Source organism: Mercenaria mercenaria, chromosome 6, assembly GCF_021730395.1.
Source record: "Mercenaria mercenaria strain notata chromosome 6, MADL_Memer_1, whole genome shotgun sequence".
NCBI classification, from domain to species: Eukaryota; Metazoa; Mollusca; class Bivalvia; order Venerida; family Veneridae; genus Mercenaria; species Mercenaria mercenaria.
In genome coordinates, this window is record NC_069366.1 from 70,836,243 (window position 1) to 70,977,941 (window position 141,699).

General features: G+C 35.6%; 3 protein-coding genes across 6 annotated transcripts; 1 reads left to right on the forward strand and 2 right to left on the reverse strand.

Moving 5' to 3' along the window:
• Positions 1–26,904: 26,904 nt before the first annotated feature.
• On the reverse strand, positions 26,905–113,685 carry LOC123550422 (uncharacterized). The gene is made up of 38 exons (XM_053546886.1): positions 113,567–113,685; positions 95,720–95,838; positions 94,351–94,405; positions 93,700–93,827; positions 92,277–92,431; positions 91,701–91,786; positions 90,875–91,041; positions 89,892–90,051; positions 88,784–88,927; positions 88,002–88,078; positions 87,167–87,308; positions 86,645–86,778; positions 86,034–86,144; positions 84,728–84,823; positions 82,496–82,549; positions 81,396–81,542; positions 80,827–80,876; positions 77,828–77,904; positions 76,974–77,102; positions 76,290–76,423; positions 72,441–72,605; positions 71,760–71,959; positions 70,557–70,641; positions 68,881–69,015; positions 68,083–68,156; positions 67,036–67,146; positions 65,727–65,820; positions 64,123–64,259; positions 63,518–63,683; positions 61,622–61,711; positions 59,387–59,469; positions 58,315–58,401; positions 57,385–57,448; positions 54,710–54,778; positions 51,475–51,638; positions 48,139–48,277; positions 40,521–40,613; positions 26,905–33,187 (listed from the first exon to the last, which is right to left on the reverse strand). The coding sequence occupies exons 2-38, from the start codon at positions 95,801–95,803 to the stop codon at positions 33,125–33,127; spliced, it is 4,149 nt and encodes a 1,382-aa protein (XP_053402861.1). The 5' UTR covers positions 95,804–95,838; positions 113,567–113,685; the 3' UTR covers positions 26,905–33,124.
• LOC123543124 (uncharacterized) lies at positions 105,266–109,698 on the forward strand. Its single transcript, XM_053546887.1, has 3 exons — positions 105,266–105,372; positions 106,411–106,479; positions 108,375–109,698. The coding sequence occupies exons 1-3, from the start codon at positions 105,266–105,268 to the stop codon at positions 109,696–109,698; spliced, it is 1,500 nt and encodes a 499-aa protein (XP_053402862.1).
• Positions 113,686–118,679: 4,994 nt separating the features above from the next.
• LOC123548652 (glutathione S-transferase theta-3-like) lies at positions 118,680–129,991 on the reverse strand. 4 transcript variants are annotated; one of them, XM_045336117.2, is made up of 6 exons: positions 129,831–129,991; positions 128,951–129,170; positions 126,637–127,006; positions 121,390–121,520; positions 120,871–120,990; positions 118,680–120,049 (listed from the first exon to the last, which is right to left on the reverse strand). In XM_045336117.2, exons 3-6 carry the CDS (start codon positions 126,814–126,816, stop codon positions 119,692–119,694), a joined length of 789 nt encoding a protein of 262 aa, XP_045192052.2. In that variant the 5' UTR covers positions 126,817–127,006; positions 128,951–129,170; positions 129,831–129,991; the 3' UTR covers positions 118,680–119,691. The 4 variants fall into 4 exon arrangements, with proteins under 4 accessions (XP_045192052.2, XP_045192051.2, XP_045192054.2 ...); XM_045336116.2 differs by having other exon boundaries at positions 129,788–129,991; XM_045336119.2 differs by lacking the exon at positions 128,951–129,170.
• Between the last annotated feature and the right edge of the window lie 11,708 nt (positions 129,992–141,699).

The following is a 141,699-nucleotide window of genomic DNA, read 5'->3' on the forward strand; positions in this document are numbered from 1 at the left end:
AATATTGTACTATATATACAATATGTTATAACAACACACTTGGATTAAAATGTGCATATATAAAAACCCCCAGTTGTTTTCATATTTAATTGTTTTGGCTGATTATAAAAAAGTTATCATATAAGTTATTTATAGTAACAACAAAGGGAAATTAATCCTACAAAATTCTATATAATATAAGTCCACAAAAAACTCTTTACCAGGTAGAGATAGGTCAAAATACACCTAAAAATTGGATGTAACATGCATGTTGTACCACAGAAAAGTGGTCTCAATTTTTCTCTACCGCCAATAATAAAAAAGTTACAATAAAATCTATTTATAGTAAAAACAAAGGGACGTAATTCTAAAAACAAGTGTGCCTCATGGTGGTGAACATTTGATCCAAGTTACATTTAAATCACTCCATGCATGAAGAAGAAATGCTCCGTACAAAGTCATTCTTGAATTTGACCTTTGACCTCTAAATATGACCTTGACCTTAGATCTAGGGACCTGATCCTTGCGCATGACAATCCGTCTTATGTTGGTGAACATTTGTGCCAATTTACATCAAAATCCCCCCATGTATGAAGAAGAAATGCTCCAGACAAAGTCATTCTTGTGTCTGACGTTTGGTCTCTAAGTGTGACCTTGACACTAGACCTTGGGCCTGGGTTTTGCGCATGACATGTTGTCTAATCCAGGGCAATATTTGTGCCAACTGATATCTAAATCCTGTTTTGCGTGACAAAGATATAGACCGGACAGGAAAAAAATCCTCTTGACATTTGATCTCAAAGTGTGACCTTGACCTTAAAGCTAGGGTATTGGGTTTGCGCACGACACGTCGTCTCATCATGGGGAACATTTATGCCTAGTAATATTGTAATCCCTTGATGGATGACAGAGTTCTGGATCGGACAGGAAAAAAACCTTATTGACCTTTGACCTCCAATTGTGACCTTGACCTTTGAGCTAAGGGTCTGGGCTTTGCGCATGACATGTTGTTTCATCATGGGGAACATTTGTGCCAAGTAATATTAAAATCCCTTCATGGATGGCAGAGTTATGGACGGGGCAGGAAAAAAACTCTGTTGATCTTTGACCCCCAATTGTGACCTTGACCTTTGAGCTAGGGGTCCGTGATTTGCGCATGACACGTCGTCTCATTATGGGAAATACTTGTGCCAAGTGATATTAAAATCCCTTAATGAATGTCAGAGTTATGGACCGGTCACTTAACAGACCCAGGTCATGCTATGTTAACATTTGACTGCTAAGTGTGACCTTGACCTTTGAGCTAGGGGTCTGAAAGTTATACATGACACATCGTCTTATTATGAGGTACATTTGTGCAAAGTAATATTAAAATCCCTTCATGGATGGTAGAGTTATGGACCGGACAGGAAAAAAGCCCTGTTGACCTTTGACCTCCAATTGTGACCTTGACATTTGAGCTAAGGGTCTGGGCTTTGCGCATGACACGTCGTCTCGTCATGGGAAACATATGTGCTAAGTAATATGAAAATTCCTTCATGGATGGCAGAGTTATGGACGGGGCAGGAAAAAAAACTCTGTTGATCTTTGACCCCAAATTGTGACCTTGACCTTTGAGCTAGGGGTCCGTGATTTGCGCATGACACGTCGCCTCATTATGGGGAATATTTATGCCAAGTGATATTAAAATCCCTGAATGAATGTCAGAGTTATGGACCGGTCACTTAACAGACCCAGGTCATGCTATGTTAACATTTGACTGCTAAATGTGACCTTGACCTTTGAGCTAGGGGTCTGAAAGTTACACATGACACATCGTCTTATTATGAGGTACATTTGTGCAAAGTAATATTAAAATCCCTTCATGATGGTAGAGTTATGGACCGGACAGGAAAAAAGCCCTGTTGACCTTTGACTTCCAATTGTGACCTTGACCTTTAAGCTAGGGGTCCAGATTTTGCGCATGACACGTCGTCTCGTCATGGGAAACATATGTGCTAAGTAATATGAAAATCCCTTCATGGATGGGAGAGTTATGGACCGGACAGGAAAAAAGCCCTGTTGTCCTTTGACCTTCAATTGTGACCTTGACCTTTGAGCTAGGGGTCCGGGATTTGTGCATGACACGTCATCTATCTCATCATGGGGAACATTTGTGCAAAGTAATACTAAAATCCCTTCAAGGATGGGAGAGTTATGGACCGGACAGGAAAAAAGCCCTGTTGACCTTTGGCCTCCAATTGTAACCTTGACCTTTAAGCTAGGGGTCCGGGATTTGCACATGACACGTCGTCTCATCATGGGGAACATTTATGCTAAGTAATATTAAAATCCCTTCATGGATGACAGAGTTATGGACCGGACATGAAATTGCGGACGGACGGACGGACGGAATGACGGAAAAGCGCATTCCTATAGTCCCCAAAACTGGTTTTCAACCAGTAGGGGACTAATAATAAGAGGCATAGAAACAACGCTTATTAAATGCGATCAAAGGATTTATTAGAAGAGTAGAAATCCCCATAGAGTGATTGTTTGTTAGAAGTTACGCTGTATTGATACTATCTTTTGTCCAAAGTCATAATTAGATTTTCTCTCAAAAGCTTACAACATCCAGGCAGTTCCGTGGTCTTTCCTCTTCCATACATTTCAGAAAACAATTAGTTTTCTATTCCAATGATCCATACTTGGGGAAGGGCGGGACACTTGTAAAAGATTATTATTTATGGGTTTCGTTGGTGGCTTGTTTAGGGTTAAGAATTCATTAACCTTTAATGTTCTAAACAGTGAATTGAAAAGTATGATGAACTCAAAATTTTGAAATAAATTATTCCTCTTTTTTTATTTTTATAAAATGCATTGATTTCGTGGTCATGACGATTGTATATGGAACAAAACTAGGGCAAAAACTGCATTGTGCTTTCGTACATCCTTTCTTGAAATTTACACATATGCATATGTGATTTTTATGTTCATATGCGTCCTTCTGAAATCCCATTTTGCATTGTTACATGACCATTTGAGCATCTTATGTTTACGTGCTTCTTTCTGACATGCTTGGTTGTTTCATTTTAATAACATGATTACTTCTTCATTACCCGCCGCCAGGAGGCGGCGGGTTTATTGGTATGCTAAATTATTCATTGAGCAAGTCACGTGACAGGTTTTTGATCCTGTACATATTTTTTTTTATTTGTAGATGTGTGATACACTAATACTTTATTTAAATGATAAAATATTCTATTTATATACATATATTTTAGTATTTTTTTTAAAAAAATAAGAAAAAACTTGGGTCACGTGACACGTTTCGACCATCTTCATAACACACCGTATCTTCATCTTTTGCTTTCGGATGACCGTGACCTAATTCACACGATCCTTTTGTTTACATTTTTATTTCTACAAGTTTCACCTTTCATGTGGTACATTTGACTTAGATACAAGAATTTTATAATTTGGTGGTGATGTAAGATTACCACGATTATCGGAGATTTGTGAAATTATGCTTTTTCTTAATATTAAATTGATGTGTATGACGTCATCAATATCTGCGTACATAACATGTAAACAAATAATCAGCTGTTCAGTGAGAACCTTTGATAGAGATATGTAAACTTTTGTTGAGTAAATGGAAATGTGTTTACATTACTTCTATTAGGATTCTGCTTAGGAAAGTGTGGTTAGTTTGCATAAACTAGATCTATAGATATTAGATTTTTTAGGATATAATTTAATATATTAAGATTGCCATGACCTGTAGATGACCCCAATTGTTTTTGAGATCATTAGCTCACAAAACATTGCTCACAATAAAAAAGGACATTAATTATGACTGATCTGAATATACATTTCTGGCGGCGGAAAAACTTTTGACTTGTTAGGCTATGGCATTATCTTGCTTTCGGTCATGCTGCAATTTGACATGCATAACTCGGTGTATTAGCTTTTGGTTAACCTAGACACTCCTTCCCCATGTGTTTATGTTGTCTATGTGCTGATATGGACAGAAGTTGCTACTGGGCGGGTTGAATGTGCTTACTCGTACGATGAACAGCTAACAAAGTTTAAGACATGCGAGCACACACATTTTCTCTTGTCACTAAGCAGAATACAGAACAGCACTAAGCATAATGAAATTACCATAATGTACATCTCTCATTATGATACCAGAGGGCGCTTTAATGTTTGTGCTTCCTCTACACCACGGAAAGCAATACGACTCTGCGCATTTTGGCTATGTGTCTGATGACCGGACATAACCTGTTTGATTTGTCTAGTCGTCCGGTAATCAAGTTCGAAAATGCCTGTGAATCATCAAACATGTACGCTTGTTATTTATTGCATTAAGTCAAATCTAAAAGTAGCATTAAAAAGCTATAACATTCGTCGACTTTTTGACAGAGAGCTACGTTTACTATCCATTGAAAATCTCCCTTTTAATTATGTTATATAATAGTACTGAGCTTAAAAACGTTCGGTGCAGCGTTGGCTGAGTTACCTTTTAGTCGTAAGTTCAAACCCAGCTGGCGGCACATTTTTTAAAAACTTTTTTTTTCGGTTTCGGTTTAGTTTTAAAACATGATTTCTGTTATTATTATTTTATCAACTTTTTTTCGGTCATGCTGCATGAAACATCTGGTAATGACCAAGTGAACTAAATGGGTTCTACGTAGCCTAAACATATTTCCTACTACAATTTTATCGAACAATTTTAATGGTATTCTTGTCAGTTGTTTGTAGACGAAAAATGGTAAATACAGCACCAACAGGTTTGTGGGTTTAGATCACATTATGAGGTATATATACGTAAACATGTAAATATATTATATATTGCCTCGATGCTGATTTTCGAAACTGATGTATCTTGATGATTAATGGGCTATATATGTAATTTAGCGGACTGAAAATTACTCGTTTAATGGAAATGTTTGTGTGTACATATATTTCTCTCTATACATGTAAATCTGTTTTTAGTACATTAAATATTGTCAATGATTGGTCTATACTTTAACCATGTAATTCTTCAGCCCACCCAAAAACACGCAACGCACACACACATTTGGTCATGATTTTACAGATCATAAACATTATTGAGCCGGGCTGAAAATGTAAAAAAAAGTCATGTTTTTTCAACAAGCTAGTTTATTATGCTGCCCAAATGGAAAAGCATATAGCCACCACTTCGTCTGTTCGTCTGTCCTGCAATTCTTGTTCGGGACATTTCTCAGCAACCACTGACTGGAATTCAGCAATCCTTCATAGGATTCGCCCCTTCCAAAAAGAAATGCGCACTTTTTCTTCATTTTCTGGTGTGATGATCTTTTCACTGAGTTATTGCCCTTTGGTTATTTAACATTAGTTTTCTATATAGTATTTGTCTGCAACCACTGACTGGCATTTAATGAAACTTCATTGAATGCTACACTTTTAAGAGGAGCTATGCGTATTGTCTTCATGTACCAGTCGAATGATTTTACAAAGAGTTATTGCCGTATGATTATTCAACATTAATAAACTAGAGTGCCATTCTTGTCCAGAGATGGGGGCCTCCGTGGCCGAGTGGTTAAGGTCGCTGAATTCAAATCACTTGCCCCTCATCGATGTGGGTTCGAGCCTCACTCTGGGCGTTGAATTCTTCATGTGAGAATCTTAAATATATATATGTAAATTGCAAGATTGGATGTACGAAAGTACAATGCAGTTTTTGCCCTAATTCTGTTCCATATTTGTATGCATTTACTGAAATGTTACAATACCTTTTATTTGACAGAATGCTTTAATGTCATCTGACTGCAAGGTAAAGCAAATAGTTTTGTTCAATAGTATAACCAGTTTCGTATTTTAGGTAACAGCACCGTGCAAATACCCGAGATGTAAACTATAGTCCACTGCTCGTTTGAACCTTTTTTAAAGAGCACAATACCATTAATGATTATGCCCGTCTTATCAATATACTAACAAAAAGTTTTCTCGTATCTTTCTCGAAACTTCCTCATAACATTCAATCTGGAAGATGTCTTATGAAAATTATCGAAGCTCCGATATCGTGAGTTTCTAAATAAAATTCTCGTAAGTTTACGAGAGGGTCGGGGTCTCGTAAATATTAACGATATCGTGAATGAAATAGTGGCGCCCATATGAGATAGTTACTAGAAAGTTACGAGGATTGCGACAAACATTGATAAGACGGTTTGCGAAGATAGTAAATATTCTCCATAATCTAAACTTACGAGAAATGGACCTCGCAAGTTTATCGCTAATTTACGATATTAATTAGACGGCCCCAATATATATGTTAAGAACATTTTGCAAGGTCCAGATATACGTTTTGAACAAGAATGAAGTAAGTCATATCCAACTTTCAGTTTCTACAATAATCGGTATTATCGGGGTTTTTTTACATATTAAATAAAGAGGGATAAATTCGATTTATTTTCTGTATCTTTTAAATGGTTTGATATCGAATTTGCTTTGGCGGCAAAAGTTGTGTTAATATTTTCTTTTAATGATGATACAACTTTAGAAATTGTAAGTTTATGTGTTTACTTACCCTTTGAACCTTTTGAATTACCATTGTTTTCCATTGAATTTAATAGTAAAAGTCTAATTTTGGGGAAAAAATGGGATTGTTTTATGTTGCTCACAATATGAAAAACGGAAAAAAATATCGTTTTTGCTACGGCGATGTTTCAAAGAACAATTATTGCCCAGCTGTGTAAATAATGAAAAATAAATATATGTTTTATGATTTCGCTTACCCTCTGTGCCATTTATACAAACACTATTACTTTTAAAATGGAGAGACGGGCCGGGTCGGACATTTCCATTTTTACCCGAATGCGAGGGGAATGTCTAAGCAGACGATTCGGTTACTTGATCTTAAGATAAATGTCTATACCCAAATTAATTTACGTTTTAGATCATCATTATTTATCAGTAATTTCAGCTTTTTTTCTCTTCCTAACAATGATAGCGTCTTAAAGGCGTACGCTAGCAGTCTCTGTATATGAGATTGGCGAATTTTTTTCCCAATGATAGAATTTCTTCAAACTTTGGATATTGAAGGATAATCATCTAAGAAACAAAGATATGCAATAAAAGTCTTAGGTCACCAGTACTGAAGAAATTCTATTATTACATACTCGTTTCTATTCCCCGTTATGTTACACTGGTACTGGAAACGTTAATATTTTTCCAGACACTGACGCCTGAATTTCATATTGGGTGCGTGACGTAATTCAGTGTGTGTTACTGCACTATTTTTTTCTATTTAGTTCAGTACTGTCAATCCTATTCAGGCTATTGAATATATTTATGATATTTACATAATATTTATACGTGTAGATGCGTATGTAATAAAAAGGTTAGTATCTTTGCATCGGGAAATATGCACTCGTTCTTCAGCGGAAGAATATTGCGCTCCTAAAGTCGCGCAATATTTCCGCTAAAGAAATCGTGCATATTTCCCGATACAAAGCTATAATTATTGGGGAAAATTTCGCACATCTCATATACAAAGACTGCTAGCGTACGCCTTTAAAATCCTATATTTTGGCACTGCAAATGCCTGGTGAGAAAAGAAACGAGGGGTGAACAAAAGTAGATATGTACTGATCTTTCATTGCAAAAATGACACACAGGAAGTTGTGTGTTCTACGAGAAAATGTCACATAGTTTTTTCATCAAAGCATCAAAACATGACCCATGGATATGGAAACTCCTCATCTTTCATAAATGTGCAATTTCTGTATTCATATATTTGGACCGTGTCTTTAACCTGTTCACTTGTATATTAGAATCATCACAACTAGATATATCAACAGATCAGAATGAGTGTAGTTAGTATTTATTTGAATTATTTATTTTAGATAAAATATTCTTGTTTTCCGAATCGGGCATATATGAATCTGATGAATTACAAGATGGTGTGTAAATTATCCATATTTCAAACAACGATCTTATTAAATTATGCTTATTTCAGAAGACAATGAATGTGTAGGCAAAGAACAATTTTGGAAATTGATAAATTAATATTTTTATTTCAAATTTATTATTACGTTGAAATTGTTGAAAAATTCAGATATTTCAAACAGGATTTTTGCTGCGAACTAGGCAGACACTATGATAATACAGCGAAAAATTATATTGATCAAATACTGGCTTTAAGTCATTATCTTGGTGAAAATGGCTTAATCAGAAAAAATCAAAGTTTTGTAAATACTGGAGGACGGATTGTCTTGAAATGTATTCATTATGTCAGGTCCGAGATCAGCAATGTCCCGTTTCTTTTGGGAGTGTTAAACTAGCAAATGTCTTTTCGGTTGTTTTATCAATAGTGTAACTATTTCCTTGCCAAATTTCTATGTTCATTGTGAATTTAATGACTAAATATGAACGATGCAGACTATCATTATCAGACTGCACAGATGTGCATGTAGACACATAGACGCAATTACAAAGCAATCGTACATTTTGTAATAACTATTGGGCAAATATACATCAAACTATAATAACATAGGGAACAGAACTGAAACACATTTTTAAGGTCACTAATTATAGCAGGGACGATCAGACTTTTAAGGAATACACATATAACTGATTACCGTGTTGCAAATTAAAATAGACTGTAATAGCCAAATCATTAGAGCATGAAATATTTTGATTTTGCCCTAGAATAGTAATAACTTTTACAGATTTACCGAGAGCTAAGTAATATTGTATTCGGCAATATAATATATTCTATTATTTTACTTCACTTCTTTGAGGTGATTAAAAGTAACAAATATCCGAGCTTTAACTTCCTCTAAATTCTGAATTTTTCAGTACAGCTAATTTATTTGTGAATTCCATTGATGTAAAATCTTCAATGAAAAATCCGTCATCCAGAGATAAGAACACTGTCTCGTATATAAAGCGTGCTTAGTTTATTGGTCAGCGGTCACATCGTCTGCTTGAGTTTACACTACACTAATCCTTTGCAATCAATTAAAGCGCGCAATGAAGCGTGGTAATTTCAGTTGTTTTATGTGCTGCCATTTCAGAACTATTTTCTTTCGGCGGAGTGTGAGATCTATGGTGGTTATCAAAAAATTCGATTAAGCCGAAATTCGTTTATGTATTATTGTGGTTCCACTTGACGGAGTTGTCTTCGAAAATCCGTCCAATTATAATATTCTTAAGAACGATGCTAATAATTAGCCGGGGAGCCAAGGCATGAAAAAATGGATTTACCTGTCCGGTCATGCTATAGTCAGTTTCTATACATATTATGAAAGTACAACGTCTCGCGGATCAGAAAAATTGGGCCTGCAAAACAAAAGCTCTTGCAAAATTTGAGAATATCAAGGGGAGATAACTCTGTATATTTGCAGTTTTTTAAGATTCAAATCGTGTTTTTACTAACAAAACATGGCACCGTCTTTCTAAAATCAGTTCAAATATATATCTTTTAACATTGCTTTTACGCATAAGGCTTATGCTTGAAAAATACGCAAAATGTACTCATTTTATATACATTTTATTATAAGATTTGGCACCTAAAATACCAGAGAATAAAATAAAAATATTTAACCTAAAATTTACAGTAAGAAGAAGTAACCTTTAAAATGGTCTTATTTCTCAAAGTCATTTATTAATACCGCTGCGAAACAGTCTGTTAGAACAGAAAATCATGTAGATACTCTAGTTCAGGTTTGGCTAAGAAATACACAAATCCGGGGTATTTTATGTACCCCACCCACTTTATATAAGGCAAAAAATATATAATAAAAATATTCGACCAACAACCAAGATGATATATTCTTTTTATCACGTATACAATATAATCTATATTTTTGACCATATAAAGCTGGATGAGGGGTATTTAAAAGATTTTAAACAGAAAAATGGGGTAGGAAAACATATGTATTTTACAACCGATAATTAGAATAAACAACCCGTTATTAAATAAGAGCAACACTAATGAAAGGCGATGAAACTTTTTCATGCAAACTATTCATTTAGAAAGTAATTTATTTAAATACTCTTTCGTGCAATCTAGTTCGGTTTTGGCTAAGAAATACACTAATACGGGGTATTTTATGTATCCCACCCACTTTATATAAAGCAAAAAATGTATAATAAAAAATATTCGACCAACAACTAAGAAGATATATTTTTTTATCACGTATACAATATAATCTATATTTTTGACCATATAAAGCTGGATGAGGGGTATTTAAAAGATTTTGAATAGAAAAAGGGGGTAGGAAAACATATGTATTTTACAACCAATAATTTGGATTAACAACCCGTTATTAAATAAGAGCAACATTAATTAAAGGCGATGAAACCTTTACTTACAAACTGTTCAGTTAGAAAGTACTTTAATTAAATACTCTTTCGTGCAATCTACTCCAGGCGTGGCTAAGAAATACGCAAAACCGGGTATTTTATGTACCCCACCCACTTAATATAATGCAAAAAAATGTATAATAAAACTATTCGACGAAAAATCAATGAGATATATTCTTTTTATCACATATACAATATAATTTATATTTATGACAATTTAAAGATGGATGAGGGGTATTTAAAAGATTTTGAATAGAAAAAGGGGTTAGGAAAACCTATGTATTCTACAACCGATAATTAGAACAAACAACCCGTTATTTACCATTTAATAAATACAAACATCAATAATAAAAGGCGACGAAATCTTTACTTGCTAACTGTTCATTTGAAAGTAAATAATTTAAATACTCTTTTGTGCAATTTTGTCAAAATTGTGAAATTGTAGGGGTATGAACATTGCCCCACCCATCTAAAACTATGTATAAAATGTGATTGATCGATCAAATACAGTTTTTACAAATTAACAAAGTATAAATGCTTGCTTCGGGGTTGTTTTTACCTTTCTCATGATAAACAGATTGATGGAATGTAGTTCTGATATGTTGAATGTAATGTAGAGTAGAAATTTGACATAATTTGTATCTTTAATGTTTATAAAATGAGACATTTTGAATAATCTTTACTATTCAGAAGATTTTAAAACTAATTAATGTAATGATAATTCATATATCACTATTCAAGAAATTTTACAAATCGTACAAAAAAATCGTAATTATATCCCCCAAACATATATAATTCAAATAGATTCTGTCAGAGTTTTAGCTCACCTGTCACGTAGTGACACAAGGGAAGCTTTTGTGATCGCCTTCGTCCGTCCATACGTTTGTGAACACGGTAGAAACCACATTTTACTATTGATTTTAATCAAACTTGCGCGCAACTTGTATAAGAGCTAGGAGACGAGAGAGGAAATCTACTGGCCACCAGGACCAAAAAAAAAAAATGAAGTCAATGCAACCTTTCAAGGTTATGCATTGGAATGCAGAAGGACTCCTCAATAGGAAAATGAATTAGGGAACATATTGTTTGATAAGGACATTCAGGTCTGCTGCATGGAAGAGATTCACCTTAGCGAGGATAAATCCTTCAATGTTAAGAGGCCACCAGTGCTTCCGTTGTGACAGGTTGGGTAGGAGCAAGGGAGGAATCCTAACACTGATGAGAAACAACGTAGCAACTTGTACTGGTATAAAATCTCGCTTTAAAAATTGGCCAAATCTCATAATAGGTTCCAGAGTTAGGGTCCCTTAAAGAGCCAAAAGTTTCTGTTTTGGCTTGTGAACAGAGTAGAGACCACATTGATTTTAATCAAACTTGCATATATGTTCTATTGGCATAATATCTCGGTTCTTGTAAAAAAACTGGCGAGATTCCATAATGTGTTCTAGAGTGGTGGCCCCTTAAAGGGCCAAAATTTGCCATGATGACTTCATCAGATCAAATCATAGGTTCCAGAATAACGACCCCTATTTGAACTCCGAAAGTCCCAAAATTTGTTAATTGTTACATTATGAACACGCTAGAAATGACATTTTACGTTTGACTTTAACCACACTTACGACTTAAGACACGATACGATCTCGGTTCAGTTCGAAAACTGATTTGATTGACCTTTTAGCCATAAAGAGGTTTCATTTATGCTTTGATCTGACACAAACTTGCAAACTTGATAATATTTAGACCAAGTTTGAAACTGGATTATGTGGGGTCAAAAACTAGGTTACCAGGTCAAATAAAAGGAAAAGCTTGATAGCACCGTAGAGGCCACATTAATGACGCTATCTTCATGAAATTTGGTCAGAATGTTTGTCTTGATGATTCCTATGCCACGTTAGAAACTGGGTCATATGTGATTAAAAACTAGGTCACCCGCTAAAATCAAACGAAAAGTCTGTTAACATTCTTGAGGTCGCATTAATTACCATATCTTCATAAAACTTGGTCAAAATATTTATCTTGATGATCCCTAGGCCAAATGTAACAGGAGAACGATATACATGACCCTGTTTTCTCAGAAAATGCTAGTATAAATCTTAGATAATCTAAATTATAAACTTATTGAATGGCTTGTTTGTCATTACTTATAAATTACCGAGTATATTGCTCTATGTCTGGATGACAAACAACAAATAATAGTTTTGACTATTGATAGGCAAGCCCTTCGATTAGTGTTTTTATACATGACATTAGAATTAAACTTTTGTTGTATTTTTTTCACGAATTGAACAACAAAGTGCCATGAACCAAGTATTTATACAGAGTCATATCATTTTAGATAACATTTACTGGTTTGGCACTTAAGGCTATAATAGTAATTAGAATTTTATTTATATGCGGTCCATCTGGAGCACAATTTTAGTTACACATTCCTGCAGTACTAACGACAAATAGTTACATCTGTACGTGCAATTTAAGTAGACATTAACACAACACTTCATAATATCATGCGTAACTATTTTTCCGATCTGTATATAGAAATACTTGTATCAGCTACACCACAAAAATGATTTTATCTCGTACTATAACTTGCACTGGCAGTGTAAATGGTAATGCGTTATATTGTTTTAACTTTAAATATGTGATTTTAGACTGCAACAGTTCAGTATGTCTTTTTCGCAACTTATACATTAGTATTAATCAAATTCGTCTAATTCTGTGTCAAATAGACTGTGTTTTATTCTGCGACACTTTAGAGGCATAGCATTACACCAGCAGGATACAGTGTATTTTATATTAGATTTGGCGCAGATACAATATCTTAAGCATTTTCCATTCGTGCCTTTCCAGAATAAAGTCTGGTTTCCGCTCAATGACGTTAAAAATCAGCTATCATTGAATTTAAAAGAATTATTTTCTGCGGTCAGTAAATGAGCAATATTGTTTTGCGACAATTGATCAAGGAAAAAGGTCACAATTACCTAGTTCAAGTCTAATATGATTACCACTTAGTAAATAAGGAACGTTTTGTCTGTCGATCCCCTTAAAATGTAATGTTTGTAGTCTGTAGAAGACACCTGCTGTTAATAAGGTCAATGTTATAAAATTAGAACTTACACTCCCCTTTGCCTTCAACAAACCATCATGGGGGCATATGTTTTTTACAAACACCCCTTCTTTATATCATATTTTATATAATTTCCGATAAGTTATATGAGCCGCACCATGAGGAAACAAACGTAGTGTATTTGTGACCAGTATAGATCCAGAAAACAAACATAGTGCATTTGCGACCAACATCGATCCAGACCAGCCAAAAAGAATATCTCTCCTTGATTGATGGTCGAATATTTTATTAAACATTTTTTTTGTATTATATAAAGTGGGTGGGGTACATAAAATACCACGGATTTGCGCTTTTTGTCGCCAACCCTAAACTAGATTGCACGAAAGAGTATTAAAATGAATTTCTTTTCAGATGAATAGTTTGCAGGTAAAGGTTTCATCCCTTTCATTAGTCTTGCTCGTATTTATCAAATGGTAAATAACAGGTTGTTAACTAATTATCGGTTGTAAAAGACATCATTTTCATATCCTATTTTCTATTAAAATCTTTTAAATACCCCTCATCCATCTTTAAATTGTCAAGAATATGCATTTCATTGTATGCGTGATAAAAAGTATCTATCTCCTTTATTTTGGTCGAATATTTTATTATGATTTTTTTTGCATTATACAATTATATAAAGTGGGTGGGGTACCCCCTTTTTCTACTTAAAATCTTTTAAATACCCATCATCCAGCTTTATATGGTCAAAAACATAAATTATATTGTATGCATGATAAAAAGAATATATCTCATTGATTTTTTGTCAAATATTTCTATTATATATTTTTTTGCATTATATATAGTGGGTGGGGTACATAAAATACCCAGGATTTGCGTATTTTCTAGCCAAACCTGAACTAGATTGCATTATAGCGTATCTAAATAAATTACTTTCCAAATAAATAGTTTGCAAGTCAAGGTTTTTTCGACTTCCATTAGTGTTGCTCTTATTTAATAACGGGTTGTTTATTCTAATTATCGGTTGTAAAATACATATGTTTTCCTACCCCCTTTTTCTGTTTAAAATCTTTTAAATACCCCTCATCCAGCTTTATATGGTCAAAAATATAGATTATATTGTATACGTGATAAAAAAAGATATATCTTCTTGGTTGTTGGTCGAATATTTTTATTATACATTTTTTGCATTATATAAAGTGGGTGGGGTAAATAAAATACCCCGGATTTGCGTATTTCTTAGCCAAACCTGAACTAGAGTATCTAGATGATTTTGTGTTCTAACAGACTGTTTCGCAGCGGTATTAATTAATGACTTTGAGAAATAAGACCATTTTAAAGGTTACTTCTTCTTACTGTAAATTTTAGGTTAAATATTTTTATTTTATTCTCTGGTATTTTAGGTGCCAAATCTTATAATAAAATGTACATAAAATGAGTACATTTTGCGTACTTTTCAACCATAAGCCTTGTGCGTAAAAGCAATGTTGAAATATATATATTTGAACTGATTTTAGAAACATGATGCCATGTTTTGTTAGCAAAAAAGCGTTTTGAATCTTAAAAAACTGCAAATATGCAAAGTTATCTCCCCTTAATATTCTCAAATTTTGCAAGAGCTTTTGTTTTGCAGGCCCGATTGTTCTGATCCGCGAGACTTTGCACTTTCATAATATATATAGAAACTGACTATAGCATGACCGGACAGGTAAATCCTGTTTCTAGGCACTTTTCGCACTTTTGGCTCCCTGGCTAAATAATAATGATAACTCATACAGAGGAAAGCACTGGGCATTTCATGTCAAATTGATATTAAATGAAATAGAAACGTCAAGTGTATGGTTACACCAAAATGCAAATTTTAGAAATCATTTTTTCTGAGTTATCAAAACCAGAATTTTAGACATCTATAAACAACATTGGTATTCAAATGTTATAACCTCGAGCATATTATCCTCATACAGTATATATAAATACGAATGTAAACAAGAACGATCTTTAATTTGCATAAATGAAAAATTTAAGTCCCTTTGGTTCAAACTCCATTATTTGAGATGGCCGATTATGAAAATAAAAAATGAAACATAAATGTGAAGCCGCTTAAGCAATCTTTCTAAATATTTATATCTTTCTAAATATTTATATTTTGCATTTCAACTAATAGAAATAACTTCATTTTTCATTTTCCTTCGTTTGTCTTTGTAAGAGGTTCAATCACATAGATACTTTCTTAGTACAAATGTGATAGTTTATAGTTTATTAACTTTTTCACATACTGTGCGGTTTGGCTATAGATGTGCATACCAAATAAAATTTCTGTTCTGTTCTGTTCAATTTTTACTTTATAGAAATAAAGAAACGAAGGAACAAATAAATCTATCGGCATATAAATAAAAATACTTATATCTCTATTCATAGTTTTTAATCAGTGTGGACACCTTAATTAAACATGAAAAAGAAAACGTGTTTTAAACAAACAGTATTAACAATAAATGATGAAATTTATTTTATTGTGTGAAAAAAAAACTTAGAGCGTGATAAACCTTATGGCCCGTGCTAATTTCGAAGATGAACGCAAATTTACGGAAGATAATGATCGAAGCTAAATAAGGCTTATCAGCAGTCGAGTTTAGTACAGATAGTTCCATATGAATAAAAATTTAGTTTGTGTTGCTGTCTAAAGCCACTATAAAGGTCCGGAATAAGATTTATATTCTCCCTTATACACGCCAAATTTGTCAAATACATATGTCGAAGGTTTTAATAATCATTGCGTGTAAGTGTAATGAATTAAATCATTTTAAATATGGAATGTCAAAGTGAAAACTGTGTTGCTTCATTACAAAATATTCTGATAATAGTTTCAGCGTAAATAAATGGGAATTGACCATGGTTTTGGTCTAAACTGACATCTATTTTTAATAAGATATGTACATGAGTTTCTAAAAATTACCTCTCCACACTTCAATTGTTGCTTTTATTTGTAAACATTGAATAATTAACTATTATTAAAATATACGAAATAGTTTTATGTCTTACCTGTAAACAAGAATGCCGCCAAAAGAACTGTAACTTCAGCGGATCGCGACATGTCTGTCTTCTCACGGTATTGATAGACCTGTAATGATCCATATGTTATATAACATAAATATCGTATCCAACAGCAACCGAATGAATATGTCAGTAGAATTCTGATTTTCTTACTTTAGACTCCACAATTGATGGTTGGAACGCAAATGGAAATAAAGTAAATAATCTGCATCTCAAATTCAAGGACTGAGGTTTTGCTACCTTGATTCAAAGAGCTATAAAATAATTTATACTTCTTTGCTTGATTTTTGTACTTATAGCATGTGTAAATGTTGAGTTCTGCTCAACCCGGGGCTAGAGGGCGTAGACGGTAGCATGCATTTCCACTACCGTTCATGAATAGGCTCAATCAAACTGAGCCTGCAACATTTTCGTTTTTTGTCGTGTTGAGCGACCTGTGGAGTTTCCACTTTTTCTACTTTATACAGAAAGTATGTGGATCTGTTTCAACATTTCCAAATTGCAAATTTTCCTAAATTTTCTATTTGCAAAAATAGTGGTTTCTTTTTCTGCGGTTTAGTAATTTTCTTTTTTCACTTTAAATGGTACAAACGTCACTGCTCTAGAATACTAACATAGTTCCGGAAAACCAGTAAAAATATAGAAAATATGGCCCATTGCAGTGAAAAATAAATACTTTTTGTGTACGATAAAAATATTAATTATATGTCATGAACATTTTTCAGTATTTCACTAATATGTATATAAAAATTTCTTGCTTTACTTTTGCACTTGACAGATGGCTATTTAAAACTTTGTCTAGCCTCGTAAATTATTTTTTTCAAATTTATTTGGTTGCAAAGGGTTTTAATGTTTTTTTGTTGTTTTTTCTCAAACTTGCATTCCTACTGGATTTCAGTTTCAATGCATTCGTTTAAAAGTATAATACAATAGTTCTTATACTGATTAATATCAACTACGTAATGCACTGATACTAAAATAAATCTATCGATTTGGCAACCGTGGTAGGAAAATTAATGTTAAAAGCACCAATAGTTAAAATCTTACTTGTATTACGCGCTAAGTGAAAACACGGATAAGAGTTAATGATTAGATGTTGAATTTCGAGCAAATTCAGTACTTTACCAAACTCTGATTGGGAACTTTAGGCATTAAACAGCGCAGAAGTAGGGGAACCTAATTTACATGACCATCAACTGGTGAATTTAGGTCGGGGAACCTTACAGTTTGTAAGAATAAAATAAAAACATACATTCATAATACAATGTATAAGATATGAGCCGCGCCATGAGAAAACCAACATAGTGCATTTGCGACCAGCATGGATCCAGACCAGCCAGCGCATCCGCGCAGTCTGGTCAGGATCCATGCTGTTCGCTAACGTTTCTCTAAATGCAATAGGGTTTGAAAGCAAACAGCATGGATCCTGACCAGACTGCGCGGATGCGCCCGCTGGTCTGAGTCCATGTTGATCGCAAATGCACTATGTTGGTTTTCTCATGGTGTGGCTCATATTGTTTCACAAAAATATCACGGAATAGAAATATTTCATACATGTCATGTTTAACATTGTTATCTATTGTTCAAAATGAAGAGTTATAGCTTTAAACTGCAGCATCATGGGGCCACAAGAAGAAAATGTCACTAGTTACAAGCCTCGGTACAGGTGTGTTTCGTTATTATAATACCCCTTATAATTTCAAAACATAAATGCTGCACATAGTGGCTACTTTCGAAAAGCATGTATTACAGAAAAATATAACTAGCCGTAAATTAAAGCATGTTATAGTGAATTAATACAAAGATATAGTGTTGTCACAGCGGAAAACTTGTAAAAGTGTGCAACTTATGTAGAAATATTATGACAATACAGTTATTACGAACAACAACTGCGCGTTCTGTTATTTAATACATATTAATATATCATCAACTACATGTATTTAATTGAGAGACTCTGTCTAAACAAAGCTTTTGTGATTTGTAGACCCAATTAAATGTTTCATTAACCATGTTCGTAAGTTTCATATCATAATTATTTCTTATCTTGTTAGAAATATAGATATACTAGTCAAATATTGGCAATTAATAGAAACATGAAAACTCGCAGATACACGTAAAGAACTTGCGATAAAAGTCTTTTAGTTGCTCGCTATGCTTAAAACTTCAGTTACATGATCCAATTAACCTAAGATGTCATTAGAAAACAAAATCCGTAAAAAGATGTTTTGGAAGCAAAATAATGCAACCAAGAAGAATAATAGCAGACTCGGTTTGACTGAGTCTGTTCAGAAAAAACATATTTCTTCACAAATATCACTTAATACGATAAACTTTATAAACTTTCATATATTACAGCCTAAAAAACATTTTTACCATCAAAATGTCCAGTAAAAACTCAGTCAAAGCAAACAATGTTAATCTCTAATAAAAGTCATAGAGATCCGTTGAAAAAAAGCAAAATGTAAACAGAAAAAAATGGCTACTAGTAACAACTTAGACTCATTGAAAATGACTGATATACTTTTCCGTAAGTGTGCATTAGTATTCTGAAGAGGAGGATGTAGGACTTTGCATGATGGGAAGAAAAAGATTAGAAATTGTTAATTGTGGAGAAGACAGAGAAATACATAAAATTCACTTTTTTCAAGAATTCCACAGTTCATCGAAATTTGAAGAAAAGTAGGATGAAGTTCTATTTAATCAAAGTTCATTAAAGTTTCTCTTTGACTGTTATCAGTGTCAAAAATTACTCAAAACCTTTCATAGAGACAACGTACCTTTATGTTACAATGGAACCTTATTCTATTAGGTATCGAGTTTATCATTGGAGATGTCATTTTAAGCTATGCCATCGCATTGAAATGTTATAAATGAGAAAACCAACAAAGTGCATTTGCGACCAGCATGAATCCAGACCAGCCTGAGCACCCGCGCAGTCTGGTCAGGATCCATGCTGTTCGCTTTCAAAGCCTATTACAATTAGAGAAACCGTTATCGAACAGCATGGATACTGCGGATGCGCAGCTGCTCTGGATCCATGCTGGTCGCAAACGCACTATGTTGGTTTTCTCATGGCGCGGCTCAAATATCGAGTGTTTCAATTTTACTGAGACTAAGAAAAAGTGCATATCACTCATAAGTGTAAACCAAATGTATTAAAACAATCGCTTGATTTGATGATTAGCTGATGATTCGATTCTTGTAGTCAAAACTTAGTGCAAAACAATTACAGCTCTTTATTTTAGTAACTATTGACCTGTCTGTAAATACTGACCCGTTAGTACTAAAACATTCTTTCAAAGATATATCACAAAACCTGAACAGACACAATTATATTTTCTTCAGTTAAAAAAAATTTTTCGTAGGAACACCAGTCAAGTGCAAGCTCACACTCAGCTGACAATAGTCTTAAATTTCACTTTTTAGACTATATCAGGAAAACGACTATTTGGTGCATTGTTATTAAAAAAAAAGATATGATATGCATAAACCAAAATATAGTCTATCGATTGATTCAAATCCTTGTCTAAGAAAAATGATCGTTTCACAGCAAGTATTGCGTAAATCGAACAATTGTTTCAAGTCTTATAAAACAAATTGTGATATTAATTTTCTTAAATTTACTTAGTTTTTTATTGAAACTGCAGATTGAACAATAAATGGTTACGATTAGAACTATATAAATTAATATTTTATTATAACTTGGCTCAGATTAATTGAACTTCCTCTGGATTTCCACAGCCTTTCCAAGTGTAGTCCTATTCTCCCTGGCTTTAAGCGTCTCGGTCTACGAAACCTGTGATCTACGATATGGTGCTAAGTCATGTTTAGTTGTTTTGGAAAAGGCACGAAAGCACGACAAAACAGCTATTCTGGTGACATTACTTATCGTGCTGTCGTCCCGTTGCCCAACCAGCACGACAATTTGACAAATATAACGGGTGTCGTTTTGTTGTAGCAACATCTTGGAGGGGCAAAGACGCGACATTTTTATACCCGCCCAGACACACAGACAACAAAATGTCAAATTTTCCACCTTCATTTGTCATCGGAACAAACTGTGCCATTATGAAATATGTCTTCAAGTTCGCTGGAAAACTCGCCCATCGGAAAAGTCGTGCTTTTTAGGCGCCATTTTGAACAAAAAGAACCGAGAACTCTTATCCATTAATGAAACGACAATTGGAATAAATTTTAGACGTACTAATTATTTTCTAAAATCTTTGTAAATGAGATTTATATTTTCTGTTTGTTCCTTTGAAGTATAAAGCTTTTTTCTTAACATTTAATTCAATTCAAATTCACCAGTGTTTCTCTGGTGTTACTCACATTAAAGCAATAAATATTAATTATTGTAGTGGCCCTCGGGTACGACAAGCACACCTCAGCGCAATGAAATTGCGCATTCTTTTACAGAATGTCAGAAACTTATTTTCAGTATCAAAGACAGTGCTTTTTGTGGAGTTGTAAAATGAAATAAAAGCTAAATCTTTAGAAAATAAATTAAATTGTAATAATAATAAACATTTCATACAGAAACATAAAAATATATCACATAATTAATCGCGTGGTTTAATAATAATGGTATTAAAGGCGCCGTTTTACGAGATTGAAACGTAAGATATATTTTCTATTACTGTATTTCCTTTCATCAAACGTTTGTTGAAATATAGAAAATCCAACGGGATTGTACACTTGACGTTATCAAAACTTGAATTCGCTCGAGATTTAAGCAATTCACATGGTGTCTTTAGATGTTTCTTTTTATGCCATTTGGCGCCACAGTTCAAAACATACCGGCTGTCTACTTATAAAAAAGCAATCGGAAATGTTTGTTACTTGTTGGATTGACAGAACAACACCGGAGGATTCTTTAAACTTAAGATATGTATACATATATAGAATTATTAAAAACGTGACTATTAAACGGAAACAAAAGGTACAGTAATGCTGTTAATACATACTAAGGACAAACAGGACGGAAAGGAATAAGGAACGGACGGTGTGGTGCGGCCTACTATTTGTTTCTTGTTTTGGCTTTCATTTCATTTCATTTCAGTCCGATATAACTAGTCACGGACTGGGACTAATAAATAAACTTTCTTTAGTTTTACAATGGTTTCCCCTCGATTTCTTTTGCTATACATGTCCTAATTATTTACCTACATATATGAAATCGCTCACAAGGTATTCACTAGTCGACCTATTAACGGAATTGTCACTATCTGGTATTCCGTCTAAAACAGGCATAAACGTTGATTTGCCTTAACCCATATCATGCAGGACACGACTGATTCTGTCTATGCGATAAGTGCAGATCATGATCAGCCTGCATTGTTCGATGTTCAGTCAGTATATTTTGGTATGCACCCCTTTTAATAGTTAATGGCACTATCCTAATTGTTAGATGGACAAGTTCATTATAGAAATTTAGCAGGGTAACGGTTAAGCTTCAGGAAAGTTCATCTAAGTTTTTAGTTCACCTTTTGTGATCACCCTTCGTCTATCGTCCGTCCGTCCGTTCACAATTTCCTTGTGAACACGATAGAGACCACATTTTGTATTTGATTTTAACCAAACTTGCATTCAACTTGTATGGGCTCCCTTTAGTTAATGTAAGTGAATATACCCGGTACCTCAGCAGCATCTAATGGGATTGGTTTAAAATGTTACTTAAGTCTTCCAGGGTAAGTAATAGTCATGCTAGTACAAAAATGCAGCATTTGAGCCTAGGACCCTCACACTTGGTATGGAGATTGGCCCTAACTAGTACGTGGCCCATAGGTCAAAAGGGTCTGTTGCAAGAAAATATTTTTTTCTGATGATATTTAAAGTGTATGCCTATGTGATCTATGTCAAAAGTTCAAAACTTGATCTTATCATAAAGAGCAATGGGACTTAGGTGAGCGATTTAGGGCCATCGTGGCCCTCTTGTTTACATAAGGCATAAAATATGTGAAGTGTCTCTGCGATGAGAAATATTGAGACAATGTGACTGCTGTAATATCGTGATAAAATACCATTTGTTCAATTTCATAGTAGACCTAACATTTACCGAGCTGCGCGAATTAGGTGAGAAATGTGCGACTGAAATGGGTTAGTGCATTTTACTGTTCATGGCCATGGTTCTTATAGTATACCATGGGGTAGGGTGTGACAAGTACAGTGGCGATTTCTTTCTGGTCAGGTGTCAGTTGACCGCACAGGAAACAAGAGGGCCAAGATGGCCCTAGGTCGCTCACCTAAGAAACACACCATAACATTGTAAAACATGTTTGACCTAGTGATTTCATGGAAACAAATATTCTGACCAATTTTCATTAAGATTGGACCAAAAAATTGGTCTCTAGCGATAAAACAAGCATTTTCTTAGATATGACCTAGTTTTTGACCCTAGATGACCCATGTTCAAACTCGACCTAGATTTTATCAAGGCAATCATTCTGACCAAAATTCATGAAGATCAATTGAAAAATACAGCCTCTATCACATACACAAGTTTTTTCTTTGATTTGACCAAGTGACCTAATTTTTGACCTCAGATGATCCATATTCAAATTCAACCTAGATTTCATTAAGGCAACCATCCTGACCAAATTTCATAAAAATCAATTGAAAAAAAAAACAGTCTCTATCACATACACAAGATTTTTCTTTAATTTGACCTAGTGACCTAGTTTTTGACCTCAGATAACCCAAATTCAAACTCGATCTAGAATTCATCAAGGCAATCACTCTGACCAAATTTCATGAAGATCAATTGAAAACTACATCCTCTATTGCATACACAATGTTTTTCTTCGATTTGACCTAGTGACCTAGATTTTGACCCCAGATGACCCATTTTCAAACTCGGCCTAGATTTTATCAAGGTAATCCTTCTGGCTAAATTTCATGAAGATCAGTTGAAAAATACAGCCTCTATCGCATACACAAGGTTTTTCCTTGATTTGACCTAGTGACCTAGTTTTTGATCCCAGATGACCCATTTTCGAACTCGGCCTAGATTTCATCAAGGTAATCATTCTGACCAAAATTCATGAAGATCAATTGAAAAATACCGCCTCTATCCCATACACAAGGTTTTTCTTTGATTTGACCTAGTGACCTAGTTTTTGACCCGAGTTGACCCATTTTCGAACTCGGCCTAGATTCCATCAAGGCAATCATTCTGACCAATATTCATAAGATCAATTGAAAAATACAGCCTCTATCGCATACACAAGGTTTTTCTTTGATTTGACCTAGTGACCTAGTTTTTGACCCGAGATGACCCATTTTCGAACTCGGCCTAGATTTCATCAAGGTTATCATTCTTACCAACATTCATGAAGAATAATTGAAAAATACCGCCTCTATCGCATACACAAGGTTTTTCTTTGATTTGACCTAGTGACCTAGTTTTTGACCCGAGATGACCCATTTTCAAACTCGGCCTAGATTTCATCAAGGCAATCATTCTGACCAATATTCATGAAGATCAATCGAAAAATACAGCCTCTATCGCATACACAAGGTTTTTCTTTGATTTGGCCTAATGACCTAGTTTTTGACCTGAGATGACCCATTTTCGAACTCGGCCTAGATTTCATCAAGATTATCATTCTGACCAATACTCATGAAAATTAATTGAAAAATACAGCCTCTATTGCATACACAAGGTTTTTCTTTGATTTGACCTAGTGACCTAGTTTCTGATCCGAGATGACCCATTTTCGAACTCGGCCTAGATTTCATCAAGGTTATCATTCTGACCAATATTCATGAAGATTAATTGAAAAATACAGCCTCTATCTCAACACAAGCTAAATGTTGACAGACGACAGACGACAGACAGACAGACAGACGCCGGACGCCGGACATCGAGCGATCAGAAAAACTAAAAAAAACTATTAAACTTTTTTACCTTTGAGATAGGGGTTTGGGTGTGGCACATGACACGCCATCTTATCGTGGAAAACATTTGTGTCATCCCTTTATGGATGGATTAGTAACAGACTGGACATGAAAAAAGCTCCTCTTTATCTTTGACTTACAAGTGTGACCTTGACCTTTAAGCTCGAGTGTTTTGCATGACATGTTATATGGGGATGATTTGTGGCTATTAATATTAAAATCTCCTCAGGGACTGCGGAGTTATACTAGTAGACTGGACAGGAAAAAAGTCATGTTGACTTTTGACCACCGAAGTGCGACCATGACCTTTGAGCTAGGGGACCGGATTTTCTGCACGGCACGTCGTCTGATCCAGGGCATTCTTTGTGCCAATCAACTTTAAAAATCTGTCTTGGATTACAAAGTAACGGACTGGCAAAAATCCCTACTGACTTTTATCTCCAAGTGTGACCCTGACCTTTGAGCTACGGTTCTGGATTAATGCATGACACGTTGCCTGCTGAGTATGGGGAACATTCTGTCGTGTAATGATGTAATCGTTCGATGGATGACAAAAGTTCTGGACCGTACGCACATGCCATGTTAACATTTGACCACTGTGTGACCTTGGGATTTAAGCTAGGTGTCTTGGTGTTAGGCACGACACAACGTCTTATGGTGTAAATTTCTGCCAATCAAAATAAAAATCCCTTCATGTATTGTCGAGTTACCGACCGGACAGGGCAAAAGCCCTGTTGACCTTTGACCTCCATATGAGACCTCGACCTTTGAGCTAGGGATCCGGTTTTTGCGCACAAAACTTCGTTTTACCATATTATCCAATGTAATATTAAAATCCCTTGTTGAATGGCAGAGTTATGAACAGGACACGAAACTGCGGATGAACACAGGATGACGGAATGATTGATGGATGGATGGAAAAGTGAATTCCTATAGTTCTCTATTGCATGTCCTCCGTCTCCACCTTAGCATCCTGTATAGATACTTTAGTACTGACCTTATAGCGGAAAGGGATCGCCTACTGTAACTCTGCACTTGCCACAAAGCATTCTGACAAACCGCTGCATCAATATATGTTGTACATTTAAGTATTTTAAGTAATGAGATTCTGTTAAAGACATATCGCCGAGTTTTCTATATGTATATACAAAATTTTCCTACGGGGCAGAATTTCTTTAAACTTTGTTTACTGACTAAGCGTAAATTTTAAAACTGAAATATGTATTGAAAATCATAGGTACCCGGGCTTGATTTTGAATTATCTACACTTTAATATAGATTTTTTTCCCAGTATTTTCCGACTTTACAGGGCAGATAATTCATGACCAAGGCTGGGTACCTATGATTTGTTTTATTTTATATTTCTGTTTTTGATTCGTTCGATTCTCTGTCAGTAAACACAGTTTAAAGATGAAATTCTGTAAGAAAATTTTGCCCCATGTCAATATAGACAGTTGCAAATGTCCTCAACTATGAACATGACAAAATGATACAGCAAATTCCTTGACTTTCCTATGGACCAATTTTCTTTAAACTTTGTATACTGACTGCAAGTAAAGTCTGAAACAGAAATATAATTTAAAATGCGCAGTTTCATTGCCCTGATATTGAATCATCTGCCCTTGAAAATTGGATTTTTAACATTTTTTTTATTTTAAAGGGCAGATAATTCAAACTCAAGCCTGGGTGCATATGATTTTTAAAACCGTAATTTCCGTTTTAAACTTTACTTTTAGTCAGTACATAAAGTTTAAAGAAATTCTGTATGTAGGAAAGTTTTGCCTATATACATACAGAAAACTGTGATATGTCTTAAGTTGGCTCCTAGAATTTGTTGGAATTTACGGCTTTTTAAACAATTTAAGGGCAATAACACTGAAGTTAGTTAACATACACCGACAAAAAATTCATGCGCACTACTGCCCGACAGTGATCTATATCTGCATTAAATTGCATCAAGATCTATAAATGAGTTGGGTTTTTTTAGGGAATTTGTAAATTTAAAACAATTAAAGGGCAATAACTCTGGAGTTACTGAGAGATCATGAAGAAAGATATGAAAGTACCACCACCCAATTATGAGCCATTGATGTGTCACTTTGCTACGAGGGAATTTATGTATATTGCAATACAATTAAATAGCAGGAACTCTGCTTACTGAAATGATCCCAATGAAAGATGTGTATTGATCCACATTGAGCAGTTTCATGAAGTTCCATCATAAGGTTACTCAGAGACAGTATACAATCCCTTTTACTAAATCAATAGGAAAAACTCGGGATTTTGCTAGGACAAGGGAATAATACCAAATGTGAGCAAAGGGCAGGTCCACACGCTTATCAATAATAGGCAAGGTTTGGCCATTCTAGCTAAAATGACTTTTTGAATTATAAGCGTTTAAATTTCAGACAAACAGACACAAAGACAAACGGCTGGATGGACAATGCCATAACTATATCCCTCCCTTCTACAGCGGATAATCGGCTGAAGAGTGGAACAAAAAATCTAGAAGTATTTACATCTTTTTATGGGACTAAAATGGCTGTACCAAACAGAATATCAAAAATAAAGACAAAAGAAAAGTTTAAATCAATTGTTTTTATTTAATAAATATCTTAAAATAACAACTAAGCTTTCTCATTATAATGAAAACATACAGAGAATCAAATTACATCACAAATCCCTGTCTTTGTAACTACTTTATGAATGAAAATGTTTCAAAACTGGACTTTTCATTGCCCTTTTGATGCAATGCATTGTTTTATGATATAATGCAATGCCTTATCAGACTCAACAGTGTCTGACATTCTGCACTTTATGAGTAGACTAGACAATATCTGACATCCTGCAATGTACGAGTAAACGGGTCCATGTCCAACATTCTGCATTGTATGAATAAACTGAATCATGTCTTACATTCTACATTGTGTGAGCAGACCGGACCATAACTGACATTCTGCATAGATGTGTGTCCATAGGACAAAGGTGCCCCCTACTCCCGACACTGTACATAGTTTTATGAATCAAGGCTAAACATTTTTAAAGATATTTGGTTTAAACATATGAGCCGCGCCATGAGAAAACCAACATAGTGGGTTTGCGACCAGCATGGATCCAGACCAGCCTGCGCATCCGCGCAGTCTGGTCAGGATCCATGCTGTTCGCTAACAGTTTCTCCAATTCCAATAGGCTTTAAAAGCGAACAGCATGGATCCTGACCAGACTGCACGGATGCGCAGGCTGGTCTGGATCCATGCTGGTCACAAACCCACTATGTTGGTTTTCTCATGGCACGGCTCATATTTTATTTATGTCATTACATGAATAATATACAACTGAGATAAGGGAATTGGACATAAAGCGAATAAGCTTATTAAAAGATGTTTGCAACACAAACTTAAGAACTTCACTTAAGGACAATTACTCTGGCCTAGCTGAGTAATATCCCAAAGAGAATAGCCAATGCAAAACTTTACAGCTCTAATTAATGCTTTATGACTCTTGGTAAAGTACATTTTGACATACATGTATATGCAGCACAAACTTATTTTTTGACAAACATGTATATGCAGCACAAACTTTTATTTTTTGACTAAGTCAAAGCCCGTAACACTTGTATTGCAAAGTCAAAAAAAACATGGGTGCACAAATTCACATGATGGATAATATTCCTACATGATTTCATGGCTCTAGGTGAAATTGTTTCTAAGATATATGCAACATAAGCACAATGTATAATTTAACTATGTCAAGGACCATAACTCTAATCTGGCTGACTGAAATCCCAAACGGAACTTCAGGTGTGCATAAAACATTTCAGGCCTTTTATTTACTTATTTTTATTACTTATTTTTTACTAAGTCAAGTGCCATAACTCTGGTCTGACTGAGTGATATCTCTAACAAAACTCAAGATGCACAACCTCGCATGCTGAATGACATTCTTTTCCGTTTTTATAATATAATCTTTTTTATAATATAATTTTCTAATATTCTTTGTTTCATAAAACTGGGTCTAATACTTTTCGAGATACATGCGACACAAACTTTGGCCCTTTTTATGCCTATTTTTGACAAAGTCAAGGGCCATAACTCGGATCTGCGTGGGATCCAATTAAAACCCCTGTTGCACTGCGTCCTGTGCTGAATAACAATCCTACGAGGTTTGATGACACTTGGTCAAATACTTTTTGAGATATGTTTAACACAAATTTGGACTGGGCATGGGCAACTCTAAGTGCCCCCAACCCCTTGCATTGTACAAGTAGACCAGTCCATGCCTGACATTCTGCATTGTACAAGTAGACTAGACCATGTCTGGCATACTGCAATGTATGATTAAACTGGACCATATCTGACATTCTGCACTGTATGAGTAGACTGGACCATGTCTTACATTCTGCAGTGTACAAGCAGACAGAACCATGTCTGACATTCTGCACTGTATGAGTAGACAGGACCATGTCTGACATTCTGCGCTGTATGATTAAACGGACTATGTCTGACATTCAGCGTTGTATGATTAAACTGAGCTATGTCTGACATTCTACATTGTCTGAAAAGACGGGAACATGTCTGACATGTCAATACTGAATGAACATACAAGAATCTGTTTGACATTCTGCATTGTCTGAAAAGAGAGGAACATGTCAATATTGAATGAACATGCAAGACCATGTTTGATATTCTACATTGACTGAATAGACTGGGTCTTTCCCACAATGACACATGGACTGATATGACTAAACCCTCCCTTTCATGACCCTGCATAGACTGTTTACATAACATTCGGCATTAGGTCCATGCCTATAATGACATGGCATTGACTATACTGAATCCTGTCTACACCAACACTCCAGATTGACTTTTCCTATACCAAACTCTTAAAGCAGCATGCCTCCAGATTGTTCAACAAAAAAAAAAAATACTGTTTTTAGGTATCTTGAAATAAATGCTTTATTTCTTAAGAAGGCTTTAAAACTTAATTACTGACAAACTTTATGTTACAGAAACGAAAGTCATAAAAATTTGCTGTTTTTACTACATTTTACAATGAAAATCGAAAAGTGATTGACACACTTTTACTCCATGTAAACTGTCTCGATTATAAATATCTATATTTTGAAGTCTTTATTCACTACTTCAGCTATAGCACTATTGGTTACAACGACGGGAAACTGTCTTTATTGCTGCGGCAGTCCGGGGTTCGATTCCCGACGCGGTCATCGTTTTTCCTTGATTTGGAACTTTTAAAATCTTTAAGAAACAAAAATTCAAATTCTGATGTTCATAGTAAGACCAAACTACAATTTGAAAGAAAGATTAATTTTTAACAAAATCTGTAGGCATGCTGCTTTAATGAAAGTAAAATTACTTCTTTGCATTAGGCATATAAGAATGATGGCACTGGAAACTTATAAATTCTTTCATGGAATATCTCCACTAGTTTTGAATGGTCTTATTCAAAAACAATACAGTAACTAAAATTTCCGTTATTCTAATTTGTTGAAGATCTCTCAAGTGAAATCTACTAAAGCTGGGAAGAATTCTTTTAGGTATGCAGCCCCTGTACTTTGGAACTCTCTAGATGAATCTGTCCAATATTCCTGTAGTTTTGGTCAGTTTCAATCAATGATGTTGAATTGGAATGGTAAAGTATTCAAATGCTAAGCCTGCACAAACTAGAGCTGTCACAGGAGTGATGAATTATACCCCCACAATACGGTCTTGTCACAGAAGTAAGCCAAGTTCAAAGTCAGCCCTCAAAATCAATAGGGGGTCATATACTGTCATACTCAACCTCCCTTTTAAGATTCGTAATACTAGGCCCAAGCCTTCTTAAATTTTTGTCTGAAAACAGTTTAACTGTTTCAGGTCACTGTGACCTTGACCTTTAATCTCAAAATCTATAGATGTCATCTGCTGGTCATGACCAACCTCCCTATTAACTTTCCATGATCCAAGGCCCAAGCATTCTCAAGTTATCATCCGTTAAACTGTTCCGGGTCACTGTGACCTTGAACCTTGACCTACTGACCTAAAAGTCAGAATTGACCTGTATATTATACTGTTACACCTGTGTACCAAATTTATGATCCTAGGTCCAAGCGTTCACAAGTTATCATCCAGAAACCGTTTTACTGTTCCGTGTCATTGTGTCCTAGACCTCTGACATACTGACCTCAAAATCGATAGGTGTCATCTGCTGGTTATGACCAACCTTCCTATTAATATTCATGATTCTAGACCAAAGGGTTCTAAACTAATCGTCCGGAAGTGGTTAAACTGTTCCGGGTCATTGTGACCTTGACCTATGACCTGATGACCTTAAAATCATTACGGGTCATCTGCTGGTCATGACCAACCTCCCTATCAACTTCGTGAACCTAGGCTCAAGCATTTTCAAGTTATCATCCGAAAACCTCTTAACTGTTTCGGATCATTGTGACCTTAACCCTTGACCTACTGACTTCAAAGTCGAACTTGACCTGTATTTTATGATGTTACACCTGTGTACTAATATTTATGATACTAGGTCCAAGCATTCTCAAGTTTATCATCCGGAAACCGTTTAACTGTTTCGGTCATTGTGTCCTTGACCTTTGACCCACTGACCTCAAAGTCAAACTTGACCTGTATTTTATAATTTTACATCTATGTAACAAAATTTATGATCCTTGGCCCAAGCATTCACAAGTTATCATCCGGAAACCATTTAACTGTTCGGGGTCATTGTGACCTTGAACTTTGACCTACTGACCTCAAAGTCAAATCTGACCTGTATTTTATAATGTTACACCCGTATATCAAAATTTATTTAAATCAGTCAAGCCTTTCATGAGTTGTTGTCCAGAAACCATAAAAACCAACAGACCAACACAGACAGACAGACCGACCGCCAGCCAAGCGCACTCCTAATATACCCCCTCACTTAGTTTGTTGGGGTATTATAAACAAATTCAAATTTACAGAGTCATGGACTGAATGCTTAAAATGACTGTTCTATGCTGTTATCATTCTGATGTGCTGTATTTTCTTCTGTGCATTTGTGCTCACACCTCTACATTCAATCGTGTCCTTTGTGCTTTCTCTACTTATTATAGGAAAGCCTATCTATTGTCACCTGGACCAGTCCACTAGTTGGCCAGATTAGACATGCAAACATCAGAAAGAGCCCTGTGATATGATTGCTTGAGAACAATTTGTCTGCGTACTAAAATGCGATACATGCTGTAACCGCTTGCAGTTAAAAAAATATGTATTGTGTATCTTTTTAAAAATCTAAAAGTTCTTTTGCTGGAACTTTTAACCATAGTGGAGTTGATGATAATTTCATATTTAATAAGTTTCCATGCGATATTTGCTTCCTTATAACCATCTCTTAATTACTGTCTAGTCTTTTGGCAGTTTGTATGCGTCATGTTGTAGATCAGCAGGTGTTATTATATGATCTTAACATAATTATATTTTAACTATTTAAACTCTAGGTATTAAATGATTTAATATTTATGAATTGTGCAGAGAATCATGTTGTAATTTCTTTTATTATATACCTATATAAATTCTGTAAAAAATCGGCTTGTATTTCACAATCAAATATGAACAGACAGACAAAAAATCCGTATTGTACCTTTCAAATTCCGTATTGTACCTTCCGTATTGCATGCTGCCGGACTATTTTCATTTATATGCATGATCCGACACATTTCTATAAATAGCGCACATAAAAACTTCAGTAAGTTCCATTTAATATCGATAAACATTGAAGATTTCGTTCAAGAACAAAACAAGAATCAAAATAGTAAAGGTATATAATAAAAGGGTCATTATAACAGTAGCTAGATCTGGGACTTTGTATTCGGCTCTCGTGGATTTTGCAAGGTCGGATCACACTCGGCGCACAAGCGCCTCGTGAGATCCGATCTGCAAAATCCACTCGAGCCGAATACTGCATCCCAGATCAAGCTACTGTTATAATAACCCTATTTTAATATATGTACTAATGAAATTATTTTATTTACAGCTGTTAAATATTTGTTGCTATTTGTTTGTACTTGTTTTCAGTAGTCAGTTAAAAAGCTCATTCAGAGCTTAAGTTGTATTGTTATTATGTCTTGTCGACTTAGAAAGTCTTATCTTACTAGTCAAGTTCAATATGGATTTAACAGACTAGATTCTATTTAAATGACATTCTATTATCAATTGACAGTATCCAGTTTAGGATCACACTCCACTCCAACAGAACATTGACAGTATTCAGTTTAGAATCACACTCCACACCGACAGAACATTGACAGTATCCTGTTTAGGATCACACTCCGACAGAACATTGACAGTATCCAGTTGAGGATCACACACCACTCCGACAGAACACTGACAGTATCCAGTTTAGGATCAAACTCCACTTCAACAGAACATTGACAGTATCCAGTTGAGGATCACACTCCACTCTGACAGAACATTGACAGAATCCATTTTAGGATCACACTCCTCTCTGACAGAACAGACAGAATCCCCAGTTTAGGATCACACTCCTCTGACAGAACAGGCAGAATCCAGTTTAGGATCACACTCCTCTGACAGAACAGGCAGAATCCAGTTTAGGATCACACTCCACTCCAATAGAACAGTATACAGTTTAGGATCACATTCCACTCTGACACAACATTGACAGTATCCAGTTTAGGATCACACTACACTCCTGCAGAACATTGACAGAATCCATTTTAGGATCACACTCCTCTCTGACAGAACAGACCAATGACAACCCTCTGTCAAGCTGACACCATGTAGTCCGATTCTAAGTTGACAAGGCCCTGATTGCACTGTCAGCAACTGAAGGTCCACAACCCAGTAATAGATCCTGTAAAAATACAAGTCAAACAAAAGTCAAATCTGTCTTACTTTAAACTTCAAAGAGACATCCCTCCATGCTGTTATCAAATCTTTCAGAATTTTTAAGTAGTTTTGTAAAACATCTAGTTCTATACAATATCTATTTGTAACAAATCAAGAGGGCCATGAAATGTGGCATCTACAGTGTTAATTAACTTTTCCTTTGATTTGACCCGTTGACCTAGTTCTTGACCCCACATGACCCAGATTCGAACTTCACCTAAAGATCATCGAGATTAACATTCTAAGTTTCACGAAGATATAGTCATAAATGTGGCCTCTAGAGTGTTAACAAGCTTTTTCTTTGATCTGACCTGGTGACCTACATTTTGACCCCACCTGACCCATATTTGAACTTGACCTATAAATCATCAAGATTAACATTCTGACCAAGTTCCATTATGATATGGTCAAAAATATGGCCTCTAGAGTGTTAACTAGCTTTTCCTTTGATCTGACCTGATGACCTAGTTTTTGACCCTACATGACACAGATTCAAAGTGGACTTTTAGATCATCATGATTAACATTCTGACCAAGTTTCATGAAGATACAGTCATAAATGTGGCCTCTACAGCGTTAACAAGCTTTTCCTTTGACTCGAGCTAGTGACCTAGATTTTGACCACAGATGACCCAATATCGAACTCGTCCAAGATTTTATTGAGGGTAACATTCTGACCAAGTTTCATTAAGATTAGGCCAAAATTGTGACCCCTAGAGTGTTAACAGTCAAATTGTTGATGACGACGGACGAACGACGGACACAGGGCGATCACAAAAGCTCACCTTAGCTAAAAACAAAACATTTAACATAAACAAGAGCGCCGAAATGCAGAGCAGTATACGCCCAAAGGTATGATCTTTAACCTCTGTGACCTTGACCTTTAAGCGAGCCAACTGGAACATGCGCTCTGCAAATCGTCTCGATGTGGTGAACATTTGTGTCAAATTTCTTCAAAATCCTTCAAGGGGTTCAGGTATGACATTTGGCCTTGAAGCATGCCATCCAAAACATGTGTATAAAAAGGCTCTCAAAAGCATTACTCATACAGTGGAAATTAATATTATATACCAGTATAATAGCTGTACTTATATCACTATCATAACACAAATAAATACAGTAAAACACCGCTCGCTCGAGATCGCAAGGGGATGAGCAAAATGCTCGAGTTATCCATGGTTTCGAGCGACCCAAACATTGACCAACATACGAAGAAAACTAAAGTTTGTTTACGGTCATCAGGACCGTTTGCTGAGTAAACGGTGATGCGTTATAATAACATACTTGTGACATTTTCGAAAACAAACGTATTACAAACATTATCTATTGATAGACGTTTCAATATGTAATTTGTAAATAGCACATGCGAAGAAACAACTAAGATTTTTTTTTAAAGTTTTTATTCATCAACAAGTGCATATCATAATTATCATCTCAATTTTATGAAACGGCTATATTATTTCCTTCATTTGCATGCAAACAACCGCTGATTAAATGACTAAGATCTCCATCCCGCAGAAATGATGCTTTAAGATATCAGTAATTGATCGATATTTGATCAATAAAACTTTTCTTTAAGCTTTTATCAATAATTAATCTCATCATAATATCAAATATACCGACAAACAAACATTTAAGATAGTCTGGGAATAGAACAGAACAGAACAGAACAGAACAGAACATCTCGTTTATTCTCTCAATACATGTACATACATGCAAATATGAGGAATTTTCAATAGACAATATGATCTATTACGAGGCTACCATATATAAACACATCAAAGTACAGTATATCAGTTATAAACAATTAATATTAAACACATGATATATGCACAATTCATATTAATAAAAATAATAATCTGTAAATATGGAGGAAAGATTACATTCTAATTTCTAGCAATTCGTAGGATAACCTTTACAAACTTACAAAGCTTCGAAAATTCTGATTTGTTGCTAGTACACATTAATTTTTCTAATTTAAACATATTCGGACGTCGATAAAAATATGGTTTGATAAACTGTCTTCTGGCATCGTAGAACTGATCGCATTCGAATAAATAATGAAATTCATCCCCAATTTTGTTTCTACATGAATTACAAGTTCTTTCATTTATTGGTATTCTTGACCAGTTTCCCGTTTCAATAGGTAAGCGGTGATTCCTTGTTCTAAATTTAATGAAATTATATAATAGAGAGGGTTGTAGTTTGGATAAATAAGGTTCAATACCAAAAGAGTTCTTAAATACTCTGTAGAATGTGCTATTGCTTGAATTTTCAACTAAAAAATACCAATTATTTAAGAATAAATCCTGTAGTTTTTGTTTAACGGTCATCTTTAACCATTTTGCATTCAGAAAATTTTGATCTGTCCATATATTAACAAGGCCGCATTTAATCAAAATAGATTGAACATTGTATAACCATGGGTACTTTATTTTAAGCATTTCAATAGGTATGGTTTCTGTTGATTGTAAAATATTTTTATGAACTGCAGTTGATAATTTATTTGGGGTGTCTCCACCTTCAGTTACACAGAGCCTTGACCAAAACGAAATTATTTTTTCTTCTATATCTATTGACAATGGCATACATCCCGTTTCACCATAAACAAAATAATTAGGAGCAGACCTTTTTAATTTTAATACATAATTTAAAAATTTTAATTGTACATGCTCTATTAAATCTAGTTTACCAAAACCCCATATTTCAGCTCCATAAAGTAAAATAGGTCTGATAGTTCTGTTAAAGAGATCTATTTGTAAATCTATTGGAAAGTTAAGACGACTGGAGTTTTTAATAAGACTATACATTGCCCTAGTTGCTTGGTTTGAAATATGTTTTTTACAACTAAGAAAAGAGCCACTTCTATTAAAATACAGACCAAGATATTTATATTCATTCACGACCTCTAGGGCTTCATTTTTAAAAGTAAAATTATATATAGGTTGTCTACCTTTAGCAAAAACAACAATTTTCGTTTTTGAGATGTTTATCTTAAGTTTCCAAGTATCACAGTATTGTTCGTAAGTATTTAAAGCTTCCTGTAAGTCATTTGCTGTTTCTGCCAATATTACTGTGTCATCAGCGTAAAGTAAAATAAAGATTTTTAAGAGATTAAAGAGTTCATTTGTATTTTGTTCATTTTGAATTGTTATTCCTCGTACATTACTATTATTTTGAAAAAAGTCCTTTAGATCGTTTAAAAATAGTGAAAAAAGCAAAGGTGATAAATTTTCCCCTTGACGAACTCTCCAATATTACAGGAGAAAAAGTTAGAAAATTTTGAATTTACTCTAACACAGGATTTTATGTCATTATACATATTTCTGATGACTTGGAGACACTTTCCGTTGATTTTGGTATTCATTAATTTTTCCCATAAACCATTTCTCCAGACTGTGTCGAAAGCTTGTTTTAAGTCAATAAATGAGCAGAATAATTTTCTCTTGTTATTATTTAGATATTGAATAATGTGGTGTAAGACGAATAAATTGTCTGCTGTTGAGAAACCTTTTCTAAAACCCGCTTGTATATTGTTTAAAATGTTATTAGATTCAACATAGTCAGTTATTCTTTTATTTAAAATACTGGTAAAAACTTTTCCTAGACAGCTTAACAATGTTATAGGCCTATAATTCTCAGGTTTTGTTATGTCGCCCTTATTTTTATATAATGGGTTGATAATACCTATTGTCCAAAGTTCTGGGATTACACCAGTTTCATAAATTAGATTAAAGAGTTTAACATATATATTTTTCATCAATGGTAAAGATGCTTTTATTTGTTCATTTACAATTTTATCATAACCACTTGCTTTGTTATTTTTTAAAGTTTTTATTGCTGCCATTATTTCATTTTCAGTAATGGGAACATTTATACTTCGTTGTTTCTTTTCACATTTTATTATTATTATTTTATTATTATCATCATTATTATTATTATTATTATTATTATTATTATTATTATTATTATTATTATTATTATTATTATTATTATTATTATTATTATTATCAGTATCATTATTTTCATCATCGCTGTTATTTACATTTTTGAAGAAATTATAAAGATCTGACAAGTCAGCTTCACTTTTCTGTGTTGGATTTCCATTTAGGATTTTCCAGTATTTTCGCGGGTCTTTACTTTTAACATCCCGTAATTTCTTAATACTTGAACGTTTGTCTTTATTATAAAATTGGTTTAATGTATTTTTGTAAATTTTAGCGTTTCGTTTTAGAATCTCCTTTGTTTCGTTATTCTTTCTTAATTTATAAAGATACTTTGCCGTGTGAAAGTTTTTTCTAGCCTTCTTGCACTTTGGTCCAAACCAAGAAGTTTTATTAGAATAACCCGTGTATGATTTTTTATTTACCTTTGTATATCCAAAAGTTTCGCTAGATGTATTTAAAAACAGTGATGATATATCACTGACTATTTCGTCTACATTCTCTTTGGTAAAGTTCATATTTAGTGTAAGATTATCAAGTGTTTCATTTATATTTTGCAGTTTTTGTACATTAATTTTACCTACAAATTCGTTTGCTTTAGTTCTATCCCATAGTTTAACAGACAATTGTTCCTCATCATGTTCGTAGTTGCTTTTACTTATGTTAAATGTTAAGTTTAGTTCAACTGGGTTATGAACATCTGATAACAATGGGCAGAAGTCTAATACTCGCAGTGAAGACACATATTTAAAAAGATTAGAGTTACAAACAAAGTAGTCAACAACACTTGTACCTTTACATGTGGTTTTCCCGGGAATGTCCATATTTGTTCTCCCATTTAAAATGTAAAAATTATTCAGTTTCAAAAACTCAAGAAATTGATGCCCATAATTATTTGAGGATTTATCATTATTTACACGTACTTTATTTACATTTGAAGACCTGTCAAACATACTCATTTCGAGGTTATATTCTAAGCATATTTCTTCCAAATTTTGACTTTCAAAAAATTCAGTATCTACTATGATATAATCCTGAAGACATTTAGTTCTGGAATTAAAATCTCCAAATAAACAATACATGTCATATTTCTGTGCAAACTTGTTAACATCACTTTGGATTTCTGAAAACGGGTCTTCTGTAGAATATTCTGAGTACTCTGGTGGTACATAGAAAATGCCACAAACTACATCTTTTACTGTTTTTAACAACGTTTTTGAAATTGTAAACCATAAAACCAGTTTATTTTCTGTCTCTTTTACAGAAATATATTTAGAAATATCCTTTCTAATAAGTAAAGCAATGCCACCAGATTTACGTCTTCTGGTAGAAATTCTGTTTTTCATAAAAATATCAAAGCCCGGTACATTTACAAAATCTAAGTCACAATATTTTGTTTCTTGTAAACCTATTATACTATACTGGTTTAAAAGATCAATAAACTCTGGACAAATCAATTTCGATTTCAGGCCACATACATTTAACGAAAGCATTTTAAGTTCTTCAAAAGCATTTGATTCTCATAGAGAAACAATTTTATTCGCGTTATCTCCCTTATTCTGTCTATCATCTTTCGAAGAAACTACCTTTTCTCTAGCATTATACCGCAAAGGATGGTTACGAGAGTCAATAGCCTGTTCACCCACTAAGGTGTTCCCACATGCACTGTTGCCATTATTACAGTCATTATTATAACTTAGGTAATTATATTCATTATCGAAAACACAACTTTGATTAGAAATGTTAGCATTTAAAAAGGAGGGAAAATAGGCAAGATTTAAACTGTTCCAATACATATGATCCATTCAGGTGGACTCCGCAATTCTCATGGTGTGTGAAAATATTTAATTAACCGATACATTCTGACTGCCGAAGGTGTGAAAAATTTTGACACCTCTGCTCGAGTTAGCCAGACACAACAAAGAGTAAATTAATACACAGGGACCAGGTGTCATGCTCGAGCAATCGAGTTATCGATGCTCGACCCAGCCATGGTAATATCACATAGAAAATAGAAGGAAATCGGCCGGAACCACATGAATTGCTCGAGCGAGCCCGGGTGCTCGGGTCATCGATGCTCGAGTGAGCGGTGTTTCACTGTATTTAAATAAGATACTTTGCAGACTTGCAGTAAAATCTGATAATTTGATAAGACTATTCTAGAATCTGAGTCTTTTACAGAGATTATAAACAATGCATGGCCATTTTGTGATAATATAGGCCTATTTATTAACAACAACAGTATTTTTGTTATTAATTTCACAAATACAACCAGTAAGTGACTATAACCTAAATAATCACAGGAGAATAGTATTGATTTTATTGTTTTATGACATTCTGACGGCAATTTAGCAGGAGAACCTTCAACAGGTAGCCTTATAACTTTTATGTCTCACTAGCTTTATGGATAATGAACATACAGTAGAATATCTTTACTCGACCACCCCAAAATTAAGACCACCCCGCTAATAAGAATGTTTTTTCAAAGAACAGACAGAATAATTTGTTCTAAAATTCAATAGCCCCTTGTCCAGAAATAAATTAGTTCATATTAGCCAGAAAGTCATAAACAAGAGGGCCATAAAGGCCTGTATCGCTCACCTGACCTATTGACCTAAAGATCATCAAGATAGTTTCATTAAGATATGGTCATAAATGTGGCTTCTAAAGTGTTAACTAACTTTTCCTCTGATTTGACCTGGTGACCTAGTTTTTGACCCCATATGACTCAGATTCGAACTAAACTAAAGATCATCAAGATTAACATTCTGACTAAGTTTTTATGAAGATACAGTCATAAATGTGGCCTCCTGAGTGTTAACAAGCTTTTCCTTTGATTTGACCCGGTGACCTAGTTTTTAACCCCAGATGACCCAATATCAAACTCGTATAAGATTTTATTGAGGGTAACATTCTGACCAAGTTTCATTAAGATCCGGTCAAAATTGTGACCTCTAGAGTGTTAACAAGCTTTTCCTTTGAATTGACCCGGTGACCTAGTTTTTAACCCCAGATGACCCAAAATCGAACTCGTCCAAGATTTTTATGAGGGTAACATTCTGACTAAGTTTCATTATGATCAGGCTAAAATTGTGACCTCTAGAGTGTTAACAGTCAAATTGTTGACAACAGACGATCGACGAACGGACGGACAGATGGTGGACACAGGGCGATCACAAAAGCTCACCTTGAGCACTTCGTGCTCAGGTGAGCTAAAAATTCTGAAATAAACTTGTAAAACAATGCTTCAGGAATGTACCCAATATGCTTCCATGACTCTTGTCTACTCTATTAAAAATAAAGTGGGAAATAAAAGTGATGCCAAAATTACTATATTTACACATTCCAACCCTACCTGATCTACTTGTCTCAGATGAACTGGAGAAGCGGTTTCAATCAAGGTTATTATAAACTGATCTATAACTTGCATTCCCTCCACTTTCAGTACCTGAAAAAAACAACATTATTCTGTAAATTAATGTCTAAGAAATTTGTTTTCCTTGATACAGGTACATATACCACCAGAAGTGTAGCTGGGTTTGAAGGAACACTGATTCAGGAGGCTGGTTGGCTCAAGCCTTCCTGAAAAATTTCACATTATCTGTGCAACATTTTGCGCATATCTGAAGGTTTACTGGAGACACATGCCTGAAGCACAACTACAAAAGTTGTGTACATGAAGGTCATTTTTAAAAGTCAGAAGATTAACAAAGACTTAGAATATGGGCTTGGTGGACATTTCAAAACATGCATTCTTCTTTGAATATCTCTGCAGCATCTTTGAATGTTTGAATCATTACTGTTTAATAAATTGGCAAGTCTGACATTTGATACTGATGGAATGTGACAATGTATATACAGTCAGACAACTCTGACGCTCTCATAATTTTGCTTTTGTTGTATTTGTGTCACACAGACACAGTGTAGGTCATGTGGTGACTTTCTAGTTTTAAATGGTGGAGTAAGACTTCATGTGCTCCTCCAAGCAAACTGTCACAAGAGTGACAAATATCACCCCCACAATATGGCCTTGTCACAGAAGTCTGGCAAATTTTAAGTCGGGAAGGGGCCATTACTATGTCAAAACATAAGTGGTTTGTAGTTGAAATCAAACTTGACCTGTATTTTATAATGTTACACCTGTGTACCAACAACTATTTAAATCTGTCAAGCCTTTCATGAGCTACTGTCCGGAAACTATGACTTTGGCAAATTTTAAGTTGGAAAGGGGCCATAACTACGTGAACAATACAGTCTGAAAGACAGCTAAATCCCCCGCCACTGTTATTATTATTATTATTATTATTTATTATTATACCAGATTTATATAGCGCCCTTTTCATGATCAATTTCACATTCAAAGGCGCTTTACATAGTTCAAATGCAGCCACACAGGGCGCATAATTCATCCTCTACTAGTACAGACACAGAGCAATCTGACCAGAGGGACAGAGTGAGACAAAGCCCCCACGACAGAGAGATCAGAAATCAGATACAGGCTTGTCCGGCTAACTTAGCCTAGCTCGTTGTGAACAGACAGCCTGGTTCTTTAACGTGCCCAGTGTATAGCACTGATACAGGCAAGGATTGCCTGGGTTCCTGACCAGTACACCTCTAGTTGGGTGGGAAACACTGAAAAGCATTTCTGAAAATTCCCGAGTAGCTGCCGGGGATCGAACCCCCGACCTCAGGATTGGAAGGCCAGTGTGCAAACAGTATACTGAAAGGGTAAACCTTTGACATTCAGCTATGATCTTGAACTGACAAGGCTGACCCATGAATTCTGCACATCGTCTTGATGAGGTGATCATTTGACCTAAGTTTCATGAAAATCCTTCAAGGGGTTTATGAGATACAGAGCTCAAATCTTTGACCTTGAGTTGTGACCTTGACCTTGAGTTGACATGGCTGACTCATGAGTTCTTGATGAGGTGATCATTTGACCCAAGTTTGATGAAAATCCTTCAAGGGGTTTAGGAAATACAGAGCGGACACAAATGGAAAGCTCAAACCTTTGACCCCAAGTTGTGACCTTGACCTTGAGCCAGCATGGCTGACTTATGAGTTTTGCACATCATCTTGATGAGGTGATCAATTGACCCAAGTTTTATAAAATTCCTTCAAGGGGTTTAGGAGATATAGAGCAGTCACGAAATGGAAGGCTAAAACCTTTGACCTAGAGTTGTGACCTTGACCTTGTGCCGGCATGACTGACTCATGAGTTCTGAACATCGTTTTGGATAGGTGATCAATTGACCCAGGTTTCATATGAATCATTCAAGGGGATTAGGAGATACAGAGTGGTCACAAAATGGAAGGCTCAGACTTTTGACCCCGAGCTGTGACCTTGACTCAACATGGCTGACTCATGAGTTCTGTACATTGTCTTGATGAGGTGATCATTTGACCCAAGTTTGATGAAAATCCTTCAAGGGGTCTAGGAGATACAGAGCGGACAAAAAATGGAAGGCTCAAACCTTTGACCTTGCCATTGAGCTGACACAGCTGACTCATGAGTTCTGTACATTGTCTTGATGAGGTGATCATTTGACCAAAGTTTGATGAAAATCCTTCAAGGGGTCTAGGAGATACAAAGCAGACAAAAAATGGAAGGCTCAAACACCTTTGACCTTGCCATTGAGCTGACACAGCTGACTCATGAGTTCTGTACATTGTCTTGATGAGGTGATCATTTGACCAAAGTTTGATGAAAATCCTTCAAGGGGTCTAGGAGATACAAGCAGACAAAAAATGGAAGGCTCAAACACCTTTGACCTTGCCATTGAGCTGACACAGCTGACTCATGAGTTCTGTACATTGTCTTGATGAGGTGATCATTTGACCAAAGTTTGATGAAAATCCTTCAAGGGGTTTAGGAGATACAAAGCAGACAAAAAATGGAAGGCTCAAACACCTTTGACCTTGCCATTGAGCTGACATAGCTGACTCATGAGTTCTGTACATTGTCTTGATGAGGTGATCATTTGACCAAAGTTTGATGAAAATCCTTCAAGGGGTTTAGGAGATACAAAGCAGACAAAAAATGGAAGGCTCAAACACCTTTGACCTTGACCTTGAGCTGACATAGCTGACTCATGAGTTCTGTACATCGTTTTCATGAGGTGACCCAATTTCATGAAAATCCTTCAAGGGGTTTAGGAGATATTGAGTGGACATGAATGTGTTACAGACGGACGGACAGATGGAGACCATTCTTACAACTCTCCACCCCACCCCTCCTCCCCACACACACACGGGGGATTAAAAAATTGATGGTTTGAAGCCAAAGTCGAACTTGACCTGTATCTTACGATGTTACACCTGTGTACCAAAACTTATTTAAATCTGTCAAGCCTTTCATGAGTTATTGTCTGAAAACCTTGAGTTTGGCAAATTCAAAGTTGGAAAGGGGCTATAACTACGTCAAACAAGAGGACCATGATGGTCCTGAATCGCTCACCTCTTCCCACATGACCCAGTTTTGAGTATGATGTCGTTTTTTCTATTATTTGACATAGTGACCTAGTTTTTGAGCTCATGTGACCCAGTTCTGAACTTGACCTAGATATTATCAAGATAAAAATTCTGACCAATTTTCATGAAGATCCAATGAAAAATATGGTCTCTAGAGAGGTCACAAGGTTTTTCTATTATTTGACCTATTGACCTAGTTTTCGAAGGTATGTGACCCTGTTTTGAACTTTACCTAGATATCATCAAGGTGAAAATTCTCATGAAAAATATGGCCTCTAGAGAGGTCACAAGGTTTTTCTACTTTAATACCTACTGGCCTAGTTTTTGACCGCACGTGACCCAGTTTAGAAACTGACCTAGATATCATCAAGGTGAACATTCAGATCAACTTTCATGAAGATCCGTTGAAAAATATGGCCTCTAGAGAGGTCAAAAGATTTTAATAATTTTAGACCTACTGACCTAGTTTTTGACCGCAGTTGACCCAGTTTCAAATTTGACCTAGATATCATCAAGACCAACATTCAGACCAACCTTCATACAGATCCCATGAAAAGTATGGCCTCTAGAGAGGTCACAAGTTTTTTTATTACTTGACCTACTGACCTAGTTTTTTAAGGCACATGACCCAGTTTCAAACTTGACCTAGATATCATCAAGGTGAACATTCTGACCAATTTTTATGGAGATTCATTCACAAGTATGGCCTCTAGAGAGGTCACAATGTTTTTCTATTTTTAATCCTACTGACCTAGTTTTTGACCACACATGACCCTGTTTAAAACTTGACCTAGATATCATCAAGATGAACATTCAGACCAATTTTCATACAGATCCCATGAAAAATATGGCCTTTAGAGAGGTCACAAGGTTTTCCTATTATTTGACCTACTGACCTAGTTTTTGATGGCATGTGACCCACTTTCGAACTTGACCTAGATATCATCAAAATGAACATTCAGACTAACTTTCATACAGATCCCATGAAAAATATGGCCTTTAGAGAGGTCACAAGGTTTTTCTATTATTTGACCTACTGACCTAGTTTTTGATGGCACGTGACCCAGTTTCGAACCTGACCTAGATATCATCAAGGTGAACGTTCTGACCAATTTTCATGAAGATCTTGTGAAATATATGGCCTCTAGAGAGGTCACAAGGTTTTTCTATTTTTAGACCTACTGACCTAGTTTTTGACGGCATGTGACCCAGTTTCGAACTTGACCTAGATATCATCATGATGAACATTCTGACCAACTTTCATAAAGATCCCATGAAAAATGTGACCTCTAGAGTGGTAACAAGCAAAAGTTAAAGGACGCACATATGGACGACGGACACCGCACAATCACAAAAGCTCACCTTGTCACTTTGTGACAGGTGAGCTAAAAATGGTGGTTTGTTGGCAAAGTCGTACTTGACCTGTATCTTATGATGTTACACCTGTGTACAAAATTTATTTAAATCTGTCAGGCCTTTCATGGGTTATTGTCCAGAAACCATGAAAACCAAAGGACCGACCGACAAGCTCACTCTTATATATCCCTCCAACTTTCCATTTGTGAGGGTATAATTAATGCACTGGCCGGCACGTGAAAAGCATCTCCAGCCTTCCATAAGCCAGCTAGGTGGCTTCCTTACATAAAACACTGATACATTTCAGACCACTGTCCTATGTGGTAAGGAATTTGAAGTCAGTGACCTATACCAGGGCGTCAAGTGCTTTTGGGAGTCAAAAATATAGGTAGGATCCTGAAATATAGGTATTTGGGGGCCAGAAATATAGGATTATATAGGTTGCTTATAATGAAGAAAACAAGTCGGACAAGTGTTTTATCCTCCTCCACCACCTACCAGCACTCTCTTTTACTAAACATAAAATACAAAGGAACAGAAAAAGTGGCTACTTTTATGATTTTAAACAAATAACATTTTAACATATATCTTATTTTCATAATAAACTATTAATTCGCCAACAGACAAAACTTTACCAATACTGGTACTCAAATCAGTTTAACAGGGAATTAGGCAAACCAAGCCATATTGCTAACAACATATATCAGTACATTGTTAATAGAAGTATAAAATATTGTGTTGGGCCTGCATTTGTACATGAATGAAAAAGAAAACAATTATAATCAAACCATCTACAGAACAAAATTACAACAGTTTCATACTTACGAATACCATGATCTCTGTAAACATGATAACACATGGAGTCCCTTGACCCAGGGTCCTATAATATTGTTACATTAGACCTTCTTGGATTTCTTGGCATCTGTTTCTTTATCTTCATTCTTTCTCTTGGATGAATGCTTTTCTGATGAAGGACTTGACTTGGAAGAAGAGGCAGCTTGCTTGTCTGGTTCAGATTTTGAAGTTCTTGTTGAAGCAGTGGCAGAGCTTTTGGAACTTGATATGGCTGATTCTTGTTTCTTTCCTTTGCTTGATGATTTAGAACTACACTTATCTAGTCTGTTAACCAGTAACTGTCTCTTTTGCTGCTCAACTTCCCTTTGGTTTTCACGTACCCTGTCCATTTCCTTTCTTATACCCTCTATCTTTGATGTGGCTGTTACTATCATCATTTGTGCTACAGAAGCACCTTTCATGTCACTACTTTCAACAGCTTTAGAAAGCTTTTTGTTCCCATCTTTTAACAGTTCCTCTGCTACAGTCAACCTTGTCTGAATCTCCATTTCTTTTTTAAGCAGTGCTTTTTCTTTTTCAAGCATGGAGGAGGTCTTATTATTTTCTTCTGTTGCAAGTTCTTCCAATCTTTTCTTTTCAAGCCTTTCTTTCTCTCTCTCCTGTTTCTTTTTCGCTCTTTCTTCTTTTCCTGTCTCAATCCTCTGTTTATACTTGTTATGGGCCATTTTTGCTGCCAGAAGTATTTCACTGTTTAATGGTATTTTGTGAGGTTGCTCATCTACAGGATCACTGAACTTAACTATGTCCTTCAAAGTTCTGATGGCAGTAACAGTTTTCTCACCCAAGGCAACTCTGTCCTTAGTCACTACACTAGTGTTCACTGACAAACTTCTCTCAACCTCTAAATTTCCATGTGGTAATACCAGAGCTTTCTTGACAAGTTGGAGTAAAAATCTGTACTTGAGCTGCCCGCTATCAAGCTTCTTCACAAACACTTGTCTCCAATAATGGTCAATTCTATCTTCTTCTTTCAAATCATCTTCTGTTTGATATACCTTCCATTCATCCACAATATTAACAGTCATATTTTCATCAAAATGCATCTCCCTGGACAAAATTTCAGCATCAATTACAGAGCCTTTTTCAAATCTTCTGACTGGAGACAGGCAACCTAATGACTTTATAAGTTTGTTCTGGAAAGGAAGTCGAGTGACCAAGTATTTTGATACTGAAGTGAAGAATGCTCGAATTCCAAGGATTTCTTTGTGCTGAGCTGCTGATGATTTCATGTTTGATATTTCCTGTCGTGCTTCTCCCAAGACAATATCTTCATCACTAAGCTGATTAACAATACTGAAGTCCTGACACACCAAAATTTCAGTTCATGTCCATTGCCATCTACTTCTGATAGCCACCTATCTCGAAACTGACTCTTATTAGCAGGCATTATGAGGCTTAATTATGAAACATTAAGGCTTGTTTATTCTGAAAACAAAATAAAAACATGTGCATTTCCTATTCACATTTTTATACATGAAAGCTTTAAGAAATGGAAAATATTCCAATTGAAAAAAGAACTTCCATTACTTAAAGCTTTCCTAAAGCTGGGCTGGGCAGGGTCACTACACCTGAAAGGAATACAAATTTCAATGCCTAAAAGGTAACAGCATATTTATAAACTCAATTATCATAGAATCACTTCTTTTTTAATGGTTTGAATGGCCTTTGAATTCCTTGCTTACCACAAAATTTCCAGATTATAGGTATTTATAGGTATTTTGGCAAAATATAGGATTTTATAGGTTATTATAGGTAGAGGGCTAAAATATAGGAAAATATAGGTAAATATAGGTAACTTGACACCCTGCAGTATACCACTCAGCCATGGAGCACTGTCTCCATTTCTGGAGCAGACACAAAAGCACAAACACCAGCTTTAAAAAGGTAAATATCAAAACATTTACAGGTCAGATTACAATCATATGGAAGACATTTATGCGCTGAAAACCAATGACATCCGTTCTTACCGACAAACGTTCCTCTTTTGAGTCCATATATTTCAAAATTAAAATATGATTAAAATCCAGCTTGTGACAATACATGCTGTGCATGTCTATGTATATTTAAAAATAAATTGCACAGTCTAAATTGTCTTCATTTGAACCCTGTCAAGTTGACTATTATCAAATTCAATCACAGATGCTTGAAGCTATACTAATAAATATATGCATTATCATATCCACCCACTTAACATACTAGAAAATCTTCAAGAAATCTAACATGCATATATTTTTTATTAAATGAACTTCAAACACCTGTGATACAATACAGAATTAATAAAAGGTTACATCAGCTTTCCGTAGATGACAGCTCTGCTTTTCCTCACACATGGCTAGTACATTGGAGTAAGCTTTCAATATCCCTGTCAAAAACTTGTCAATTTTTACATTTTCTCTACCATTTCTTCCTTGATGAGCCGCAAAATACCTATATAAAAGCAATATAAATGTCCACATCATAATAATTTGTTGTTTTTTTTGCAATTTTGATTGCAACATTTCATATGTCTGCTTACTTATCTCCTAACCATGTATTAGTAAGAAAAATACAAAACAAGAGCTGTCTGTTGACAACACGCACGACTACTTGAAGAATTGATGGTGTAGTGTAAAAATATTACCAGAAATTTTCAGCCAAAAGAAGAAAAATAAATAAGATAAACAATGTACCTGTATTTGGTGATTTGGATAACAGTTTAGACAAAATATGGAATTGTATGTGAAACTTAACCAGTCAAAAAAGGGCCATTTCTGAGCATAAGTCATTGTCCTAGTTATGTAGTCTTGCCTACATATGTAGACTATGATGGTAAACAAGTGTATGGGCATATGTTTTCATGGTCGACCAGCCATGGATAGGATACAAGCCACTTTTGTTGAAAATACACATTTTCTTCAGGTAGCAGGGTACACTTCGAATTTTGGCCCCCCGTCAATATTTGTTATACGTCGTGATTTTGGATGTCTGTACATTAAGGTGAGAGATAATGATTGTTAATTCTTTAGAAAATTTATACAGCCGACACACGTAAAATTCTGATGTCAGTTGTAAAACTAACTACTGGTAGCTTTGTATGAATCAATGAGGCACCTTTTCGCGGAAAATTCAAATCACGGAAGGGTTCTGTCCTAGTTGATTCTCAGGAACATTTTCACTATTTTGTGAAAAAAACAAGCTAGATGGGTCCCCATTCCGTTTATATCCTGAAGTTCAGTAAGGACCATTAAATTGAGAAATGCAATAAAACTGGGCATTGTTCTTGCAGCGCGATCATGCAGGCTGTTCAAAAAGTGCAAAATTGATGACTTTGGCATGCTATTTTTCATGGATGGTGTAAAACTTTTGTTTTGATAACTTTCTTTATTCTTGTATGAGAATCCTGATCTTGCCATTAATTAAAAGCACAAAACATGCACGCAATTTATAAAATGGCCACCCTGACTCTGCTCAATAAGGGAAGTGCAATATTGCGACTCGCTACATGTAAGACTGCCTGTGTCCATAATTTTTACACGTCGTAATTTTCCTAGTCCCAGACTGTCTAAACCCGTATCGTACGGTACACATAGGTTATGTAGACATAAAATATGGCGATGCGTACATATACCGATGCGTCTTTCACGATCTATTTTTATTAAGCTGACCAAAATTTCTGTAAAAGGAAATTCAAGGACTTTTATCATAAAATCAAGCACTTTTCAAGCAGTTTTCATGGCAAGAAACGAATTCAAATAGTTTTAAGGAGGTTTTTGCAATTTCAAGCACTTTTCATCTAGCAGCTTGAAATTCAAGGAGTTTTCAAGTCTGTGCGAACCATGGCATTGCATTTTGAGACCATTTAATACAAAACTTCATTCCATATATTTAAACATGCAACGTTGCATTTAAAAACTTGTTTCGATGCACCGTAATATGAAATCACCCAACAAAACATACCATGCAGCTCAATGTGAAGCTGTTTAACACAACATGAGTACGTGCAGTGTAAAATGAAATGATTTATTACAACTTGACCCTGTCTAATGCATACTGAAACTGCTTTATGTAATTAGGAGCGGTGTATAAAAACTTGATGGCATGCAGTTCAATGTGAACACGTTTAACGCATCATGAATTTGTGCAGTGTAAAATGAAACGATTCATTAAAGCTTGGCACCATCTAATGCATTATGAAACTGTGTTGTGTGATTTGGAGCAGCATATCAAAATTTGATGCCATGCAACCAAATGTGAAGCCGATTAACAAAACACGAGTACATGTATTGTAAAAGGTTAATGACACTATCAGTTCATAAGTTTGACCTGTTATAAATATAGATTCTGGATCAGTTTTACATAAGAATATCTTAAATTTTTTCCTAAAACTGACCTTGTGGTAAAATTAACAAACACTAAAAATTTCCAGATGGATTGTATATTTACTAATTTTGGCGGAAACCGCCACCCATACAAGTGGTCAGAGTTTCAAAGTCATATAACAAACAGGTGAGGAAAAATATGGAATGGTATGAAATATCTAACCAATTTCCAGGTCCAAATGGGGCCATAATTCTGCCAAAATAGCTGACAAAAGTTACGTAATCTTGCCTACAGATGGATATCACGACGATAAACAAGTGTTCAAAGTTTCAATGCCACATGTCAAATACTTTTGACAAAACGTTGATTTGTACAAAAACTGAACAAATTTCCAAGTCCGAAAAGGACCATATTACGTCAAAATCATTGACAGAGTTATGTACTCTTGTCTAGTACACAGATAGAAATCATGATGATAAGCAGGTGTTCAAAGTTTCTTCAAAGTCACATGTCAATTAGTTTTGACAAAACGTGGGCTTGTACAAAATTGTACCAATTTCGAAGACAAAAAAGGGCCATAATTCAGCCAAAGTAGAGTTATGTACTCTTGGGTAAAGATAGAGACTGTGTTAATAAACAATTGATAGAAGTTTCAAAGTCTTATGTCAAACAGTTTACACAAAATATGAACTGGTACGAAAAACTTAACCAAAATGTTTAAGTCAAAAGGGGCCATAATTCAGCCAAATTCTTGAAGAAGGAGATATGTACTCTTGCCTAAAACTGGACATGGTGATGGTACACAAGTGTTGAAAGTTTTAAAGCTTTATTACAAAAGGTTTCATCAAAATGTGAACTAGCAAGAAAAACTTGACCAAGGTGTGACCCAGACACTGACGCGTATGGCGAGTAGGACAGCTCTATTTATTCTTCAAATAGTCGAGTTTAGAAGTTCTAAATTACCAGTACCACTACATTATGATTGACAAGACTGGTTTGTAAACACTGAATAATCTGCTTTATGTCTTACTGTAAGGAAGCCTCTGTAACCAAGAGGTTATGGTCGCCTACTTCAAATCAAAAGCCCCTCACGGTGAGTTCTACAATTTTGAAACATTGCTTGGGGTAAAGAATATTATCCCGTCAGGAAGCCATCCAGCTGGCTTAAGGAAGGTCAGTGTTCTACCTCGGTGACCAACGGTACATTAAATTATACCTAGAAGGGTGGGCATCTGTGGTCTTCCTCCACCATGAAATGCCAAAAATTGAAACATGACCTATAATTGTGCCGGTGACATTAAACCAAAACAGAAATCAAGCCTTACCTTAACATGGTTAAATTCATCACTTTAACCAGTCTTTCATTCACACATGACCTTGTTTTATCTTCAAGAGTTTCTGACAAACACATCTTCACCAAATATTTTCCTTCTCTCCAGTTCAGTGCTTCTGTCAAAACTGATTCTAGTTTGTCTGAATGACAGCTACTCTGGAATCAAAAAAGCATCACTATTTACAATAATAAACTTGGCATGTTCCATTTAAAATGGGAAACCCTATAAAGATCAAATCTGCACACTGTTAAAACATTTTGATGGAAAGAAAAACTAGAACTAGAAATGTGTCCATAGGACACAAATGCCCCGACTATGTGATGTTAGGACAAAAGTGCGAGTCCTGTGATGGCACTTGGCAACAAAACACTCATACTTAACTTAAGGGCTGACAAACAAAACTATTGTTAATATTTTTTTCATCATTACTTCATGATTGAATATCACATCTCTTTTTATGGTGAACATTTGTACCAAGTTCTATGAATATCCTTCTATGCATATAAAAGTTAAAGGCTGGGCTACAATAAAAAAAATATAGAAATCTTTGACCTCAAAGTGTAATCTTAACCTCTGAGCTAGGAATCGAAGTGTTAGATTTCATACATTGCCGTTATTGTAGTGAATGTTTGTGCCGAGTTATTAAAATATCAATCAATCTAATTAAAAATACAAAAGTTATAGACTGAACAAAAAGAAATGAGCTATTCAGGTGACCTTCACCTTTTAGCTAGGGGTGTAAGTCTTACACGCAACACATTATCTAATTATGATAAATGTTTGTGCCAATGTACTTGAATATCAACTTATTCATACAGATATTGAACACAGAGCAATAAAAAATGTGCCAAATATCTTTGACCCTGAAGTATGACTTTGACCTTGACCTTTAAGGTCAAGGTACAAGTTCTAACTGGGACATACCGTCTTGTCATGGTGAATTTTGTGCAGTCATCTGAATATCCATCAATTCAAACAAAAACTATATAATGGACAATGGACAAGAAAGAACTGCCTATAAAAAATTTAGGAGTAGACAGGAAAAAAGATCTTAAATGTTTGCCCTCCAAGTGTGACCTAAATCTTATGGGTCTTCCATCCCACAGGTAATCTATATATGTTGAATGTTTGTGCCAAGTTATTCAAGCCTGAAAGATATAGAGAAGACAACAAAAATGGTCTTAAATCTTTGAGCTCTGTGAACTTGGATCTTAAAGGCAGTAGTATGGGTCCTGACCATGAAACGTCTTGATATGCTGGTCAATGTGCTTTGTGTTTTCAAAAGCTGACATTGCACACTAAGTTATAGGCCTCATACTACTTTGTGTACTAGCTCACATGCAAACACATTGACAGATAAATTAATATTTGTTGCCCTCCCCCAGCCCCACTTTTAATGGTGAAGGCATAAATAATCATGGTGTGATAAAAGGTAACCTCTTGTTCTCAAGAATGCAATGGTTAGAATTGTTTGAACTTTCTCTCCAACTCAAGAACCACAGCTTTAAATCTCAATTCAAATGAAACTGAAAGTGCATTCTTGCATAAAACCTTTGTTTTTTGCCGATTTCGGGCATGCACAAACAGGGAAAAAACATGTACAAACAAGGAGATTCTCGTGAGCACGCACTGTTGGTGAACGTTTTGAATATGCTGTTGTGGGTCCAACGTAAGCAAATTATGGATCCCGAATCAATTTTGGCCAAAGTCGAAAGGGTCGAGATTTATGAAATCTTTTCATCTGCATTTTTATTAAAAATATCATTTTTTAACCTAACTTTACTTTAACTTGTAATAAGTGCTACCTCTCTTGATACGCGACTACAATGACGTTCCGTATTATTGTATTACGCGTATTTGACTCAAAGTAAGTTTAAACGCCGCGATTTAATCCCTGAAAATGATAGGCAAACAACATTTACAAGAATACAATTTCATTTTCCAAATTAATATGATTCGAGAAAGTTGACATGCTAACTTTAAATCTTACACTAAAACTTTTAAAAAATGTTTGTGTCTACTTTACACATCTATGCAGTCTACTGATGTAGTGATGGTGTGTAATGTAAAGCATAAACATGACCAAGCGTTAAGTTTGAAGGATTTTTCCATAGTTAATGAACATTTGATGAACAGAAGGTATTTATTATATATTTTTCAATTTATTTGTAGATCTCACCAACCGTGTTTGAGTTTATAAATCCAATCTAAGCTGACTATATGGATGTTGGAAAAATTCAAATTTTTGTGTTTATCAAACTTTGATCGTGATGGGGTGGGGTGCAAAGCAAAATTTTCTACGATATAGGCCTAGAGCTTTCATTTTTTAACGATATGAAGAATATAGGTATCGATACCAATTTCTATTAAACGATAATGTTTACATTTAAAAAGCCTAAGGGACAGACTATTAATTAAACCAAGCAAAATTGTGTTCTGTTGGCACCTCACCTACAAATTGTGTAAAGACAAGATGTCGTGTATGCCCTATTCTTATAATTCCGAGCCTCTAAAGCTAAAGTTCCTACCGATATATCGGAAAAAGGGGGAGTCATACTTATTTTACATATATTTAATATTAAAGAAATTACCACATCAAGAATGTCCGTTCGACATGTATAAAATATGCACTGTTTCTGTAGGCCCTGGAAATGCATAAATAAAACATGTGTCCATAACAACCTGAAACAGCCAACTTCGATCGACTAATGTCACCTGAATAGTCTTGTTTTTTCGATATTTCCAGCACTTTAGTTGTGTTTTATGCAAGAATAGCGAAAACACACGTTTGTTTCGTGAAACAATATCTGCAGAATCCCTCGGGCTATGTTGGTGCACTCGCCCTACTGGCTCGTGCACCAACCAATCCCTTGGGATTCTGCAGATGTTGTCACACAAATAAACGTGCGTTAACCCTACAGTCTGAGATACAATGTGTAATAAAAAAGCTTGACCAATATTTGAACAGACCGAGTCTTTAAAAATTTAGCATTGGGTGCTGAAATAACAATTTTTATATTTGGCTTATAAGATTTTGAGATATCACATATTTTCATCAAACTTTACAAGAATAAACCATATTATGAGCATGTATAATTACAACCTATTGTGAAATTTCCACTGAGATAATGCACTTTACTATATTTTAAAAGCAGTTTGGTTCATTTAAGCCTGTCTCTTAATTCAGATTTTAATGAATGAACACAAGTATGGTATAAAATATTACCTGAGGTAATTCAAAGTTCTGTATATAGGTCAGCTGCAGAAACAACATTTGTACCAAACAGGAAAGAACCTACAATAGAAATGCTAAAATTCAGTGAGCTCTACAGTTCATTTTCTGTTGTCCTTTCTTTTTCCTTTCATTTTTTAAGGTATGCTTAGTAAAATCGATATACCATTTAACTTATTTTCCAAATGTAACTAAATAAAATTAGATGTGTGTCCATGTAACTAAATAAAATTAGATGTGTGTCCATAGGCCCCTACTCCTATTACTGTACATGGTTTCAAGACTATGTCAAATATTTTTTTAAGATATATGCAGCATATACCGGTACTTTTAATCATTTATGGGTATTTTTCACTATGTCAAGGACCATAACTCTAGTCTAGCTGAGTGAAATCCCAAAGAGAACAAATCTTTCTTTTTTTTTTTTAACTCTAGGTCAAGCACATTTTGATACATTGGACACAAACTTAATTTCCCGTCTGTGTGTTCCACATACCTTATTCTTTTTACATAAATTTCAGAAAGTCACGGGCCATACCTCTTGTCTTGCAGCGCAAAAAAAAACCAGGTGCACAAATTCTCATGTTGAACATTCAAATTCATTTTGTTTCATGACTGAAGATGAAATATTTTCTAAGATACAGTCAAACTTTGTTCGCTCAAACTCGGATAATTCGAACATCACCCTTCGGTAAAACTCTTCGCCAGGTCACGGCAAAATCTCTGTATAATGTAATATGTAAGATGGCTCGTACAACCAATAATTCGAACAAATTCTGCTGGTCCTGTAAAGTTCAAGTGAACAAAGTTTGACTGTTTATGCAACTCAATCTTTTAAGCACATCTTTTGTATTTTTCACTGAATCAAGGACCATTACTCTGGTCTGTCTGGGTGAAATCCTTTATAGAACACCAGCTGCACAGCTTCACATGCTATATAACAATCCTCTAAATGTTTTATGATTCGTAAGTCAAATACTTTTTGAGAGAAGTGTGACACAATCTTGTATGCCTTTAATGCATATTTTTGACATAACGACAAGGACCATAGCTCTGGTCTGGTTCAATGCAATCTCTAAACAAGTGGACCAAGATGAAACACACCATAACAGTGTAAACATGTTTGACCTAAGGAATTTATGGAAACAAATATTCTGGCCAATTTTCATTAGAATTGGACCAAAAATGTGGTCTCTTGAGTTTAAACAAGTATTTTATTTGATATGACCTAGTGACCTAGTTTTTGATGCCAGATGACCCATATTCAAATTTGACTTAGATTTCATCAAGGCAATCATTCTGACCAAATTTTATGAAGATCAATACAAAAATACCGCTTCTATCGGATACACAGTGTTTTTCTTTGAGTTGACCTAATGACCTACTTTTTGACCACAGATGACCCATATTCAAATCTGACTTAGATTTCATCAAGGCAATCATACTGACCAATTTTCATGAAGATCAATTGAAAAATACAGCCTCTATCGCATACACAAGGTTTTACTTTGACATGACCTAGTGACCTAGTTTTTGACCCCAGATGACCCATCATCTAAATTGACCTAGATTTCATCAATGCAATCATTCTGTCCAAATTTCATGAAGATCAATTGAAAAATACAGCCTCTATCACATAAACAAGGTTTTGCTTTGATTTGACCTAGTGACCTAGTTTTTGAACCCAGATAACCCATATTCCATCCTGCCCTATATTTTATCAAGGCAATTATTCTGACCAAAATTCATGAAGATCAATTGAAAAATACAGCCTCTATCGCATACACAAGGGTTTTTCTTGATTTGATCTAGTGACCTAGTTTTTGATCCCAGATGACCCATTTTTGAATCTGGCCTAGATTTTATCAAGGTAATCATTCTGACCAAATTTCATGAAGATCAGTTGAAAAATACAGCCTTTATCGCATACACAAGGTTTTTCTTTGATTTGACCTAGTGACCTAGTTTTTGACCCCAGATGACCCTTTTTAGAACTTGGCCTAGATTTTATCAAGGTAATCATTCTGACCAAAATTCATGAAGATCAATTGAATAATACAGCCTCTATCGCATACACAAGGTTTTTCCTTGATTTGACCTAGTGACCTAGTTTTTGACCTCAGATGACCCATTTTCGAACTCGGCCTAGATTTCATCAAGGTAATCATTCTGACAGAAATTCATGAAGATCAATTGAAAAATACAGCCTCTATCGCATACACAAGCTAAATGTTGACGGACGACGGACATCGAGCGATCAGAAAAACTCTCCTGAGCATTGCTCAGGTGAGCTAAAAACAGGTGAACAATTCACAAGCTGGATAGTATTCCTGTAATATTTCTTAATCTTAGGTCAAATCATTTTTGAGATACAAACAACAAAAATTTAGGCCCTTTTTATGCATATTTTTTACTAAGTCAAGGACCATAACTTTTGTCTGGCTTGTGAGATCCAGATTAAAGCACCAGGTGCACAACTTCACATGCTAAATAACACACCAGTTTGGTTAAAAGACTCGGGGTAAAATACTTTAAGATGATATGCATGGCACAAATTCAGACGGACGGAAGGAACGACAGACAGACAAGGGCAGAGCACTATCCCACAAATTTTTGGGGGCACAAAAAAATCACTCTGAATACGTGAATCTAATATTATCTATTCATACCTTTACTTGATTTGCAGAATTTGCACTGGACTCTATGAAATCTTTCAGTACAGTGCTTCCGTTCCTAAAATAATGGAAAAAAAAATCATTTTTATAAATTGTACACAAGCATATTTTATCCATGCATGTGTAATGTGAGGATCAGATTTTAAACCATGTATGAGCTGCACCATGAGAACACCAACATAGTGCATTTGCGACCAGCCTTGATCCAGACCAGGGTCCATGCTGTTTGCTTTCAAAGCCTATTGGAATTAGAGAAACTGTTAGGGAACAGCATGGATCCTGACCAGACTGCACATGCGCAGGCTGTTCTGGATCCATGCTGGTTGCAAACACACTATAATGTTGGTTTTCTCATGGCGCGGCTCATGTGTATGATGACGTATTTGAATGCAAATGTGTCACAATATTTAATGATGACTACTATTCTGGATTAAATGCATTTGTGAACTCAGGCATGATAGAGTACGATGCTGATTACCTTATTTTTTTTCTCATATAATCATACAATGCTGTTTAAGGCATAGTGCAGTAAGGAAATAGAATTTTTAAATGCTGTCATGATAAAACTATACACACTATCTCATTTATGCTTACTCCATTCTCCCGCACACATATTTAAGATATGTAAAATGCACTCTGGTAAAACAAATGCATTGATCTTAATTTAAGAAATGGTCATTTACTCAGTGGAATTATGTTTTCAAATGATGATGCAGACTGATCTCAAATATGGCAACAGTTGTTTGTTGTCAGATACAATAAGGATACCAAACATAAATATAAAACATGCATACTGAAATAATGATGCAACCCTATATGATTGACAATGATAATTAAACATGTAAATATGATAGCAGAAAAACATTTTTTTCTGGAATTTCTAGGATAAAAACAGAATTTTTCAAGTCAGGATATATTTTTTACCTGCAGGTTGAATCTATTGCCATACTAAATAATACTGTGGCCTGCTGCCAAGCATCCATGCTATTAATGTAGACACTTTCCCTACTTCTGTAAAATAAAGAAACACAAAATATCACCTGGCTCAGTGACTGGAGACCAGTCTAAGACTCAGTCTTGCCACTGGCCAATTTCAGGCAATTTCCGACAATAAGATTTTTATCTTTTCCTTTATACATATACAAGGAAAGGTGACCAACCACTCTGTCGCCATTTTTCTTTTTTTTTGACAAATCAAAATAATCATACTGAACATTCTTGACAGAGGGTCAACCAAAGAACATCGATATACCAGATATATTTTTTACAAAGCAGAGTAATTTAAACAGTTTTGTTAAAGGGCAACCCCAGAAACATTTCTATGAAATTACTGCAAAATTGTGAATTTTTAATAAGAATACTTTAAAAGCTTCCACTATTATATATATGTATATATACAATATGTATTTAAAAATGACCAAACCCAAGAGGCTACAGTAGCTGACAAACTAGAAAGTATGAAGTCACCAAAGCAATATTTCTATGAAATCATTTTGAAATCTGATCAATGATTGCCATGGCAACCACAGTTCTGCATGGAATGGATGTCTTTGAACAAACTTGGAAGAGGACTACCCAAAAAAAACATAAAATCCAAGTTTCATCAACTTCTGCCTAATGGTTTCAGAGATGTTGTTGAAGGAAAATATTCAATGTTGATAACAGACAGGCTCACATGAACTCTGGTGAGGTAAAAGGGTGGACAGGTGGTGAGTAAATGCACCAAGTGTTCCTTGTCCCACACAAAATTTAAATTATTCGCTGCAAACAAATGACAAATGTTTCCAGCCATAAATCACACAAAACACACAAATGATTTCAGACATATCAACTTCACTAAACTCTTATCTTGAGGAGCATCAAACTTATGACCTCAAGATGAGTAATTCTGTGGCCTCTCTGCCCAAGATCTGAATGCACTTCCTTAGCCTTATCCTATTTATTTTTCAATCATTAATATTACATGCTTAAAAAGTAATAAGACAAATAAACAAACCTTATGTAATTCATGGCCAGTTTTAGTGGATTGTCTTCACTCAAAGTCTGCATTAAGACATGTTCAATAACATGTATATTCACCTGCCAAATAGAAGGAAAGTAGTCAGTGAATAATGTTTACTGGTTTATGGGGACAGTGAAACTATTTTCTTGAATTAGTGGTAACAACAACAGAAATCTTAGGTAACGACTGAAACAATTCAAAAGAAACCAGCACGTGCAACAACTGTTGATAAGAACATCAAACAATTTACATTATCACAATAAATTAAATGCTTTATCACAGATGCCATCTGGCAGACATTTTTAAATCTCTAATGCACATGGGAGATTACACTGCTGAGGGCTAAAGTTACAACTGTCCACACTCCTCATGGAGGGACTGATAAAACTGGCTAGAAAGTTCAGTCAAAAATGGCAAACTTTAGAGAGCATGAGGTAACAATATTATCTGTTCATTAAAATTAATGAGTAGTGATTTTTAACCAAAAAGTCAGTTAAGGATATTTCCAGGACAGCATCAGTCCTACAGTTAACTTTAAGGGGAAGTTCGGCATTTTTATAAGACAGTGTATGTTTATCTGATTTGGAGTGACACCAACGTAATTCAGGTCATATAGGAACTGTGAGCTCTGAATGCTTAAAGAAGACCACAGGTGCCCCTAAAGGCATTATTCCAGGTATGGGTTAGCACTAGGGTAGAACCACTGACCTTCCACAAGCCAGTCCAGGCATGGGTTAGCACTAGGGTAGAACCACTGACCTTCCACAAGTAACGTTAAGGGAAGTCGGCATTTTAGCAGTGTATGGTTTATTGATTGGAGTGACTCACAACGTAATTCCAGGTCATTAGGAATGTGAGCTACTGATGCTAAAGAAGACACGGTGCCTCGCTAAGCATTATCAGGTATGGGTTAGCACTAGGGTAGAACCACTGACCTTCCACAAGCCAGTCCAGGCATGGGTTAGCACTAGGGTAGAACCACTGACCTTCCACAAGCCAGTCAAGGCATGGGTTAGCACTAGGGTAGAACCACTGACCTTCCACAAGCCAGTCCAGGCATGGGTTAGCACTATAGTAGAACTACTGACCTTCGACAAGCCAGTCTAGGCACGGGTTAGCACTAGAGTAGATCCACTGACCTTCCACAAGCCAGTCCAGGCACAGGTTAGCACTAGAGTAGAACCACTGACCTTCCACAAGTCAGTCCAGGAATGGGTTAGCACTAGGGTAGAACCACTGACCTTCCACAAGCCAGTTCAGGCATTGGTTAGCACTAGGGTAGAACCGCTGACCTTCCACAAGCCAGTCCAGGCATGGGTTAGCACTAGGGTAGAACCACTGACCTTCCACAAGCCAGTCCAGGCATGGGTTAGCACTAGGGTAGAACCACTGACCTTCCACAAGCCAGTCCAGGCATGGGTTGGCACTAGGGTAGAACCACTGACCTTCCACAAGCCAGTCCAGGCAAGGGTTAGCACTAGAGTAGATCCAATGACCTTCCACAAGCCAGTCCAGGCATGGGTTAGCACTAGGGTAGAACCACTGATCTTCCACAAGCCAGTCCAGGCATGGGTTAGCACTAGGGTAGAACCACTGACCTTCCACAAGCCAGTCCAGGCATGGGTTAGCACTAGGGTTGATCCACTGACCTTCCACAAGCCAGTCCAGGCATGTACTGGCACTAGGGTAGATCCACTGACCTTCCACAAGCCAGTCCAGGCATGGGTTGGCACTAGGGTAGAACCACTGACCTTCCACAAGCCAGTCCAGGCATGGGTTGGCACTAGGGTAGATCCACTGACCTTCCACAAGCCAGTCCAGGCAAGGGTTAGCACTAGGGTAGAACCACAAGCCAGTCCAGGCAAGGGTTAGCACTAGGGTAGAACCACTGACCTTCCACAAGCCATTCCAGGCATGGGTTAGCACTAGAGTAGATCCGCTGACCTTCCACAAGACAGCTTGATGGCTTCCAATCATGCCATAACAAGGAAGCCTAAATCCCACTGTGGTTAGAGGCATTTCCATGCCACTGAATGAGCAACATGTAATAAAATGAATGTACTTCCTTTGACAGTGTAAACAAGCACCATAGCTAATCGAATGTTATGACTGAAGAATGGACTGAAGTGTATTCAATGATTATAGTTTCATAAAAAGAGATGCATTGGAACAGTTATTGTAATGTTGAGACTCACATATCAAGTTAACAGAGAACAACAATGTAGTTACCATCAGTGACATCATGAAAACGGGACACAGGTGACACAACTCTTTCAGTAACTCCTCACTTTTAACTACTACACTGGCTTGACATAAACCCTGAAACAATGGGAAATACATGCATGTGATAGGGATGTATACTCTATCTTTTCTAGGAAGTTCAAAAAATATACCAAAAAAATAATTTGGTCCGAAATGCAATGTTGTGGGAAACTTCCTGTGCAAAATCATATTTTTTTTTATATCTTAACAATCCAACAAGAATATGACAGGAGCTGTCGGAAGGACAGCATGTTTGACTATTGGAAAATGTTGCCAAGATGGAAGTGAAAGATATGTAACTGAACGTTTTTTTACATTTTTAGTATGAGTCATCCCATTTTATCAAATATTTTATCTGAAATCCATTTTATTAAAAAACTAGAAATGTGTCACAGACACAGCTGCCCTCGCAACATGAGAAAGGTCACTGGCATAAGTTATTTATAGTAACAACTAAGTGAAGTTAATCTTAACATAAACAAAAACAAGAGTGCCAGAATGTCACAATATACGCCCGTCACAGCAAATTTTTTTACACTAGCACCTGTATTTGCAAATGGAATTTTAATTTTGTGGTAGTAATTATTGTAATTCTTTTGTTTTTCTAAATCCACATAAAAACTCCTTACCAGGTAGAGATACCTTAAAATACACCTAAAATTTGAAAGTAGCATCTATGTTGTACCACAGAAAATTGGTCTTAGTTTTTCCCTACGGTCAATTATAAAAAAGTTACAATATAAGTTATTTATAGTAACAACTAAGGTCAGTTAATCTTTAAAAAAAAAAAAAAAAAAAAAAATCCCCACCCCCCAAATTGTAAGTCCAACCAAAATCCTTACCAGGTTGAGATAGGTCAAAATACACCTCAGAATTGGATGTAACATGCATGTTGTACTACAGAAAAGTGGTCTCGATTTTGCCCTACGACTAGTAATGAAAAAGTTACAATACAAGCTATTTATAGTAACAACAAAGGGAAGTAGTTCTAAAGAAGGGACCTACGCATGACACTTCGTCTCATGATGGTGTACAATTGTGCCAAGTTACATCAAATCCCTCCATGCATGATGAAGAAATGCTTCGGACAAAGTCATTCTTGTATCTGACCTTTGGCCTCTAAGTGTGACCTTGACCTTAGACCTCAGGACCTGGTTCTTGCGAAAGACACTCCATCTCGTGGTGGTGAACACTTGTGCCAAGTTATATCAAAATCCCTCCATGCATGAAGAAGAAATGCTCCAGACAAAGTTTTCATTCTTGTATCCTTTGACCTCTAAGTGTGACCTTGACCTTAGACCTAGGGACCTGGTTCTTGCGCATGACACTCCGCCTCGTGCTGATGAACATTTGTGCAAAGTTGTATCAAAATCCCTCCACGGGCGTATAAAAAAGTTAAAATATAAGCCATTTATAGTAACAACAAAGGGTAGTAATTCTAAACTAGGGACCTGGTTCTTGCGCATGACATTCTGTCTCATGAGGGTATACAACTGAGCCAACTTACATAACAACCCGTCTATGCATGAAGAAGAAATGCTCAAGACAAAGTCATTCCTGTATGTGACCTTTGGCCTCTAAGTGTGACCTTGACCTTAGATCTAGGGACCTTGTTGTTGCACATGACACATTGTCTATCCATGCTTATTATTTGTGTCAAATTATTTTGAAATCGGACTATGCATGTCAAAGTTATGGACCGGACACGAAGACCACATTATCAGTATATATGTAGAGAAAATTTTATGGCGGGGGCATAAAAACTGTACTAGGATGTAAGCAAATTCAGCTTAAAATAGTATTTTTACCTACACAGAAATACAAAATAAAATCTCTTGTAGTAAAAACAAGTTTCTAGCTTACCTGACACAGACAGGTAGAAATACTAGCTGGTAAAAATAGTCCCTCACACATATGTGGCACAATGATTTCTTGTATGAACTTTGATAAATGTTTAAGTGAGTTTTGTGAGTTCACTGTGTATGGTGTGTTACTGAACATCAAATAAGCCGGTAAACACAAGCACAACCTGCAACAGAACACATCAACATACATGTGGTATAAAACAGGAAGCACTGCAGAAAGCTAAGACACCAATGCCAAAACTGTTTTGTTGTTGAAAATGCCTGGGAAATACCACATCATGTTTAACTTACCACATCCATTTTACAAATAGAATTTCTTGTTTCTTGAGCAAACACTTTTAAATGAAGTAAGAATGCTGAATTTTAAAAGCAAGCAGTACTTTACAGGATGAAACATTGGGACATTTCAAAAATTTTACTAAAAGATTTCCCTTAGTGGTTTTAAAGTAAATGAGATGAAGGGGCAAATGGACAGACTGACTGCGTAAATATATCTTGCTCCAACTTGTTTGTGGAGGGGGTAGGGGGAGGGGAAAAACAACAAGTAAGATGCACCAGATTGGAAAGTAAAATTCCTAATGATTTATTGATCAAGAAATTCACCTGAAGAATTGCTTGATAAGACAATGTTGCTGTATTTCATCACTAGTTGCAGACAAAAGGTTCATCAGTTGTTGAGGTAACCATGGTAATGTATCACACATTTCCTGGGAATGTTGTGTAAACCTTGCCGTCAATTCCTACAAAGCCAAATACAAGACCAATATAGTCTAATAGACTTTTTCAATGCTTGTAGATGTGAATGGTAACATAGAGTTTGTAGGTAATTTATTAAGGTATGCGACCACTAGATTCTACTGAATTACAGCAAAAACAGGTCTGCAACTGTAACATGACACAGATTCTCTTTACTGCATATCAAATTCTAAAAGAAGAGATGAAATAAAAAGAAAATAAGTTTCTTTTAAGCTATATATATTTACTTAAAGCAGCATATGAATCTATGCATTCTTCATCCTTTGATGTCATTTATGATGTTATTAAAAAAAAAGTCATCTTAAATACATGTGTATAAGATGAGTTTTGACAGCAGAAGTGAAAACCTTGGAAAGTTCCCTTTGCTACCACTCAAGCATGTGTCTAACTGTCCCAGTGACAGATAACATGCACACAGTGACATTATTCAGTAGTTAAAGCTCCAGACTCCCAATCTAGAGGTCAAGATTTCTATCTCTAGATGAGAGGAATCTTCTCCCAACAACTAGTTTCGCATTATCACATGCTTGACCTCACGGGAGTAAAATAAAGCCATTACATAACTTTGGTATAACACTAGCGTAATAAAGCTTTGACGCTGACGTTTTAAGTATAGGAGACGTTGGTCAAATTGACTTGGTCTGTAATAGGTAAAGAAGGAAGAAATTTTGATGTTTCAGCAGGAACAGCTTACATGTGATAAAAAGAATATAACACTTGTGTCTTTCCACATTGAATTTATGAATCTAGTTTAAAAAAAATATATAAAATGCTCGACAGAGCCTCACATTTAATTCTTTTATTTAACTAGTTTAATAAACTCAATATGAAAAGATATTTTTAATATGTAATATCCTCTATGCAAACAATACCATCTCTTTATACCTACAACTTATGTGGGAAACTTGTCAGTCGCTGAGTACAGGTTAGTATTCAATTTGGTAAACAATCTGAAAATACTGGGTAGCTGGTCTGTTACATAACAGAAACATTCTTAAAAAATGACACTAAGATAAACAAGGTCATTTGTGACCCAGAAGAAGTCCTCCAGGCTTACAAAAATTGAAATTTGTCAAGGTAAACCCTACTGTAAACCCCATCATGCTAAATCCCTCCTCTTAATCATCCATGGTTACATAAAGTTCTAGTAACAGAAATTTAAAACATAAAAGAAAGGACTTAATTTCATGGTTTTCACCAAATTTAAATTAGTAACTCCTATTCTTTTTAATATATAAAATAAAGAATCTGCGAACGTGGGATGTACATTCACAGATTCTTCATTAAATATATTAAAAAGAATAGGATTGATTTAAATTTGTGGGGAATATATACTGTGGAAGACATTTCATGCAATTAAGTCCCCCACAAATAATAATGATTTCACAGCAATCTGAAGTACACAATTTTACAATACAAAGTCTGGTTAAAAGACGAGGAATGTGACATACCTGTAGAAGACTGACAAGGACAGATCGGCTGTTGGAGTAAGATGTTTTCCTTACTTCACAGCAGCTGGGACACCCCTCATTTAGTTTGGTTAGTCTGAAAGTATTGTAGAAATATCATCAATTGCTCATACTATAAAGTACTCCCCAGCTTACTTTCAATACTTTTCTGGAAATATACTTTTAATACTTCACTTTGAGTACATAACTTTACATAAATAACACTAACTCCATGTACAATGACCTGACAAATACCGAAAAACATAAATACAAATCACATGCTATTTAGCAGACAGGCACACAGCAAAACCACTTTGTATCAATATTTTACGATGGTTTCAAACCCCCACAATGATGTTCAAGTAAGAAATGTATTTTTAAATAGTATACCTAAAACATTAACCTTCTACAGTAGTTTAAAGCTAACCTCACATCTGTCTTGACATTCTTTAGTACAGGGTGGTATATTTACAGTATGAAGTATAAAATACCCCTTGATCAAGTTTTGCTTTATCAAATCCTGAAGAATTCTCTGTATAATACTATTCTCAAATATAATTCAGTGAATGCTAATCTAAACAAGCAGGTCTACCTTGAGAATTTCTAGTTAGTAGTATATTATCATACACTTACTGACTGGATTGCTGACCCATAGTCAAAACTAATGCCTCAGGTTCAAAAGACTGAGACCAAAAGTTTTAACTAATGACTGGTCAATCATTAATAAATATTTTATGAAATGAAATCATAAATCAATTTTCAGTTTTATTTTTAGACATCTGACATTCACCCAGTGCACGTGTTGAATATTAACTGGTCATACAGCACTGTGAACATGGGATTTAAATGTACTGAAGTATTTACTATTCAGTGCAAGTTTTCAGTTACCTCATATTTATTTATTAATTCAGACTTCAAAATTCCCTGTTAAATACTGTTACATACTATTCTCAAGTATTTACTATTCATTGAAAATTTACTGTAACTTCATGTTATACTTAAACAGCCATCTCAAATTCTGTTACATGCTATGCTTAAGTGTTTAACATTCATTAAAGGTTTCGCAGTACTTCATGTCAGCTTTCAAAATCTCTCTTTAATACTGTTATATACTATTCTCAAGTGTTTACCACTGAGTGAAGGTTAACCATTACCACATGTCAGCTTTCAAAATTTCCTGTTAAATACTGTTACATACTATTCTTAATTTTTTACTATTCAGTAAAAGTGTTCCATTACCTTATATCAGAGTTCAAAACTCCCTGTTAAGCTATTCTCAAGCATTTACCATTTAGTGAAGCTTTAGCCTTACCTTATGTCAGCTTTCAAAATTCCCTGTACAATACTAGATGCTATACTGTATAAATCCTCTTGACCTTTACCCAGGAAATAAGTGTAAACAATCCATGTGAAGTACTCAAACCTAAAATGTAAAACATCTTCAACTGGGAAACTACATCACCAGTACATACAACAGCTGGGAAACTACATCACCAGTACATACAACAACTGAAACACATCTAAAAGTAGAATTTCTGTATAATTATGTAACTTGTTTAAAACACCAACACGCAGAACATTGCAGGCTGTCAACAAGCTCCCCGAGAAAATACAGAATGAAATATAGGAAATTTTACGAGAACTTCAGAATGACAAAAATAAAGTAATTCTGCGGCAAAACACAGCCCACTTAAGTTACACTAAGACAAAAATCAACTTGAAAGAACTTGTTTTATTGACTGCAAGTCCAATCTATGTTACTTAAAACTTTGACAGGGTTGCCACTTTGCAGAGAAAATGAAATTCCCTGACTTTTCCCTGACCAAACCATACTTTTCACTGATCAATACCACCATATTTTTTCGGTCTCCTCCTACCCTACAGCCGTTCAATTTACCCTTTTATATTTATTTTGTTACAGATATAATAAACTTTCATTAACAAATACCAAAAATATATGTGTAAACATTTTGACTTGGCTATAAACACACCCCTCACAATTACACCAAAATGTGTTTGGAAAAACTTATAAATATTGCTTGAAGACTGCCATAGCCACTGAACATTTTAAACATAGACCCAGAATTTCATTTTTCCCCTGACTTTTCCCTCACTTTTCTAAAATTTCATTTTTCACTGACCATTATCAAGATTTCCGACAATTCACTGTCCTTGAAAAAATAAAATTTTTCCCTGACTTTTCAAGGTAAGTGGCAACCCTGTTAGAGATATTAAAGACTATATTTTAGTACCAAATAGAAATGAATTGTAGTATCTGTCAGGATTTGAAAAAAATGCTCAAAATGTACTAAATCCTCCTATTATCAGTACAAGATTGAACAGATTAAACAGTTCTTACCTCTGAAAATCTGTCAAACTATCATCTTCAGCACAGACAGATATCTCATAGTCTACCCATTCAGACACTGTTAACTGTGATAGGATAAAAACAGTATATTACTCATCACATGATCAAGTATATCTAACAGGTTTGTAGGTTTCTGTTAGATTTAAAGAAAGACTGACAAAGTTCAAGTCATATGGTAAGTTTTCTGGATTTTTAATAGTAACTGAAATGCTTATACAGTAAAATTATAAAATCTTGTGATTGATTTTAGCCAAAATGGTTACTTCATGTCCATAAAAATTTGGATTTTTGTTTATTCACTGGGATTAAATCATGTGGATTGACACAACTACAAAATCCATGGAAATTAGTCTTTTACTAAATACTAAAGATTTCACAGTATCCAATAGTCAATCTTTTATCCATTTATTTCTTTGTACTTTTTTCAAGACATAAAATTCCAAAAGGCCTGGGATTCAGTCATATATCAAAAGCCCCAAAACCTACATTCTGATGTTGGAAATCTCCTTTTGCAATTGACTTCTATAGAGAACTTATACCGGTCAAAAGCTTGATAACAGGACCAGACCTAAATAAAATCCCAGGTCTGTCCAACTTGTCTACATTTAACAATGGAAGGCAGGCCTTACAACAACATTAGTTTTAATAGTCATCAGCCTGACATACACATAATCTAAGAAATATGTTTACATAAACATCGTATTTTTTGCTTCTGAATTTTTTTTGTATTAAATAAAACCTGCAAAAGATATGAAGATGTTTCACAATTGTAACAAGTAAAATGCTTACAGGAAATGCACTGGAAAACTGCTGGAAATGTTCTGACACATACACAGCAGAGATCATATCTTCTCCTCCTGTCACATTACTCCTGTTACCATAGTTACGGAGCTGAACATTCTGTCTTGTTGACAAATATATGAACTGAAATATAATGTTAAGAGTACATTGTGGCTGTCTTGATTCAGAAAAGAAGTGTTGAGAATATTTTTAAACGCCTGAGAAAAGCTGTCACATGCCTGTGATTAGTACAAGTTAGAATATTTTACATACCTGGGAATTCTGATTAAGAAATGTGTCTACATCACCAAGAATACTTAACATGCCAGAACATGTATTGTACATGTCTGAAAGCCATATGGCTGAGAATATGTTTACATAACCGAGAATATTTTACATGCCTAAAAATACTTTTCATATATCTGGGAACATTTTTCACATGCCTGAGATTACTTCTACATGCCTGCCTGAGAATACTTCTACATGCCTGAGAATACTTCTGAGAATACTTCTACATGCCTGAGAATACTTCTACATGCTTGCCTGAGAATACTTCTACATGCTTGCCTGAGAATACTTCTACATGCTTGCCTGAGAATACTTCTACATGCTTGCCTGAGAATACTTCTACATGCCTGCCTGAGAATACTTCTACATGCCTGCCTGAGAATACTTCTACATGCCTGCCTGAGAATACTTCTACATGCCTGCCTGAGAATACTTCTACATGCTTGCCTGAGAATACTTCTACATGCTTGCCTGAGAATACTTCTACATGCTTGCCTGAGAATACTTCTACATGCTTGCCTGAGAATACTTCTACATGCCTGCCTGAGAATACATCTACATGCCTGCCTGAGAATACTTCTACATGCCTGCCTGAGAATACTTCTACATGCTTGCCTGAGAATACTTCTACATGCCTGCCTGAGAATACTTCTACATGCCTGCCTGAGAATACTTCTACATGCCTGAGAATACTTCTGAGAATACTTCTACATGCCTGAGAATACTTCTACATGCTTGCCTGAGAATACTTCTACATGCCTGAGAATACTTCTACATGCTTGCCTGAGAATACTTCTACATGCTTGCCTGAGAATACTTCTACATGCCTGAGAATAGTTTAAATGCCTAAGATCATGTTTTACATGCCCAGAAATGGTTTTCACATACTTGGGATACCTATACACCCCAGAAAATGATTTCCACAATTCTGGGAATATCTCACTCACCTAAGATTACTTTTCACATAACTTAATATATTTCATCACAAAACTAAATATGAATGAAATATTGCATGATGGATGAAAAAAACAACATTAGTTTTAATAGTCATCAGCCTGACATACTTCCAAATCACATAATCTAAGAAAATAGAACTGATGAAAGCTCAACTAACAATTTGAATATTGTCATAACAAACCACACATGAAAATTCTAGAGACAAACAATACAATGTAACCTTGGTTAACGACACATCTGAAGAGTGGCCACTTCTACAAAAGCAGATATTTTCTTTCCTATCTGAATAAATTCTTAATAAAATGGTCTCTACAGAACAACAACCTCACAACAGCAAACCACCTCATGTCTTCCCAGGGGTGATCACTCTTGAGGCTACCCTGTAGATGATCACTGATGTATGACTTTTGCATGCCCTACTAGACAAAACAATACAGTACCTTTTTAATTAGTACAGGAATTACAAGGCCCTCGTCAATGTCTTCATGTATACTGAACATGTACTTTATATAGGAGGTTGTCAGTCTGAAAGGTAAAATAACAGTTCCACACATTTCCAGGCAAAATTCAAAATAAGGCCCATAACTGTATACTTTCTACTTTTCCCCTCAGTTAGAGACCTATTTTCTGCAAGTCAGCAATATATTTGCTTCAAAACATTGCAAAAAAGAAAAAAATGGTGTTGAATATCATGCAGTGGAACGCAATTCAAATGTAGCTTTCATTATCCTGATTTCAGAAAACAGTCCATAGAATAAACATCCTACTTTCGTTTGAGAGTAAACTCAAGAACATATGAATATAAGAATGAAAAGTGTCTCGCTTTAAGTCAAATACATCTCATGAGTGAAATAATGACCTCTTTGCCCCTTATTTACATGCAAAGGTGCTAAAAACGGAGCTTAGGAATTACTTATTAGGAAATTTTTTCGACTATAATACAGAAACAACTTTTGACCAAATTACTACTTTTACGCCAATAAAGCTCTAACAGTTAAATAATATGAAATAAGGCACTGCCTCAATCGGGAATCAATCTAACTTCATCTCATCCGGTAACATTTGAAAAGAACTGTATAATGACAGCACAGAAGGACACATTTTTTAATTTGATAGTAAATATTTCATTCGGTATATCGCATGTTACCGTTAAGAGCTCGATCCCGATTTTCATCACCACACATGGGATCGATTTCCTATCAATTTAAAGGTAGATTTTGGAATAAAAACAACACTGCCCATATTGTATTACATGTAAGTTTTGCCTCTTTTATAGGCGCACCCTCCGGAGAGGTATATTTATTTATATGAACTGTGTTTACTAGGTATTTTTATTTACAAGTGCACACTACGTGTATATATACGATATATCCATATTTGTACTGATGTGCAAGATGTTGCGGTTTAGACAAGTTATGTGGATGCTTATTAGGCACAAGGAAAAAGTGTATTCTTCCAAAAAATCCGAAGTCAGACACTCTGCACGTGCCGGAAGTACATATTTTTTAATTCAATAGTATATATCTCATTCGGTAAATCGCATGTTACCGTACAGGGATCGATAGCATCGATTCCCTATTAACAAGTACCTTATTTCAAGATCCTATTAAGCAGAATCAAAACAGCGGTTTACTTATCCATACCTCAGACTTAGATACATCAGACTGTATGTCCTCGCAGAAAGCATGTCTAGAATACACTCTGTAAATGTCTTGTCTACATCACCATCATGACCTTGACATCTATTCTTCAATTGTACACATGGCAACTGTCCACATAGAAACTGAATCTCAACTAGAATAGCCGCAATACAATCAATATGGTGGTTTTCCAGATCAATACCCTGAAAAATATAATGTGCTTATTCAAAAATCCATCTATCCATGTTACTTAATAATTTAACAAATTATACTGTTATGATTCAGAACTGAACTATAAACTTCTGAATTTTGAATAAAGTAAGAAAGTCTTTATTTTCGCCATTATCAATAAATTCTAAAGCCAACAGTAAAATTCTTGGTTTAATTCTGATTTCAGAAGAAAAATCTCAGCTTCAAAACTGTCTATTATAGTGAACTTGAATCAAAGTACTCTGTGCTTCACGACAGTCTTTAGCAATTTGAATCAGAGGAAATCTGTGCCTGATAATGGTCAAACTTTATAATCATTATGAAGTGAGAAGTAATGTACATAATGTTAAATGGTTTCTGAAGTATAAAGAGCATATTCTTATTCATAAATATTTACAACATATTGGCCAGAAATCTCGAAACATTCTAGCAAATTATCTAGTTATTCAAAAATTTAAATGTCATAATTCTTACCTGTTTGACTGTCAATATAAAAATCCTGTTGTATAGTGTTTCAATCACTACAGAGTACTGGAGTAATGACTGCATCAATTTAGACAACCAAGTGAAGTCTGGGTTCTGTTGTGTATAACACAGCTGTAATGTCTCACTAACAGTGTTGAGCAGAGAATCTATAACCTGAAAGACAGTACATATTAAATGTCAAATTTTATGCAAATGTGAAACTGTATTTTAAATTTGACTTCTTCACCCAAGAAAACATGCAAAATTTTGTTAAATTTTAAGCATTAAACTTTGAATACACAGGTTTTATACCAACTTACTGTGTGGGCATAAAATTTGACAGTAGAAGGTATATTCTAAAAGTCTTGAAGACTGGTTCACTTGATGAAATTATGCAGCTTTATATACTGTAAGTGTATATGAAACCGCTGAGACAAATTTTCGCAGAACGGCTCAATTTCGGCATCGTAGAAATATTCACGCAATTTTTGAATTCACGGACACATAGGCCTAAAATCATGAATTCGCGCACGGCAAAATATCCACTCAAGTGAGGCTGCTACAAGAGATTTAACTCGTATAAAACACAGAAGAATCGGGAAGTGTCATGGATCAGTCATGGGTACATAACGGTACATAATAAGTATAGCTTGTAATATTGAATATGAGCTAAACTACGTCACTAATTTGTTTGTGATTTGTTGTCAGTTGCCTAAACTTACTCTTAATACTTTTTCCCAAGCTTTTTTAATCATTTTCAATCATTGTTAAAAACGTTCCGAAAGTGGTTGCTTGATATTTTACGGTGATACATCTCATCGACATTTTCTCACCGCGCCTGCGCCAAGTGTTGGGAACTTATAATTAGTCCAACTTTTTAATACAACTAATAAATAAATCCACTGGTTTTTCTGAGGTTCTGTAGCTCTGAATGAGTTCGCGTGGTAGAGAATTCCAATCGCGTAGTGTATTAGGTATGAAGCTATACTTATAAACGTCTGTCCTGGCATATATAAGGTTAAAATGTTCCTCGTGTTTGTTTTTAGTGACACGTATAGGTTTAACTAGATGGTCCACTGGTACTGACACGGTGTTATTTAAACCTTTACAGAATAAAATTAGACGACTCTGTTTTCTTCTTTCCTTTAGAGGTTTTAGCTTTAAGTCATTTAAAATTCCGGTCATGCTTCCTGGGTCGAAGTTGTAGTTTGACGTGATGAATCTAGCTGATCGTTTTTGTACCGCTTCGATTTTTTCTTGTAAGTATTGTTGATGTGGGTCCCAAATTGTACTTGCATATTCTAAAACTGGTCTTATTAAACCTTTATACGCTTGAAGTTTGATATCCTGAGGACAAGCCTGTAGATTCCGTCTTAATAATCCCAATGTTCTGTAGGCTTTATTACACGTTTCTTCAATATGTTTATTCCAAGTAAGATCACATGTTATATTAACCCCCAAATATTTGATTGACTTCAGAAATTCCAGGGGAGTATTTTTAAGGGTGTATTGATATTTTATGATTGATTTTTTTCTAGATAAGGTCATCATATTACATTTCACTGGTTGAAATCTCATCCCCCATGTTGTTGCCCACTCTCCTAATTTATCAATGTCTTTTTGTAATTCAAAGCAGTCGTTGTCAGTTAGTATTTCCCGATAACACACACAATCATCTGCGAATAACCTGATATTTGATGCAATATTATCAGAAATGTCATTAATATGTATTAAGAATAAAATGGGTCCTAACACTGTTCCCTGTGGTACTCCAGATAGAACTGATGATACGTTTGATGATTCACCGTTAACAATTACACACTGACTGCGATTTACCAAAAATGAGTCAAGCCAATTTAAAATATTGGGTCTTACACCGTATTTATGCATTTTAGATTTTAGAAGTTCGTGAGGCACGGTATCGAACGCTTTTTCAAAATCCAGAATAAAAATATCCACTTGTTTGTTTCTGTCTACTGAATATGCCCAGTCGTTAATCACTGTTGCTAGTTGAGTTTCGCAACTGTGATGTTTCCTAAATGCATGTTGCCTACTATTAAGTATATTATGGGCTTCAAAATGATTCATCAAATTTGAACAAATAATGTGCTCTAGCACTTTACAACAGATACAAGTCAATGATACAGGGCGATAGTTACTGGGTAAAGATTTATCCTTCTTTTTATATAATGGGCATATATTTGCCATTTTCCAGTCATCCGGTATTTTGCCTACATTAATTGATTGTTGAAATAGATGTGCCAGAATATCTGCAATGCTTGTTGATAGCTCCAATAAAACGCCGAACCACCTGCTTAGTCCGCAAAAAAGCAAAGCAAAAAAAAAAAACAAAAAAAAAACAAAGAGGATAGGGAGATTATATTATGTTATTATGCTTGTTTTGAATGCCGTGTTTGACACTTCTGACACTCTTTATTGTGTGTGTTTGCAAGTGTTTTGTTTGCAAATGTTTGTTTAAACAGAACAGGAAACAACAATTACTTTTTCAATAATTTAATGAATTAAAATAACTAACAAGTTGTTTATTAAATTTATCATATACATAAAGGTACATGAAGGTACAAATGTATAATGACAGGCTCATGCATACTTTACAGACTTAAATGAGATGGTTCACATTTGCGTGAAAATATTACTTTACAGTAAAAATTTGTGTAGAAATAATTGCGGTAATCATAAATTTGCGGACTGCCGATCACCGCGAATATCGCGAAAATTTGAAGCCCGCGAATATTTCTACACTTACAGTACATTTTTTTTTTAGTTTCTTGTACTTGATATTTTTCTAAGCATCCCACCATTTCCTCAATCACATTACTCCCCAAAAAGGATATGAATTTGTAGATTTCAACATCTGATGATTATGGTACATAAATGTGAATTTTATCGTTCATTAAATTTTGGATGTAATTTGACGGTTTGCCTCAACTATGAAAATGAGCTCCCCCTAAATATTAATGATTTCATAGAATGTCAAATTGAATGTCAACAACTTAAAATACATTCAAGACTTCCTAAGGGGTGAAGGGATATTACATGCAACATGAAACTATACCAAAGAAGTATAAAATACACAGAATGGCAACAGGGGATAATCTCGCGTAAGCTCGTGTCAGCGCGTTATCTTATTGAAGCATTTGCTGACTTGATCACTCATGATCAAATCAACAGACGCTTATTAAAGTATTACACTGGCGATACGGCCGGCACGTAATAAACCGAATCGGGTCCAATTTTCGAATGACAACTGTTGATTTCTCAGACTTCCAATCATAAATTCATTCCTTCCCCGTGTAGAAAATACTAATAACATTAAAAAGACACCATTATCATTATAAACAAACAATCTGATAGAAAGTTTTTCAGGACACAGTTTTTTATCCTTCTGCTGTCTGTTTCATACACTGGTAAAACGAGATCACATTCAGTTCCCACGTGATGTTGGCGAGATTTGTTCTATATGCCTTTCAAATTGCCAATCTATTTATTTTTATAGCTCTTTGACTATACCAAGAAACACAAGTAACAGACACAAACAAAAATATCTGTAGGGGATGGGGGAGTAATCTGGTTGGGGAAATGATGGGATACTAAAAAAAAATATATCAAGTACAAGAAACTAAAAACCATACCTTTTGGGAGGGGGAAGGAGTAATGTGGGCGAGGTTATGACTGGAAACCAAAAGACAATAACAAGAAAGATTTAAGCCATTACCCTAGGCTAACAGTAAAAAAAAAGTTGTTTTCTTCTGTAGACATTCTACCCTAGGTTGTCAGGGTTGAAACTTACCTTCTTCTGTAGACATTCTACCCTAGGTTGTCAATATTGAAACTTACCTTCACTTGCAGAGATTCAATTATCACTTTCTCTGTATCTATAGTTATATTTGCAGGAGACTGTTGGTGACTTTGTGAAGTTATTGACAGAACGTTTTCCAGTCTTCCACACAGCAACGACACTATCTCTGACACTGCAACAGATTTTTTAAACTGAAACTTTTCAATGATTCTGAATTACATGCTATGTCACTTAAAGGCCACCATAAAATCACTTTACCTAGCTTTTGAAGCTGACCATTAGAATCAAATTTCAAATGTGAAGCAAGTTCTATGATACAAGTACTTTATGGCAAAATATTTAGTAAGTCCACAAGACTTAAACAAGTATGCCCACTTGAGAATGTCGAGCCCGCCACCTGTGGAGTGTGACCTTGACCTTTGATCTAGGGACCTGGTTCTTGCACATGACACTCCATTGTATCTGAAATCATTAGTCCTCCACCTTTGATTCATGTGGTGAAGTTGGCAGTTACTTGCGGAACACAGGTTTGTACTGATACAGAATCCAGGAACACTGGTTAGGTTGACTGCCTGCCATTACCTGACTGAAATATTGTTGAAAAACGGCGTTAAACCCAAAACAAACAAACATAATGGTGATCATTCATGCCAAGTTACATCAAAATCCCATAAACAGCAGAGTAGCATATGGTGTCAGAAAGTCACAAAAATGTAACATACTGGTGTGTTTGGACGTGCTGGAATCTCCTCTACATTTTACTGCATTCTTTAACTGATGCAATGTGTTTTCCATCTGTTCAAAGGGAGATAAATCCATCTCATCATCGGTTTCAGAATCAATGAAGACCCCTGATGGTGTAACATAGACATTTGTTCATGTTTTGTTTCTAATCCTGCCTCAGATGTAGTGTGACACAATAACATAGATTCTGCACAGTATAACATTATAATTAAATCACAAAGAGTGGACTTGGTTATGCTGGATTATGAAACAAGGAGTCACAAGTCTGATCCCTCACTCCTCTTAAATAAATTCAGTAATTTGGGAAGATGACCCATATATCATCTGCTTAGGAAATTGTAGCTATATTTTTGTCAAAACTGGGAAAAACTTTCAGTTTTCCACCTAATCTATTTATAACAAGAGTATAATACTATGCAAAAGAGATCTGACTTTTTGTATTGATGTGCATTTTTGTAATCTACCATAACAATTTTCCTGCACTTTTGACACTGGAAGATCAATTAAATTTGTTTACCAAGATTTTCGGTAGGGTACCACAGAGAATATTTCTGGAAAACAGGTACTTTTTTCAACTGGTAATACAGCCCAATAACAGCTATAAAATCAGCTGAAAAAAAACCTAAATATTACCATAATTCTTACAGATATAGTCCAGTGTTTGGGTGTTTTATCTCTGGCACACAAAAGTAAGATCAAATTTCAAATAAATATTTTTTTCTCTCTCAAAACCACTGATGATGGTCTTTATATACAGGTTCTATTACAGTGTATTTTTTGTTGTTGTTGTTGTTTTTTAATCAACTACCTTATGACAAAACAAGATGATTACCTTCTAAAAGCTGGCTAGCTTCCCTTTTACATCCTTTCTCGTATGCTGTAAACATAGACACTGGAATCTTGTCAGCTCTGTAATAATAAAAGACAAGCATTTATTTCCCTGTTAATTCTTTTGTTACTGAAATGTTAAAACAAGAGGGCCATGATGGCCCTATACATCGCTCACCAGAGTTGATCTGGCCTACTGACCTAGTTTTTGACCCCACATGACCAAGAGTTGAACTTGACCTAAAGATCATCAAGACAAACATTCTGACTAAATTTCGTAAAGATTTGGTTACAACTGTGGCCTCTAGAGAGTTCACAAGCTTTTCCTTTGATTTGACCGGTGACCTAGTTTTTGACCCCATATGACACAGATTCAAACTTGACCTATAGATTATCAAAACAAACATTCTGACTAATTCCCATGAGTTTCAAACTTAAATTGTGGTCTCTAGAGTGTTGAAAAGTATTTCCTTTGATCTGGCCTAGTGACCTAGTTTTTGACCCCACATGACCCAGATTCATACTTGACCTAGAAATGATGAAGACAATCATTCTGACCCAGCTTCTTAAAGTTTGAGTCACAAATGTGGCCTCTAAAGTGTTCACAAGCTTTTCCTTTGATTTGATCAGGTGACCTAGTTTTTGACCCCACATGACCCAGTTTCAAACTTGACCTAGAGATCATCAAGACTAACGTTCTGACCATGTTTCATAAAGATTGGGTCAAAAATGTGGTCTCTAGAGTGTCCACAAGCTTTTCCATTGAACTGACCTAGAGTTTGATCCCACATGACCCAGTTTCAAACTTGACCTAGACATTATCAAGACAAACATTCTGACCAAGTTTCATAACGATTGGGTAAAAAATGTGGTCTCTAGAGTGTTCACAAGCTTTTCCTTTGATCTGACCTACTGACCTAGTTTTTGACCCCACATGACCCAGTTTCAAACCTGACCTAGAGATCATCAAGACTAACATTCTGACCAAGTTTCATAAAGATTAGGTCACAAATGTGGTCTCTAGAGTGTTCACAAGCTTTTCCTTTGATCTGACCTACTGACCTAGTTTTTGACCCCAAATGACCCTGTTTCAAACCTGACCTAGAGAACATCAAGACTAATGTTCTGACCATGTTTCATAAAGATTGGGTCAAAAATGTGTCTCTAGAGTGTTCACAAGCTTTTCCATTGATCTGACCTACTGACCTAGTTTTTGACCCCACATGACCAAGTTTTGAACCTGACCTAGAGATCATCAAGACAAACATTCTGACCAAGTTTCAAAAAGATTAGGTCAAAAATGTGGTCTCTAGAGTGTTCACAAGCTTTTCCTTTGATCTGACCTACTGGCCTAGTTTTTGACCCCACATGACCCAAGTTTCAAACTTGACCTAGATATCATCAAGACTAACATTCTGACTAAGTTTCATAAAGATTAGATCACAAATGTGGTCTCTAGAGTGTTCACAAGCTTTTCCTATGATTTGAACTACTGACCTAGTTTTTGACCCCAAATGACCCAGTGACCCAATCATCAAGACAAACATTCTGACCAAGTTTCATAAAAATTGGATCAAAAATGTGGTCTCTAGAGTGTTCACAAGGCAAATGTTGACAGACGACGCACGTCGCCGGACGCCGGACAATGACCGGTCACAATAGCTCACCTTGAGCACTTTGTGCTCTGCTGAGCTAAAAATGACTGAGAAAAAATATAAAACCTGTGATCAGCAACCATCTGGTTCTAAAGAGTATTAGTTTCATTTCTGATCTAATCATTTGCAATGTATACAGACTTCCTGCATATCAAGACCACTCCATGATTTCCTAGATATGGTCTTTATATATAGGTGTATACAGACACAAATTACATGTATATATGAACATCAATGGTGCCTCCTTGTTTATAAATTGTGCTCAGATTTGGCAAGAAAAGCAGTCCATACCCAGTAAAACCTGTACTAGGTTGCCAGAAAAGGTAAGGACACAATGTGAATGCTTAATACAGGTGACCACTTGGGCAGGCTCAACTTGTTCTTCAACAAAACTTTTTTTGTTGTTGTTCAATTTAACGTTGCACCGACAAAATTATAGGTCATATGGCAACTTTGCAGCTTTGATGGTGAAGGAAGTCCCCATGTGCCCCTCCGTGTATTATTTCATCATGAGAGGGTACCTGGGTCGAACCACCAACCTTCTGTAAGCCAGCTGGATGGCTTCCTCACATGAAGAATTCAACGCTCTGAGTGAGGCTCGAAACCCACATTGGTGAGGGGCAAGTGATTTCAAGTCAGCGAACTTAACGACTCGGCCATAAAGGTTCCACAGACTTCAACAATACTGTGAAATCATTATTATTTGCGAAGGGGGAGGGGGGACAACAAAATCTAATCCTAAAGGGCAAGTAAAATTTATATTATCTTTTTTCCTTGAAATTTGAAAGTCCATCTATATAATGTCCAAAACAAAACAGCCATTTTGAGAAAACACAAACTTTTATGCACACAAATTTAATTATTTCACATTATCTAATTTTTAGGCAACACATTCACAGAATTTCATTTTGTTTATCTCTAAACCTTACTTAAAACTTTGCCAAGGTTTTCTGATTATGTAGCTTTATACAGATTTGTAAAATTCTAATTTGTTCCCATACAGTAAACATACATGCATTGTAAAAGGCTGGAAAGTTGCAGCGCTTTAAAATTATGAATAAAATTCAATTTTCCTCAATAGTATTTGTTAATGTCCTATATTGATGTTACCTTACAATTAAAAGAATATACAGTCAAACCACTTATCTGTAAAGATCACCCTTGTGAAATGAGGTGATCTCTGTTGACAGGTGGTCTCTTAATACAGGTATATTTGCACTATTTATTGCAAATATGAAGAGAAAACATTGGCATTTGTGAATGAACAGGAAGAACTATCTAGTATGAATCTGACTTCTTGCCTCAAACGCACCAACTTTTTCAAGCTGATATTAAAAACAAATTTTACCTTTTCAAAGCTGCAATAAGTCTCATTTTACTATCTGGCATATCTGGAAGCTGAAAAAAAAAGGAAAATATTCTTTTGTTTTCTTAAGTAAGCTTATTTCCGCTCTCCCCTTCCCCCACTCTACCACTGTTTAAATGTACATCCATTAACTGTGTTTGTTACACTCTGTAAAGAAATTGTGCAACAATATTTGGATACAGTTTTTCCACATTTCTCAGGGGAAACAATCTGCATCAGATAATCATGCAGCTTTGTAATTACATATTTACATATGAAAGTATGTTTTCATCCTAGGTTAATGCTTACCATGCTGGACACGATCGGTTCTGCCTTTGTGACCAGTGTAGATTATGATCAGCCTGCATATTTGTGCAGTCTGATCAAGATCTGTACTGTTTGCAATTCAGTCAGTATTGTTTTGAAAAGCACCCCTTTTTACAGCTAATGGTACAGTCCAAACTGAAAGATGGGCAAGTTCATTATAGAAATTCAGCAGGGTAATGGTTAAGAATTTAGAGAAAATTAACAATCATGAACAAATAGTGATCTACAGTATAGAACAGACATACTGGTCTGGGCTGCAGTAAAGCTGGCAAAAACTGTCCAATATAGTACGGCTTCCTGAAGATACTGGCCTCCAATATTGATGTAGGAACCTTTCCGGTTGTCTCAAACAACTTCACAGCACTCTCTATCTCAGAAACCACTTGCTTACCCTGCAATAAGAGCAATGTCTTTGATAAATGGACAATAACTTGAAGCAATGACTAAATTTATGATTTTCAAAACAGCAGTAAACAGAATAGCTCATCAAGCAGCACTTCCAAGCTACTTAGTCCGGTAATGGCGGAAAGAAAAACAATGCATATTTTTTTCCAAGTTAAACTGGTACTTTCATCATGTAAGTCAGTTGCCATTTTTATTTCACTCTGAATCTACATGTACACTCAACCACTTTTATAAATGTAAACCAACCTAATTACACATGTTTCTATCATATCTTAGCTGTCACTTTGGAATATGTTCAATGGTAATGACTTGTCAGACAGATCTCACTCTGAAGATACATGACCCCTACTTTTCTCGGTGATTTTGCTGGTTGTTGTTAAAGGCCATGTATAACACAAGGTTAATCATTCTTTTTTTAAAGGCCCTGGTTATGCTTGAAAGCTCTCAGAAAAATGTTTGTTTTATACAGAAAACAGAGCAAAATTGTTTAATACCATCCCAGCTGTATATCATTACCAGCCTTTAGAGTTATTGGTCCCCATATATATATATATATATATATATATATATATATATATATGAACACACACAGTTTTACATAGAACAATTCTTTACTTGTCTGATATGGGTTTTAGTTTTTCAAATGCATTTCAGATAAAGAAAATAGTGAACCTACCCAATGATCCCAGGTTCCTAGCATGTACTAACTTATTCCCTACAAGCAACTGACAACTTTCCCACTGGAGATCATAGAATACACAATCTGCTGTTAAACTTTACTTAAGAGCATTCCCCTAAATGAAGAATCTAATAAAATACTTGTAGACAGGTAATCTAGTCTTGTCCCTATTGCATCTACTTGGCCATCAATCTGCATAATCTCGTATTGGTTTTATTAAGATATGTGTAAAAAAAGAGCATGACATCTCCAGTTTAGTACCTTTTCATTTGCTGACGAGGAACTATCTTCAACACCAGGCATGTCCACACATTCCTAGAAATAAATTTCAAATTTGATAAAATGCCCTTAAGCTATAGCAGTAACTGTTGTGTGCTTCTCAATAGTACATACCGACATTTCCCCAAACAGTGTCGATGGTCAATGTTACATTTTCTTACTATCAGCAGAACCTAGTCCTTAAAATAGAACAAACAAGAGGGCCAACATGGCCCTAGGTCCCTCACCTGTGTAACATACCATAACAGTGTAAACATGTTTTACCTAGTGATTTCATAGAGACAAACATTCTGACCAATTTTCATTAAGACTGGACCAAAAAACGTGGACTCGAGTGTAAACAAGCATTTTCTTTGATTTGACATAGTTACCTAGTTTTTTAACCCACATGACCCAGATCTGAACTTGTCAAAATTTCATGAAAACAAACATTCTGACAAAGTTTCATGAAGATTGGAGCAAAAACGTGGCCTCTAGAGTGTGACCTAGTTTTTGACCCCACTTGACCCAGATTTGAAATCGTCCAAGATTTCATGATAACAATCTGACCAAATTTTATGAAGGTAGAATCAAAAATGTGCCTCCTAAGGTGTAAACAAGCTTATTCTTTGATCTGACCTGGTGACCTAGTTTCTGACCCCACAAGACCCAGATAAAAATTCATTCGATATTTCATGCTGACAAACATTCTGACCAAGATTCATGCACATCAAATGAATGAAAATGTTAACAAGATTTTCCTTTGATTTGACTGGGTGACCTAATTTTTGACCCTTTATGACCCAGTTTCAAAATTGGCCTAGAAATCATCAAAATAAATATTCTGACCAAGTTTCTTGAACATAAATGTTGCCTGAAGAGTGTTAAAAAGCTATTCCTTTGATTTGACCTTATGACCTTGTTTCTGGCCCCATATGACCCAATTTCAAACATGGCCTAGAAATCATCAAGATAAAGATTCTTACCAAGTTTCATGAAGATAGGGTCATAAATGTGGCATCTAGGTTGTTAACAAGCTTTTCCTTTGATTTGACCTGATGACTTAGTGTTTGACCCAACATGACCCAGTTTCGACCCAGGCCTAGAAATCATCAAGATAATTATTCAGCGCAACTCTGTATCAAATCAAAGCATAAATGAAACCTCTACATGGCTGAAAGGGCCAAAATAGAAAATTTTGCCACTTTCAGGGGCAGTAACTCTAGAACCCATGATGGAATCTAGCCAGTTTTCGAAAGGAACAAAGATATTTTTGTGACTTAAACTGTGTGTAAGTGTTGTTAAAATCAAATATAAAATGTCTATCATGTTCACAAGTTAAAAATTACCAAATTTTGGCTCTTTCAGGGGTCAAGCAGGGGCCGTAACTTCACAACCTATGTTTGGATCTGACAGATTCGTCATGGAATCCAAGATTTATTGTTGAAGATATTTTGCAATTTTGTATCAAATCAAACCATAAATAAAGTCTCTATATGGCTGCAAAAGCCAAATAGCAAATTTTGGTTCTTTAAGGGGCCATAACTCTGGAACCCATCATGGGATCTGGCCAGTTTTCGAAAGCAACCAAGATATTATGCCAATACAAGTTGTGTGCATGTTTTATTAAAGTTGATCGCAAAATGTGGTCTCTATCGTGTTCACAAGCAAAAAATGGAAAATTTGGAACATTTAAGGGGCAATAACTCGGAAACCCATGATGGGATCTGGCCAGTTTTCAAAAGGAACCAAGATATTATGCCCATACAGGTTGTGTGCAAGTTTGATAAAAATCAAATACAAAATGTGGTCTCTATCGTGTTCCCAAGGAAATTGTGGACGGACGGACGAAGGGCGATCACAGAAGTTGACCCTGTCACTACATGACAGATGAGCTAAAAATAAATCATGAAACATGCAAACAGTAAGGGATTTCTTTTGATTCTACTGTATTGTTCACTCCCACCAATTCATGCCTTGTAATTGAACAAAATGGAAAATTCACTAATTAGTGGCTCCTGTTGCATCATTTTTCAACAATTTTAACTAGAATTTTTTCTTCAATATTCTGACAGCATTTTATAGAAAATTCTAAACCTTTCAAATAAGTGGCAAACAAGCATCCTTTACAATGACTTTATACAAAGTTCCTAAAAAATTAAACTATACTACTTGCAGGTAGCATCAAGTTCCTATATTTCTAACCAATGATACATTTCAAAGAAAATCGAGCACCTTGAGATCTTCCAGTCTAGTCTTTGCCAGTACAATATAGTCTATCAGCAACTGACGGCATTTCGATGGAACAAATGGGGGGTGCAAAATATGAACCTGTGGAAAAATAAAGATTGCAAGTGTACTTCAACAACTCTTCAGAAGACACTGAATAAAATGTGTCTATAACTATATCGGAAGACTTAAGACAATACTAAATACAACTCAAATGCAAAACTTTTTCGGCGAGCGACAAAATAAAGCAACATTGATATGAAATCACCGAAAATGTAAATGATTGTAAAGAAAAGGGCATGAGACAGGTAGTTTATGTTGTTGCTATTAAAAAGCAATAGATAATTAGATTTTTTTTCAAATTTTGACGAAAATGCTCCTAAAATTTTGAAAGCCAGTGGTATTGGTCATCTTTCCAAAATCCGGAAAAAATTACAGCAAAAAGTCTGAAACAATACTGTTTGTGAATCCGTCATTTCTTCAAACAATGGTCATGTGTAAAATTTACCATGATAAAACAGACAGTTGACGAGAAAGACTGCAATAAACTAATAGTATCTGATTTTGTAATGTACAGTAAAAACAATAACTGTCATCTTCTGACCACAGGCAGTCCTCCTATAAAGTCTGACCCCTTCAGGACCAAACATTCACAAGTTACTAATCAAACCAACCAACCAACAGGAGCATAACAATACACGTTTTGTACAATATGATTCTGCCTGAATGAGGATAAACTAGAGCTGCTTTTAAGAAAAGCGCATGTCTCCCACAACTGCCTAATCTTCTAAATAGCAAGTCAGTCTTTATATACTGTTTACTCATTACAAATATACCTTTGAAGAGTAAAAAGGCTGATTTTGGGTAATACAAGGGCCATAATTCTGAAGTGCCTCGGGTGATTTGGCTAGTTAATGATCTTGGCGGAGGAGTTATGGTCAAAAACATTTGGTTCAAGTTAGGTGAAGATTGGATGAGAAATCTTAGACTTATAGCGCAGACAAGAGTAAAAAGGCAAATTTTCAGTAATTCAAGGGCCATAATTCCAAAGTGCCTGGGTCAATTTGGCTAGTTCTCGAACTTGGCCGAGGACTTATGGTCAAACACATTTTGTTCAAGTTTGGTGAAGATCAGATGAGAGATGTTCGACTTAAGAGTGCGGACAAGATTTGTGACAGACACACAGACGCACATACACACACACACCCTGGAGTAAATCAATATGTCTCCCACACCAGTGTGTGGTGGGAGACATAATAAAGCATTCTAGGCATTGTTTGAAGTGTACCATAAAACAGAAAAGTGAAATTACTTTAATGTGTTGTGCTGACTCATAGGGTACTAAATCTGTGAGAAACTTCATCAAGAAAGTGAAACTTTTCCTATTACTTGCCAATGACCTTGACCCATCAGAAAATGTCCTCTGAAAATACAAGGTCATATATTAATATCACATCACTTTGAGTGGAACAGTAATTCTGTCAACCTGAAGAGAAACACTGTCAACCTAGGCTCAGACATGTACATCACAGCAGCTTAGGTTAGACTGTCCAGACTTCACACTGTAACTAGTATTGACATTTTGTAAAGGTAGAATGTTGCTGTAAACAATACATCAAGTATATCAAAATTTTTAAGCTTAAGATGCCACAGTAACCAGAGTTCCGTATTGAATTCAATTCTTTATAGTCTTTAAAGAAGACCATCAAAGGAACATCCCTGTGAAGTTTCATCAAAATTGGCCTGGTGTTTAGGAGATGTTGATTAAAGGAAATGTAGACGGACGTACAATATGGGAGGGGGTGAGTGATCACAATAGCTCAAACCCGAGTACTTTGTGCTCAGGTGAGCTAATATATATACCTAAAAGCAGCCATAGTACTAATAAATATACTAAAACAAATCTTAGCTCTAAAAATATACCTGAAACCAGTCCGAGTAGGAGAGAAAGACATGTGGTCCCTGAAAACATGCCTGTCTAGCCAGTAACATGCCCATTATGGTCGTTTCTCTGTCACAACTGTCCAACCCTTCTTGCAGTAAACTATCTATAAACTCTGTAACAGAATAATGTTTCTGTCAGGAAAGTGTTTCACTATATTCATTGATGGTCTTGTCAGATTGTAGACTTTCTATTGTCTTTCATGTATGGGAAACGGTGTATGTGTTGTTGTTTTTTCTATATATTTCAGTGCGTCAAAGTTTGGAACATTGACATTTGACCATAATTTAGACATACACACTACTATAGAAAAGTAAAAGGTAATTTTGTAGTCAAAACAATATACATAATTATATGTGTAGTAAGCCACAACAATAACTTAAAGAAGTATTATTAGCATACAAAAAGTACACATATTGCAATATCTACCTCCCCGGGTACCTTGTTGGACACAAAAGATCTGCCAAAACATATTGCAGTTAATGTTAAAATAAAAGACTTACCAAGGAAGAGCTTTGCTGTTTCTGGCAAACACACCATTGTAACTGATACAAACGATAACAAAAGTTGCCAGTTCACTTCCTGCTGTTCCAGAACCTGTCGTAACAATGTCAACACCTCTGACATGTCGAAAGGCAATAAAAACTGAAAAGAAATTAAACTATTTTCACAAGTCTCGGCCTGGCTGTATTTGTCAACATTCTGAGCATTAAAATGTGCTAAATAATCAATTTGTTGTCTTTCACGAATCCAGGGCCAATATATATTTAAGTTTTAAGTGAGTGAAACTAAAAGCACAGAATGTAATGAAAGCACAAAATGAAAATGAAAGCACAGAATGTGATGAAAACATATGAAAACACAGAAAGTAATGAAATTTTGCATGAATGTGCATCCTGCTGCTACAGTCAGCTCTTCAAAATGGTTACATTCAGTGCTAGTCTAACAAAGAGAGAGCAAAAAAGAAAATGTAGCATTTTAAAGTCTAAGTTTCAGACTTAAAATGCTGATGAATATGGACCAAGTGTCCCAAGAATCCCTAACAGAACTGACATGTTCTTTACAAGTTCTTTACATGAACTTATTATAATAAGATGAATGACGAAAACTTTCTAACTGTACGCAAAGAATATCTACCTCACAAAACAAACTCAAGACTTCTAAATTGAAGAACTCATGCTTTACTAACAACTGTGTTACCCGAACTTGTAATTAACTACAAAATAATTACAATTAACTGCCTTACAAATGAAACAGCAAAATCTGCAAATGTTGCAAAACTAAACTGGACTTTGTTTTGAAATATTGGACGAAATCATGAAAATATGGCTTTGTTACCTGTTTGTATAACTGAGAGACGGATGGTGAAATCTTTGCGTAAGCCCATTTCTCCTGCTCTTTAATAGCTTGAGATACTTGAATAGAACAGAACAAAATAATCACACTTTCAAACTACAGAGAAACTATTTAATTCTGTGGGCATGAAATTCTGTGTTTTCTGCAAAAATGGCTCAAATGTGAAAGATACATCAAAGGGAATTGGGATATAATTTTGTAATTTATATGACAGAGTTATCCAGAAAAATCAGTCCCAGCCCACTTATAATGAATTTACAGTTCACTACGATATATTACAAACACACCACCTCTGTAGTCTAGTGGTAGAGTGCCCGCTTTGAGTGCAGGAGGCTGTGGGTTCAATCCCTGGCGGTGTCATACCAAAGATGTAAAAAATGGTACAAGTAGCTTCCTCGTTTGGTGCTCAGCAGGATAGTGCTAGGACTGGTCAGCCCGGTGTCAGTGCTGGTAAATACAAGTTCACACATACCGTAACTCTTCTTTTTATTTTTTAACAAAGCTACATTTAAATGCACAACTTTTTAATACATTATGCAGAACATAATTTTCAAAAACATGAGCAGAGAACTGGGTAGAAACTTTAACCTTCCAAAGTTGGACGGAAGACTCCCTCGCAAAATGAAATTATAATAACACCTATTGCAAGCCAGTATTACATAGTAGAGAAGGTCAATAAATAAATTTTGACCCAACCACATAACAACAAACCCAGTAAGAATCCTCAAGTTTAATATAATGCAAGACATACATGTATTCTATACCTTTAAGCACTGGTTTATGACTAAGAATAACAGTCAGTACATGTATGTATGCCCTTCTCATGGTATCAACATCCAGCTGTATACTGGAAAGGGAGATAATCAATCTGTCTGATCTATCACTTTGTATAGCCTCTTCTACAAACCCTACAAATTTCAAAAGTTTCAGTTTAGTGTCATTTAGCCTTCTATACATTCTATAACAAAGGTTGGTATTTTATGTCTTCCTGGTCTGAAATTGGCACAATATTTTCCAATCTGTGAAGCTTATACAATTCCCAAAATTGAAACTTTTTTAAACATATTTAGTTCAAGACACGCCCTGTATCAACGTAAACATTTAAAACAAAAGATATTTTGCTCAGTGAAAACATCATCCAACTACTTTTTTGTGTAATGTAACACTTTCACAACACTTTTTTTGATAAATTTTCAAACTTGGCCAAATTCTCTATTTTGAGGTCGGGGTCTCTTCCCAGTTACAGGAAATGGAGACCTGGATGGGATAAACACTGGCGAGATACAATGTGGAAATAAGTATGTCCATGCAGGCTGATCATGGTCTGCACTGTTCGCTATTCAGTCAGTAAATTTTCAGTGAACGCCTCTTCTAATAATAAATGGTACTGCCTGATGATAGCCAGTATTAGACTTCGATAAGTTTAATGATTGATAGACCCAGTACAAGTTTTTACAAATATCAAGATTCAATGTATGTTGATAATAAGATGATAAGCAACCACAGGAAAAAAAATTTTGTTAAAATTTAATAATTCACTTACTGATGAAAGATCAACATACAAACAAGCATTGCAACATTTTTTGTTAAAATTTTAAAAATCAACTTAACTTTGACTTGCAAGAAATTATGTTTACATGAGTATCAACAACACATTTGACCTAACTATTCCTTTGTTAATCCTTCAGACAAATGTCAAGACTTAACGGGTTTGAATACTCCAGACACTAAAGCAATGTAATGTTGATTGGTCAACATGTAAATGCAATATTTTACCTTAACTACATATTTTGAGTCCTGGTCCAGACACTAATGTCAATGTATGGTTTGAGTCCTGGTCCAGACACTAATGTCAATGTATGGTTTGAATACTGGTCCAGACACTGTAAATGTCAATGTATGGTTTGAGTCCTGGTCCAGACACTGTGTAAATGTCAATGTATGGTTTGAATCCTGGTCCAGACACTGTGTAAATGTCAATGTATGGTTTGAGTGCTGGTCCAGACACTAATGTCAATGTATGGTTTGAATCCTGGTCAAGACACTAATGTCAATGTATGGTTTGAATCCTGGTCCAGACATTGTAAATGTCAATGTATGGTTTGAATCCTGGACCAGACACTAATGTCAATGTATGGTTTGAGTCCCAGTCCAGACACTATGTAAATTTCAATGTATGGTTTGAATCCTGGACCAGACACTAATGTCAATGCATGGTTTGAGTCCTGGTCCAGACACTATGTAAATTTCAATGTATGGTTTGATTCCTGGTCCAGACACTGTGTAAATGTCAATGTTGGTTTGAGTCTGTACAGCACTGTTAAATGTCAATGTATGGTTTGAGTCCTGGTCCACAGACACTGTGTAAATGTCAATGTATGGTTTGAGTCAAACAGTGTAAATGTCAATGTATGGTTTGAGTCAAACTGTGTAAATGTCAATGTATGGTTTGAGTCCTGTTACAGACACTGTGTAAATGTCAATGTATGGTTTGAGTGCTGGTCCAGACACTAATGTCAATGTATGGTTTGAATCCTGGACCAGACACTAATGTATGGTTTGAGTCCCAGTCCAGACACTATGTAAATTTCAATGTATGGTTTGATTCCTGGTCCAGACACTGTGTAAATGTCAATGTTTGGTTTGAGTCCTGGTACAGACACTGTTTAAATGTCAATGTATGGTTTGAGTCCTGGTCCAGACACTGTGTAAATGTCAATGTATGGTTTGAGTCAAACTGTGTAAATGTCAATATATGGTTTGAGTCAAACTGTGTAAATGTCAATGTATGGTTTGAGTCCTGTTACAGACACTGTGTAAATGTCAATGTATGGTTTGAGTCATGGTCCAGACACTGTGTAAATGTCAATGTATGGTTTGAGTCCTGGTCCAGACACTGTGTAAATGTCAATGTATGGTTTGAGTCCTGGTACAGACACTGTGTAAATGTCAATGTATGGTTTGAGTCCTGGTACAGACACTGTGTAAATGTCAACGTATGGTTTAAGTCCCGATCCAGACACTGTGTAAATGTCAATGTATGGTTTGAGTCAAACTGTGTAAATGTCAATGTATGGTTTGAGTCCTGGTCTACACTGTGTAAATGTCAATGTATGGTTTGAGTCCTGGTACAGACACTGTGTAAATGTCAATGTATGGTTTGAGTCCCGGTCCACACTGTGTAAATGTCAATGTATGGTTTGAATCCTGGCTCACGCCAATCAACATTTACAGCAGCTCAATTTTTGTAATAAAATTTGCTGTAATGTGTCTCCCTTCTCTTAACATCTGTGTTATTACTTGCGTTGGCACTGCTAAATATAGGGTTGTTTAACTTGCTATTGCTCAGCCTGGAACCAGTGTCTATCCTTGTTTTATTTCTGGTTACCCGACAGCTTCAAAGCCATACATATATAAAGTAAAATGACATTCACACTACTGGGTTGACACATAAATGTTGTCACGAAGTATTAATATTTATTAACTGTTTGATATCTTCTGTGCATAAGCAATGACATTCACACACGGTTGATACAAAATGTTTGTCAACTGTTTGCTTGCTGTGACAAAATTCACAAAGCTTTGTCTGGAATTGCCTGGAATTGTGAAATTGAGCTGCAGTTCACTGTCTTTAAATAAGCACAGAAATTTATAGAATAAAAAGAACATATCTACAGTCACCTGAAATGATTTCATATTGCCCATATTCACCAGCTTTGCACATTTTGGATACAAATGTTTCTATGGCATTGGCTCTTCCTTTTTGTCTAAAATATATTCAGACATTCATAAGTATCTAGAAACACTCATATTTCATAACTTTACTGTCTTATTTAAACTGTGTTCAGAACTTTAAGTTTTAGGAATGAGAAATTTACCAAAAGATAGCAGAAAACTAACAGTATATCTCCAAACACATCATTTCTAAAGAGCAATAAAATACCTCATAATCTAGAGAATTTCATTCCAACTAAACCAGTTACTTAGTGAATTAATCTTTCCAGAGCAACAAACAATAAATAATTCTAATGTTCCCTGTGGCTTTGCTCAAAGGGTTATATTAAAGCTGGTTGTGTGAAAAAGTATCTGGTATCTTTACAAAGGCTCTGCCACACTTACATATGGTCCAGGAGCTGTGCAACATCTATATATAGTTGCAAAGCTGTGCCAGGTCTATTTATGGTACAGAAGCAGTGCCACATATATATAAATTAAGACTATCTACATAAAATTACATTACACAACTTCACAACTTACAAGCGGAAGTAGTTTTCAAGACTAAAGATGCCTTCCTTATGAAGAGTCCACAACATATTCAGAGGAATTCTTGGATTATCAATAAACTTTGAAGTATTCAGCTTGCCCGTCTGCTTTAATTGTTTCAACATCAACGTTAATGACTGTAACTCTGCCTATCAACAGAAAAAGAAAAAAATAGGTGTTATGTAAAAAGTGACCATATCATTGTTTTTTTTCTTTTAGTTGGAGATGCAAAACAACATTATAACTTATAAGAGATTAGGCACTTCCTGTCCAAATTGTGTAGTGTCATTTCAGCCTTTTTTTGCTAAAAATCTCCCTTCAACATATTCTTGTCTTTTTCCAGCAATTTCTGAATGTCAGGAGGAAATTACTGACAGAGAATGTATTTAAAAGCTGTCCATTGACAGTGTGCTCAACTTTTCAAAGAACTGACTAAGTGTGGGGTCAAAATATAACAAGAAATTTTCAGAGAAAAGAAGGGAAACAGATAAGACAAACAATGTACCTGTATTTTTGGAACTGGATAAGTCTTTTACCACATCTCAACGTTTAGCTTATTATTAACTAATTTCCATGTCAAAAAGGGCCATAACTGAGCCAAAATCCTTGTCTAAGTTATGTAATCTTGCCTACATATGGAGACTATGGTGGTAAAAAAGAGGTCAAAGTGTCAAAGCCATATGTCAAACAGTTTAGACAAAATAATGGACTTGTGCAAAAACTGAAGCAATTTCCAAGTCCAAACAAGGCCATAATTCAGCCATAATACTTGACAGAGTTATGTACTCTTGTTTACAGGTAAAGACTTTTATAATAAACAAGTGATAAAAGTTTCAAAGCCATATTTCAAACAGTTTACACAAAACATGGACTGGTACAAAAACTGAACCTATTTCCAAGTTCAAAAAAGTCCAAAATTCAGTCAAATATCTTTGACATAGTTACATACCCTTGACTACAGATGCAGATCATGACAATGAACAAGTGTTCAAAGTTTCAAAGCCACATGTCACATAGTGTTGACAAAATGTGGACTTGTATGAAAAATTGAACCAATTTCTAAGTCCAAAATGGGCCACAATTCAGCCAAAATACTTGACAGAGTTGCTTCTAAAAATAGGCATTACAAGATGTTCTTTTTTATCGTAAATTTGCTTCTGAAATGTGGAATTTTTCCACAACTCATTCACCTCCTTAGCAGCTATTACTATAATTTTCACTTTGCACTACCTTGTTCTATGTTCTAGCTCGACTGTGACGAAAGCATTCATTTTATCACTCTGATGGCCACTTTCAAGAAAATGTTGTGCGAGTAGATATTCCTAACTTCTGTGTTGTGTCGTGGCCACCAAAACAATGTACAACAGTTTTACTGACACATAACTACTAACGATTTGATAACAGAAAACAGACTCACCTTTATATCCTCGGACATTGTGTTATCATCAGTACACAGTGACAACAGTCTGTCAATACATACATCTGTGCTACAGACCTGTTCATCTGTTATATCATGTGACTTCAAAAATGGTAGACATCCAAATTCTGGCAAAAGAAATTTGAACAGACTTGTTTGTAAACCACATAAGCTTCCCAGGTTGACTTTAAGGAGGTAACCAGATAATGTAATTCCTTGAGTCTGGAGGTCACTTTCGCCTTGACCTTTGAATTACCTACTTCAGATTTAATAAAGGTCATCTGTTGAACATAGGCAACCACACTATGAAGTCTGATGATTGTAAGTCTGCAGGTCCTGCAGTTACTGATCAGAATCAGTTGGATTACAGTCCAACAGATCAACAAATCAACATACTTCCTCTCCCTGGAGGGAGGGGGTGCATAATTACATAAACAATACTAGCAGATTTCTTCTTTTCTCAGACCCCAAATATTCACTAACATTTTTAAAAATTACAAAGGAATTTTTATCATTATAATAATAACCCTTTTAATATTGTTCAGCTAACATTCTTGAGATAATTACATGTAATGTGCAACTGACACTTCAGGAATGATAATACATGTATATCAAATTAGATTCAACCCTATAAAAGCAGCATATACACACCTGACAGGACAGCAAACATAACCTCATCCTTGCAGTCATGCCTCAGTGAAGACACCTGTAATACAACAAGAGCTGCCGGAGGACAGCAACGCTCAACTATACAGACATACGTATCAACATTCAACAGCCTTGTCAATTGAATGAATATAAATGTCGAAAAAGAGGCATAATTTTGTAAAAATGCGAAGTATAGTTATGGAATCTGTCAAAGGAATGTTAGATCATCACAGTGAACAGTGTGTGAAGTTTCAATCCATTCCTATTAGTGGGTATTGAGATATCAACTTACATACAAAAACTTAAGTCGAAAAAGGGGTATAATTTGTTAAATAGCAAATAGAGTTATGGAACCTGTGCAATGTAAGTCAGCGTATTACAGTGAATCAGTGTGTGAAGTTTCAATCCATTCCCACAAGTGGTTACTAAGATACCAGGTACATACAAAAACAACCAAATCATGATGCCGACACAGATGTCAACGCATGGGTGTCAAGAGTCCAATAGCTCTACCTATTCCTCAAATAGTCAAGCTAAAGACTAGAGCTATCACTCATAGTGATTAATACCCCAGTATAGGACTTTGATACAGGAAAGATCTCTTAAAGCAAAAGCATGTGCTTTTGATGATGTAAACTACTGATGCTAGTTCTATGAACATTCATCTGGAAGACTAAATTAAAGCTATTTAAGCTTTAAACTTAAAGGGTGACTTTGCCCATGGACTTACTGACCAATACCATGTGTGTATCTAACCTGGTTATATTAATTAACACTTGAGCCGTGCCATGGGAAAACCAACATAGTGGGTGTGCGACCAGCATGGATCCAGACCAGCCTGCGCATCCGCGCAGTCTGGTCAGGCTCCATGCTGTTCGCTTTTAAAGCCTATTGGAATTGGAGAAACTGTTAGCGAACAGCATGGATCCTGACCAGACTGCGCAGATGCGCAGGCTGGTCTGGATCCATGCTGGTCGCACACCCTCTATGTTGGTTTTCCCATGGCACGGCTCATTTATGTGTGTCCATATTTAGCAACAATAAATTTAAAGATCCTACATCAGTTGCGGACCAGTTCATAGTTTCAACCTGCAAACATGAACTTAGAGATATCAATCAAATGTTGAAAACTTGAAGAACTGGCTCCAAGATTTCAACACCCAGCTTGACAACCAGTCTCAAGAGTACAACACTGCCATTGGTCAGATTCCAAATTATTAGAAGTGACAACCAGTCAGATGCTGTAGTTTTAAGACTGGTCTCCTTACTGAAGTTATATCACATAAAGCCTAACATTTGAGTATTAACAAAGAATAAGCTCAGGAGCAAGGTTACCAGTATTAGACATTGACATTTTAGCATACAGGCATACCTCCGAGAGAGTCTTGTTCAAACTTTGGTTATGTGCCAGAAGCTGGAACACAGTGTCCTTCAATAGATCTTGACTGGAAGCCATCTATCTCCTTCACTCCACAAAAATGAACATGAAATCTGAAACATTATTAAATACTGTAATAAATTAACCCATGTTTGTGGCATAAAACAAATATGGTCAGTTTTTATATTCTTTTATATATCAGTTTTTTTGTCATTATAGATTAAAATAATAAAACACTGGATATTTTGTTATTTGTTTTAGTGTAATACTGAAACATCTTTTACAGAGTGAACACCAGATACAATATTTACACCAGCTGGGTAGCCTGTGACAAGTAAAACTCTAAGATCTGATGTTCACATGTAAAATATATTTAGTTTTAAATGTAAAACAAGAGGACCAAGATGGTCCTGAATCGCTCACCTGTCTCCAAATGACCCAGTTTTGAACTGAGTATGACGTCGTTTCTTCTATTATTTGACATTGTGACCTAGTTTTTGAGCTCATGTGACCTAGTTTTGAACTTGACCTAGATATCATCAAGATAAAATTTCTGACCAATTTTCATGAAGATCCATTGAAAAATACAGCCTCTAGAGAGGTCACAAGGTTTTTCTATTATTTGACCTAATGACCTAGTTTTTGACCGCACGTGACCCAGTTTCAAACTTGACCTAGATATCATCAAGGTGAACATTCTGACCAATTTTCATGAAAATCCATTTAAAAGTATGGCCTCCAGAGAGGTCACAAGGTTTTTCTATTTTAGACCTACTGACCTAGTTTTTGACCGCAGTTGACCCAGTTTCGAACTTGACCTAGATATCATCAAGATGAACATTCAGACCAACTTTCATACAGATCCCATGAAAAATATGGCCTCTAGAGAGGTCACAAGGTTTTTCTATTATTTGACCTACTGACCTAGTTTTTGTTGGCAAGTGACCCAGTTTCGAACTTGACCTAGATATCATCGAGGTGAACATTCTGACCAATTTTCATGAAGATCCATTCAAAAGTATGGCCTCAAGAGAGGTCACAAGGTTCTTCTATTTTTAGACCTACTGAACTAGTTTTTGACCGCAGTTGACCCAATTTCGAACTTGACCTAGACATCATCAAGATGAACATTCAGACCAACTTTCATCAGATCCCATGAAAAATATGGCCTCTAGAGAGGTCACAAGGTTTTTTATTATTTGACCTACTAACCTAGTTTTTGTCGGCACGTGACCCAGTTTCAAACTTGACCTAGATATTATCAAGGTGAACATTCTGACCAATTTTCATGAAGATCCATTCAAAAGTATGGCCTCAAGAGAGGTCACAAGGTTTTTCTATTTTTAGACCTACTGACCTAGTTTTTAACCGCACCTGACCCAGTTTCAAACCTGACCTAGATATCATCAAGATGAACATTCAGACCAACTTTCATACAGATCCCATGAAAAATATGGCCTCTAGAGAGGTCACAAGGTTTTTCTATTATTTGACCTACTGACCTAGTTTTTGTTGGCAAGTGACCCAGTTTCGAACTTGACCTAGATATCATCAAGGTGAATATTCTGACTAACTTTCATGAAGATCCATTGAAAAATATGGCCTCTAGAGACGTCACAAGGTTTTTCTATTTTTAGACCTACTGACCTAGTTTTGGACGGCACGTGACCCAGTTTCGAACTTGACCTAGATATCATCTAGATGAACATTCTGACCAACTTTCATAAAGATCGCACGAAAAATGTGACCTCTAGAGTGCTCACAAGCAAAAGTTTACGGACGCACAGACGACGGACGCCCGTGATCACAAAAGCTCACCTTGTCACTTCGTGACAGGTGAGCTAACAAAAAAAATATGTCAATTGTTTTGACCAATTTAAAATTGTATATTTTGATATTTTGTGAAGGAGAAAAATATATCTGAAATTTTCTGAAATATTTCACTTTATTATATACCTAAATAAATTCTATAATAAAATCGGCATGTATTTCACAATTAAATATGAAGAGGCAGAAAAAAATCCGTATTGTACCTAAAATACCGTATTGTATGCTGCCGGACTACTTTCATTAATATGCATGACCTGACACAGTTCTATAAATAGCGCACATAAAAACTTCACTTAGTTCCATTTTAATAAGATAAACATTGAAGATTTTGTTCAATAACAAAACAACAAACAAAAAGGTAGAGGTATTACTGTATATAACAAGGCAGTCTGAAAGACAGCTAAATCCCCCGCCACTGCTATGGATAGTGAAAGGGTAAAACCTTTGATTTTAGCTGTGACCTTGACCTTGAACTGACATGGCTGACTCATGAATTCTGCACAACGTCTTGATGAGGTGATCATTTGACCAAAGTTTCATGAAAATCCTTCAAGGGGTTTAGGAGATACAGAGCTGAAACCTTTGACCTTCAGTTGTGACCTTGACCTTGAGTTGACATGGCTGACTCATGAGTTCTTGATGAGGTGATCATTTGACCCAAGTTTGATGAAAATCCTTCAAGGGGTTAAGGAGATGCAGAGTGGACACCAAATGGAAGGCTCAAACCTTCGACCCTTAGTTGTGACCTTGACCTTGAGCTGGCATGGTTGACTCATAATTTCTGCACATCGTCTTGATGAGGTAATCATTTGACCGAAGTTTCATAAAATTCCTTCAAGGGGTTTAGGAGATAGAGCGGACACGAAATGGAAGGCTCAAACCTTTGACGTTCAGTTGTGACCTTGACCTTGAGCCGACATGGTTGACTCATAAGTTCTGCACATCGCCTTGATGAGGTGATCATTTGACCCAAGTTTGATGAAAATCCTTCAAGGGGTTTAGGAGATATAGAGCGGACACAAAATGGAAGGTTCAAACCTTTGACCCTAAGTTGTGACCTTGACCTTGAGCTGGCATGACTGACTCATGGGTTCTGCACATCGTCTTGATGAGGTGATCATTAGAGCCAAGTTTTATAAAATTCCTTCAAGGGGTTTAAGAGATATAGAGCGGACACAAAATGGAAGGCTCAAACCTTTGACCTTGAGTTGTGACTTTGACCTTGAGCCGGCATGGCTGACTCATGGGTTCTGCACATCATCTTGATGAGGTGATCATTTGACCCAAGTTTTATAAAATTCCTTCAAGGGGTTTAGGAGATATAGAGCGGACACAAAATGGAAGGCTCAAACCTTTGACCTTGAGTTGTGACCTTGACCTTGAACCAACAAGGCTGACTCATGGGTTCTGCACATCGTCTTGATGAGGTGATCATTTGACCCAAGTTTCATGAAAATCCTTCAAGGGGTTTAAGAGATATGGACCGGACACGATTTTGTTACGGACGGAAGGACGGACGGAAAGACGGACGGACGGACGGAAGGACGGACGCAGACCATTCCTATAATCCCTCCGCCACGGCGGGGGATTAATAAATAGTCATTATAACAGTAGCTCGATCTGGGATTTTGTATTCGGCTCTTGTGGATTTTGCAAGGTTAGATCACTCGGCGTTTGCGCACCTCATGAGATCCAATCTGGCAAAAGTCCACTCAAGCCAAATACAGCATCCTAGATCGAGCTACTGGTATAATAACCCTACTGTATACTTTTCACCTCAAGCTGAAGCAATGTAAGTGAGATATAACTTAAGTTTAGACTCGAGGGCATTCAGCTCATTTGCTTTGTAAATTAATGTTGCTACATATGTTAAGGTTTCGATGGAGGCCTTGAGAAACAAAAATCAAACAACACCAAATCATAGAAAGAAAGAGTTGTTTGACATGAAAATTGAACAGCATATAAAACATGTATATTACTTTACGAAACAAGTGTCAGTATACTGATATAAACATTGAATTCCGGAAAAGGGCTGCCTAAAGGGGCTCCACTTCCGGACAGTTAAACGCCTTTAAAAACTCACCATTTTCAAAGAACAGTTACACATGTTCGTTTTGATGCATTTGCAATAGCGTGCGAGTGGTGAAATTTCGCACAACAAGGTGGAACACAGTTTTCAGCAATTGTTTATCTTTATTTCTTTACAAATGGCATTCATTTTCAAAGGGAGACAACTGTTCCCGATTATTTTAAGTAATCTTTGAGAAAAAGTTGTCTCCCTTTGAAAATGAATGCCATTTGTAAAGAAAAAAAGATAAACAATTGCTGAAAACTATGTTCCACCTTGTTACGTGAAATTTCACCACTCGCATGCTATTGCAAATGCATCAAAACAAACATGTGTAACAGTTCTTTGAAAATGGTGAGTTTTTAAAGGCGTTTAACTGTCCGGAAGTGGAGCCCCTTTAGGCAGCCCTTTTCCGGAATTCAATGTTTATATCAGTATACTGACACTTGTTCGTAAGTAAATCATTTTACATGCTGTCAATTTCATGTCAAAAAACTCTTCTTCTAGATTTGTGTTGTTGATTTTTGTTCTCAGGCCTCCATCGAAACCTTAAAAACATCCTTATGACAGTCTAGGACAAATAGACTTAATTATGCCTTGACAGTAAATGAGGGGGAGAATTTTAATAGATACCTCTCAAACATGTTCGTATTAGCCATTAATTTCAGTCATGATTTGCAGAAATTATGTTGGGCACAAGATTTTATGTGGCACAAAAAGGACCAATAGGAATACAAGCTGGTGTAAACCCAATGTGTCTGTAAATAAACATAACAACTATAGACAAACAAGCAGTGTCACTCAGCTGCTAAAAACAACTGGTAATCCCTTGAAAATGACCCATCCACAATTTTCTTATTATTTTCTTTACAATTAATTGCAGTGTTATTACAGTTAACTATAACCATCTCTTACATACAAGGAGCCTGAACTTATTGATCCCACAATCCCAATTCTAATTAATACTTTTCAAGAACAATACATTCCTGGCATAGTCTCCCCATTGCACATTCTATCCTGTCCTAGTTTGATCGATTCACTGTGCAGCTGACTATAGTAACCTTTTAAATTATACCGGTCATTTGTTTATATAGTCCTTTTTAACCTCGCACCTAAGGAGCTTGCTCATGTTTTAACAGTCTGCCGAATCTCTGACAAAGTGCATCTCAGTGACTGGACTCAACAAATTCTTTGAAAGCAAGTGATTTCCAGTATTCTGTTCCCTAGCCTATGCATGGTAGTTTGGCTAGAGAACTGGTTCCGGATGAATAAGTCCTTTGTCTAGGGAATCGATTCTGGTTCTCTAGCCACTGCCAAAATTGAAATTTTACTAAAATTTAGCCGCATAATTTCAAATAGACATGTAGCCTTACTCATTTGACTTATCAGGATGACATATTTTATGATCTGATATTATATTTCATAGCTGTCATCCCTTTTAAATTATCACGCTGTCCACAAACATCCGATTATTTGGACTAATAGACACGTAGTCTGGGATTTCTCTCGGCTTTTCCGGATGGGGGTCCCGGGACTCCCACACTTGCCAGTTTGGGAGTCTTGGTGACTTTTGAGGGTCTACAATTATATTTAATGAGATTTTCATGAATTGTAAAGCTAACATCTAAACAACATTACATTTATAAGTTGACCTGTATTTATTTTTATTCATCCTACTGGTAACCTTGATAATTACCAAGTATGATTTATGTCATTTCAAAATTCCAAGCCTTAGGATAAATCTTATTGCTGTAGCCATTTACTAGTCTAAGATTTTGTCATAGAGGGAGTGTATTATCAAACTTATAATACTATGACTGTGGTCTGTCTGCAGCAAAAAGTTTGTTCAGTAATACAGTTTTGATACACAGTAGCTGTAATACATAATGTTCTTTCAGTAGCGAAGCCATACAAAATTATCTGTCCAATAGTGTAAAAACTTTCTTTCTTTCGAGTTTCCCTTGGAATTAGTTTCAACTTCATCAGACTGGCCTAGGCTGTTATTATTTGGATCGTTCCCCGCATTATTATTTACGTCTGTGGAGAATTTATTACCAAAAAAAAAAAAAGTAGCGGTAGCCATAACACACCCTATTACCTGATGTCCTCCACGCCGAGGGATGCGGCTACCTCAGAGGTCAGAAATCAATAACGGTGAGTAGTGGTGTTACTTTTTTTAGCTGTATTTTTTCTTTTTTACTTTCCATTAACATGATCAAGATATTCTGGTGCAGGCATACGCATAAATGCCTAATCATATTATATAATTAATCCTGGTCGCCAACTTAGCAAAATGAAGAAGTATTCAGCGGTTTAAATTGGACGTAAAATTGATGCGAAAATCATATTCAACAGCCCAATTCGAAGTGTTTACAAAACAAGAGGGCCAAGATGGCCCTAGGTCGCTCACCTAAGAAACACTCCATAACAGTGTAAAACATGTTTGACCTAGTGATTTCAAGGAAACAAATATTCTGACCAATTTTCATTAAGATTGGACCAAAAAATTGGTCTCTTGCGATAAAACAAGCATTTTCTTAGATATGACCTAGTTTTTGACCCTAGATGACCCATGTTCAAACTCGACCTAGATTTTATCAAGGCAATCATTCTGACCAAAATTCATGAAGATCAACTGAAAAATACAGCCTCTATCACATACAGAAGTTTTTTCTTTGATTTGACCAAGTGACCTAGTTTTTGACCTCAGATGACCCATATTCAAATTCGACCTAGATTTCATTAAGGCAATCAACCTGACCAAATTTCATAAAAATCAATTGAAAAAAACAGTCTCTATCGCATACACAAGATTTTTCTTTAATTTGACCTAGTGACCTAGTTTTTGACCTCAGATAACCCATATTCAAAATCGACCTAGATTTCATCAAGACAATCATTCTGACCAAATTTCATACAGATCAATTGAAAAATACATCCTCTATTGCATGCACAATGTTTTTCTTCGATTTGACATAGTGACCTAGTTTTTGACCCGAGATGACCCATTTTCAAACATGGCCTAGACTTTATCAAGGTAATCATTCTGACTAAATTTCATGAAGATCAGTTGAAAAATACAGCCTCTACTGCATACACAAGGTTTTTCTTTGATTTGACCTAGTGACCTAGTTTTTGACCCGAGATGACCTATTTTCGAACTTGGTCTAGATTTCATCAAGGTAATCATTCTGACCAAAATTCATGAAGATCAATTGAAAAATACAGCCTCTATCGCATACACAAGGTTTTTACGTGATATGACCTAGTGACCTAGTTTTTGACCCCAGACGACCCATTTTCGAACTCGGCCTAGATTTCATCAAGGATATCATTCTGACCAAAATTCATGAAGATCAATTGAAAAATACGGCCTCTATCGCATACACAAGGTATTTCTTTGATTTGACCTAGTGACCTAGTTTTTTACCCGAGATGACCCATTTTCGAACTCGGCCTAGATTTCATCAAGGCAATCATTCTGACCAAAATTCATGAAGATCAATTGAAAAATACAGCCTCTATCGCATACACAAGGTTTTTCTTTGATTTGACCTAGTGACCTAGTTTTTGACCCGAGATGACCCATTTTCGAACTCGGCCTAGATTTCATCAAGGTTATCATTCTGACCAATATTCATGAAGAAGAATTGAAAAATACATCCTCTATCGCATACACAAGGTTTTTCTTTGATTTGACCTAGTGACCTAGTTTTTGACCCGAGATGACCCATTTTCGAACTCGGCTTAGATTTCATCAAGGTTATCATTCTGACCAATATTCATGAAGATTAATTGAAAAATACCGCCTCTATCGCATACACAAGGTTTTTCTTTGATTTGACCTAGTGACCTAGTTTTTGACCCGAGATGACCCATTTTCGAACTCGGCCTAGATTTCATCAAAGTTATCATTCTGACCAATATTCATGAAGATTAAATGAAAAATACAGCTTCTATCCCATACACAAGGTTTTTCTTTGATTTGACCTAGTGACCTAGTTTTTGACCCAAGATGACCCATTTTCGAACTCGGCCTAGATTTCATCAAGGTTATCATTCTGACCAATATTCATGAAGATTAATTGAAAAATACAGCCTCTATCGCATACACAAGCTAAATGTTGACAGACGACGGACGACAGACGACAGACGACAGACGACGGACGACGGACGCCGGACATCGAGCGATCAGAAAAACTCACCTGAGCATTGCTCAGGTGAGCTAATAATTGGATACATGGTTTACCTCACACATCAAACGATCAATCATCTGGGGATAATCCTGGCAAGTTTAAAGTCTGTCCGTACGTCTACACCGACGTTCTTGCCCTCCAAAGGGACCCGGGTATAGCCACGTATGATAAACTTTACTGCAGAGGGCAGTTTTAAATGATGCCCATCCTGCCGAGGAGTCAAAATATAGGATACCGTTTACGGCAGAGGAAAATTTGCTGTTAAAACGTCTATCCTGGCTGTTTGTTTTGCTTTTTAGACCTGGGAGGTCATGGAATTATTTGCAGTATGTATTGTTTATACTTATGTTTAGTTATGGGAGATTTTCAATGGCAAACACCGCTGTAACACAGTGTTAATCAGTCTAGATTGTATTTCTATTTTTCTCTGACATTGCATACAATCTGATACATGTATAGGGTAGACCAATTTTACATTCTGATATTTCACGTTGTCTACTTAGAGGTCTCAACCAGAAACAATCTAGTCTAAATAATGCGACCTCGGGCAGACCGATTTTACATTCTGATATTTCACGTTGTCTATATCGACCAGTCAAAAAAATATAACGATATTCAACTCTTGAGTATAATTATTTGGACTACATGTATATACAGAAACAAAAACCTTTTCGAAACAGTGAATGTCCTGTGAAATCGGTCTGCCTTACAGTAAAAAAAGTGAGACCGATAGACACCTGGACACAGTACTTTCACTTTGAAAAACAGTGTATAATTTCCAATCCATACTTTCCCGTTTTAAAAATCATACAGTGTTTAATAAGACATCATTTCAATTGAAAATGTCCAGAGGAGTGATACAAAACTTGTGAGCGGAATGAAGGACTTCACATACGAAGAGATACTCAGGAAATTAGGCCTGCCCACTTTGTATTATCAACGTGAACAAGCCGGTGTCATACAGCTTTTTAGATAATGCATGGATATGACAAAGCCTACATTCCAAACATTAAGTTTTCAACATCTACGTCTACAAGAAGGCATTGTTACAAATTATCAAAAAATCACGTATATAGTCTAGTGAGTCAACATAGCTAGGTTCTCTAACAGAGTCATCATTCACTGGAACAATACGTCCAAACAAACAGTAGTAGCAGAAAATGTAAATGCCTTCAAGAGTGCACTTAACACTGAATGGAAATATAAAGATAAAAAGTTCACCCTTCAGTAGACTATACAATATTCACCATCCTTAATGTGTGCGTATGTGTAATATAACATATACATATATACATATACATATAATACATAGTTTTCACAGCAGTAGCAGGTGCTCAATTACCGGAAGCCGCCATTTTGATTGGCAAGCGTAGCGTAACAAAGAAAACAGTCTGTAAATTCAATAAATTGAAAATTACGATTAAATAAGCAGATAAAATATGCAAAATGACAGACAAAAGTGTAAAGAAACGTTATATTGATGGATTAGATAAAGATATAAGGGAAAGATATGAGCAAAAGTGCAATTTGATCGGTGGAAATGATCCGTACTGGTACTGATGATAAACCTGAACAGAAAATGTGGTTTTTTACCTGTTACTTTTTTATTTCTGCAAATTGAAATCAATGGTCGGTATCAAAATAAAGCTTAACCTTTGCTGAAAACTTTACATAATTCAAATTTATATTTAGTAAGCAAACATACCTTAAAGGGGTATGTAAAAAGGGGACTTTATGAAAGCTGACTGATGATTAATTCGAACGCTTTAAAATTTATAAAATTTTCTTGGTATTATTATATTGAAACTTTCCCCCAAAAGCTGCAACAGTCATTCCTGATCAAGTAATGAAAAGTTAACAAATGGCAGGCCTTCATGTTTCGACAGTGAGCATGCGCAAAAAAACACCCTCTTCCCCAGTAATTTTGGATTAATATTTTTTATACAAATTTATGTACTGGTATCGGACCTATACCCGAACAGTAACAGTATCCGAATTCTCGTAATTTCTCCGTTCATGTAACCCTTCATAAAGGGAGTACTATATGTTTTGGAAGGCTGTTTCACAAGCAAGCATCGAGCGAAATTTCGTTCATCAATGACAAGTGTTTACAGAGAAATTCTACCTTCTTTATTAAGCAATCAACTTTTTGTTTTGTTTACATCTGAGGGATTCCACATGACACGCATGCGCGGAACACAAACCCATGTTTGACCTATTCCAGGGAGGTAAATCCTGAGCTTATGATTTGAACTCCGTTGTAGAATTACTCTCCCTTTATAATTAGATAAAATATTAAGGAAATTATATTACTGTTGCATCACATGGGTATTTAGTTACAAGGTAGAGCGCTCGCTTCGGGTGTGAGAGGCCGTGGGTTCGAATCCCAGCCTCCGCTTGAACTTTTATCTTTTTTTTTATTACTTTTTTAAATCTATATAACACAGCTTAAGGACTTAAAATCAATATAAAACTCCCATATACCGGGGGTACAATGTATACAGTAATCAAATAAACTACTGTTTATAAGCTAGACAAATACACGATGTGAAAGGTGCTTGTCTGAAGTGTTGCATAATATGATTGTACAGGTGCTGTACGGTACCGTACGTAACGGAACGGAAGATAGCCACACCGTGTACGATTTATGGGAAAAAGTTGTAAAGGTTAATTACATAATTTAAAATCAAAATTATAAAAGATTTTCAGTCAAAACAATTTTAAAACTGCTTAAAAAACCATTTATCGGAAACTGGTACTGTAGATAAACCAATTAACGTTAATTAGACTGCCCTTTTGGAGCCCCTGTTTTTGGACGCATGCGCAGATAAGGTCGGAATTGTTTACATCCTTGCAAAGAGTAAAGACTAGGGTTTAACAATTTGTAGATTACTTTTGTAAACAATGTGTATTTAAAAATAAATATATTGAAAACCCTCATTTTTTATCGGAAACTGGTCTGAAACCATTAAGTCATTTATTTATACAGAATATTTACCAATTTTGTTTTTGTTTACACCAGCTGGTGTACGTTGTAAGTGGAAACTATTAGATGGTGTGTTCCATTTTATAAATAACCGATTGCAATCGTATATTTCCAAGGCGTTCGACTTATCATCTGTCCGGGTTTATCATCAGTACCAGTATGAAGTTAACAAAGGAAAATTGACAAGTGACATTAAATGCCTGCCGGCAGTTTCGTACACAGACATAATGAATTACCTTGTGAATGCAAAGATGAGTGCATATACAATGGCCGACTTAAAGGCCTATAAATCCCTTGAAGCATATAACCAGTTCGTTTGTGGATGGGTGAAAGACGTGATGAGCATGTGTGTTGACAACATATGTGTAAAATATGATTAAAATTGGGCCAACAGGAGTTTCATAGAAGAAGAGTTTAAATTTCATCTCAGAAGACGTCTAACAACATCAAGGTAAATTTAAGATACCCTCAGGGCTTTTTCACCCTATCTCACGGGGCCGATATTCGGCCCCATTCCCAATGCCAAATATGCTCTATTTTTCCCAATCTGGAGCAAAAAATTCCCAATCCAATGAAAAATTTCCCAACTGAAATCAGTTACTTTCTGTTTTTCAGTAATAATTCTTGCACAATTAGTTTTGTTTGCCAAGTAAATCAAACAAAATGTTGGAAAAACCAACTCGTTTCTATTTTTAGTAACGTGACCGTCTGCAACCTCGGCAAAAAATAATTACAAGATTTTGCTGAAGAAATGTATGATTTGTATGCAAAAACCTCTCAAAATGCATAGAAACACAAATATTAATTGAATAAAGTACCGAAAACATGTTGACAGGTAGTTCTTATACCATTAAAATCAATTGTCACATATTTTCGCGACCCAGTTTTTACACTCGAAAATACACACACTTTGCCATTTTACTTTTTGAATAATTTCAGTTATAACTTTGGTGAAAACAAACTGTAAACAAAAATTTTAGCATGACAAATAAAGAGTTACTGTATTTTTAGGCAATATTGGAACACAATCCTGAAAAAAAAATCTCAAAATTTCACAAGGGGATACACTATCCTCGGAGGTCCTCATTCCGTGATAGTCCTAATTCCGGTGATATTTATTTACCTCCTTTATCGCGAGAGTTCGTATGACGTCACACACGTGCACGGATGTAAATATTTACAAGTACAGAACGCAACTGTCAACCGACAAAACTTGTTTAAAATGCGTCCAAAACAGGTAAGATTTATAAAAAAAATACATATATGTCCAATATTACCTTTTCTACTAATCCCTTAAACATGCTTTGTAAAATCCCTATTTCTGAACCCAAAACTGCCTTCAGAAGTTTCATGTTTGTGCGCCCTAGAAAATATTCGTCTGTTTGACAGATCTAAACCGGAAGTCAGTTTTTACTGTTAGGCCAAACATATTTTAATTGTTGGGTTATCATCACAACTGCTTATATGTTTTTTTATGTTTATTTTAGGCTAAGCCCAAGCACATCAGGAGAAAAAACAAGTTATATTCACCCAGTGCCCTAACGTCTGCATATAAACTGGTAAAGGAAGATGGTGTTTCAGTCAGGAAGGCGGTAGCCTCACCAGAGTGCCTGAATCTACTCTTAGAGATAGAACTTTAGGGAATGTGCATCCAGATACCACTTCTGCTGGAACTGCACCTCTATTTGATCAATTTCAAGAAGTTAAACTTGTAAATCACTTTAAAAAGATGGCTGCATTTGGATATGGGTACACCAGACAAGAATGTGTGGACATAGCAAGTGATTTTGCTGTACAGTTGGGTAAACGGCGAAAAGATAAACCATTGACAATGAAATGGATGCGTGGTTTTTTAAAGCGTTGGCCCGAACTGAAAGTACTTAAGCCAAAGGGTCTTGAATTTTCTAGGGCCAAAATGGCCTCAAAAGAAGTAGTTTTCAACTATTTTTCTAACCTGAAATCTACCTTGGAAAAACACAATTTGGCTAACAAACCCCACCTGATTTTCAATGTCGACGAAAAGGGCATTTCTGTGGAGCATAAACCACCTTACATTGTTGCTGGCTCTTCTTATACTCCATCAGCTGTCACTTCTGGTAAAGGAAAGACTGTCACCATTTTGGGTTGTGGGAGTGCTGCAGGACAAGCTATCCCTCCTTACTTGGTCTTCCCCGGACAGCGCATGAGAGAAGAACTGTTACACGGAGCTTCTCCTGGAGCTGATGGCACCATCAGTGAATCTGGGTGGTCAAACTCATCCATTTTCAGACACTACATTGAAAATCATTTCTTGAAATTTGCTCCTGGTCATAATGGACAGAAGATTCTTCTTATACTTGATGGCCACAAGTCTCATGTCAGCGTTGGTTTGTCTGAATGGGCTCTTCAGTATGGAATCATCATCTTCATTCTTCCTCCCCACTGCAGCCACATTTTACAACCAATGGATGTTGGATGTTTTGGACCCTTTCAAAGAATTTATGATGCACAATGCCACAAACTAATCAGACAGTCATCAACAATCATTACTCGATACAATATCTGTGAAGTTGCTTGTCAGGTGTACACTAAAGCCCTCTCATCTGAAAACATTCAGTCATCTTTTCGCCGCTCTGGTATCTACCCTTTCAGTGTTGATGCAGTTCCAAAGGAGAAGCTATTGCCAGCTGAAGTTTTTCAGAGTGAGAGTACTGACGCAATAAATGATGCTGACAGCCAAGAAACAGTGGAAGGTGGAATTATGGTTGATCAGTTGAGAACTGAAGAGGACACTATTACAGACCTATTTGAAAAGAAAGAAAATGATCTGAAGAAGGTCAAAAGTGAACATAAAAGCAAACAAAGGAAAACAATGAGTAAAATAGTGGCTGGAAAAGAAATTACTGAGGAATAGTTGCCAAGATGACTGAACACGAGAAGAACCAAAAGAAACCTAGCCAAAATAAGCATGATAAACTGAAAAGTATGAAAAAAGATAAAGTAAATGTAATAGTTTCAGAACCATTGTCCCCAAAACCTGGTCCTTCACATATCAACTTGATTCCTGATACTGATACAGATGACTCAATGATTGATGAAGATGAGTTATGCTGCCAATGTAAGAGATACACTCCAGAGGAAGTTTCCAGGAGCATCTCTATCATTTTTGTCAAGTGGGGACGTTGTGATAATGTTATCAGGGGCAAAACATGCAACCACTGGGTGCATTTGTCATACTGCACACCAGTTCGCGTTCTGAGAAGAAGTGACTCTTTCCTTTGTCCATGTTGTGACAAGGAAGAATAAAAAGACACCCACAATAAACTTGTTTAAAAACTATGTACATAGATAAAACTGTTAAAGTTTACATATTTAGTGTTTAAAAGTTTATTTCATGTTCTTGAAAGATTAAAAACTATTTTGACAATGGACCATAAAAACACATAATTAATTTTGAGTGCCTAATACTAAAACTGAATCTTGGACGTTTCGACCCCAAGACATTTCGACCCCAGGACATTTCAACCCCAAAATAAAATTTTCTTGGACAATTCGACCCCAAAGACATTTCGACCCCAAGACATTTCGACCCCTCAGAAATAGTTGTATGTTTTCATTTTATATTTCTTCCATTTTGCATATTTTAGAAAATATTAATATATAGATGTATATAAACATTCTATTTTTAAATGAATCATACACAAAATACATGTCAGTGAATAAACTGCGCTGACTGGAAAGTTTATTATTGGAACTAATTGAATTATTTCTTCATGTTTAATTTGATAATTTAAGAAGAAAATTTATTATGAAAAATCAGTTTTTAAAAGAATTATATCATGTTTATATATGAATATAAAAACGTTTACTGCATTTTTTGCCAAAGCACAATTAATGTCCTTTGAATATATGCGGCGTAACAAACACGTGCCTCTGATTAGTCTTGATAGAGTTTGATTGGATTATCACACCTATTGATTATATCAATTAATCAGTATATTTGTAAGCACACACAAGTGACATGTGACAAATAATGTCTTACAAGCTTAAGGTAAGTGCAGTTAAATATGATAAGCTTTTATTTAATTTAAAAGCTAACAAAAGTATGGCGATTGTTGTTCATCCACGAGTGCGCAAATTTCCCGTGCGCTCAACAAATTTTCAACTTCGTGTAAAAACGTTTTGTGCATTTTATTTTCCTTTTGTAAATTAATTATTTATTTAAGATATGATTGAATTCTATCATAAACCCTAAAAACACGATTTATTAAAGAAATACCTGTGTACATTAGAGAATCTAGGACATGGAAATTCCGAATGCACAAATTTCCAGTGCGCATGCCGATTTTCAATCATGTACAAGACGTAACGCGCAAAAGTATTTTAATTTCCTTTTGAAAAATAATAATTTATGATATATATGTTTGAATTCAGTCATAAATCACTTCAAAAATACCATTTGTTAAAGAAATACGGGTGTATTTCGGTTATGGTAATTTCCCGCGTGGTCGCCGAATTTCAATCTCTTATAAAATCATTTTGCGTTAAAGAATTTTATTTATCCTTCTGAAACTTACTGCCAGTATTATTTATATTATACACGAATGATTTCTGCAATAAACACTACGAAAATACCATTTGTTAATAAAATAATGGTGTATTTCGGTAATGGAAATTTTACGTGAACGTATTTTATTTTCCTTTCGTATTTTGTTCATTTATGATTGAATTATTTCAAAAAAACTTCAAAAATACCTTCAACTTACAAAATACCGGTGTATCCCGGTTATGGAAAATGTATTCCGGCGTATCCCGGTTTTTTAGGTGGATTCCGGTTTAATGTGTGACCGAAATCGCTTGAAGTTGCTTAAATCATACTTTTAAAATCATACATTAAATCACATGTATTTGCTAAAATATTTAATATAGAAAAAAGTAATACGGCTGTCACATTTTCTTTACAGATATGAAATATGATAATAATTATTTCCCCGTTTTTAACAGAACAGTACTCATATATTCTTGTATTTTGCAGTAACGGGGATTTCATGTTTGATATTTTACAACTGGAAGGAATGTCGTTCATAGAAAAGAAAAGAGCAGTTTGTGAATAACAAAAATCATATTCTGTATCTGTAAAGCAAATACTTTATGTGTGCGTCAAAATCGCTTACGAAAAAAACATTAAATGCGAAAATAAGCAATGTGTTGTTTAATTTCCTATTGTTTTCTTTACATTTTCGCCGAAATTAAAGATAATGTTGACACATGTTTATAAATATCCGATGTCACCACAATCGCTTAATTGATTATTAATTGCAATGCGCACTGAAGATAAATATACACGTGCTGAATATCAACAAACAATTAATCAAGGTGTGATAATCCAATCAAAAGATCACGTTTTTCTGATTATGATTTTAAATATCAATGTAATGAAGATAGTGACATCTTAAATTTCTTTGAGTTACATTATAATTATTTATATTTGGTTGAAATAAATAAATAAAGAGGTATTAAAGATGTGACTTTATTAAAGTTATTTTCATAATTAAAATCAGCGAAATCGGCCCATGATTTAAAAATCTTGTTGTTTTTTTAATATAGCCGTGAACTAAAATAGTCTTTAAGATGATTTGAAAATATAAATAAACACCAAGTATGAAAATATATTATATAAAGGTTATTTTAAGATAGATAATCAGAACGATTTGTTCTTAAATTATTTACGTAATAATAGCGGCTGATACATAAATCCCGTTATTTTCGTTAATAAAAAAAAATTATAAATGATGATTATTTCGTTATTGTGAAATAAAAATCACTCATTTCTCATATGAAGGCAGGTACTAATAAAGTCTTTAAGAAATTAGAAAAAGAATTTTAGAAAATAAAGAAATTTAGACAAATATGGCTCATTTTCATAAAAAAAATCTTATTTTCGCGAAAATAACCGTATTTTAACATTTTAATTGCTAATTAAGCGTTATTATATTTTGAAATTGCTCAATTATCTATAGATTAAAGCTTAATTATAATAATGACGGCATTCTTTGATGTTTTCAGGCATATCATTGAATGGGGTCGAAATGTCCAAGGAGTTGGGGTTGAAATGTCTTGGGGTCGAATTGTCTCTTGGGGTTGAAATGTCTTGGGGTCGAAATGTCTTGCTAGCCTAAAACTCATCATGATTTACTTCCCCTGTGTGACGTCACCGGAATTAGGATCATAACAAAATGGCGGAAGTTTTTGACAGTTCAATTTGTTATTAACTTGTAACATTCATGCTACAATCGCAAATTTGAGGAAAATTGATGCAAAATATTGGAAAAAGATTTATTTATTCAGGTAGGTGAGCATTATTTGTTTACTGTATATATTTTCTGCATTTCTTTACCATTATTTCTTATCCCCACGGAATTAGGACCCTCGAGGATACCAGTAAAATTTGAAACTGAAGATTTAAACTAATATATATTAATTAAAAACTCATTTAATTTGTCAGTATATTTTCCCAAATTTGACAATTTACCGCGTTAAAAATTCCCAATATGACCAGGGGCCTTTTTCCCAAAACCCCCTGAAAAAGCCCTGACCCTCTATGCAACACAATTAGGTAGGTTTAAAAAGCGAATGCGAGTTAAATTTTTGGGGGTCACTGTGACACATTTTTTTGGAAATCGTGAATCAAATAAAATAAAAATATTTTGCAAGAGTTATCTTTCCAGACAAACTGATCAACACTGACATCGTATATACCGAGAAAAATCTCCACTAATTACCTATGTTTCGGGATAGTCTGGTAACAGGTTGACATCAACAACAACTTGACGATGCCCCGTTAACGGCAACGACAGCACTCTACGGTAGACTCCACCGGGCGCGAGTTTCTCAATGTTACAAATGACGTTTAATTAACTAAGGGAAATAATGCACACAGTACTTTTGGTTCATTTCTCCAGTTGAGTCAAAAAGCTTATACACATACTATAATAATTAATTGTTCTTAATTGTTTGTATAGATTTACTGTATACTGTATAATTATTAGAGAAAATACTGTTACTGTTGTAAATTTAATGATTTGTAGTAACATAAAAAAAAACAAGGATAAATATCCAGCAGAGAAAGCCACGTTCCAAAAACGTACGTAGCCTCCCCAAACGTTAACACGCGGACGCGCACGCGGCCAACACAAACACACCCACACACAAAGCAAATACACTGGACAACACACACTCTCATACAAACCAAACACAGTAACACACTCACTCAAAGCAAACACACTAGGACAAAACGAACAAGTAAAGGAACACAGTGGGGCACCGCATTGGAACGGTCAAGTGGCAAAACCAACACTTGGGGAGCTTGGGCCGGTTTATGGTGCACCTAAAGGTAAAGGTAAAGGTAAATTTTATTTACCGTCGCTTTGTGAAACAATTTACATAAGCTCTGTAGAGCTTTTGAGCGACTCTATACTGCTTCACGACCCTTTCGGATATAACTAGCAGGTGCGCGTCTGTGCCAGAATAAAAGTTAAAAGAATGACAGTAAGACGTCAAAGGAAGATAATGCAAGATAAAACTGTATTAACAATTAATATAATCTTGAATAAAATCAGGATAAAAACAGGGTGGGGTCATTTAGTAGTACTTAGCGGGATGCGTTAACAGCCTGTCTGAAATATTCAGGATCAGGCTGATTAACGATCAGGCGTGGTAGTTGATTCCATAGGGTAACAGTGTATGGTAAGGAGAACTTAAAAATATTAATGTTTGTATGGATCTGCCTAAGGGAGTGGCCGTGCATCTGACGGGTTCGTCTCAATGGCAGTACTTGGTACGGAGGGATTGGAATAGCTACATAACCATGAACAATTTTGTAGAACATGAAAAATCTAGCAATTGTCCTTGAGTGTCTGCCAACTATATGTAAGATCATTTAGCATGTTTGTTACACTATCATAATATGAGTATTGACCCTTTACCCACCTGGCTGCTCTTCTTTGCACCATTTCTATCTTGTGTATGTTTCTGTGTGTGTGTGTGTGTGTGGTGACCATACCATAGAGGCATACTCTAGTTGTGGTCTAACTAGAGTCTTGTAGGAGGTTTCTTTAATATTTTGGTGTTTGACCGGGAGGTTTCTGCGTAGGAAACCCAGTGATTTGTTTGCTTTGTTTGAGATTCTATCTACATGTGTGTTCCAGGATAAACCATTTGCTATATCTTCCCCTAGATACTTTGCACTGGAGACCAGATAGAACATTTATGTATAATAGTAGCAAGAGAGGGCCAAGGACTGAGCCTTGAGAGACACCTGATGTGACAGGTACTTCGTAGGATTTCATCCCGTCATTTCTGCCAATCAGGAATGACCTGATCCGTGTGATAACCTGTTTGTTAATGCCGCACTCTTGTAGTTTATACAGTAACTTTTGGTGGCTGACCTTGACAAATGCTTTACTGAAATCAAGTAAAATGAGATCTGTTTGTTTACCTTGACTTAAATTTTGTGCTAGGTCATCAATAAGTTGTATTAATTGTGTTTCACGTGACCTTTTTTTTCTCTGAATCCATGTTGCAGATCATACAAGATGTCATTCTTGTTAAAGTGGATTGAGAGATTTGATGCAATGATGTGTTCCAGTGATTTACAGAGAATACATTTTAGTGAGAAAGGTCTGTAGTTGGCAGGGTCACTTTTCAGTCCTTTCTTGTACAGTGGGGTCACGTTCGCTGTCGTCCAGTCCTTCGGTAAAGTTCCAGTGTCAATGATACCCATTTACAACTGGGTCGACTGAGGCAATCGTGATAAAGTGCCTTGCCCGAGGACAATTTTAACATGTCAAAAACATTGCGGAGTGATACTTATTTCACTTGGGTAATGATTACATTTTACTCTGACTTTATCATACACTCCCTGTGTAAAATCTCAAACTTTTAACTAAAATAAAGGTATTAAATCGATATAATATTTGAGTGATATAATATATATATCATATTTTTAAAGTTTTGTTGTTTGTAGCATCATCTGGGGCATGTGCAGTGAAAAATCTTAATTTGATTTCTAAAATAGTGTGATATTTATTTCTAAAGTCACTATATGTTCATTGTAAATATACTTCGTTATACCCAAGTGGAAATTGGCAGGTACTCGAAAATGCAGCTCTCTGATTGGTCAGTTAGAACCCCTAATGTACTGTGATGCCATGATAAAGTTATGGGAGTAGCCAGGATTCCGGAACCATGCAGGGGCCTTCACCTCCGTAGGAAAGCGTCTTAGCCCTCTCGACCACTGCGTCCACTAACCTCACTCTTATCCCAACCATGTTCCAAAGTCACAGGACAGTGTAAATAAAACTTATCCCCGCCAGGTGAAACCCTAACGGCATACGCAAGGGAACAGAAGGCATGATATGTAAAATAAAAAAGTGGAAAACCACAGGTCGCCCAACACGATAAACGAAAATGTTGCAGGCTCGGTTTGATTGAGCCTGTTCATGGACGTAAGTGGAAGTGCAAGCTACCGTCCACGCCCTCTAGCCCCGGGTTGAGCAGAACTCAACATTCACACAAGTTATAAGTAGATTTACCGTCAGAATCATTAATTTAGAGACATCCACAGATGTATTCATACGGCGATGCACATGGAACCTTCAATGTGGTTCTGGGACGATCTATGTATGAAAAGAATTGGAACCACTGCCTTACCCTTGCATGATCGTAAGAGGCGACTAATAGGGTCTTAACACTTGGTTTTGCTGTAACTCTGTGCTTCCAGCAGGTATGCAAATTTTGATTCCATACCACATGTTTTTATTTCAATGTAAATGAAATGTGAAACCAAAATTTGTTGTCCTGTTTGGCGCCATATAACCTATACTGTGTTGGTGCGCCGTAAAACCCAAATAAATAAATAAACAAATTCAATGCTGCACCGAGTGCAATTCCATGAAAAGCGGCGTATGGTCCCCAGGTAAAATAATGGTTGTGCCCTAATCGAGAAAACAATGTGCAGAACTAAACAAACTGGTATTTAGAGAGGGGATCTGTGGTTATGGAGTCTGCATATCACAGAAACTGCCAAAAGACAAAATTAAAAAGCAAGCACCATGTCCAAGGGATGACTAAACAATACCTAAAGCTTTTAAAGCGGGAGTATTGGAACCACGAAGGCCGAAATGATCAAGCTGAAAAATTAAACGGTACACTAATACAAGATAAATGTCGTGCTAAACGGTTTGAAGAGATCGAAATATATATATATTTGTATCGAAATAAAACACTTGTAAAATACTGTATATAAAAAACAATCCTTATGAACCTAAAACGCATGTACTCGATGTCTTTGCAGAAGACAGAGCAACAAGGGAAACACCCCTAAGGGCCCGACAGGCCAGAAGGCAGAAATCAACCCGGTCTGATTTAAGAACAACGTACCTGTTATGAGTACTCCACACAACCAAAGAGGAAAGCGTAGCGTCCAGCTGTAAAAGGGCTGAGCTTCAAACATGCGGTGTGTCGCAAAACATTACTTAACATGACTACACGCTCTTGTAAACCGAAGTAATTGAGAAATATACATAAGATGTTCCCTGGGGTACACTTTACAGCAGCACAATTTTTTTATGTGGTCAATTTATTTATTGCTTCTAGACTAGTATCTGAGGCATGCTCGAGAACCCTTTGTGAAAACATGTACCATATAATCATGTTTGTAATCTTCTATGGAAGGTTCCCCTTAGTTGATCTTTTTAAAACTACAAGCCTTTTAATGGGTATAACGCCGTTTCTTCAACAGTATTTCATGTATGTAACGGCGGGCAGTTAACCTAACCAGTGTTCCTAGATTCTGTACCAGTACAAATCTGTTCTCTGAAAGTAACTGCCAAATTCCCAGCATGAATCAGAGGTGGATGACGAATGATGTCAGACACAATGTTTTTATCAAATCGTCACAGAGAACATACGCCTGGCCCGGGAATCGAACTCACGACCCCGCGATCCGTAGATCTGCACTCTCCCTACTGAGCTAAGCGGGCGGGCTAATCATTTAATGATATGATATCGCATTTATTACAGTTAAAATGTTGTTTTTTGTTGTTTTTTTTTTAAATAAATTGGAATATATGTTTTTAAACTTTCATTTTAGCCCGCCTGCTTAGCTCAATATAGGGAGAGCGCAGATCTACGGATCGCGGGATCGTGAGTTCGAACCCTGGGCGCGGCATATGTTCTCCGTGACGATTTGATAAAAATCATAGTGTCTGAAATCATTCGTCCTCCACCTCTGTTTCATATGGGGAAGTTGGCAGTTACTTGCGGAAAACAGGTTTGTACTGGTACAGAATCAAGGAACACTGGTTAGGTTAACTGACACGTCACTTTAATTGGTTGTGTTCATGAGAGGTAGTGAAATGTGTTATACCCTTCACGTCCCTAAGCACTCGCTGAAAGAAACTCTATTAGAAAGCGGGAATGGACTCCACGACTCCAAGGGACTTAATTTTTTCCCCTTCTCAGGTTTATTCACAGGCATGTTAGAAAAATATAAAAATTAACTTAAGAAATAATTTATAGCAAAAGAGTGTTTTATCACTATTTAATCACGATGGGCGGTTATACGTCGGGTGTAATAATATCACGAGGGCGCAGCCCGAGTGAAATTATTTGTACGACATATTACCGCCCGAGCGTATAAATAGTGTTAAAACACGGTTTTGCTATAAATTTTTCCGATTCTAATATGCCTTTAATCTAAAACAGTAGATAAAATATAGAAGCGCTCTTTCTTTGTCGCAACAAAAACTTTGACGTCACTGCACGTTAACGTGACATCATTCTAGCGTAAGATTGTTTTAACAGAGGCAGACATATATTAGAATGGAAAATAAATATTGAATAACCCTTTAATTTATACAGTTCTAGAGATTTTTGTTGTTGTTTAAGTATAAACAAAAATATGAATACAATATGCATAAAAATCATTTCATTATTTACTATATAATGTTATTACATGTATACATTTACAAATAAATAACAGACTTAGGCTATACATTTGATAGATTAATCCTTTCAAAATACAGTATAATATATAAATATCAGATTCTAGTGAGACTGATATAAGTATTGTCAACCCCAGAAACGGACTATCACCCGAGGCGGTGGAGAGAGTGATATCCAGGGAATATCACCCGAGGCGGTGGAGAGAATATCGCCCGAGGCGGTGGAGAGTGTGATGTCCAGGAAATATCACCCAAGGCGGTGGAGAGAATATCAACTCGAGGCGGCGGAGAGAGTGATATCCCGTTTCGAGGGTTGATAATAGTCATTTTATTCTCACCGGCACGTGGTGTTTATTTCATTATACCGGAAAACGTATAAAGTTTAAACTTATCTTTTGTAACAATTTAGAAATATTCAAGTAATTTTACACTAACTGAAATGGTTAACTATTAATTATATAGCAAAAATGCTGAATATGGTAACAGGCGGTCATATGACATGTGGCATTTGGTTTTGTGCAGTCATGAATAATAGTATATCAAACGGAGATTCACCGAGTCGTCTTTAAAGCACATCGTCATAAAAAGTGATACAGGCAAAGATCAAACAAATAAGACACTGAACAAACAATCGAACTGATCTTTGAAGGCAAGATTGGAACATATAAACCATCAATGAAATGGTTAAGTCACATGAATGACAGTTTTCTGTATCTGCGATCATGTCACTTATCCGAAATTTTTTGGCATTTCTCAAATACGCATAAATAACATAAAGAGTCCGAAAAATGAGGCACAGATGTAGGATTAAAGATTTTTGGACTTTTCACATATCTGTTATGGAAAACAGTTACATATTAGTAACCATTTAATTATGAGAAGAAACTGCAGTATGTTTCATTTTAATCAAAGAGTGCACATCGCTCCAACTCTTTTAAATACATCGTATGTGACAGATGAACTGTGTCCCAGTGCACTTGATTTTTAACACGTGATAACCACTTTTCAACACGAGGCCACATCGTGAATTTCGTGCCGGACCATTCTGCTTGTAATAAAATAGTCGCAACAAATGAATCGGCCACTGTGATTCTATTGCCTGTAAGAAACTGTGATTTTTCTAGATACTTTTTCTCAAGAATTTCCAGTTGACGACTCAGTAATTTTAGTCCATATTCTACAAGAGCTTCATTAGCCGTTTCCGACGGAAGTGCGTACTGTTCCAGGAATTGTGGGTAGATGTAGTTGTGGCCAACAGCTCTGAAATTGAAAACAAAAAATGGCAAAATTATAACAGTTTCAACTTTATGATATTTTGTTTAAGAAATCTATGTTGGTGACCCAGGACAAGAAAAACATGTGGAAAAGGTAATAAAATGTTTGAAAACAAAACGAAACACTACTTTATTATACTACTTCCTACTAAGTATTTCTCTGCTGAATGTTTATGTATTTAGAGTTCACTCTGGCAAAAAGAATGGTGATTTTTGAACTAAAATGAGTCCAGGTCGTGGTTAGTTTCCAAACTTATTTGGCAAAAAAATATCTATGAAGTGTTATATTAATTTCAAGCACGGGTGGGCACATGTAGCTTCGATAAGCAAGCCGGATTGATTCCTTACATGGCAACACGAACAAGACTTGATCGGCCTACAAAGTTTAAGCATACGGAGGTGAGAGACAAGTGGTTCGAAGTCAGTTGCTATAACCACTTGGTCACGAAGATTCCGGGTCTAGAAAATAACGGAGTAGTAATAAATCCTACCATTCCCTAGTAGATGCCTAGTTGGACTACTGACTACGTTACATTTCGTAGAATATTATACCATAAATATGTAACACAGCGGAAACTTAAACAAGATGGCTCCTATGTGTGGGTCTACGTAACTGAGTGGTAAAGGTCGCTAACAACGAATCACTTGCCCTTCACATACACGTATATGGGTTCGGAACTATGCTTTACCCTAGACCTGTTTCATATGCTATCCAAACTAGGTCCTGAAAGGTCTATGACACTACGGAGTTAATTTAGAAAACAACGTTAAGTCATTTTCACAAACATTGGGCATTTGACCACAAACCTGTGTAGTTCTGCGTTTGCCCAGCTGAGGAGAGACTCTGTGAGCAGTCGGTTCTGCAAGGTTAAACCATATCCACCATAATCTGTGTAATTTGTTGCCAGGTATGTCAAGATAGCAGGCCTGGAAGAGACAAACAGAAGGTGAAATGATGAAGATGACGATGATGTTGATGATGATGAGTTTATGCTATGATGATCAGGGAAGACGATGACAATAGTAATGATGACGATAATTAACATCATCATCATTATTATCACTACCACCACCAACAACACTATATCTACTATAATTATGTTTAGTACCTTTTGTGAAAAATATCAGAGAAATATATGATTTATGTAAAACAAGTTTTATCACTTAGTTTTGTTTAAATTTGCACGCAAGTCATAAAATCCGACATGTATTTAACGAATGAATTTAGAAGCTGCTGTAATACTCTAACAAATTGTATTAGCAGCTATTTTTGTTATACATTTTTGATGTAGTTACTACTACATTCAAGTTTGTATATCCACTTACGCTTCAAAAATGACGAATTCTCCATCTATAAGTACAGGCACTTCTCTGTGTGGATGTTTGCGTAGTGATTCTGGTAAGTTAGATTCCCCTTTTGAGAAATCCACGTCTATTAATATGTGGGGAATATTATGCTGTAATGAAATACATGTACATATAAATGTAAAAAAATGTAATGTTTGGTACTCTTTTCAAGACAGTTATGATATATAGGACTTCCGTGATAAAAAGGGTCAATAAAGTCATTGGGGAACTGGAAGAAGCTACACTGAATATGGGAAAGTGAAAGATAAATTGAACTATACTCGGTATTATCTTAGCATTTTTGTGACATAAAAAGTAAAACTGAATACCGCAGGAAATAAAACAAGCGCTGTCTCCTGTGACAGCGCACTCGACTATTCGATGCTGGATAGTGAAACTGGGCACATCTGAGAAAGCTGGAGCTGTCACTGGAGTGTTTAATGGCTCCAATGTCGATGAAGATATTGGACAACAGCTTGAGTCTGTGTCAAAAGTATTAAGTAATAAGAGAGATAACGTGTATCAAAACATTAGATAAGTATAATTTTTAAACAAATGGGGGCATAATTCATGAAATATTGGTGCAAGAGTGATGCACCTTGTGTCATATGATGTTGGTGATGATGTGGAACTACTACTTGAGGTTAGAATCAAATCCAATAAGTAATAACACAGATATAGTGAAAATGCATCAAAAGTAACCTTAAACTATAAGTAAAACGGAGCATAATTCATGTAAAATTGGTACCAGAGTTATGGACCTTGTGACATATGATGTGGGTGATAATGTGGAACAACTATTGTAAGTTTGAATCAAATCCATTCAGTAATAACTGAGATAGTGTGCAAGTGCTCCAAAACTTTAACCTGAAATTCTAAGTAAAAAGGGGAATAATTCATGAAATATTGGTGCAAGAGTTATGGCCCTTGTGTCATATGATGTGAGTGATGATGCGGATCATTTATTTTAAGTTTGAATCAAATCCTCTCTGTAATAACAGAGATATAAGGAAAATGCATCAAAATTAACTAAAATTCTAAGTAAAAGGGAACATAATTCATAAAAATAACTTGTAGAGTTATGGACCTTGTATTATATGATGTGGAACAACTATTACAAGTTTGAATCAAATCCATTTAGTAATAAATAAGACAGAGTGAAAGTGCATCAAAATTTTAACCCGAAATTCTAAGTAAAAGGTTGGGGGCGGGGGGGGGGGGGGTAATTTATGAAATATTGGTGTGCGATTTATGGCCCTTGTGCCATATGATGTGGGTGATGATGAGGCATAACTACTTTAAGTTTGAAACCAATCCATCAAGTAATTACAGACATAAGGAGAGAGTGCATCAAAACTTTAACCAAGGTGCGGACGCGGAGTCACAGTGTATAGACTCTCTGTACGCCCAAACGGAAGTCGCCAATAACTAGGCGTTCACTTTCGTTTTTCAAATTTTTGGAAGCTGTCGGTAGTCTGTATTTTCATGTTTTTCTGTGGCTATTTGAAATAAATATTCTTGTTGTATATATTTTTCAATGTATGATAAATGTCTCTACAACAAACTGCCGTTTAACAGACATTAACACATGAAATTAAAACGTATTTTCATTCAAAACCTAGAAGGTCGAAGCAAAAGACGATGTATTCAGGCTAAAATGCCCATTATTTAGGAACTGCGAGTGAAATACGTGTCAGAACCGCTTCTGAATGTTAAATTATAAATTCATGCAAATGAGTTTATACCTACAAATATGAATTTACAATCCTGAATAGTTTAAATATTGCTAAATTCAACATGCATATGAATTATACACTGAACGCCTAGTCGCAAATCTTTATAGAAAAACTGTCCCACTATTCGCCAAAACACTGTACGCCTATTCAATAACGAAATGACGAAGTGTTTGGGCTTGTATGCTCTATACACTGTACTTACTGAGTTTATAAATATAAGTTTTGTATTGTATTTTGCTTGTGACAGTGAAACAGTATTTACTAGTCTGTTTCACCAACGATGTCCTTGTCTTGGACAGGAAATAGAATCTGTATACGAGTTTCCGTTAACATACGAGAAAAATATGTATTTATTCCGCTCAGAAAAAAATAATTTCAAACACAATGCAGGTTAGAGGTTATTAGTACGCATTTACTGCGACTGAGCCGTGCTAGACTAATTAATTTGATAATTACGTACTAATAAACACTAACCTTTACGAAAAGTGGATTCGAAACTGCAGTAATAACATATAAACTGGTCAGTGACTGTTACGAAAACGAAAGAAATTATAACTATTACCTTTTAAATGTCGGTTGTAATAAAACAAAGTCAAATTATGGAAATATATGAATGAAAAGAAGTTTTGAATAGGCGTTCAGTTTTTCGACTAAGCGTTCAGTCCGGATTTTAGAAATAGCGATTAGTGGGCCAGTAATGTATCGACCAGTGGGACAGTGTAATCGGCATATATGTCTCAGAAAAACACATTTTCCTGAAAACGCATTCGTTACCATAGAGCCATGCTAGTATTTATTAATGCGTAAGATATTTATCTACGAAGTAGCAAAGGTTTCAATTCTTTGCAAAAGCTCAATATACATGTATTTCAAAGAATTGATAGTTTTATTACAAAATCGAACAAATACTCACACCGGATTCGACTTTAAATGAAGTATATTAAGAGTTTTAATATGCGTGTTTGGTATCTACGTAAACAGTAGCTCTTAAACAATATGTAGATAAAAAATACACTTACTTTATGCGATATTAACGAAATAAACAACGAAAATCCAAGCCATCCGCGACAGCAAAAATTTGTGTTTTGATTTCTGAACGCCTAGTTTTTGAGGACTTCCGGTCGGGCGTACAGAGAGTCTATACACTGTGGAATTGAAAGAAAATGAAAGATTTGCTACACTGAAATTTGGGATTATGTACGCTGAATATCGGGAAAGTTAAAGGTCAAGTTCTACGGAAATGAAAGGTAGACACCGCTGAATATTGTGGAATATGAATTGTGGAATATGAATTGTGGAATATGAAAGGTAGACACCGCTGAATATTGTGGAATATGAAAGGTAGACACCGCTGAATATTGTGGAATATGAATTGTGGAATATGAAAGGTAGACACCGCTCAATATTGTGGTATATGAATTGTGGAATATGAAAGGTAGACACCGCTGAATATTGTGGAATATGAATTGTGGAATATAAAAGGTAGACACCGCTGAATATTGTGGGATATGATTGTGAATTGTGGAATATGAAAGGTAGACACCGCTGAATATTGTGGAATATGAATTGTGGAATATGAAAGGTAGACACCGCTGAATATTGTGGAATATGAATTGTGGAATATGAAAGGTAGACACCGCTGAATATTGTGGAATATGAATTGTGGAATATGAAAGGTAGACACCGCTGAATATTGTGGATATAATGAACTGTTGTGGAATATGAAAGGTAGACACCCTGAATATTGTGGATATGAAAGTAGACACCTCTGAATATTGTGGGATATGAAAGGTAGACACCGCTGAATATTGTGGAATATGAAAGGTAGACACCTCTGAATATTGTGGGATATGAAAGGTAGACACCGCTGAATATTGTGGAATATGAAAGGTAGACACCTCTGAATATTGTGGGATATGAAAGGTAGACACCGCTGAATATTGTGGATATAGGTAGACACGTGAATATGTGGGATATGAAAGGTAGACACCGCTGAATATTTGGTGAAATAGAACGTGAATTGTGGAATATGAAAGGTTGACACCGACTGAATATTGTGGAATATGAAAGGTCACGTGAATATTGTGGAATATGAAAGGTAGACACCGCTGAATATTGTGGGATATGAAAGGTTGACACCGCTGAATATTGTGGAATATGAAAGGTTGACACCACTGAATATTGTGGAATATGAAAGGTCGACACCGCTGAATATTGTGGAATATGAAAGGTAGACACCGCTGAATATTGTGGGATATGAAAGGTCGACACCACTGAATATTGTGGAATATGAAAGGTAGACACCGCTGAATATTGTGGGATATGAAAGGTAGACACCTCTGAATATGGGATAGAAAGTCGACACCACTAAATATTGTGAATATGAAGTCGACATTGAATATTGTGGAATATGAAAAGTCGACACGCTGAATATTGTGATATGAAGGTCGACACATGATATTGTGGGATATGAAAGGTAGACACCGCTGATATTGTAGAATATGAAAACAAACTATGCTGAATATTTATGAAACGAAAAATGAACTAAACTGAATTCTTGGAAATTAAATATTATATTAACGACGTTGAATATTGAGAAAATGAAAGATAAGTGGAAAATCAAAGTTAAATTCATTCAAGATGTTTGACATACAGTTTTTTAGAAATAAATTACAGTTAATACCGCTAAATTGAGTTACTACAGTGGATATAGGTACTTGTAATAGAAAAGCATGCAAAGTAACCCACGCTACCCATGATCGTGTCACCAGATTTAATTTTTGTTTTCGAAACAATACGAAAAGACTAATACTTTTGAAAACACTTAAGTCTTCCAAATCTGAGTCAGATCTAGTATCTCGCTCTCTCTTTCTCTCTCAAGACGGATTTCATGTATAACATTGGATCATGGTGTAAGATCTAATTAGTTATATTGATAAAGATTGGAAAGTCAAGATATGGATAGAGGGTTGTCAGATAACTGCAAATCTTCACTAAGACGTTTTAATACCATTATAGTATTATTTACCCTTTATCCCGCCTGTACGTAGCAGTCGAGTCATTAGGGACCACCCGCCCCTATGTTTAAACAGAAAGATTGGGTACGACTTTATTCTGCGTCCTCTAATCATTAACTACAACAGTGTTACACGACAATAGTGGCGAAAAATGACCAGGTCAAGATATACTGTTGCCTAAATAAAGCGTGGCCGGAATCCCCTTGGACAGGAACTCGATAGCCATTACTTCAAAATATTAGTCATAGAAAACTTTAAAAAATATAATATAATATAAAACCCAATATTGTTCATACTTACCATAACTTTCGACTCTTAACAATATACTTATAAAATTGGGATTGTCTTGAAGTATCAAACAAGTGGAATGGTGATTAATGCACAAAAAGTGTTCAAAATATAAGCGTCAAGCTGTTTCGACTATCTTATAACTCTGGAATAAGTTTACGAAAAGAAAAATGAGTATCTCAAACCTGTAATAAGTAAAACCAGACAATCCGACAGGCCGGGTTAATCCTGATTAAGTACAACTCTAGCGGCCTTCGGTGAACCCCGTTTAGTCCATTCATTTTCCCTGAAAACACGGCTGTTGAATGCCGACGGAATTTTCCGTGATATTTCGCTTCTTTTTCAATGTTCTCTTCATCTGACATGATTTTCGCACTTCTTGAATGTCAATATGTGACACTATGCTAGATTTCTTCAAAGTTTGTTGCTGTTTGTTTTAATGTTTTTCACACACGTCTGATATGTCTTCTTTCACAAATAAAATGGTGTCAAATTTCCATCATAAATACTTGTCCTTTGAATTTTTCAAATTGATATAATTCATTCCTTTGAACGCTGAAAATAAAACGAAACTGGATTGAATTAAGTACGCATTTTCCTTTCAATTAAACCTTTTAAAACTGTATAAATGTGCGTGTTGTTTCGCATATTTTTCACAAAATGTCAATAAATCCTAAAGTGAAAAGGTCCTAACATGTTATATTTAGGACAAAGATTATAAATCTTCTTTTATTGTAACTTCCAACAAAAGGTACGTAATTATTTTTAGCAAAATATTGGTAAATCACTTAAACAACAACCATTATTGTCTTTTTATATACTTTCACGTATAAATATATATCGCATGAAAAGCATGGCAATTTTACTTGCGATTTATGGAAAGAAGAAAATAGCCATACAGAAATTCTTTGACTGTACGTGTTACGGCGTTTTTAATAAGAAGTTTCAATATCATCTAAGCACCATTTTGTGATATCTTTAAGACTTTTTTTAAGAAAGAAACATATCTTAAATAGCCAGATCCCTATAAGAAATATGTATTTTATTGGGGTTCATTTTATTGTTTTGATAAATTTATGAAAGCATCGAAAAATCTCAGCATTTCTTTTGGTTTCAATATAATTTCTAGTTTAACAGTTTTATTTGATATTATAGATTCAGATTTCAGATTCAGATTTATTGGCATATCGGCATATACAATATACCTTTGACCATTTACAGAAATAAAAAGGATGGCCAAGATATCAAAAAATATACAGTAAAAAAATAACTATAGGTTCTAAATATATACATTAATCATTAAGAAGCAGCAATATCTGTAAGTTTTTCCTTTCTTAATTGCATAGCATAATATACATATTTGGCTGTATTTCTAATATTTTTATCATTACTTGAAGATAATGTCCTTGTAAATTTATTTATACTATAAATATATAAATAAGATATTATAATAGGACGTTCTGAACCATTTTTAAAACTGTGTGTAGCTTAAGCTTCATTTTCAATGTATTTTTGTTTCGCAGATACGGCAATGGGAGAAAGATGTATTTTTTTAAACTTGCATTTCTAATTTATACCGGTTTGATATATGAGCCGTGCCATGTGAAAACCAACATAGTGGGTTTGCGACCAGCATGGATCCAGACCAGCCTGCGCATCCGCGCAGTCTGGTCAGGATCCATGCTGTTCGCTAACGGTTTCTCTTATTGCAGTAGGCTTTAAAAGCGAACAGCATGGAGCCTGACCAGACTGCGCGGATGCGCAGGCTGATCTGGATCCATGCTGGTCGCAAACTGGTCGCAAACCCACTATGTTGGTTTTCTCATGGCACGGCTCATATGATTGTTAATGTAAACAAGTTTAACAAATATAATGAAGTAGTCCTTATATTCAAAACAACTCCATCTTATTTGGAAAACTAGGGTAGGAAAATCAAAATATAAGAATACGTGCAGTGAAAATCTAACTGACTCACAGTCCATGAATAAGTACAAATAAGTACAAATGATCAAATATAAAAAAATTTAAATATTAAAACCGGATTAACTACCTTTTATAGTATAATTCTAGTTCAGTAACACAGTCTGAACTGCATGTAAATATTCACACGCAACGGTTGATATTTTGCCAGTATATTTACAATTATAGATCACATATTTTATTTTTAAAGAAAATTACTTTTAGACCAATAATCATTGTGAAAAAAATTTCAGTGCAATCGACCGATTTCATTTGAATGACCTTCATCCATTTCGAATGTCGCAATATATTACAGTACGTCTTCGAGAGCGGATATTTTAAAGTGTATGTGAGTCTTAATATGAATGAATGGCTCGTTTCTATTTTCTTGAAATTTTGGGTTGTTATTATCAAAATATTGTTTTATATGTAAGGAAAAAGCAGCAATATTAAATATATTAGATGAGCGCAAACATAATGTACAATACTCATTTTTATAGATAAATAACTAATAAATACATGATAATAAATAATACTTACACAATGTTCTGTAGCGTCTCAACTGTAAAAAGAAGAATTTAGAAGAAAAAAAAAATTCTGCTATCCTCTGTCAAAAACATTGTTATGAGAATACACGTGTATTTCCTATATCTGTCTATCCTTTACTTCCAAGTTGACTTAAATATCCTTTCTTTAATCCTATGTAGGATTGGGTCTTGTTTTATTTTTGTTGAAGTTATTAAATGTTTGTGTCAAGTGTCTAAGGTAAATAATCAGAAATGAAAATATTTATACTTTAAACTGTTAAAGGTAGTACACTGCTTGCCAATATTCAAGATTTTAAGATGAAAATATTTTTAGGACAAATTATTGTTTGGCCTTGTTATTATTAGCAATTGGTTTAGTAAGTCAGTTGTTCAAGGTCCAAAACTAACCGTGATCAGTTTGTATAAACTCATATTTAGCTCTGATTTTATGACGTACACGGATTTTTATAAGGATTTTACATTGAAAGTCTTAATTTGAATTTGAAAACGCTGCTTTAAAATACAGATGATCCTGCAACTATTTTTAGTGTGTCACTGTTAGTAGGTGCGGATGGAAATAGCCTGCTGAAGAAAGACGGTAACGTTACACGAGAACCAGATATTTCAATCCGCATAAACAAGCAGTGGTATTTTCATTTTCTCTACAAATAACGGAAAGAATGAAATAGAATGAAGCAAACATTTCTTCTTTACACTATTTTCTTATGGAAGCGTATCAAAAAATGTAAATAAAGTGCGAGAGTTGCCCTGCAACCAGGGGTACCGAGCTTCAACAAGTCCACTGTTGATTTGAACATCATTTACAATATTGAAAGTGATATACACTTACCAAGTTCTAGGTTACAAACAGACAAATTAAAACTTTAACAAACCTCTCCCATTTTAACTTTTTTTATGAAAGCAATTTTTGCGATGCATTCATTATAAGAAATCCATAAATAACTGGGGTCTTTACAAACTATTTTCATTGCGCTACAGCCTTTGAAATTATTTAATCCATAATATATTACCATACAAAAGCACATGCACTTATTATTCTATGACAAACGACCTTAAATTTCGTATCTCATTAAACAAATACCATAAAGGCTTTAACAGAATAGATGACCTCTTGGAATAGCTCCGTTTGATATGCATGGTATATCAAGATTATTTGATAATTAAATCGGTTAATCGTGTAATGGCGTTATAAAAAATATTTTATCCGAGTGTCATAAATTGTCTATCATTAAATATCGCGGCCATTAAATTTCGTGGTCTTAACAAAAGAAATAGTTATTTCGCGGGCACATGAATTTGTGGATTTTACAAGTTTAAGATACAATTAATGGAAGATTTATTCATTCGTATGGATGGGCGTAACCATGAAATCAATGAAAATCAGTCCCCAGTATCAGTACGCGTAAACTTCCAGGCCCTGACAAACTATTGCTTGTAAATTCTAGGATATTCTTGGATGTTTCTATGGACTGAAGGGTGGTCCTCACGGTAAGTTGCCATTCAAAGTATACGTATTTGTTGTTTTCGGAACAAACAAAAACTACCAACCGAATGAAATAATACATACATGCGTATGGAAGTTTTCAAAATGAACAAAAAAGACAACAAACAAACAAACAAGAACACATCTTCTTTACGTTGAAATAAAGTAAGTTACCATCTCTGTGAGATATCATTTTGTCTTTGAAAATAAGAATGATGGGCCAACAGTTGCGGTGGGCGCATCCTTTTTTCTCTTAACCCATCTTAGAGTCCTAGGCTGGTTCTCTGTCCCCTAACATTTCTAAAACATTCATTTTCTAAGATTTACAACCAATTTAGTTCTGACATATTTTGTCAATCTACAATTAGAATACACTCCTGTGAATCAATAACGCTATATCATATCGAGTTTCGATTAAAAAATATTTTCACTTTGTACAATAATTGTTTTCTTATAATTATTTCAACCCATTTAGTTCTTCTTGTGACAAGACAAGACAAGGCCGCCACTTTTACTGGATTTGTATACCTCTTATTTTAAAATGAAGTACACTTGTATTTGAAATGTCGATAAAAATGGTTTCCTTTTTGATCCACATTACTGTGACAAGGTTTGACATAACATTCATATTATACGTTATTATACAGAGAACTCCTGTATACATGTACATGTATATATATTGAAAATGTCAGCCATTTTGGATTAAAATTACAATTTTGTCTTAATTTGATGGGGTGTGTATAAACTGTATCAATAGTCAAATATTGAAAACACTTCTTCAAACAATTCCATGTTTTGGCAATGAAAATGATAATTTGATTTAAAGTTGAAAAAATTTATACAACGACACTTGGAGATATTTAAAATGACGTATTGCGAAAAAAGCGAAACTCGCAAATACTCCCCCCCCCCCCCCCAAAAAAAAAAACAACAACAACAAAACACAACAGGTAACTATGGTGACCGATTAAGCACATTTCGTTTCATCGCGATGGCGTGCACGCGTTTTATGTAGCACATTTCGTTGTGTCGTCCTGGCCCGCCATAACGAAATATTGAAAGTTTTGTGTGTCGTTTTTGCGCACGCGACATATCAAAACATACAACACATTCGGAATGAAGCATTCTCACGGTGGTTAATCAAAACGGCTTCTATACGATTTTTTTTTTTTTGCGTCCCGCTGCTTCTTTACGAAAATGCATCGGTTTCTATACGCATATAAACACCTGTCAAAAATGAAAGACACGGGGAAATTTGTGAAGGAGAGTCAGAAAAACATGTAAGTTGCTAAATTGTTTTATTTCACGGAACACTTTGAAGAATAAGATGTAGAATTTTGCTCTATTTCTTTGATACTACCTTGGAGTTAACATAAACTAAGGAAAAGAAATAACCCACTGCAAACCCACGTGATACAAATGTGTAAACTAAAATGGTTTTGAGGTTTATCAAAGATTTAAGAAGTAAATCCTGGTTGTCATCGATGCAAACTGCCATAGACTTTGTCTGTGATGAAAAAAGAATAGTTTTAATAGCTTCCAATTGCATTTATATAGCCGTAAACAATGATCGCATGAGCTACGGATAATATACGATATTTTGTTTTGTTATGAAATTGTGGCACCGGCTAACACACGAAAACTTCGGACAATATACGAAAAATGTCTAAAAGTCCTAGTATCTTTCTAGAATTACTAGATCTAATCATACGTTGGAAGTAAGCGACACTCTTTAGAATGGGTGCCGACTATCATGTCTAACTATAACCTGCACTTTTATGCACAGATCCCAATCGTATCTCGTTTTGAATAACATACACCCCGAAAATCATGTTTACTGGACACTTTACCTGATGTATTTATAAGTGATCATAAAACTATGTACAGGCATAAATAAAGTACACTAACGCTTTTGCAACTGTCAAGAACAACTATTTCACAATAATATGGTTGGATAAAGTTACCTTAAAACCGTTTTACATGTCCGACGCTCATACGGGAGCAATGTGGATCCCGAAGTTCAGCGGCTCGATTTCACTTCAGATTGTACGGAATAAATTCTAACTGAATATTTTCTTATAGATAAATCAATAATTTATCAGTATATTAGCTAATTCAGTTAAAGGGCAAGGAAAGCCTGACAGTAATCAACCATCCTCAAGCCTTACATAACGTTGAAGGAATTTTTAAAATCGGACCACTGTTAAAAAGATATGGCAGTTCGAAATTAGAGAAGAAAATGGCAGATACAACAGGTAGCTATTTTAGTGTCTATATGACGTAATGTACACACTCCTGAATTCTTTATTTAGTAAATAAACTTTTAAACAGATTAATTTCACATGTTTCTTGAGTGTAAGATGTAACACATGGTAATTTCTTTCGTTATAGCTGAAAAGAAAACGTAGAGAAATTACTTTACAGAAATAAGTAAATACAGTTCAGATATGTATCTCGAAACTGAATAAATCCGCCTTTTTGTTTATTGCTGCCATGGAAACAAAATGGCCGCCATTTGTTATCAAATATCTAAATGCTCGTATTAACCTTATCATTTTTAAGCCGTTTTTGAAAATTCTTTCACTTCTTTAAATGATTTATGAAACCCTTGCAGACGAAATTATCATAAGAATAACATTGCCTTTTGCTTTAATCCCTTTTCTTAACACAGTTCGACCATATAATTATATGGTCGCTTACAGCCGATTTCCATATGTTTTTCTGCTATTGCTGGTTAGGCCAAAGAAGTATAAAATATCTCTTTGGTTAGGTGTAAAGGTTTAACCTCTTGATAAGCTGTAAAATATCCGGTCTGAAAAAAGAAATAGACAAACTTTTTCGCCGAATGAGTAAGGCTAAGTAACTTTCGTATTTTATTTTTTTTGTATTTCAGATTGAAAGGAGATGACGCTCTAGATTGTGGTTTTACAATCCTAAGTTTTTGTCCTATCTATGAGGGGAAAACAAACAAAAGGACATTTTTTTCGTATTTAAAAGCTGGCTTAGCTTTCCAGCATCAAAGACATTGCAAGAGAAATTAACTGTGAACATTTACAATGGAAGATATTATCTGAATTGCCATGATTTTGTTGGTCTTCACAGAAGCTACATGTAGACTCTGCTACTTCACACGTAGACTCTGCTACTTCACAATTAACTACTTAATAAAATGACCGTAGCCCCAGATGACCTCATGCCAGTTTGCATTGCCATTAATATCTGCAAATCATCCGTTGCTGTTATCGGGAGGATTCACCATTGATCACTTATTCGTACCAGCGCTTTTTCATGCCTTTCTTGCTTTTTTGTTTTTATACCTAAGTAGATTTTTACCAGTTTTAATCTGAAACAGACGCTGCAAAAAAGTAAATGTTCTCTTTATCTATATATCATTTCGTATAGCAATCGATGCCAACAGTTTCGTTACATATCCGGTGCCTTAATCGTATATTACCCACTTCCTTTAAAAATCCTCCTGATTTACAAAATATCGAGCATATAATCCATTTTTGTTATCTTCTGTGGACAACTGCCGAAAAAACAATGTTAACTAACACAAAAACGCTATCATACATGGTACAGTTTTATTCCAAAACACGCAAAAACGAGGAATTTTCCATCGTCGGTAATCACTCGCACACGATCTCGGTCATAATTGTTGGCTATATTTTAGTAATCGATACTTGCCTCGGGTAAGTATTTGTTGAAATACGTACATAAATGTTCTACATGTTCCGTGAAGTTGCAGTTGAAGGGAAAACATAATTACTTTTGAAATTACCCAACATTTATTGATGTGTCCGGTCCGAATGTTTACGTTTTTATACGTACAGAAACCTTTGCATTTTCGTATAGAAGCGACGGAACGCAAAAAGTTTCGTATAGAAGCCGTTTTGATTAACCACCGTGATTCTATTGCGTGTTGGCACGCGCGCCATCTGCAAACGTTTCGTGCTGGCGCGCACGCTGTTTTGTGTTGGTGTGCAAGCCACAAAAAGTTCGTTTTGGTATGACGAAATAAAATGTTTCGTTGTCTGGCGTTGATACGCGTGACAGGACGACAGGACGAAATAATATCACAGTGTATAGACTCTCTGTACGCCCAAACGGAAGTCGCCAATAACTAGGCGTTCACTTTCGTTTTTCAAATTTTTGGAAGCTGTCGGTAGTGTGTATTTTCATGTTTTTCTGTGGCTATTTGAAATAAATATTCTTGTTGTATATATTTTTCAATGTATGATAAATGTCTCTACAACAAACTGCCGTTCAACAGACATTAACACATGAAATAAAACGTATTTTCATTCAAAACCTAGAAGGTCGAAGCAAAAGACGATGTATTCAGGCTAAAATGCCCATTATTTAGGAACTGCGAGTGAAATACGTGTCAGAACCGCTTCTGAATGTTAAATTATAAATTCATGCAAATGAGTTTATACCTACAAATATGAATTTACAATCCTGAATAGTTTAAATATTGCTAAATTCAACATGCATATGAATTATACACTGAACGCCTAGTCGCAAATCTTTATAGAAAAACTGTCCCACTATTCGCCAAAACACTGTACGCCTATTCAATAACGAAATGACGAAGTGTTTGGGCTTGTATGCTCTATACACTGTACTTACTGAATTTATAAATATAAGTTTTGTATTGTATTTTACTTGTGACAGTGAAACAGTATTTACTAGTCTGTTTCACCAACGATGTCCTTGTCTTGGACAGGAAATAGAATCTGTATACGAGTTTCCGTTAACATACGAGAAAAATATGTATTTATTCCGCTCAGCTTGACAGGACACTGTTTTTGTTTTTTTTCTTTGTATTTTAGCTCGATAATTCGGGGAATAGCGGTGCTTTTCTACTAGCCCCGGCTTTGGTTAAAGTTAAGTTTTTTGGCAGCCTTTTTTTCTGTCACATCTTTTTTTAACTGTTGCTTATACCTTACTGTAATTTCACATAAACATTGTGCAAACAAAGCCTTTTCAGCTTGACTATTCGAAGAATAGTCAGCTATTCTACTCACCCTGGCGTCGGCGTCGGCGTCACACCTTGGTTAAGTTTTTGCATGCAAGTACATACAGCTATCATTTCAAGGCATATAGCTTTGAAACTTATTTTTTTCTTTTTCTATATCAATTACCAACCTCACTGGGTCAAGTCCCATAACTCTGGCGTGTATTTTGGGCAAATTATGCCCCCTTTAGGACTTAGAAAATTCTGGTTAAAGTTTTACATGCAAGTTACTATCTCCAAAACTAATACAGTTATTGAATTGAAATTTCACAAGTGCCTTTGGGGTTATAAAACTGGTTGATAGCAGCAAGTCCATAACATGTTGGTCAAATTATATCCGCTCTATATAGGAGCCAGGTCATTTTCCGCTTGTTCTGTAGCGATTACTGAAATAATTTTTAATGCAAACGAAAAAGAATTGGATACTAGCTTCGATCTGCTTGATTTTGACTGATATCAGCGGTTATTTGGAGCCGGATATTAAAATAAACAGAAATTACAAATAGCCGCGCCGACGGCAGCTGTTTCTTCTGTGAATTATGATAAGTCCACGTCATAAAGTCCGAACAAGTCTCTGAGATGCCGGAAATGGATCAAGCACTGAGTTGGGCCACTTAACGATTATATGAATGATGCGTTAGTGTAAAGAATCTAGTCATTATTACAAAAAAATAATTTCAAACACAATGCAGGTTAGAGGTTATTAGTACGCATTTACTGCGACTGAGCCGTGCTAGACTAATTAATTTGATAATTACTTACTAATAAACACTAACCTTTACGAAAAGTGGATTCGAAACTGCAGTAATAACATATAAACTGGTCAGTGACTGTTACGAAAACGAAAGAAATTATAACTATTACCTTTTAAATGTCGGTTGTAATAAAACAAAGTCAAATTATGGAAATATATGAATGAAAAGAAGTTTTGAATAGGCGTTCAGTTTTTCGACTAAGCGTTCAGTCCGGATTTTAGAAATAGCGATTAGTGGGCCAGTAATGTATCGACTAGTGGGACAGTGTAATCGGCATATATGTCTCAGAAAAACACATTTTCCTGCAAACGCATTCGTTACCATAGAGCCATGCTAGTATTTATTAATGCGTAAGATATTTATCTACGAAGTAGCAAAGGTTTCAATTCTTTGCAAAAGCTCAATATACATGTATTTCAAAGAATTGATAGTTTTATTACAAAATCGAACAAATACCCACACCTGATTCGACTTTAAATGAAGTATATTAAGAGTTTTAATAGGCGTGTTTGGTATCTACGTAAACAGTAGCTCTTAAACAATATGTAGATAAAAAATACACTTACTTTATGCGATATTAACGAAATAAACAACGAAAATCCAAGCCATCCGCGACAGCAAAAATTTGTGTTTTGATTTCTGAACGCCTAGTTTTTGACGACTTCCGGTCGGGCGTACAGAGAGTCTATACACTGTGAATATTATATATCCGAGTGCACGCCAACGCGACATAACATTTTATTTCGTTTTGTTAATGGCGCTAATGCTAGCGCGAAATAAAACGTTTCTTTCTGTCCCTTTCTATGTTTCGTTATGTCGCGTTGCTGGTTTCGTTTTGTCGCGTTGGCGAAATGTACTGTCGTGACATCACAAACTGTTCTAAATCAGCCAACATTAGTAACGGGTTTTGTTGATCAAACAGTGGAACTTTCATACAGATTCAGGGGGAAATACATGTATTTGTTATAACTGCATGTTTTAAAACAAACTACGAAATATTCTGGAAGATGGTTTAGCAATAATTTGCAAAACAACAACAAAAAATCCATCCTCGTTTTAACATTTCTTAGCTTACGAGTAAAGTTACGGAATCCTGTCACGATACTAGTCACGATCGTATCTCACTGAACATCAGTATTTGTGTGCTTGTTTTTCTTCCAGGAAGTAGTCTCTATACTGATTCAAATAGATTTAAAACGGTTTCATCACACTTGAGCTAAACCTTGTGTAAAACGAGCGGCCGGCATTTTAGTAACATGCAACCATTTACGAAAATGATTTGATAAAATATTATTATTAAAAATTAATCCAAAATGAAATATAAGCTTCATTTCAAGAAGCTTATTATTTCACTAGGTATTTTTCATTTTGTCTTGATTTGCGATAAAACATGTTATTTTCACCAGTCCAGTCATATCTTTACCCCTGTCTGGAGACCATCGTACAACTCAATGTCAAGAAGGAACTTGGTCAGAATGTTTGTTTCGATAGCATACAATCTTAGAAGAGCTTGGTACGGATGGGGTCAAAATAAGATCAATAGGTCAAATACTAGAAAACCTTATTATATCTAAAACAACAAATTAGAAAGTCTGAGCGTATATGGAGACGTTACGGTAAAACAGATCAGATTAAGTTGTATCAAGCAGTTATGAAACGAACAAAATTTTGAAATGAACGTCAAAAGAGAAACACACTCAGTGAAGAAGATAGAGAACGCTAAAGGTGATTCCAAAACTCTGTATGGATTAGTATCTGAAATAACTGGTACCAAATCTTAAAACCCACTGCCTCATGGAGAGTCTATTTCATTGGCCGAACGATTTGCTGACTTTTTCATGGCAAAAAATCTTAAAAATTCATCAATCCCTAAGTGAATACCAAAACTTTGAACCTCAAGTAAGGGATATACAAAATGCAGAAAATTTACTGAGTTGACACAAGATGAAGTGAAAAATCTCATCAGTGAATTGAATACTACGTCTTCAGAGCTAGTTATTTTGCCAACACGTATTCTGAAATCATATGTAGATGATCTTCTCCCTAGTACCACTAAATTGGTGAATCTCCCTCTCTCAAAAAAAAAAAAAAAAAAAATCTTAAGACACTGTATTCTAGAGACTTCAGGGCATTGTTTTATTTTATTTTTTTTTTCGATAATTGTTTTATATGCGATAACAGCAGTTTATAAATTTTTGTAAATGTTTTTTACATTTCAACATTTATATTTTTGAGGTTTGTTAAATTAAATGTACTTGCTGGTACAGGCTCTATGGGTAGGGTAGGGTAGTGTGTAGTATTTCTTTTTTAAATAGTAAGTGGTGGCATCATTAACCAGGTGTGGCGGGGATGAATCTCTATATGCAGTCCGTCTGGGCGTACCAAGTAAGGTTTTAAGCACTGCACTGGTGTTCAGCAATAGGGGTAAAATGGCCTCAGGGGGCAGGCTGCGGTCATGACTGTTTGTTTGGATAAGTAATAAGATGTCTCGTAAAAATTGTGCACAAGGAAAGTTCGCCGTGCGCACGTGATAACTAAGCCGCGAGCAGGAACTAGTATGATTCAATATTCGAACGTCTCCCTAGGCGCGTTATAATTATGTCTCCCCCAATTGGGGATGGCATACAGTTTTTGCCCTGTCCGACCGTGAGTTCGTCCGTCACACTTCATTTCCGGTCAATAACTGGTGGACCATTTGACCTAGATAGGTCTTACGGAGTAGATGAACTCATCGTTTTTTTGGTCACTCGATCAAGGTCAAAGTAACAGGGGTCTGAACATGGAAACCCGCTTCTAATCTATAACTTGAGAACCACTTGACCAAGAACGTTGAAACTTCATGGGATAATTGGACATGCCGAATAGATGAACCCTATTAGATATCAGTCACTAAGACAACATCAGTGTCTAACTGACTTCCCCTCCTGCTCCCTATTGGCTCCTCGCCTATTAGTACCACGCTTTAGGGGAGACATGTGCCTACAAAAGCATCTTCTAGTTTTTATCAGTATCACATCATTTTTTGCGATATGAAAAAGTTTCATCAATCGGAAGAAATAAAAATAAGAACGTTGATAGAATTTTGGTACAGAGTGTCATTGCTCATTTAGTTGAAACAAATTTATTTTAGCTCGATTGTGAGTCCGCATCTGGGATAAAATAGCACTGGTGCCAATTGAGATATGGCTGTCGAACTCACGACCCCTAGGTTAAGCAACTGACACTTTTACCACTGGACCAACGGTCTCCATTGTTGGTTAATGTGAGTTTTATCACCTATATGGTTTTCGTTCTGTTTGTTAATAATGTAATAAGTATACGCATCTCCCATGCAGTTTTCTTCTATTCCTAGTCTAACATACAGTTTTGCGCTTTTAATCTACATTTTTGAGAAACGAGAGGGCCACGATGACCCTTTATCGCTCAATCGCTCACTTGAATAATTGTACATGTTTTAAGTACTATAAAATTAGAATATAGCTTTCTGGACTAAATCAGAGCCCGTTTCCCTGGTGTGTTAATAGAGCAATATGCCTCATAATCGGATAGGGCCAAATAAAATCTGCAACAGTTTAATGAAGATTGGTAAGAAAACTTAAAACCTCTTTAATGTTGTCAATGTGATATATGGCGACTTTGACTAATTACTTTTGGTATTTCAAGAGCTCATTGTTTTTCATTAGATCTACATTTTAGATGTAGTATTGTGTGACGTTCTTTTTAAATCTCGTATATATGAATGATAACATTGCCTTTTAGATGGATACAATCATGATTACTTTAATTGACAAAATTACAAAATCTGCGACTTACCTTTATTATCAATTTTTGTATAATGTACAATTTTGTCCATGTACAAATCAAACACGCGCAATGTATTGTCGATTTTCACTGTCTAAAAATTTTGATTCAGAAAAACAAATATTCGCTGTCTGTTTTGAGAACTCAGTTTCACCAGTCTTTTCAAAATGGATGCCTATATCCACATATTACAATTAATATACTCATTTGAAAGCTAATTTCTAAGCACTGTATACTATACCACATAATACGGCTTTTGTTTAGTTTTACAGTTGGCTTTGCTCCTTTGGTCTTGCATTAGACAATTTATTGGACAGTTTCGAGGAGACCTTGTGACCATTAAAATTTACTGCCAGTCGCACAAGGATTACTTTAACAAGGAAATGTCTGATAAATGTGTTAACAATGTATGATTTACTGTGAATTTGATTTATTTAAGGGCCATAATTCTGGTGATATTGGAACAGTCTTGTACCCTTTTGAACTTGCACAAAATATCTTGTGACCATATACATTTTGTACAAGTGCCATAAAGTTTGCAAATAATATCCAAGGGTAATTGAAGCAATTTAACTTTTTGGTAATCCTGGTTCTGTGTTAAAAATATACTAGTATCGTAGGATCCGAGATAAGACGATGCTGACTAATTCAAAAGTCATACTGTAGTAGGGTAGAGTGTAACGGTGCACTTGTACCTCCTTGCTATTGAGCTAGCTTTTACAGCCACGTGGTAGAGTGTTCGCCTTGAGCGTGAGAGGTCCCGGGTTCGATTCCCGGTGAGGCCTGAAGTATTTTCAGCTTGTAACATTTGGCGCCAAACGTAAATAATTCAAGAGTAGATATGAATGGACACATTGGAACGTCCCACCGAGGTTCAAACTCCTGGAATTCGAGGACGAATTCTAAAATGGAGGGAGTGTGTGTAGTAGGGTAGAGTATAATTAAGGGTGCACTTATACTTCCTTGCTATTGAGCTAGCTTTTATAGTCACGTGGTAGTGTCCGCCTTAGGTGTGAGAGGTCCCGGGTTCGATTCCCGATCAGACCTGAAGTATTTTTTCAGCCTGTTACAATACTGTTCGAAATGGTCAGGTTTGTAACATATTTGCTTAAGAAACGTGGCATCTATGGCGTGTAAACAACGCTGGTCAAAATAATTCGACGTTCAGATTGTTTTATATTTGTGACGGGGCAATCTAAACGTCAAAACTTTGTAGGACCAAAATAATGGAGGATAAATCACAGGATAGATACATTTATGTTTTATTTGAATTTATGGTCAATTCGTGCATAATCGGCATTTAAACCTTTCGAGTGTTTAACGCGAGTGGGGATATTGTCCATATGAAAAACTGAATTATCTCAGTACTTCCTAGGATCGCGTCAAATTTGTTGGACTAGTAACAATGCAGTATAATATGACAAAGTCATAGGTCATCATTCCGGTAAAAAGTCTTAAGCAATCTTGAAGGGGAGTGATGGTCCAATGGTTAAGATTTTGGCCGCTCAACCCGGAGGTCATGAGTTCGGTTTCACTGCACTGGGTGACAACCTTGCCTTGTTATATGACTTCAGTATAGCCAGTCAACCCGGAGGTCATGAGTTCGGTTCAACTGCACTGGGTGACAACCTTGCCTTTTAGTTTAAACATATTATATTGTGCCTTTTTTATAACATGTACCT

What these genes read in the sequence shown, in the direction of transcription:
- LOC123550422 (XM_053546886.1), bottom strand. Translation starts at nt 95,803, where the DNA reads ATGGCTTCCAGTCAAGATCTATTGAAGGACACTGTGTTCCAGCTTCTG. An exon ending in CCTCGTCAGCAAATGAAAAG is followed by an intron (nt 81,543 to 82,495) that starts GTACTAAACTGG and finishes CTCTTATTGCAG; the next exon opens with GGTAAGCAAGTGGTTTCTGA. An exon ending in TTTTCATGATGTCACTGATG is followed by an intron (nt 59,470 to 61,621) that starts GTAACTACATTG and finishes TCTATTTGGCAG; the next exon opens with GTGAATATACATGTTATTGA.
- LOC123543124 (XM_053546887.1), top strand. Translation starts at nt 105,266, where the DNA reads ATGACAGACAAAAGTGTAAAGAAACGTTATATTGATGGATTAGATAAA. An exon ending in GGTGGAAATGATCCGTACTG is followed by an intron (nt 105,373 to 106,410) that starts GTACTGATGATA and finishes ATGATTGTACAG; the next exon opens with GTGCTGTACGGTACCGTACG. An exon ending in ACGATTTATGGGAAAAAGTT is followed by an intron (nt 106,480 to 108,374) that starts GTAAAGGTTAAT and finishes TGGTAAAGGAAG; the next exon opens with ATGGTGTTTCAGTCAGGAAG.
- LOC123548652 (XM_045336119.2), bottom strand. Translation starts at nt 126,816, where the DNA reads ATGTCAGATGAAGAGAACATTGAAAAAGAAGCGAAATATCACGGAAAA. An exon ending in GAATTCGTCATTTTTGAAGC is followed by an intron (nt 120,991 to 121,389) that starts GTAAGTGGATAT and finishes TGTCTCTTCCAG; the next exon opens with GCCTGCTATCTTGACATACC. An exon ending in GCAAACGCAGAACTACACAG is followed by an intron (nt 120,050 to 120,870) that starts GTTTGTGGTCAA and finishes TTTCAATTTCAG; the next exon opens with AGCTGTTGGCCACAACTACA.